Source organism: Dipodomys merriami, unplaced genomic scaffold (assembly GCF_024711535.1).
Source record: "Dipodomys merriami isolate MVZ:Mamm:240054 unplaced genomic scaffold, mDipMer1.0.p SCAF_1, whole genome shotgun sequence".
Lineage (NCBI taxonomy): Eukaryota > Metazoa > Chordata > Mammalia > Rodentia > Heteromyidae > Dipodomys > Dipodomys merriami.
In genome coordinates this window covers 41,831,806-41,975,984 of record NW_027202270.1, presented here as the reverse complement: position 1 = coordinate 41,975,984, position 144,179 = coordinate 41,831,806, and the positions used below count along the sequence as shown (strand labels likewise).

The 144,179-nt window shown below is 41.0% G+C and overlaps 1 protein-coding gene across 4 annotated transcripts; it reads right to left on the bottom strand.

Annotated features, from left to right (window-relative positions):
* Positions 1-28,801: 28,801 nt before the first annotated feature.
* Positions 28,802-143,342, bottom strand: Wipf1 (WAS/WASL interacting protein family member 1). 4 transcript variants are annotated; one of them, XM_070020649.1, is made up of 8 exons: positions 143,210-143,342; positions 50,951-51,039; positions 48,076-48,205; positions 44,205-44,360; positions 40,388-41,158; positions 36,612-36,824; positions 35,932-36,045; positions 28,802-31,736 (listed from the first exon to the last, which is right to left on the bottom strand). In XM_070020649.1, exons 2-8 carry the CDS (start codon positions 50,999-51,001, stop codon positions 31,681-31,683), a joined length of 1,491 nt encoding a protein of 496 aa, XP_069876750.1. In that variant the 5' UTR covers positions 51,002-51,039; positions 143,210-143,342; the 3' UTR covers positions 28,802-31,680. The 4 variants fall into 4 exon arrangements, with proteins under 4 accessions (XP_069876750.1, XP_069876759.1, XP_069876730.1 ...); XM_070020658.1 differs by lacking the exon at positions 143,210-143,342 and adding an exon at positions 125,245-125,309; XM_070020629.1 differs by lacking the exon at positions 143,210-143,342 and adding an exon at positions 98,167-98,262.
* Positions 143,343-144,179: the final 837 nt, after the last annotated feature.

Sequence of the window (144,179 nt, the reverse complement as noted above, 5' to 3'; positions counted from 1 at the left end):
CTAGGTTGGTGGTAATTTTCTGTCAATATTTTAAATATTTCATTCCATTATATTCTTGTGTGTGTCTTTTCTGGGAGTATGAAATGTGATTCTTGCTTTGCCCATCAATAGGTGGGATATTTTCCTACCCCCTGATTTCTTTCAGGACTTTGTTCTTTAATTTTCTACACTTTGATAATGATATAGCTCTGTATGATTTGAGGGAATATTCTTCTTGGTGTTGTCTAAGCTCCTCTGATCTGTGGTTTGACATCTAAACAAACATTTGAGAAATTTTCAATCATTATTGCTTCAAATATTTATTCCATTCTTTCCTGTTTTTCTTCTCATTCTGGCATTTCTATGATATATATTTACATCTTTTGCAGTTTTCCCACAGTTATTGGATATTATCTCTTTTCTTCCATTTTAAAATCATTTGTTTGCTGTTTTTTTTTAATCTTTCAGGTTTCTACTGATAGATTTTTGTTTGTTTGTTTGTTTGGGTCCGGTCATGGGGCCTGAACTCTGGGCCTGGGCGCTGTCCCTCAGCTGTTCAGCTCAAGGCTAGCGCTCTACCACTTGAGCCACAGTGCCACTTCCGGCTTTTTCTTTTTGCTTATGTGGTGCTGAGGAATCGAACCCAGGGCCTCTGGCATGCAAGGCATGCGCTCTACCACTGAGCCACCTTCCCAGCCCCACTACTGATAGATTTTTAAGTTCAGAGAGTCTTTGCTCATCTATGTGCAAAGACATTTTTTTCCAGTACTGTACTAGGGTTTGAATTCAGGTCCTCAGTCATTCAAGGCTAGCATTCTTCCACTTGAGACAGGATGTCAGCCCAGCTTTTTTTTTTTTTTTTTTTTTTTTTTTGTCAGTTGTGGGGCTTGACCTCTGAGCCTGGGCATTGTCCCTGAGCTCTTCAGCTTTCTACCACTTGAGCCACAGCACCACTTCTGGTTTTCTAGTGGTTTATTGGAGCTAAGAGTCTCATGGACTTTCCTGCCTGGGCTGGCTTTGAACATGATCCTCAGATCTCAGCTTCCTGAGTAGCTAGGATTACAGGCATGAGCCACCGGCATCTGGCCAGCCCAGTTTTTTGCTGGCTATTTTGGAGATGGAGTCTAACAAACTTTTCTGTCTGAGCTGTCCTCCAGATTTCAGCTTCATAACTAACTAGGATTATAGTGTGGTACCAGGTTGTCAAAGGCATTCTTCATTTCTGTAGCAGTTTTTGTTTGATATATATATCTGTGATTTCTATCTCTTCATCTGGGTATGTGTTCTTCTATGTTGCATACTTTGTACATTGGAGCTCTTAGCACATTAATCATAGGTAATTTCCTCTTTTATAACCCCTCCATCTGGTTCTGATGCTTTTTCTGTCTTCCAAACTGGTTTTTGTTTTTGCCTTATTTTATGCCATGTAATTTTTTCTTGGTAGCCCAACATGGTATATGAGGTAGAAAACTATGATGAATCGTAATGGTAATGTAGACAGTAAGAAGCATTCTATGGTCCTATGATTGGGTCCTAGTTTTGTAGTGAGCCTGACTCCAGGCTCCAGCCTGACTCCCAAGTGTTTCTCAGAGTTTTTATTTTACATACTTAGGTAGAACAGGATGACAAGAGCAGGCTGGATTTGAATAATTCCCTTCCTCAAATCGGTTAAACTTTAATAAAGCACTAGCAGGCCAGGCTCTGGCTAACTAGCTTTCCAAGAGCTTAGACTTTGTTAAGAAGAGCAGAAGGTCTGCAACACTTCAGATGGGTCTTTTCCTCTTTCCCTGATAAAGGCACATGGAGATATTTTAGATAACCTGGCTGAGCATGTGGTGGTAAAACACATTTTCATGTTTAAATCAAGAGCTTATTTACTCACTGAATAACTTAAAACAATAGATATATATTATTTTACCAATCAGGATATTAGAAGTTCTGAAGTTAATAAGTTATAGTTAGTAACTTATGGAGGCTGAGGGTCACCAGCAATTTTTGGTATTCCTTGGCTGGTAGATGGATCGTCCCAACCTCTGCCTCCAAATCCACATAGCCTTCTCTATGTGTGCTGTTCTGTTTCTATAAAGGACACCTGCTGGATTTTTAGTTCACCTTAATCCAGTGAGATCTCAACTTGAACCTTAACCAGTTACATCTGCAGTTACTCTGGTTCTGCACCAGGTCACATTCTGAGGTTCTATATCTTGGGGAAACTCAATAAAGGTTTATAGCACAACAGAGAAATGTACAATCTACTCTTGCTAGAGAGGTGTACATGGTTATTTAAGGGGGGATAGTAAGAATATTTTCCTGCAGTACTCAATTTCCTCCCCACCTTTGTGGAAAGTCTTGGGAGGGAGGTAAACTAACATTTCGCATCCCACTACCGTCAAGGAGCTACATGTGACCCCAGGTAAGACAAGTGGACTAGTGGGATATTTGCTTATTGCAAATTTATATGACTTTATACTTTAGCAACCTTCCAAAGATGCCTTTTATTCCACACTAAATTACACATATTTCTTAGTGCTGTAGGTTTGTAAATACCAAGAACACATTGAGCAATATGGACTCCAAAGAGGGGTACACAAGGTTGAGAAAACAGCACCCAGACACGATCCAGAAGTTGTTCCTGTTGCCTGGACTCTAAGAGCTGGCAAAATTCCTGTCTTGTGTCCAGCTTTGGCTTCAGGTCCCCATTAATCCTTTAACTTCCTGGCTAGTAACCCATCTGTGTAGTACATCTGTGCTTAAGTTAGCCAGAATCCATTCCTATCATTTGCCTCCAAAGAAACCTATTATATAGTTATAAGATTTTTTTTCAACATTGTAGCTGCTTTGCATATTTAGCTCTGAGTTCTGACATGCTGAGTTTACTACTACATGAGATACTACCTTCAAAATGTCAATTCCATCCCAAACCCACAAATTAGTGCAATTACAAGACAGCATATTAGCATTATTATTAATTTATTTATAACCCATCTTGTTCCCAAAGAATTTCATTGTGTTCAATTATCCTACATAGGCACAGCAAAAAAAATACATTTAAAATAAGGAACAAGAAATGAAACAAAGGAGAAGGATATGAAAGTGAGGGAAAGCCACTAGAGAGCCTAATGCATGAAGTGTTTTCTGCAAAGGCTAGACAACAGGTAGGGGAAAGATACAGTAACCTAGAGGATCTATAGGCTACATTGGCTGCCGTGGTATTTGGCAATGGCACTTTCTAGTTTAAATAGGATCTTCTCAATTTGTTTGTCTCTTAAAAGCTTATAGTCTTTAGCTGGCATGGGTGGCTCACACCTGTAATCCTAGCTACTCAAGAGGCTGAAATCTGAGGATCTCAGTTCAAAGCCAGCCCAGGCAGGAAAGTCTATGAGACTCTTATCTCCAATTAAGCATTAAAAAGCTGGAAGTGGAGATGTGGCTCAAGTGGTACAGTAGTAGCCTTGAGCAAAAAAGCTAAGTGGCAGTGCCCAGGCCCTAAGTTCTAAGCCCTAGGACTGGCAAAGAAAAAGAAAATAAAAGAAAAAGAAAAAAGAAAGGAAGGAAGGAAGAAAGAGAACATGAGATCATTAAGCAACTTGTCAAACAATTGCCTCATTGAGTAATAGAAAGCAATGTATTTGTTTAAAGTCTTTATGTCAGTAGTTGAATAATATCAGAAATTGTTAACTAATTCCTTCCTTCCCTCCTTCCTTCTCTCCTTCCTTTCTTCCCTCCTTCCTTCTCTTTTTCTTTGTTGACATTAGTCTTTATGCTGTAATTTTTCTCTCCCTCCCTCCCTTCCTCCCTTTCTTCCTCCCTTCCTTCCCTTCTCTTTGTTAGTATTACTCAAAAAGCCTTTTAGCTATAGTGCTTTATTTGAAATTAATGATGACTTATTTTGCTTTACACAACAGATGGATCAGATGGATATTGGAATATATTTCATAATCTGTTTTTACAAACTAGAATATTCCAAATGGAATAGAGAAACTATTAAAAACACCTACAGTCAATCTCTGTGTAATCAAACATCATTTCCTTTTCTCATTATTTTAGTGATGTGGGTTCTCATATATTAGAGATGTTGGTTTCCCTCTCCCAGTTTTTAAAGTAAAGGCTAGATTTTAAATGCAAGTACTGCATAAAGATTTTGCTCATACATAGTAACACAGTAAACACAATCATAAGATACTGATCATTATTGTAATGATGATTTTCCCATTTTAATATTTATTACCTTTTTTTCCCAATCAAATCTTTTCCAGAAAGGATCTAAGGTAACTATTGAATACATCACAAGTGCCATCTAGTGCTTTCTTTGAAAATAACATTTTTTTTTCCCTTCAGAAATGGAAACAAGCAGGATATAGAACACGCACCCCTAGGCTCTACTTCCTAAAAATGAGCTTGTTTATTTCAGTCAAAAAGATTTTAAAAGAAAAATTTAGATTCAATTTTCCTTGGCTGCAGTCAGATCTTCTATACTTGCCTGGTTTTAATTCTACATAGAGACAAACATGAAGATTGCAAAAGAAAGGAATATTAAAGTGAGATATTTTATGGAAGAAATATTTTGAAAAAACATTCTACTTCTCCAAATGACATGTTGCTAAGCTCCATTTTCATCATTATTATTTTATGCACCAAATAACTTCCCCCCAATTTTTTCTTCTTTGATGTGTTGAAGCAGCACAGTAATCATTAGCAGAAACCACAGCATTAGCCAAGAGCCTACTATTTTGTTGTAGGACCTAGTGCTTGCATCAAGGGAACAACATGCACCATTAGTCTCTGCCATGAAGGATCAAGGGGAGGAAAGAGGGAGGAGGAGGCAAGGATGAGAAGGCAAAGCAAGTGTGCAGTAATTTTTTTTAAGTAGCAATTTTAGACAAGCACTTTCACCATAGCCTCAAAAATCTTGGGAATATACTCACTCTTTTCTTCAGTGTTGGTACCTGTGTGGTGTAGCTTGCCTTTGAAATGTCAGCCTGATTGTTCTCTTCTCCCTTAAGGTGGCTTTAATTTCCTCCTCCTCCTCCAAGCCTGGAAAATTGCAACAGATGCATACTTTGGCTTTCCTACCTCCTCCAGTGCAGATTGACATTATGAAAAGCTGCCTTCAACTTTACATTCCTTTCCTCCAGTGTTCACTGGGACTTATCAGATCATTGGTTACAGAGGGCCACCTTTGAAGACTCTTCCTCAGTTTACACATGCTGCTCAACTCCCTGAGAAGTGGGATTTTGGGATACCCCTAGAGGGAGGGTCTCTTTGTCTGTCTGTCTGTCTGTCTGCCTGCCTGTCTGCCTGCCTGCCTGCCTGCCTGCCTGCCTGCCTGTCTGTCTGTCTTTGTTTTGGGATCAAGTGTAATGGGAATCTGCAGTCCCCAAAATATGAAAGCCCACCCTCTCACCCTCCCGGTTAACAGGTGCCTGAATTCCCCAAAGCAGGCCACACCTGGCTGAATCAAGACCTGCTCAGTGGGTTTGCACAACAGACTCTCGGAACCAGGCCTGCGTTAATTACTTCAGGCCGAAACCAGAAAGTTGCAAAGCCTGCCTCAAAACTTTTTGTATCCTCTAGCTACCTTCACCCAGGACCCTACTTAAGTCCCTCCAGTCCCTATTCCCCTAGTACACCTTATGTCTCCTGACTGTTCTCAGGTTACCATGGTATCCCTCTTCAACTTTCAATTAAAGTTGACCTGATCTGTTGAGGTTGTTTTCTGCTCTTTATTCTAATACCCTGGTGACTCAGCTAACCTAACAAAGGGGTCCCCTGTATATCTGTGTTTTCAAATTGTTGACTTTTCTATTTTATTTTCTTTAAAAATTCTTTTTTGTCTCTTGGCTATTTTATTAATTATTCTCTCATTTACCATTTCACTCCTCCATAGACCTCTTCTTTCCTGTTGATCTCTCTTCAGAGATATTACATGCTTCTCCAATCTCCACTGATGACTCTTTAAGCTTGCTGTACAGCCACGTCCTGTTAGAACTTCCCTTTCCTACTTTTGGGGGTTGTTTTGCTGTTTCCAGGATCACTAGTCTTCCCCTTTCTTTGTTTCTTTTTGTTTTTCAAGCAACTTCTCAAAAGTAGACACATAAGAAGTAAATATTCCAACTCCTTGTGTATCGGAATGCTTTCTGTTTTGTCTGAGACCAGGACTGAACTTGGTATCTGACAATTTTGCTAATTGGCTGGTGCTCTACCACCTGAGCTATACACCCAACCCCTCTGAACTACTTTTATCCCAGTCTCACACATAGTTGTGTCTGTATATTATACATTGTGAATCATGCATACTGCATATTATATATTATACATGCTCAGTATTGTAGTTGACAATCATACTGTTGAAGAAGTTGTGTTTTAGAAGCCATGTTGCTCAGGAGCAGTGTGCTATCAATCTGATTCTGTTCTTTAGTAACTATCTTTTCCCATTTCTAAAATTGTATAGGTCTGCATTTTGTTTATAATGTGAATGAATTGACACATCAGATCAGAACTTAGCTCTGAAAATACAGAACTTCATTGTTAATTCAAATGGCCAGATGCTGGTGGCACCCATCTATCATCCTACTTATTCAGGAGGCTGAAATCTGAGGATCACACTTCAAAGCCCACTGGGGCTGGAAAATCTCCACGAAACTATTATCTTCAATTAACTACCAGAAAACCAGAAGTGGAGCTATGGCTCAAAGTGGTAGAGTGCTAGCATTGAGCAAAAGAACTCAAGGATAACACCCAGGCCCTGAATTCAAGCCCCTCGCCAACAACAACAACAAAAGTTCAGATGAAAAGATTTTTTTGTTTTTTAGGTTCTTCTTCACTGTAATTGCAAAGGGAATGTCACTTTTATTTATCTTCAAACTTGGCCAAAGAATCTAATGTGGTGGGGTATAAAAATGAATCCTCCCAAAGTCTTCAGCTTTTTTTTCTTGTAAAGTCATATGCAAATATTCACAAGAGCTCCTATCAGTACCTTCTATTCTTCTTAAGTTATAAACTTATCATTGGAATTACTATCTGAACAAAGGAGTCTTTGAGATGGTGGAAATTGTAGAAATTATTGCCGTATTGTATGCATATAATCTTTATGGACACCTGTTATTCTGATTTAAGAGTTTTTCTTGTTGATTGGCTGCCCTGGGGATAATGTTGTAGTTGGCACTTAGGTTCCCAGGTGATATAAATATTAGTGTGGTTGCTCCCTCAAATCTGAAAAGGATCTTTGGCTGTTTCTTTTTACTATTTACACAACTGTCCTTAGCATAACAAAGAGTTTACGAGAATCTTGTGCTGTTTACATTTCTACATAGAAATACATCTGCTTCAGCACCATGGACCACAATGATAACTTCTTAATCAGGAGTTGGTTTTATGAGCTATTTCAGCTTTCTTACCTCAGCCCTAGTCACAACATAGAGCCTTTTCAGTATACTTCAAAACCCTTCATGAACTCTGGGGAGCAGGGATGGAGGAATGTCTGGTAACAATATAGTTGACAAAGTGGCAATTCTTTTTTTTTTTTTTTTTTGGTTGGTCATGGGGCCTGAACTCTGGGCCTGGGCGCTCTCCCTCAGCTCTTCAGCTCCAGGCTAGCGCTCTACCACTTGAGCCACTGCGCCACTTCTGGCTTTTTCTACTTATGTGGTGCTGAGGAATGGAACCCAAGGCCTCATGCATGCAAGGCAAGCGCTCTACCACTGAGCCACCTTCCCAGCCCCAAAGTGGCAGTTCTTTTAAATTAAAAATAAAGTTAATCTGGGCGCTGGTGGCTCTCGCCTGTAATCCTAGCTACTCAGGAGGCTGAGATCTGAGGATCACAGTTCAAAGCAGCCTGGGCAGGAAAGTCCATGAGACTCTTATCTCCAATAAACCACTCAGAAAACTGGAAGTGGTGTAGTGGCTCAAGAGGTAGAGCACTAGCTTTGAGCTGAAATGCTGAGGGACAGTGTTCAGGCCCAGAGTTCAAAAAAATAAATAAATAAAAGATAAAGTTAGCCATTTCTTTCCTCCTTCCCCCAGATCTATACCAAACTATAATGGGACAGTCTCTCAGATTATTCTTCTAAATATGATGGAAAGTCTTCCTACTCAAAACATAAGTTGTTTCTATATTAGCCTACCATTATATATTTATTAAACATATTATTGAATAAAGTAACCAGCTCCAGGACATAGAACAGTAGAATAAAATAATAGTGTAGAAAGGAAATTTCTGTTGGGTCCATAGGAACCTCTGTGTCACCATGAAACTGATCCTCAGATAAAACAGAACAGATTGGAGTCTAGTGATGACAAATCTGCACTGGAAGATCACTTGATTTATCTCAGAGGGACTGGTGGGGGAACTAAGTGGGGAAAAAGAAAGGCTTTTCAATAAATGGTGCTGTTTAAAGAACATTTGCATTTCAAAAATGGATAGGTATGGGCTGGGAAATTGGCTTACTGGTAGAGTGCTTACCTAGTCCGCATGAAGCCCCGGGTTTGATTCCTCAGTACCACATAAACAGAAAAAAAAAAAAGCCAGAAGTGGTGCTGTGGCTCAAGCGCTAGCCCTGAGCAAAAGAAGCTCAGGGACGGTGCCCAGGCCCTGAGTTCAAGCCCAGGACCGGCAAAAACAAAAACAAAAAACAAAACAAAACAAAAAACAGCACCACTTCCAGTTTTCTGGTGGTTTATTGGAGATAGGAGTCTCACAGTCTTTCCTGCTCAGACTGGCTTTGAACTGCGATCCTCAGATCTCAGCCTCCTGAGTAGCTAGGATTGATTACAGGTGTGAACCACCATCGCCTGGCTTGTGTGTGTTTTTAAGCCATTACATCTGTGGTCATTTGTTCTGACAGTGATAGAAAAAAAAACAAAAAACAAACAAACCAAAAAACAACCCTATCTACTGTCCCTGCCATGATGCTGAAGGAAGGAGGGCTTCATCCTGGTGGTCGACTATGGCCATGTCTTTCCTCATGGAGTTCCCTTGCCTTCTCTCTTGCTGCATATGCCTTCCAAGCCTTCTCCTGTCTCTGTCCTCCCCATGCCAGATAATACTAGCGCCCTTCTGCCTCTTTAGGGGCAGAAGGCTATGGACTCAATGCTCTGAAAACAGTTCCTTAATAAATTATCCTGATGGTCAATTAGAACCCTTCTGTGTTATTGTAAATATCCCTCTGAGTTTGGAACTTCCCTGGATTTGCTCTTATTTTGTTTATTGATTGCCATTAGTTTACTTGCTTGCTTGTTGATTCAGGGTCTAGCAATTTTGCTCAGTCTGGCTTTCAACTTGATATCCTCCTGCCTCCGCTTCCTGAGTTCTGAGATTACAGTCAGGCATCACTACTCCCAACTAGTTTGACTGTTTATAGGCATGTTTTCTTCAGCTTATTTTGGGTGTGAGTACCACCCACCCACGTTCTTGTTGATGTTGATTTCATTTATCTTCTAGCTACCATGTACTTCAAAAGCTTTTGATAGTGACTCTCTTCCTATGTTCCAGTGTTATGTGTTCTTTGAAAGCAATATGTTCCACTCATTATTGTAAAAAATAAAAATTGGGCTGGGTGGGGACATAGTCTTTGTTTATTATTTAGATTGGTTGTCTTGTACTTGAGGGCTCAGACAGAATGGAAATGACTAGAGTGTTCATGGAAGAATGTGGCCCAGTCTCAGCCACAGGCCAGGGGAAAATGCAGATTACTGTGGATTTCCACAGGAGGAAGCAGAGGTTGGGAGGATCTGGGTTGGCCTCAAGGAAATCTTTTAACAGAAAAGATACGCCTAGGTTTGAATCCTGAGTAGCCCTTTGCTTATGCAAATTTAGTCAAATTTAATTTATATGAGCTTCCCATATTACAAGTGAATAAACTTGTAATATGGGTATTTCTGGATCCATCTCTCTTCAAGGATTGCAGAAAATAATATTGTAAAGTGCTTACCAAAGGCTTAGTACAGAATAATACTATTGGGTGCTTCCTGAGTGCATTGATGTGGATTAATCTTAGTTAATCCTGCTTATTAAGCCTATTACGTAGATCAGGAAACTGAGGACTAGAGAATGGAAGTAAGCTGCTTAAGGTTATAACCATTAGTGACAGGACTGGGATTTGAACCTAGGTAGCCTGGCTCTGTGTTCTCTGCATACCATGCTGCATACCTCCAGCAAATGAAGGCTCTTGTGCTGAGGCTTTTCTCTAGTGTGTTAAACTTCCTGTATTGTTTTGGGTTATGGAGCCAGGTTCATTTTAGGAATTTGGGTGGGACTGAATAAACAAAAGGGGTAAGTGGATCCAGCAAGAGATAGAATGTGATTACAGGTTCCTGTTTCCTCTGAGTTATGGGCATTTGTTTATTGATTTGCTTTTATGATGCATTTACTTTTGTGGAGGTTACATTTACATAACAATAAAGAACACCAATCTTTTTTTTTAAACATTTTTTATTATTATCTTTAAGTAGCTGTACAAAGAAGTTCCCATTCTACAAAACATATATGAATACAAGGTGTCTGACAACATTGTCACCCATCGCTCTGTGCTTTCTCTCACTTTTATTTTCTTTTCTAATTTGAGATTAGATGATTACATAAATTTCACATATTTCACAGTATTGTGGAATAGTGATACTTAGTTAAAGTCACAAACACATTTTATCCTTCACAAGGCAAATTGTCATTATCATGGTCTATAAAGTTTGTGAATTCTATGAGCTTTGACAATACAATTATTTCTTCCACATCAGGTGATTTTTACATTTCTTTCCTTTAGCGTAGTGTAGGCTGTTCCCTCTTTCCCTCTCATTCCTCCCTTCCCATCGCTGTCTGTGGGTTGCTTAGTTCTTTTTCTTCTATGTCCAGTGTAGCTGATGGGCCCCTTTGTTGTATGTTGTTCCATTTCTCACTTATTCTGTGTCCTCCTCCTTGTTTTCCTCTTGACCATATCTATGGTCAAGAATATGGAGTCATTTAGCAATGATACGACAAAATGAGTGGCTGTCCTTTGCTTCTCGAGTCCTGTTTACTTTGTCATATCTCCTTGCATTTTGGCTGTAGCATCCACATATCAGGGAGACCATGTGCCATTTGTCTCTTTGCTCTTGGCTTACCTAGCTCAAATGATTCACTCTAGTTCCATCCATTTCCCTGCAAATGCCATTATTTTGTCCTTTCTAATGGCTACATAATATTCCATTGTATATAGGTACTACAATTTTTGGATTCACTTATCAGTAGTGGGGCATCTGGGTTGTTTCCAAATCTTGGCTATTGTGAACAGTGCTGCAATAAACATGGAGGTGTATGTGTCCTTGTATCCTGGTTCCTGTTGCTCAGGGTAGATGCCTAGGAGAGGTATGTCTGGGTCATAGGGGAGGTCTATATTTAGCTTTCTGAGGTACCTCCAGACTGCTTTCCAAAGTGGTTTTATAAGTGTACATTCCCACCAGCAATGCAGTAGGAAGAACACAGATCTTAAGTAAGTCATTCAGTCAATTTTTTTTTTTTTGGGTCCGGTGGTGGGGCCTGTACTCTGGGCCTGGTCACTGTCCCTCAGCTCTTCAGCTCAAGGGTAGTGCTCTACCACTTGAGCCACAGCACCACTTTCGGCTTTTTGCTTTTTGCTTATGTGGTGCTGAGGAATGGAACCCAGGGCCTCAGGCATGCAAGGCAAGCGCTTTACCACTGAGCCACCTTCCCAGCCCTCATTCAGTCAATTCTTATGCATGTACCTGTGCAGTTATAACCTGGTTTCACAATGAAATAAACATTTTTTTCTCCTGTAACCAGTTTGAGTCATTCTCCCTTCTTAGCTAATATTAAAAAGCAGAGTACATCCTTCCTTATAAGACTCAGCCAGGTCATTATCTTGCCCATGTAATTGTAACCCCTCTGTACAGTATTTTCACAATAAAAAATAAATAAATAAAATAAGACTCAGCCAGGGAGTTGTGCATGGTAGTTCACGCCTGTAATCCTCATACTTCAAAGGCTGAGGTGGGAGGATCTGGAGTTTGATGTCAGCCTAGGCTACACTACAAGATAATGTCTCAAACAATAAAAAACACAAAGAATAAGGAATACCTGGTCTCTGCTAGCTGCACTGCAGATAATACCTGGAGGCATGGTCACCTTGGCAGCAATTGTTTATTTGATTTTTGAGCCAGCATCTGGCGATGTTGCCCACTTTGGCCTTGAATTGGGCTCAGTCCAACCTTCTGCCTTAACCTCCAGAGGAAGTGGGATTATAGTCCTACAAAACCACCCCCTGTGGAAAAGGATTGTTTCAGGCTTTTTAGAAAGGAACTTTTGAAGATCTGTATGGTGCAAACAGGTACCTTTGCTTAAAGGCCAGTAGAAAGTGCCTATGAGTGACCTTTTGATGTCAGGGGCCAAAACAGGACCCCGTCAGGCAATCTCAGCCTTTTCGGAACATGCAACTGAAGAACTGTTAAGTCTGTCTGCACTGTCTCAGACCACTGATTACATCACTGTTGCCCTCACTTCAGCCACCAGCCTTTTTTTTTTCCATTCCATAAATGCTTCTACACTCACTTGGGGAAGTGGATTGGAGTGCAGGGATTTTCCTCTTCCTTATGCTTGGAATTAATAACTTTCTCAGCCAGGCATAGTGGAATCTGCCTGTAATCTCAGCACTCAGAAAGCTGAGGCAGAAGATTGCAAATGTGAGGCCAGCCTGGTCTATACAGTGAGACCCTCTCTTAACAGCAACAAAACAAAGCAAAGCAAGACACTCCCCTCCTCCACACACCACAATTTCTCTTTGGCAAAACTTGAGGATCAGTTTTTTTTTTTTTTTATGAGCAACAAGTGAAGACAAGCCTGGATCATTAACATCATCAGCATCCAGACCAAGATAGAGAAAATTTCCAATTATGTGTCCCTCTCATTCAATAAATGGCCAAAGTGAATTTGTTCTACTACCCTCTAATACCATTGGTGAGTTTAGGCTGTTTTGCACTTCATAAAAGTGGAATATAAAAGCTGGGTGCTAGTGACTCACGGTAATACTAGCTACTCAGGGTGCTGAGATCTAAGGACTTCAGTTCAAAGCCAGCCTAGACAGGAAAGTCTGAGAGACTCTTTCCTCCAATTAACCACCAGAAAACTGGAAATGGCGGTGTGGCTCAAGTGGAAGAGTGCTCACCTTGAGCTGAAGAGCTTAGGGACAGCGCCTAGGTCCAAGTTCAAGCCCCATGACTGCCTCCCCCCCTTCCCCCACAAAAAAGTAGAATGTACACTTCATCTTCTTCCACATTTAGTTTCTCTTCGTCCCTTATTTTGATTAGAACAAGAGGTTTGACAGACTATTAATCTGTAAAGAGATCATCACATTCTATGAGCTATGACTGCCTAGCATGACACATACTCTTTGCTCCCAAAGGCACTAGACAAAGTTCTACAGCCTGAGTTTCTCTAGGCAGCTAGCAGTGGAGGGTGGAGTTGAGGAGGAAAAACCAGACTGGGTGGGTCTGTTCAACACTCCTGAAGGCTATGGAATCCCTAGGGCCCCAGTTAAGGGAAAAATTGGCTTTGGAACAAGTCCAGTGTACAGTGAATGTTAGTGTCTTTTTTCTTGCTGTAGTTCCTCATTAGTCCGGTTTGAAAATGGACAACTGCTGACATTTGACTAAAGGGCATATTCATATCCTTGTCCTTTTGCAGCTGTGGTAGAGGGAGTCTGAGTTGCACACTGTATAAGCAGGAGTTGTCCATACCTCCCTCCAGCCTCAGAATCTCATCCTTCTTGGGAAGACAATTCTATCTGACTCCCATTGGAAGCATTGGTTTCCATTGCCTCCATTTTTTTTTAAGGATAATTCCACTTTTTTAACAAGAAGATCCAAGAATTCTTCAAAACTTGGTTGGGCCAGCCAGCCTGTCTCAGGTATGAGTTGTACCAAGATAGCTTCTGAAACACAAAGAAGCTCTTGCAATGCTTGAATATAGGTTGGTGGTAACCCTCCAGATTTCCTTCTGAAGAGGAAATGAAGGGGAAAACCATCTGTTCAGTTATCAGTAAGTCTCTAATAGCTATAAAAAGGAGGGCACAAATTACTATGTCAATAATCCAGCTTATCCCAGTTCACTAGGTTCTGCATCCCAGCTCCGTAACCACATACTCAGGGCCCTGGCAAGATCACTTATCAGTTCTTTTAGCTTGTTCCTTCAGCTGTAGAATAGAGCAGTTACCAATCTTACAAAGACAATGTGAATGTCCTTGACAATGTAAATGAATGTAAATGAATTGGCTATTTTTAAAGCTTCATACTTTTAGGGTCCTGATAAAGTGTATTTCTTTTTCTTCTATCTCCTCCAGTTGCTTCTTAGCCTCTTGGCTAAGATCATGTGTATTTTCCTTTTACAGGAGGAGTCACCTGCTCTTGTGGGAATACAAATACCTGAGCTAGATGGCCCAGATTCTGGGGGATCTGAGAACAGAGACGCAAAGAACTTTGCTGGGTAGGGTTCCTAAAGAGTCTGGAAATTGCTGACTGCATCCCTGTGGTAGTGTTCAATAAGATCCTCTGTTTCCTATATTTCCTGTAAACTAGTATCTCGAGTCTTAATCTGATTTGATTTGGCTTTTCTGGGGCAAAAGCACTTCACAGGTGGCATTGTATATGTCCAAAGGAAGGTATGGAGATTTGCTTACCTTTCTTTTTGTGATGACAGCAGCAACTAATTATCACTGTCTAGACATTTTTTTGTGCTTTACTATTTTATCTGGTTAGAAAACAGTTCTTAAGTTGACAGCTCATTTCGCATCATCTTGGAAAATGATGGGGCTCCGTTAACCTTCAATATATGTAAGTGGAAGTTTTCTAAATACCCAGTAGGGCAGGGATGGTCGTTTATGCCTATTCAGCTGCCCTTGTCCCTGGCTGTCCCACTCTGCTTTTTTTTATTTTTATTTTTCGATGCTGCTTAAATTCAGAGCCTGGGAACTGTCCTTGAGCTTCTTTTTTGCATGAGGCTAGTGCTCTACCACTTGAGCCACAGCTTCACTTCTGCTTCTCCCCTCCCCCCCTTTTTTTTGGCAGTTAGTGCAGATAAGAGTCTCACAAACTTTCTTGGGATCCTCAAATCTTAGTCTCTTGAGTAGCTATGATAACAGGCATGAGCCATTGATGCCTGGCTTCTACTTTGCTTTTTTTTTTTTTTTTGGGTCCGGTCGTGGGGCCTGAACTCTGAGCCTGGGCGCCGTCCCTCAGCTCTTCAGCTCAAGGCTAGCGCTCTACCACTTGAGCCACAGCGCCACTTCCGGCTTTTTTTCTTTTTTGCTTATGTGGTGCTGAGGAATCGAACCCAGGGCCTCCGGCATGCAAGGCACGCACTCTACCACTGAGCCACCTTCCCAGCCCTGAAAATTAGAATTTCTGAATCTGAATCATCTCCTTTGTTACAACTTCAAACTGAATGTATAACATTAGCTAACCTGCAGATACCCTACCTCTAGTTTTATCAAGGGAGACTATGAGTTTTAATGCACTTTTTTTTTTTTTTTTTTTTGGGTCCGGTTGTGGGGCCTGAACTCTGGGCCTGGGCACTGTTCCTCAGCTCTTCAGCTCAAGGCTAGCGCTCTACCACTTGAGCCACAGCACCACTTCCAGCTTTTTTCTTTTTTGCTTATGTGGTGCTGAAGAATCGAACCCAGGGCCTCATGCATGCAAGGCAAGCACTCTACCACTGAGCCACCTTCCCAGCCCTTAATGCACTTTTAATTGATTGCTAGTGGCCACAAATAACCTAAGACAAACAAGAGCTATATTCAGATAAATCTGCTGTTGCTCACCACATAAATTCCTGTTGTGGAGTCTATCTTGCTCTTGAGTTTCTCATAATATTGAACTTATCCACTTTGGTATGGAGGGTTAGCTTCGTGGCAAAGCACTTGCTTCATGTGTGCAAGGCCCTGACTTCCATCCCCAATACCACAGGAAAAAGAAAAGGAATATCTCATTCTGATAGTGCACAAAGCACTGAATCATTAAAAGTAACTTAGTTATGATGTCAAGTTTTAACTAAAATCATTTTTTGATGGGATATGAATTTCAAGATACAAAGCAAATTAAAAGTAGAAATGGAGGGAGGCTTGGAAATCTCTACTTTGGCGATAGGAATTGGAACTAAAATATTTTCCCAAAGATGATTCTTCAAGCACATAACTGAAAGCTGACTTGGAGGGTTGGCAGTAAGGAAAACTCAGCTCTGATTACATTCTGCTGGACACAACATTCTTATTAAGTTGGAGAATTGGAATTTCTTCTTTTGCAGTGAAACAGCTCCCAAGTTTCAACATGAATACACAAGATTAGTATGATGATTTAATGGAGATTTAATTTGAACAATCGTAGTATGGGCTGGGGATGTCATTCAGTGATCACTGCACAAGGCTCTGGGTTTAATCCCCTGCCTATAGCATGTATAGATGGTATGATTTTAAAATTTAAAGCAGTCACAGGACTTAAAACTTAAAGGAGGGCTGATGATCTGTCTTGTTCACATTCCTGCTTCTGATGTTTTGCCTTCCTAGACTGTATTGTTTAGAAGCTTCATTGTTTCTTGATTAGTAGATTGTACCTTTGCATCGCAGACAAGGTAATGACAGCACTAGTTTCAGGAAACCATTGGTAACAAACCTTCTTTGTGTTGGCTAAGGAAGCCTTGGCTTATAAATGGATGACTTCAGCAGGCTCTTCCCACCCACTCAGCTGGATCCTTTAACTTACAGAGATTCATTGTTCGTGACTTTTTCTGAGCAGCTGCTGGCTTTTGCTGGCTTCATTCAATGTGACGTTGGTGAGCTGATCAAACACTCTAGATATTTAACAATCTGTTTTATTGTCAGACCACTGGCTCTGGAGTCTTTATATCTCTTAACTTTTATGCCTACTTGGAGATTTCCCTATCCATTTTTTTTGAGGGGAGATGGTTTGTGAGGGTTTAAACTCAGGGCCATCCACTTTCTAGGCAGGTGCTTCAACCACTTGAGTCATTCCCCCAGACCTTTTTCTTTAGAAAGCATCCTGCATTTTTGCCTGAGGATGGCATGAACCATATCCTGTTTACACTTCCTGCATAACTAGAATGGCACTGTATCCAGCTTATAGGTTGAGATGGGGGCGGATCTTGAGAACTTTTTACTGGGGTTAGTTTTGAACCTACATCCTCTGAAACTCTTTCCATCCCTAGTAGATAGGAGAATCCCAGTAGATAGATGAGTCACCCTATTCTATTGTTTTTACTGTAGGTGGTATCCCATCTCCTTTACCCAATAAAGAAATACTGTCTCTTCAAGAATTCTGCCTGGAAGACATTTCAATTTAGACAATATAAAAATTAGATTAAAAAAATCCAGGAGTGTAAATGTAACTCTCTATGAAAGGCTACCTGCTCAGAACTGAGTGACTTATGTGTCCATTATCACGATAAAGGTTAAAGTCTTGAAAATGCATAAAGTGATGTGTTCAAGTCCCTTGGAACACACCGTGGAAAGCAATTGAAGGGAAGAAGGCAAGACTAGAGTTCATGTTTGAAGATTAGGAAGAGCAAAGTGCAACCTTGAGGCCCATCGGGGACAGCTTGCTGATTGTGGGTTGTGAAACAGGTAGTGGGTTAACCATCTACTCTGTTCACCATTGACCCATGGCTTGAATGCGAGGTCTGAGAATGTACCACATCTACTGGTATCTTCTGGGGTACTTAAGCAGGTAGCCAGGTACATTAAAAGTGCTAGGGAGGTATTTGTGGACCTGTTTTGACGTTTATCTGTAATGAGTTTGCTATAGTAGATCAATGTATCTTCAAAGTCTTTCTAAAATGTTACCAAGAATGTACTTGAATAGAATTTTCAAGAAAGTAGGGATTTGATATTTCTGTATTTTTTAAACCTGACTTAATAACCAGACTAAAAAAAAAATGAGAGAAAAAATTTGGGCGCGGACAGACAATCCTTGGTGTAAGACTGTAGCTTGGAACAGCTGAATAAATAACATATTAATAAATAACCTGGATCTGTGGGTCTTACCAAAGCCATTTTACAACTAACAGGTGTGTTATAGACACATTTTTCTATGAAGTAGTCAAACTGTAAATAGTAATCCTCAGTGACAATAATGTCTTAAAAAAGGAAGAAAAACAAAGCAAGAGAAAGAAATGGAAGAGAAGTCCCACCATTATTTCTTTGGTCTTTGTCTCTTGAAGCACAGAATTGAGGGTTCAGGACAGGTGTGGGGCTGGGACTATCACATGGCATTCCTCGTGCTTTCTAGTCCTGATTAGGACTTTGTTTAGGTCTGTCCTGCACATGTAACCCTGGTGCTCTGAGAGCACATTGCTTCCCACACCCCAAATAATTCCCATGACACTACCACATAGAATGTGGTGCACAGAATGGGAGGTGCTCAGAAAACCTGTCAGGTAAATAAAGCATCGTGTTTTGTTTTAGCACTATTTATGAACAATCTTTTTTTTTTTTTTTTTTTTTTATCCGGTCGTGGGGCCTGAACTCTGGGCCTGGGCGCTGTCCCTCAGCTCTTCAGCTCAAGGCTAGCGCTCTACCACTTGAGCCACAGCGCCACTTCCGGCTTTTTTCTTTTTGCTTATGTGGTGCTGAGGAATCGAACCCAGGGCCTCAGGCATGCAAGGCAAGCGCTCTACCACTGAGCCACCTTCCCAGCCCTTTATGAACAATCTTGCTTCTCCTTCATACTTGTAAATTCCTTGGGTTAAGAATTACATCCCATGCACACAAGTACTTTAGAGTGCTAATCTATGTGTCCATAAGTACTTGTGGCTATATTTCTCCAGCACAAGGGACTGCCCTATTGACCTGTGCTACCAACTTTGCTGCTTGACCACAGAAACAGTCTCGTACTTCTTTTCTAGATCTTATACATTCATTGGAAGAGTGATATAAGTGATAAAACAAGGATCTGGAAAAATAGAATGACTTACTATAGCCAAGAAAACACTTCAGTCTCTCTCTTTTCTGTCTCTGTCTTTCTCTCTGTCTTTCTGTCTCTCTCCTCTAATTTGGTCAGTACCATGGTTTGATATAAGTGTCTTGCTATTTGAGCCTCACTTCCAACCTTTTTTTGCTTTAGACTATTTTTTTCCAGATGGTCTCATTTTTTTCCCTGTTGGCCTCAGATGGTAATTCTCCTCCATATGCCTCCTGAATAGCTGAGATTAGAAATAAATGTGAGTCACCATGCTTGGCCTTGGAGTCTCCTTGAAAAATCACTTTTCTCCTTGCGATATTTTTAAATTTTATCTAAAATATCTTCATTTCACTGTTATATATGTCCTCAAATAGCTGCTATAATCGGTAACTTCTCAAGAAAACTCTAAAAGCTTTTAGCTAGTTATTTCCCATATGACACATTTCAGAATATTAAATAAGAAGTTCTTACCAAGTCATCAAGGTAGGATATATATGACAAGCCAACAAGAGGTGTCATAAAAAGAAGACATTTGCAAAAGGGTTATATATTTTTTTAAAAAAAGGTAGCATGACTCAAATCTTTCCTGCCTACTATCTCAAGGTAAAAAGGTATTGGAACTCTGAAGGGCTCAAAAAGCAGCACCTCTCTTTCCCTTGTAGGTTCTGGACAAATTGGAAAAGAAAATGATGGTAGCAGGAAATAAAACAAAACAAAAACTATCACCTTCATTACCAAAGGAGGCCCAGCTGGAGGCTATGGTTGTTTGGCATCCAAGAGAGCTAATTTCTGAACCTCATCTTTAGGTCAGCCAACCTCCCAAGCACAACAGGGTACAACTCATGCCTGCGGCAGGCTGGCTGGCAGAAGGAGGAAGGATGGGCTGGGTCCAGCAACCCATGGGTGAGTGCTATTAGTGAATGTGATAGAAGTACATCACTGTCCACAACAAAAGGTTAGGGGGAAAGGAGGAAGACTAGAAGGGAACATGTGAAAGAGGCTTTCTCTGGAAGAGGACAGGCTGAAAGCTCCTATCCTAACCTGGCTGCCTCATGGAAAAGGCAGATATGGAAGATTCTGGCCATGGTTGTGTGATGGTGCTTGAAAAGAATGTCCCAAATTAGGAAATTCTCACCTCACAGGAAGAAGTGGCTAGATTGGTTGGGTAAAAATTGGTTGGACAGAGGTAGGAGGTAGCTTTGCTGCTGGCATCTATAGGGCTGTTAGGCTTCAAAATGAAGCAGCCAGGGTTTTTCTGCAGAGCTGAGGGAGTTTTAGCTGATCAAGGGGATGTCAGGAGAAAGGCATCCAGAAACAGAGGTGATGGTATCACTGAAGAATCTATGAGATCATCTCATACAAAGAAGAGACAACTTTTAACTATCACAACCTGTCTCAGAAAAAGAGGCTGTCTTATGAGACAACCAGTTAATGTGGAATCTTCTGCTTGAGCCTAGCACAAAGCATGGTTAGTGATGTGGGGACAGATAGCAGGAAGCAGTGAGATGGAGGAGAAAAGCGGGGCCCTGTGTCATCGCCTGACTTTCTGGCTGTAGATGACCTCAGACGAGCAGAGGAAGAAGTCTCAACTTTAAAGCCAATTTCAGCCATTGACTATTACACAAGACTGCATTGAAATTGTTTTCATTCATTGTTATTATAAAGGTGATGTACAGAGGTGTTACAATTACATAAGTCAGATAAAGAGTACATTTATTTTTGGACAATAAGTCTGCATGCTTTAACTTCTTCATTGAGACTATTGGAGACATAAAGCAGCTGTGGGATTTATTATTATGTAAAACTGATAACTTATAGGATAATGGAGGGTTTTATTCAGGGATAAGGGAAAAAGTAATAACTCCACTGAATAATTTGAAAAGACAAGGTGGGAATTTGCATAGATGTTCTTCTTTAAATTGATAAGCTCACAGACTTCATTGTGTGAACATTTATTTCTCAAATTCACCAATATGTGGATGCTTTGGGTATCTCTAAATGTATTAATTATTATGCATAAACCAGCACTGGAATACAAGGCACACTGGGCACTCTAATCAACCAAGGGGTGAGTTCACTGGAGGGCACTTGCTATGGTGTCCCTAGATAGCCTGGTGTACTTTCCAGTCACTCCAGGCTGTTCCTCCAGTACATTATGCACTGAAGAAGGAAAATGATAAATAATCTCAGTGATATTTTTTTGACTTACAACAAGGTGGGCGTGTGGTGATCTCTTTCCTTTTAAAACACTCTCCCACCAAACAGCACTACTGTTTAATCTGTTGATGAGGAAACTAAATATAACATGAGAAATCCTTTTGGTCCTGCCAAAGCCAAGCAGAGGAGGCCAGCAGCAGTCTCATGACCATCTCATAGCACCCTTTGTTGTTTGGTAGAAATAGTTTCCCTCTGTAGGACATTATTGATCCCAAGCCTGCTTTAAGAAGTTTCCCTGTTATATGGGAGGTGATTGAAAACTGCCAATCATGAGTCTGCCAGTCCCTGCTCATGAGCTTAAAGACTGTTCTGATTACGATAATTGCATTTTTATGAATATCCTATGTGGAGAGTAACAATTTTACCATGTCAGGCTACACCATACAAAGATGCATCAATATCATCGTCTGCAATGAAAAATAGAGCTTAATAGCACAGTTATATTTATATGATAGTCAAACATCAAGATGCAACGTAAGTACTTCAACTAAAAGGATTCTGATCATTATTTAACCTTGTGATGATTAAGGGTGAAGGTTTAACAGCTTTCATGAATTATATTTTTTCATGATTTCTGCTGTTGTGATTTGATTTTTTAAAAAATCCATAATTAACATTTATTAACATTTAGATTCTACTCCAATCCTCATGATATGTGGGTAAGGCAAAACCAACAGAGCAGTAAATACAATGGATGACTATATGCTATAGTTATGCTTTGGTACGTCAACACCATGCAACCTGCTTTCTTCTTTACTCAGCTAAATTTCTTTAACTATAAGCAAAGTGTAGTTAGGGTTGATGCTACATATATATACTATATATACTATATGTAATATAGTATAATATATATGTATATATATACATATATATTAGTCTAATGCTAAGAAAGCAAATTAACCACTTTGATTGTTGATCATGATACTTAAATGTGATGGTCTGAAAACCATCACTGTTACCTAAAAACTTGTTGGAAATGCAAACTTTCAGGTCCTGTCCCAGGCCTATTGAATCAGAAATCCTAGTCAAGAATATAAAACTACACGATTCTATCCTAACAAGTCATGGTGGGCCTCTGATACTGAGGAGCAGTGCTCCTGTAGTTTGAAGTTATTTCCCCTGGCTACAGCAAGAGGTCATAGGAATTCTCTGTGCAGGGCGTTTGTTCCTGACTGGGAGCCAGAATAAATGTCTGTTTGGGTCAAATCTTTGAGGTTAGATTCCTTTTCAGTGGATTTTTCTTTGGATTTCTTATCTCTGCCTCCCTAGTGCTGGAATTAGAGGCACATGTCAGCATATAGCTGGCTCTTAGGTCATCTTGAGGTGCTTAAAGTTTACCATCTAACAATATGCTCTCTGTATTTCCTGATGGCAGGATCTGTAATGTCACCTTTTGGCAGCACCATAGGTCAGACTTGTTTACCAGAACATATTAGAAATCAACATGGAGAGAAGCCACAATTTGCAAGAACATTCAGTAGAAGCAAAACACAGAACACATACTCAGCACAGTGCTGACGCCCCTGGCCAGATCTGAGCAGCACTGTTGCTATACAAGTTTTCTTTGACAGAGAGGAAAACATAGCACTTAGAATGAGGAAAATGTATCATTAGAGTTTAATGATAGATGACTATATCACACATATAATTTTTATTGTGGCAAAAAGCACATAATAAAATCTTTTTAAGTGTACATTCAGAAGTGTTAAGTGTATTCGTGTCAGAATCTCTATACTGTCTCATCTGGCAAAATTGAAAGTCTCTACCCCTGAGCAAACAACTCCCTCTTCTCCATAAAGCCTAGCAACTAGTATTCTACTTTCTCTATGAATTTGATTTTAGATATTTTCTAAAATTGGAATATGTACATACTTTGTCTCTTTTTCCCAATGACAGGCTTTCTACCACATGAGCTGTGCCTCCAGTTGGGCTTTTTGTTGGTTAATTGGAGATGGTGACTCAGACTTCTATGGAGATTCTCTGATTCCAGCCTTCTGAGTAGCTAGGACTGCAGTCATGAGCCACTAGTGCCCTACTTTGAGAGGTGTGTGTGTGTGTGTGTGTGTGTGTGTGTGTGTGTGTGTGTGTGTGTGTGTGTGTGTGTGTGTGTGTGTGTGTGTGTGTGTGTGTGTGTGTGTGTGTGTGTTGATGCACTCAGGGATGTAAGTGCTATCCCTCAGCATTATTTTTGCTCACACTGGTGCTCTAACCACATGAGCTACAGCTCCACTTGCAGTTTTTTGGTAGTTAATTGGAGATAACACTATTACAGATTTAGGCATGAATCATAATCCTGAGATCTCAGCCTCCCGAGTAGCGAGGATTACAGGTGTGAGCCAGTCACTCAGCTAATTTCTAAAGTCAAATAGTATCCTAACAGCATACCTAGAGCAGTGTTAAATGTCCTAAGTATGGGAAACAGTGAAGATTTTAAAATGTAGTGATTTAATTTGCATATTTTCCCTATATTCTCTTCGTCTGGATTGCTTATTTTGAATACCCAGCCAAAGGGGCAAACCTTTAGAACAGTGATTCAGAAACTTGAATATGAGATCTTTCTACTTTCTCTTCTACTTTTTCTTGGAAAAAATCTAAGGATTTTTCTTTAGGAGTCTGATGTGAGTCCAGGAATCACACTCAATAAGCACTCAGATGGCTGGGAAGCAGGATCCCTCCTTCCATCGTGAGAAACATTGCCAGTCTACCCAAAACAAAGAGAGCAGCACCTGTGAGGGTGAAGGGAGTGGCTGGGGGTGAGCCACTGTTCACAGGAGCTCAACTTCCTATGGGCCCCTCCAGGTACATGACGCCCCACAGACTCTCTCCCAAGACCATCAGCTCCCCGCAACACAGGTGCTATGCAGAATGGACCTTCATTTCCAGATGAGCTCATCCCAGGTCTTCTCATCATTGAAAAGATGCTCAGTAATATGTCAAATAGATGAGGATATTAAGGGTAAAACTGTGATAGAGACTGTGACTGAAGTGGTGAAGGAGGAATTTGATCTTGGCTTCCTCACACCCAACATACAAGCCTTGATGGAGTCACCTTGTGCCTTGGTGCTGTTAGCCTTGTGTGTGCAACATGGGGACCAGGTTCTTCCCTCATCTCTCACGAGATGCCGTCATGGGGTAAAAATGAAGCTGATGGATGGAAAAAAGGTAATGGAACCGTGGAGACACTTGTTTCCATTTTGTCAAATGTGATCATGACTGTTTTTTTGCTCTAACCTTATTTCCCCTGTGAACAAATATTAGGTTGGTTGTCTGACATAGTTTACTTCAGCATTTTAACAGCAAGCAAGTTCTATTATTTGGTATTAAAAAGAACCACATAGCTTTTCCAACTCCGATGAGAGTAAAAAATAAATCAAGACTATACATTTATGATATGAATGGTAGAAATATCTCACAAATAATGAACAGCACAATAAAGGGAGATACACGGAAGAGCAAATTAGCTATTCATTTTGCAGTTTGACTATCTCTGCCATGGGAACTTTCAAAAATCTGCAATTTAATGAAATGACATCTAAATTTTAGTGGTTCCTCTGAGATCACTTTAAAAGGTCACAGGTAGCTGATAAATGAATGGAAAATACAAGTCTATCATATCTCTTTTAAAGCTACAAAGTAGGAATTATAAAGCCCCTGGTAAAGAAATGAGACCACATACAAGAAGCTATGTATAACTGGTGTATTGTGCACACCAGGAATCCTGGCATCTAGGAGGCTTAGGGATGATCAAGAGATTCTATCAGAGGATGAGGAAGAAAAGGAGAAAAAGGACGAAAAGAAGAGAGATGAAAGAGGAGGAGAGGGAGAGAGGGAGAAGTGAGCATCAGGGAAAACAGTGGTGGGTGTGATGGTCTAGTGTAAGGACCTGCCATGACCTGGTGAGTACAGCAAACTCAATGTAGGGAGTTTTCCCTGAAGCTGGAGTTTTCCCTGAAGCCTGTTCTCTTTTATTCTAACATTAGGTCTTCCTTTGTCATGGCTTATTAAAATGTCTTTGCTTTTGTGAAATGTCAGTATTTTGGGTTTGATTGCTGGGTCTACTCAAGGAAAGTGGCTTGAGGCCAACTTTGAGTCCACTTAAGCTTTGATTTCTTTTTGTAGACACAAATATTGGTAAGTAGAATATAATAGTATTTTGTGAATATCCTAGCTTAAATTGTACTACATAATAATAGATGACCAAGTAGTATAGCTATACAGAGTAAATGTAATGTGTGTTATTGAGATAAATAAATTACATAGAATTGTTTCTTTTCCCCTCTTTGGTGTTGAGGATTGAATCAGGGTCTTATTGTGCCCTTTTGGGCTACAGCCCAGCCCTTTTTAGTTTGCTTATGAAAGACTCTTACATCTATCTTTGCCTATGCTGGCCTTGAACTTAAGATCCTCCTGCCTCTACCTCTAGAGTAGCTGGGATGACAGTGTGTACCATACCCAATAGATAATATTTTGATGGTATAAAATCATTATGTTTTTACTACTGCATAAGATGTTTTTCCTTTTTCCCCCTGATGGCACCACTCAGGGCTTACTCATGCCTTTGCTCCAAGAGAAAATCTCTACAGAGCAAGCATCAGGGGAATTTCCCTTTTGTGGACAGACAACCCAACACTCCAAACTAGTGGTAGAATGGAGTTGTGTTTACTGAAGAATTTTTTGTTGGATCTATAATTTAGACCCAAACCCTTGATTCTAGAACTAGTACAACATGCTATTGCATAATACCTATTTTTTTTATCCTAGAAGTAGTACAACATGCTATTGCATAATACCTATTTTTTTTTTATCCCCAGTGCTTAATAAATTGTTATTTCTTTACCAGTAAATTGAATGAATGCATGTACAACAGCTCCATAAAGCCTCTGGATCTTCTGCTGCCATTTTGCTTAAGGAGTATCTGAAATAACATTTTGATGAGTGGCCTTTAGCTTAAGAAAACAGGAATTGGATGGGAGCCCCTCATGACTACAGCATAGTAAGTTTAATCTGTGATGTATATTCCAGGTGTTCTGGCAGGTGTCCTAATGGTATAAATGGGAGTCAATTCAATGTCTAATAACATCCAGATTTGTTTCCCAGGAACTTCAGAAGACAAAACTCTTCCTGGATGGGTCACATTGTGGGGCCTCTGACTCTAAGGCAATGTGGGTAGTTCAATGACCAGGTCATTTTGGGATATTTACAGGGTACAATGCTGGGAGTACAAAGCAGATAAACACTTCTGCCATCTTGATCCCCAAGTCATTCATGGACAGGTGGCATTTAGAAAGTGCTAAAGATATTCTCTTTGGTTAAGTTCTGCATCAGAAGTGAAGGAGAGCAGAGATGAAAGGACAGATTCCAGTTTTATGAGGCTCAAAGCGATGTCAGTTTAGAGTCTTATTTAAGAAGAGTATTAAAAGATAAAAAATAAAAAAATAGAAAGTTTCTTAATTAGTAGGACTCTCCTTGTATGTGGGGAAAGGGGTCCCACAGCTTGGGCTTACTTACCTTTTTGAAAATTTCCCTCTGTGGTGATGATGTAAGAAGACAAAGGGATTTGTGCCATAACATTGATGGGTTGGACATTTCTCAATAAGTACCAGTAAGAGAAATATGTATAAAATAAATGTACATTGAAGTGACAGGAAAAAGGAACTCAAATTCTTTTGGGAAGGAGGGGGTGGGAACTACAAACATTCCCTCCCTCCCTTTGTAGGCAGCCTTCTGCTGGTTGGGTGAGTAGAGTTGTGCAGGGGGACAGGATGGGTATGGACCTAACTGCTACTTCCTCCTAACAGATCACTCAACTGACACGTGTGATGGATTGTCATTTTGTCTACCAGGAAGCTGGCCCACAGTAAGGGCTCACTGAAAACTTACTGAACGGATGAGCCAAATGAGTGATTCCAGATTGAATAAATGAGGCTAGTTTTGAAATAATTTTTTTTCCAACATTGGTTTGAATTAAGGGCTTGCTAGGCAGCAGGTCTACTAATTGAGCCCTGCCCCCAGTCTTTGAAAGAAAATTTTATTCTGATTCTTCTTTGCTACTAAGAATTTCTTTCTGGATGGGGCTGGGAAGGTGGCTCAGTGGTAGAGTGCTTGTCTTGAGCTGAAGAGCTGAGGGACAGCGCCCAGGGCCAGAGTTCAGGCCGCATGACCGGACCCCCCCCCCAAAAAAAAAAAAAAGAAAAAAAAATTTCTTTCTGGAAATGGCCTAGGTTTGATGGCAAAAGGATTAGCAAAAGAAATAGATTTAACTATCATTGAAAACCAAGTAGATGCCTTTACCTGATGTCTGTGTACTTATTTAGGCTTTTTAATTTGTTGTGTTACAGGGCTGGGAAGGTGGCTCAGTGGTAGAGTGCTTGCCTTGCATGCCTGAGGCCCTGCGTTCGATTCCTCAGCACCACATAAGCAGAAAAAGCCAGAAGTGGCGCTGTGGCTCAAGTGGTAGGGTGCTTGCCTTGAGCTGAAGAGCTGAGGGACAGCGCCCTAGAGTTCAAGCCTAGGACTGGCCAAAAAAAAAAAAAAAAAAAAAAAAAAAATTGTGTTAGAGACAAGGAGCTTAGAGAGCTATTCAAGCTCAAATGGCACTTCCAGGATTCAAATCCAAGTGTGTGTAGAGGGTTGGGGTCTCATTGATTCTGTGGCCTCTCCTTTGGTCTCTTCTTTCTCTCTTGGTAACATGGAAGGGGGTGGGTAATGGGAGGGTGGGAATGTGGGGTAATGAGAAGCCATCCTGCCTGTCACTCACCAGTGTGTCATCTGGGGCATCTGTGAGATGATAGAATTAGGCTGGATGACCTCTGATGGGGTGACCATGTGGTCCAGGATGCTGGGGCAGCCCCAATATCTGTTGTATTGCACCATTATTGACCCTTTCCATTCTCAGAAGCATCCCACTATGGACTGTGAATTCTGTGGCTGTCTTACCTATTAAGGTACTTTCTGGTTCTTAATTCCTGTGACTCCAGATTGAATCGAATGATGATGAAAGCAACATGAGTTCTCATGTTTACCAGGTCTGTGAGGTATAGCATTGACTAAACTTATATAGAGTTTGCTTTGCTTTTCTGATATGGGTGTATTTTTCTTTAAAAGTAACTAGGAAGTCTCCTTCTGTCTCAGTTTATGTTGGAGTCACTGTATAGAATTTGTTCCTTATATTAAGAGTCCTTATACTAAGTCACTGCTGAAGGCATCATCTCATATAATAAACATATTGATGTTGTCTGACAATTTCTCACTTTGCAAAATCAAAACAGGTTGAGAGAAGTGACTTGCAAGAGAGAGATGGAGCCAGGACTAATTGCACAGTTAACTCCAATGTCATGCTGAAGTATATGCATATGGTACATACATTCAATTATCTGTTGCTAATTTAATAATTATCAATCTTCCTAACTTCCCAGCAGATCTAGATTCATCAGTGTCCATGCCAGATTTTATGGCTTCATCTTCCATTGTTTCCATTGTGAATTTCACAAAGAAGCAGGTTCTCAGGGAAAATACAGGAGAATGGTAAGGATGGTTTCTTACTTGTCAGGACTGTTTTTGGTTGAGTTTGTCTTTACCACAGTCTGAACAGAAAACAGAAATTTGTTTTTTTGTTTATATCTGCATAAACAACATTTGACAAACCACCAGCCGACACTGTATCATCTGCTTTTATTTATTGTCTGGCTAATTTACAAAGACGCAGTTGTCTAGGGTAGATTCTACCCTACCACTATCCTGATGACATAGATACCAAAATGTGTCTTTTTACACAGTGTAATGGTATGAAAAAAATACCTTCCTTCCTCTACAGCCCCTGATTATAAACAGTGAAAAATGAATTTCATACCAAAAAATTGTGGACATTTTAACAACTGTCATATTTCTGCTGCTAAAATAACAAAAGTGGTATTACAAGTCAAAATATAAATGCCTGGTTTTACAAATATGCAAATAATCTGCTACTTAGACATAAAAATTGATTTTTTTTCAACTCACAAAGTAAGGCACCATTGGATTAAACATTTTTCTTGATTTTTACTAAATAAAATGCATAGTGAAATAAATACCAAACACTGAATTTTAATACTGTAATACATTTCAATATAAAACAATATGTGAATGTTAAAGTACTGTATTTATTGCATCTTGAATACTCTTATCTGGAATTTTTATGAAAAAAAAAGACCCATTAACACTCTAATTTCAGGGGAGAAAACACTCATTTTTGGGTGATTTGCCATAGTAGGAGATTTTAGCACAGAACTTGGTTGAAGTTTTGAATGCAACTATGTTGCTAACTTTCAAAGAAAGGATGTAGGTATATTAATGAACCATTCCTTAAAAAATATATTTTAAAACATCTTTACCACAGACGAATGGCAACTTGAGCTGTGACATTGTTTCAATCTTTAGCAAGGTGACAGCAAAGTTGAGATATACAAGGAATTGTCTACTCCTCGTGACCCATATGAAGTGCATTTGAGCCTGACTTCTCTCTGTCACATCTGCTTGGAAGACCATTTTCTACCTTTTGTGAACTGGGTCATTCCATGGTCACAGGGTTTATCCCTGTTGCCATCAGATCAAAGAATCCAAAACAAAATGATGCTGTTATATTGCCAAAAATGTTAGAAAAAAATCTTTAAGATATTTCGCCAAAGCTTTGTTACATCTTTGTATTTCTTGCTTCTCTTGGAGTAAGAGCTTCAAGTGAGTAAGTGAAAGGTAAATAAATGGTAAAGGAGAAGTGAGGAAACAGTTCTCTAATATACTAAGCCAGGACTTTGGCAAGGAAAATTATATAAAAATACAATATATTCAAATCAGTAATTCATAATTTATTAGACACTCCATGTATTAGAACCCTAAGTTCAGTTTTATGTAAATGAAACAGTTATTCTATAAACAGGAATGCATCTTTCAGATTTTTCTTTGGATTGATTTTGCTAGCCTCTCCCAATACTACATGATTATTCCACTGAAACAAGATATTAAAGTTTAGGTAAATACATATACACACGTGGTTCTGTGCTTTAAGACCATGAATAATGATCGTTTTAAACATAATCATTATAAAACACCAACATGGAAATATTTTTTCCAACTCTACAGCTAGATTTAAAAGTCTTAGTAAAATTTTGTAAACAAAATCATATTTAAAAAGGCAAGTCTGGCTCTTCCATATGGTCTGTTATTGGAGCTTTATTTGCATAGAGTGAGACAAATGATTTTCCTGTAGAGACTAAAAATAAATGTCCTCCAATTTCTACTAGCAAGCTCTTTAATTCACTTAACGCCTGAGTTAGGTTTTTTAGGCTTTTGCCCTCAACTCAATGCTGTTTCCTTCCTCCATGATTCTGATCTGATACTATTTCCTGACTCTTTCCCTCTCCTACCTGGCCTTCCTACCCTCTCCCAGCTGTCCCCGAAGAACTAGCTCTGGGAGAAAGAAAGACAGAAAAAAAACACTTCAAATCTGCATAGCAGGCATTCAGCTGACAAGTGAGTGTACAAGACAGCTGGTTGTGAGTCCTAAAGCCTCCCAAAGGCTTTTGGTTTCTTTCCCATGGCTTTATTCCAAATGATGGTAAACCAGATTAGATTGATTTCTGACCCTGGTATTGTGAGGCAATACTTGGATATTATGGGAAGAGGAGAAAGAAGGGACCAGAATCTAAGGTCAAGCTGCCTGCCGAATAGGTGTTAGGTCCTACCTTTCTTTTTAGGTACCTCTTAAATTGCCAAAGCTCATCTTGCATTTTTGTCTTAAAAAAAAAAAGATTTGTCTACTTCAAATAGAGAAGCACTCTTTAAGTACAGAATGCACACTGTGTTTTTGAAAATTTGGTACCAAAAAGAATGTAAAATAGCTCATTGATAATTTTTATATAGATTACAGGTTGAAATGATAATTTGGGTATATAAGGTTAAATAAAATATATTACAATTAATCTGTTTCTTTTTACCTTTTAAAGAAATCTGGCTACCAATCATTTTAAAGTTGTACATGGGGCTCACATTATATTTCTATTGGAAAACTCTGTCTTGGAGCCTACCTCAGACTGCCCAAGACTGCCCTTCCCGTAACCACAGAGCTACATATGAGCCCTTGCTCAGCAACTTGCTAAGGCTTTCTGTGGTTCATGGAAACAGACAGGAGGCTAAGCATTTGAAAAAGGCCTGGATGAAACCGGCTCTCAGGGACTTTAATAATTACAGCCTGTAGCAAGTAAGCAGTGGATGTTTGAGTCTGTTTGGTTGAAAGCTGGGATATAATTCATCTCTGCCTACTTGCCACAAAAGCCTGATGAGTGCAGCAACTAACAATGGCAGGCTGTAGCTGAAGCAAGCAGTCGCTCTGAGACTATATGCATAGGAAAAAGCAAAGTGTATTTTTTGTATAAGACCCTCCCCCTTCATATTCTCACATCATCCTCATAAGGATAAGGGAAGTGCGGGGAGGGTGTGCAATTCTCAGACAGCAACAACAGAAGCGGCTCTTGAGCTTGGGAAGAGAGAAGCAGGCATAGATCACCTCAGGATGGGTGGGAGAGGTGGGGCACCCCTTTCTCTTCGGTTGGATCCACCTTGAAAAATCAGACAAAACATAATTTTGGTTAGAAAGCTATGTTTTTACTGTGGGGAAATATGGGGATGGTTGGGAAGGTGCCCACTACCTCATTCCCTGTGACCGAGGCTCTAAGATAATTGTGCGTGTGGGTGAGAAAGGAAGCAGGGGATGACAGGAGTAAACACTGAGTATTCAAAATAAAAAACATTCTTATTATATGTGTTGATTGTAGATTTAGAAAATACATGCTTGCAGCACCCAGAGATTATGTGTATATTCTTGTTATATACAATTCCCTTTTTTATTCCACAATAGGATTAATTTGACATCTCCCAAAGTCAATACTTCTCACAAATATAATTGTTAATGGAATGTTGCATTTGGTTATATAGGACTATACTATAGTTTATCCAATGAATCTCCTTTTGTTGGGTAAAGTTAATCAGTTCACTTGAAGTCATTTCCCCTGGTTTTATTTACATTTTCATAATGACCAGTGATGTTGAATATCTTTCCATGTGCTTGGTGGCTATCTGTATATTTTCTTCAGAAAATGTCTATTATTCAATTTGTTTTAACTGGAGAATTTACTCTAAGTATTAATCCCTTATTAGATATATAATTTTCAAATATGTTTTTCAATCCTGCAAATTCTCTTTTTACTCTTTTCATGTGTTTTCATAAAAGCTATCCATGGACTATTTGTGTGCTGAAACTGAGTTTAAAATTCCTTAATATTAAAAAACTTAATTTATCAAACACACAGTTTGAGGAGCTCAACAGGTGTGGGGTGTAAAGTTAATCCTTTAAACAGGTATGCCTGCCTGTCCACTGAGCAGAAACTGAGGGGGCCGCACGATGGGTCCTCAGCAGACACCTTAAGAGAAAACACGTAGACTTAGGGAACCAAGTCCCTGTTTTCTCTGTCTCTTTCTCAGTATCTTCTCTCTCTTTTCTTTTGGTGCTGGTCCTTGGACTTGAACTCAGGGCTTGGGCACTGTCTCTGAACTTTTTTGCTCAAGGCTAGTGCTCTACCACTTGAGCCAAAGCTCCACTTACAGCTTTTTTTTTTTTTTTTTTTTTTTTTTTTGGGTCCAGTTGTGGGGCCTGAACTCTGGGCCTGGGCGCTGTCCCTCAGCTCTTCAGCTCAAGGCTAGCGCTCTACCACTTGAGCCACAGCGCCACTTCCGGCTTTTTTCTTTTTGCTTATGTGGTGCTGAGGAATTGAACCCAGGGCCTCATGCATGCAAGGCAAGTGCTCTACCCCTGAGCCACCTTCCCAGCCCACTTACAACTTTTTTTTTTTTTTGTAGCTTAATTGGCGATAAGTGTCTCACAGGCTTTCCTGCCCAGGATGGCTTTGAACCACATTCCTCAGATCTTAGCCTCCTGAGTAGCTAGGAGTACAAGCATGAGCCACCAGGGTCTAGCTTTCTCTCATTTTTCATGCAGCAACTAGGGCTTCAACTCAGAGCCTCACACTCTTGCTTGGATTTTTTTCACTCCAAGGTTGGCATTCTGAAACATCCCTACTTATGGATTTTTGCTGGTTAATTGGAAATGAGAGTCTCACAGACTTTTCTGGCTGGGTTGGCTTTGAACTTCAGTTCTCAGATCTCAGCCTCCTGAATAGCTAGGATTATAGGCATGAGCAACCAGTACCTTTCCAGAATCAAGTTTCTAAGGAGAGAAGTTAGAGAAAATACTGTCATTCTACTTGTTTCTTTCTTTCACCATCGCAACCAAATCTTTTCTTGAGAAGGCATAGGAGTAGACTTACTTGGATGTTGACCAGCCATATGTCTTAGAGCCCTGACCATCGTCTAGCACACCACATGGCCAGCAGAAGGAAGACAGACCTTGTTCCACATCACAAGGTGGCACTCATAGTGTATCACTGCTTGGCACTACCTTGATGCCCTATCTGGCTCAGGACTTAGAGACTGAGGCAGTGATAGAAGGACAATAAAACCTGGTACTTGATAGTACTTTATTCATTTTTGTTAGATGATCAATTATTATATCAAGCATGCCTAATATTAGAAATACTTAAAACAGATTTTCAGGAGCAGTGGAAATTTACCAACTTACATTTAAAATGTCTACTGTTTCAGGCTTTGTTATTCTAGGAAGATTCTGTTGTAAGCAAAGCACTGTTCTAGCCCTCAAGTTGCTTACTTGAGTCTTAAAGAAAGAAGGGTGGAAGGAAATGTGTTTAGCTATCAAGCTGAAAACTACAGGGTATATGGAAGCTGGTTCTCTTACTGATTTAAAGATGCAAATATTTAAGTTACAAGTACTTATAACAAGTCAGAAAAAGTATTTAGAATTTATATAAATAGCTCCTTAATGTAAAATCATTTTAGTGCCCAAGAGGGGGGAATAAGGCTGAATTCTCATTAGAAAGCCCTTCAAATGAAACATAGCCACATCCTCTCTCACTCCCCCAAATCCATGTGAAGACCTCTTTTCATAAAATTTCAGCCACCTTCTCTTATATGGCAATTTTATTATGGTTGGACTTTTAAATTAGGCATTGTCTAGGAATGCATATTCCACTTAAGTGCATTTTTCTAGGAACTGGAAGGTTTCTGTCAGGCACAACGTTGTTTACCTTTGGCATTTGTTCAAGGAAAATTTCCTAGAGTATTTTCTAACTCTGAACTCTTCAACTCTTTTGCACAAAGTGAAATCTGACTCGCTAAATTTAGCCTAATGGAAATGTGCCCAGGCTAGAACATGAAGCACAACTCTGTGTCCCTTCTTCCAGCTTTGAACTGTGACTACCACCTAGCGATTCTCCCCAAGGCCAGTCATTTTACTCCAGATGATTTTAATCTATGCTGAAGTTAGGAACCAACCAACCCCAAGTCATGTAAGAACTGGGTGTTAGGACTGGAGGCATGGTTCAAGTGGTAGAGTACCAGTCGTGAGCAAGAAAGCTGAGTGAGAGTGCAAAGCCCTGAGTTCAAGCCTCAGTTCAAACCCAAACTGCATGTTAAGAAAAAATAGGCTCTGAACCGGGCGGCAGTGGGTCATGCCTATAATCCTAGCTACTCCAGGAGGCTGAGCTCTGAGAATCGAAGTTCAAAGCCAGCCTGTGCAGGAAAGTCTGTGAGACTCTTATCTCCAAATAACCACCAGAAAACCGGAAGTGGCGCTGTGGCTCAAGTGGTAGAGTGCTAGCCTTGAGCTGAATCGCTCAGGGACAGTGCCAAGGCCCAGAGTTCAAGCCCTATAATGACCAAAAAAAGAAAAAGAAAAAATAGGCTCTGAATGTGTGTAAAGTCCTCTTGAAGGAACTAAGACATGGCTATGAATACTGGGACCATTATCTGACTTGCTCAGTTTGGTTCTAAGGCTAAGCTGCTCTAAGTCTGAGCTTCATCAATAATTTTTGTATATCTTGTGAAGATTTTTTCTTATTCTTGTGCATTTATTGTGGCATTCCAGAGTGACTACTTTTCCTTCATGCTTGCATTTCTTCTTTAATAGATGAACAATGATTTATTTCTTGATTTCTTTCTTTCTTTTTTTTGGTTGGTCATGAGGCTTGAACTCAGGGCCTGGGTGCTATCCTTCAGCTCTTTTGCTCAAGGCTAGCGCTCTACCATTTGAGCCACAGTACCACTTCCTACTTACTTCTTTATAGAAGCATTACATATATTAGGAAACAACCAGAAGCAATCTAAATGTGAAATAATGATAAATTATTGTATGCTCACTTGATGGGCTCCTGTGAGACAAAGTATGTGATAAAAAAAAGCCGCCACTAAAAAACTCCACTATGCAAAAATTCAGAATTATATGGATAAGAATGGGAAAAGGATCTGGCAAGGTGAAAATATTTGTTCCTTGGAAAGATTATGGATATGTGTCACATTTTCATATAATGAACCATAAAGCTATGTTTATGACACATTTAATAAAAGATGATTTCACTTTTGCAATCTCAGGTAGATCAGAGGGGAAACATGGTTCAAGGAAGCAAGATAATAGAATCTAATACTAGTAAAACAAAGGCCCTTTGAGCTTGTAACGACACCTTAAAATAATCATATGCCACACACACAATACAGGGATCTTATTCTCCTCACTACACATGGAAGGGGAAGTTCCTAGAATTTCTACCCCACTTTGGACAAAAGGTCCAAAGGTAACTCAGGCTATTTATGGACAAATCTGCCAAATGTGCTAGCAGAGATACTCACTCCGGCTTTCATTTCTTGCCAACTTGCTGGGATAACTTTTGGTGCTTGGTACATATGGCTCTGGAGGTGGCAGATCAGAAATTGGATGGAAGTAGAATCTGCTTTCCCACTCATCTGGGGGAGAAACAAACAGTGTCTTCAGCACAGACAATCTGCTAAGACAATTTATGTAATGAAAAAGCTCATAAAGAAACAGAAAGAGGGCTATAGAAATCAGTTTTAGTTTTATGCTGAGAAGTGTGCAGAGCAGCTGGCAGTGCTACAAATGTCACTCGTTAGTATGTGGATAAAATATACAGGACTACAATCAAAAAGCATGGAGATTTTAGCCAGTGATCCAGCATTTCCTGTTAGGAACTGGGCTCCCACTAGTGGGTACAGCATAACTGGAACCATTCTGAGAATATGGTAGGAAATGCTTTCATATCTGCAAGCCTGTTTAGAAATGTAGGGTATAAGGAAGTTCTTTTCAGAATTCTGGAATCTCTGGAAAGTTAACCAAAATGAGACATAAACAAGTAACAAATCAGAGAAAGATGAGATTCTTTTGGGAAATGGGATGGAGGGATTTAATTATTTTTAGTATGAAATTCTAGTGGCCCTGTCATAGTTTGCTCAGTTCAGTGCACCGTGCTAACAATGATGGAACATGAATATTAACTCAGGCAAACACCACATACCTTCACATGATGAATCTTGGAAGCCATTTCTAACCGATGCTGATGGCGGAGGTGGGGGAGGCGCCCCAGCACCAGGCCTGTCAGGAGGAAGAGGTGGCCTGGGCCCACTCCTGGGACTATCCCCTCCACTCCTGGATGGCATCTGAGGGGTAGCCGGCAGGGCCCGAGATGCACTGCCATTTCTGCCTATTGGAGGCGGTGGTGGGAGGGGGCCTGAGGCAAAAGAGAAGACATTGAGTACAATGGTATCTTACATGCCTTATTGCTATTATAGTCACCATCGATATGCAACTATGAGTATCTTCCTGGATACATGCCTTTTAACTAGTAACAGTGGAGAAATGGGGGATGTTCCAGGACATGACAAGTGAGTGGCATATCTAAACACAAAATGTACATGTGTCCATGTGGGTGTGCAAAGTGAGTGTGAGTGAGCATTGTGACTAAGGCTGAAATGTTGAAACCAGAAACAGGTGATAAACTGTTTGTACTTAGGGTATAATTAAAAACCATTTATAATCTTGAATTTGGTTCCAGGCAGAAGTGGCATTGGGAAGCTAAATGCTAATCATCCTGAGAAGAGCAGGAGTTCCTTCTTGGTTCTCCTCTTTGGGGAGGTTAGATTGAGCACAGGGAGTGACAACTGCTAATCAATACTCCTGGTACTGATAATCAATGCCCTGGGTCCTGCCTTGGGAAAGCTGCTGCTCTATAGAGCTAGATTCCTGGTCTACAGAATACAGGGTAGTTGTTACCTTTTCCTAATACCACTGCCAGGACTATTCATTTCTCAGAAAAATTCTAAGTACATTCTCATAATACTGAAGAAATCCTTCTTGTTTTCCTCATCCTCCAAATGCAGAGGATATTTGTGTAGTAAATTAAGAAAACAGAAACAAAACCTTGAGCATTTCCCATGTAAATCTAAGTGGCCTTCCTGATCTTCAGCAGTGCATTTTACTTGTAAGATGCCCTCATTTTATGTAAATTGCGCATATAATTATCTCATTACTCTTAGGTTCAGCATCCAGCTAAAGACTTTCAGTTGCACAATGTGCCCATTTCAGATAACCTTGGAAAAAAATTTTGGTTCCAAGATTTGATGGGAGTGGGGGTAGGAAGTGCTGCCAGCCGCTGATTTCTCAAGGAGATTTTGGTGTCTCACTGAGAGTTGACCTAGGCTGGCTAAGGGTCGTCTCACATGTGGGTTTGATGTCTCTGGTAATATCACCAACCTGACTGCTCCAAATACAAACTATAACACCAATATTACAGGGCACACTACCATTGAACTTTATCAAGTTCATCTCATTTTGTAAATGTTCATGTTCCTAACTGTCTGACCCATGACACCTGCTCCAAATATAGACTGGCACAATGGAAAGCGGACTTATATTTTTCATTGGCAAGATAATACTAAAAATGGCCATTCATTGAATAATAAAACCATATGCCAGAAAATAAGAGAACTTCTCTGTATACTGTCTCCTTTAAATTCTTTCAACTCTAAGAAGTTCAGAGGCAGTGTGTGTGATCTCAGAAGTTTTAGAAGTTCCTAAAGCCCAAGCCAGGAGGGGAATGAATGGAAAAGAAAGGATTTAACTTCAAATCTTCAAATTGTAAAGCTCATTCCCCTAATAATGAAGACAACCAAATTTCAAGAAATAGTTGCCTCTTGATGACCTTGCATGTAGTCCTTGTAGTTATGTAAATTGCTAGGAATTTTCTAGAAGGATATTTGCCAGTATCTACAGAATTCACAGTAAGCTATGAAGTATTACTCCAGCATTCTATCTTTAGGAACTCCTCCAAAGGGAATAGATGTGAGTAAATATTTAGCTACTAGGATGTATCACTGCATTATCTGTAACAGCAAAAACATAGAGATGGTAGTATATGCCTATAACCTGAGCACTCAGGTGGAGTGAGGAGGATAACTAGTTCAAGGCCAACCTGGTTCACACAATGAGAGACGCTTAAAATCCAAAACCAAATTAAATAAAAATCTAGTGATGGCTCATAGAGTCGAAGGATGTGACAGCATAAATAAGTCAAGGTACATCTGTAGGAGCTAATACTGTTCAACCATAATAGTTTGCACAAGAATAATCCTATCAGAAAATGTCAATGAAATCTTTCAAAAGCAAATTACCACATATTTGTGGTGCCAATGTTGCCATAATTGATAAATATTCATTTTAAGAGGCTTGGAAAGATACATAAATGTGAATAACTATTATTTATGTATTGTTTCTGCATGGTAGTGGTAGGATTTCAGGTGATTTTTATTTTCTGAATACTTTTCTCTATTTCTATATTAAATGCAGTATGAAGAGAAAATACATGTTATTTGTTACTGCCTATATTAAACTTGTTTATTCATCAACTTGGTAGAGCTATGCAGAAAGGTCCTCAATTACTTTGCAGATAAATCAGTAGCTATTGGAGGAGAAAAACGTCATAGTTCACTCATCTATCTGAGGGACCTAAGTTGGCCACTGAAGAAAACTTACTGCAATGCCATTAAGACTGGGATGAGATTTAATGGAGTAGTGACTTCTTAATATTTGTAATCAATTCTCCATGGCATGTTGGTTTGAAGGAGTGGGTTTCAAACTCTTTTGTGCATTACAATCACCCCAGTACGTGGAAGTATCCTGATGCCTACTCTGCTTCTAGACTGATAATGGGAATTCCGAGGAAGGGACCCAGACCTCTAAGTTTTTTAAGTCTCTCCGATGATTCCAGCATGTGATCAAGTTTGAAGACCACTGATTTAAAGAACGTGGTTCATTAGGTTCCTGAGATCCTGGGGTCAAAAGTCAGTTGACTTCTCTTAAAAAGAAAATGCCTCATTTCAGACATGATGTAGTATGCGTGATATGATGAAAACTTGAAAAGTAGGACCTGGGGATGTGGCTCAATGGTAGAGTATCTACCTACTGTGATGTGATCCCCAGCACAGAGGGGGTGGGGGGGAAGAGACTGAGTTTATCAAAAGCATTGTATGTCAAGAGCATGTATTCCATTAAAATGCCTATTATAATCCAGTGAATGAGAAAAATTAGGAAATAGCTTTAGCAGGCCCTTCAAACCATGTAAATGCATGCTTGTTTTGTTTCATTTTGCAGTGCTGGGGATTGAATCCAGGGCCTCATGCATGCTAAGGCAAGGGCTCTACCGCTAAGTTACATCCCCAGCCCAACATGTAAATGTTGATTTTATGAATATGAGCATTTTTATAAAAAGAAGTTGATACCTTTGTTTGACTCTCCAAGGGATTTATATCCCAGAGGTGTTAGCAAAGGACAAATTGGACTTTTTAGCATGTGAGTGAAGTGGCCTCAAAGCCTGGGAAACGAAGAGAGAAGTTTAGAAGTTCATTAGCTCTGACATGACCATCCTTCTGGGAATCACGGGGCCCAGCTCTATGATGAGACTATACCCAACTAAGATGGTTGAGCTTGGGTTAGGGAGGCAGGGCAGCAGAGACCAGAATGTACTGAGGGAAGGTGAAATTCCAGCCTTTCCTATCAACTGTCTAGAATCACTTACTTGTTTGTTAGCCTCATCTTTAAAAACAAACTGAATTACTGGTCCCCTTCCTCAGAGGTTTGACATCATACAAGTCAGTGTTGCTTAAAAGCATGAAGTGGTCTGAGGTTTTGCTTGTGTTCTTAACTGATTCACCCATGATATTTAGATAGGTGATATTCACTGGTGACATTTAGGGAGGCTGGATTTTTGGGAGACTACTCACCCAGGTCTTGCCATACCTGATCTGCCTGGTGGATCCCTCACAGGAGGAGGGGGCCTCTCATTGGGCAGGGGAGGAAGAGGTCCCGAGCGTCCCGCTGTAGGTAAGGGAGGTGCAGACGAAGTGAGGGACAAATTCCGCTGAGGGAGTCTTGGGATTTCATCACTGCTGCTGGAAGCTGGAGGCAGGGGAGGAGGGCCCGGCCTGCTTGGTGGTGGAGGAGGAGGTGGGGCCTGCGAGGAGGGGGAAGGCCGCGGGGTAGAAGGCACTGGAGGCTTGTTGTTTTGTGGGGGAGGAGGTGGAACTGCTTCCCTGTGCATGGTGGGTCTGTTGCCCACTGGAGGAGGCGGTGGAGGGGGTTTGTCATCCAAGGCCCTGCTCGGTGTGGGAGGCAGGGGAGGCCTGTTGGAGAAGGGAGAGGAGGAGCCCACAGGGGTCTGGCGGATGGAGCCTCCTCCAAAAGCAGCACCTCGGTTTCCAGGAAAAGGTGGAGGGGTAGGCCCCAGGCTGAGCTGCCTGGGGGCTCCTGGCACTGGTAGGGCCCCTCGGTTGTGTGGAGTTGACTGGACGGGTCTTGGTGTGTTCGGCACCGGAGGGGGGAGGTTATCAGGCTTTGAGCTCACATCGGGCCTTGGGGGAGGCATTCGGTTCCTAGGTGGTTCTGGCGGACCAATCCTGTGGCCTGGAGAAGGCACGGGAAACCTCCCTGGGCCACTCGGGGGTGAGAAAGGCTTGGCAGATGTGGCTCTTCCTCCTGGGGGCAAAATTGGTGGACGGCTTCCTCCAGAATCTAAAGAATAGGAAAAGAGTACTCAGTTAGAAAATTAGGAAGCCTGCCAAAAATCAGCGAGCTGGGGTGTATTCCTAGCTACTGGAAGTCCTTCACTAAAGGGCTATACATTACAGATTTAAAAAAAAATCAAAATTGTAGTATTTGTATAATATATAAGTGGGTTTTCTGGAGGCACAGGAGTAGACTTCAGATCCTTGTCTGCCTTCTAATTCCAAGCTTGCACCCACAGGCTTTCAAACAGACTTTTGAGATATTATTTAGCAATAAACAGGGGGAGGAGCCAGGGTGAAATTCAGCAAAATTCTGGAAGGGCCCCTATGCATCACAAAAGGGTAAGAACGGATGGCATAGGTAATGGGACTTCTGCTAATGATTTTAATTTATTCCCCACTGCTGTCGCCTTGTACCTCTCATGTTCGTAAAATAATTCAGCCATTGTAAGCAAAAACAAAATATGCATCTATCTATCTATCTATCTATCTATCTATCTATCTATCTATCTATCTATCTATCTATCTATCTATCTAATCTATTTACTTTATGGTGCTAGGCAGCAAACCCAGAGACTTGGCAAACACTCTGTCACTGATCCTCAGCCCTTAGTTATCCCAATATACATCTCCATGTGCAAGGTTTACTTAATCCCTTTGAAAGAAGTGCCCAAGAAATTTGAGGGGGGGTATTTTTTTTTTTTTTGGTTGGTCATTGGGCTTGAACTCTAGGCCTGGGTGCTATCCCTGAGCTCTTCAGCTCAAGGTTAGTGCTCTTAAGGCACAGTGCCACTGCTGATTTTCTGTTGGTTAACTGGAGATAAGAGTCTCATGGACTTCCTGCCCAGGCTGGCTTTGAACCACGCTCCTTAGATCTCAGCTTACTGAGTAGCTAGGATTACAGGTGTGAGCCACCAGTGCCCGGCCAAGGGGAGGGGGTTGGTGGGGCAGGGAGGATTTTACTGGGAGAGTTAAGAAAGCACTAAGAATGGGAAAATAAATTAATAGAATTGACACTAATAGAAGGAATTCACTTGCAAAGGAGTAGGCAATCAAACATGTAACTTTTTTTGTTGTTCCTATTGAGTCAACTTCCATTTCAATATTGGTGGGACAGAACACCTCTATAAAACCATGTTGGCTCAACAAATGAACCAATTTGGCTGAACCAAAAAAGCTAAAGTTTAGGGAGGAACTTAAAGGGTGAAACAGATGTGGAAAGTTACACATCTTTAAACTCTTTAAATCTTTAAACTTTTTTTTTTAAATCTTTAAACTCTTTAAACTCTTGAAATCCAAGGTAATTCTTGAAAAATGGTAAGCCTTAAAACATATACCCCTTTCATCATGAGCTAATTAATGTATCAAATATGTACTATATTCCAACCATTATTCTAGATACTACAAAGAAATAAGCAAAGCAGGTGAGATACTGCTCTCCTATATATAGTTTACATTTTTGTAGGGGAGATAAGACAGAAAACCAGTAAATAAATACTTTCTGATAAGTTATAAGAAACAAAAGTGTTTGGAGAGGCTGGAAAGAAAGGTGCTAGGGTCAGCTCTTCTATGGATGTGACATGTGGCTGAGACCTGACAAGAAGTGGATGGCAATGGGAAGGTGAGGAAGAGACTGCAGGCAGCAGGCCAGCAGGTGCAAAGGCCCTGACATGAAGACTCCATAAACAGAGGCTGAGTGGCCAGAGGAGCTGGGTCACAACCAGACTTGCAGGCCTGAATTCTTTATTTTATTCTAGGCACAAGAAGAAGCATTTGGAAGATTTCGTCAGTGGAGTAGCATAGGCTTGGGGGAGAATGTTTTATTTTGACTTTAGCACTAGAAAGAAAATCTGTATTTTCCTTGACCAGACATAATAACTCTATGTCACTGAGCTGTATCCTCCAAGTTCACATTCAAGCTGTAGTTATCATCCACCTTAACAAAGGCAGAGCATTTCTGTTATACCATTCTGTTCACTAAACTTGAATTCACCTTTATTTTACTTTTTTCCTTGACTTTTGCTTTAACTTTACTTATTGCCAAAGCATAAATGAATGTGTCAGGTATGTCAAATGCCTTGGGTGGGTAGGCTTTTAAGTAAACTGTTTATTATTTTTTAAATGGTACTAGGTATTGAACTGAGGACTTTAAGCTTCCTAAGCAAATGTGTTACCGTTTGAGCCAGACTTCCAGACCGTAAGCAAACAAACTTAGACACAAGATGGGCAAGATGGGCTGTCTCCTGTGAGTATTTTGGATATTAACTGTATGTCTCCTGACACTGCATACAAGAGTCTCAAGATTATGACCATCCATGTGAACAGTCATCTAGCCCTGAGCAGTCAGTGATTTTATCTTCAAATGAATGTGAGAATTTGATTGTTTTTTTTCTTTTTCTAGAGGAAATTTTATAACATCACAGAATTAGAAATAAAATTCTTCTAATGTGATAAACATTTCCCTCAAATAGTTTTAGGTAAAATTCCTGGATTCTTCTGAAGGAGTCAAGAGAACCAACATACTGCTAGTCTCCAAAGTGCTTCTGGTTTTAAGTATTTCAGGGGAGATAGCTGCTGTTCTTAGAACCACCGGCGCTATCTGAATGGCAGACATGGCATTTAGATTTAGTAAGATGTGTAGCTGTATCTCCTCTGATGTGCTCAATAGTGCATTTGAAGAGTGGCTCACAAATATTTGCTAGGTTAGAGAGGACGTATGGTGTCTTCCAGAGAAAGCTGCTCTTAGGTACCGGGACAGAATGGGGAAGAGGGGGATGCAGGTATGTTCCATAGGCTCCTTTCTCTCTTCCTCCTTTGCTCACCACTACACAAGAGGACAGGTTATCCTCAAGGATACTAGGCAAGTATTCCATAGTTCTGTGGAGCTGCCTGATCCTGTTTGATAAACGGGAGCAGAGCACAGTGTCCTGTAAAGAAATGGTAACCTTTCGAACACTGTAAACTATTTTAAAGGACACAGAGCCTTAGGGGGTCTGCCAAGCCTCCAAGCTGCTAAACTTAAGTCTTAGTTACTCAAGAAGGGCATGCAGTACCATTATCTCTGTTGGCCGTGGATCTCAGCTTTGGCATTCCAGCCTGGAACAATCCTCCTAATCCAGGAGGTCCTCCTCCTCCTCCAAAATTGCCACCACTGCCTCCACTGCTGCCGCCACCACTGAAGCCACCACTGCCCCCAGCTCCTTTTGGTTCTGTAGAGAAAGAAAGGTATATGCATAAAAAAAACACCTTAGCATTTCACCAGGCACAGGACTCCATAAAACAAAGATATGGCAGGAGCCTCGTTTTCCTTACCCAGTCAAGACAGAAGCGATCCTCATTGTTCAAAGCCAGGCTGGGCAGGAAAGTCCATGAGACTGTTATCTCCAATTAACCACCAGAAAACTAGGAGTGGCACTGTGGCTCAAGTGGTAGAGCTCTTGCCTTGAGCTGAAGAGCACAGGGACAGCACCCAGGCTCAGAGTTCAAGCCCCACAACCAACCAAAAAAAATTAAAACCAACCCAACACGCCATCAAAGAAGTGGGCGGTTAGATAAATTATAATATATTCATGGTCTAAAATACAATGCGATCTTTAAACTCATTTTAAAGCATGCTTAATGGGGAATGCTAATAGTAATGTGGTAATTTGTAAATAACAGCAGGCTAAAAAACTGCTATTAATTTTACAAAACAAAACACATAAACTGATATAGCCAGGGGCTCGTGGTGATGCTCATGCCTGTAATCTTAGCTACTGAGGCTGAAATCTCAGGATTGTGGTTTGAAGCCAACCTGGGCAGAAAAGTCCATGATTCTCAGATCTCTGCCTCCTGAGTAGCTAGGATTATAGGCGTGAGCCACTGGCACCCGGCTTGATTTTAATTTTTTTAATATCAAGTCCAACAGTAGGCTTTAACAATTAAATAATTCTTTGAAATTCTAGAAGGTGTCAGATTTTGTTTTGAATTGCATTAAATTGTAGAAATTGTGGAAGCATTAAATTGTAGAAATTGTGGAAGATTTTGAGATGGGAAACAATAACAAATAAATGCCACAAAGAATGAGAGGCGGGGGGGGGGAAAGAGGAGAGAGGGAGGGAAAAAGAGAGAGAGAGAGACAGACACAGAGACAAAGACATGGAAAGAGACAGAGTGAGAGAGAGACGATAGGGAGAGGAAGAGGTGTGTTAATGAGCACTCTGTCTGGTTAGCTTTCTGGGTTAACATATATATATGTATGTATGTATGTTTGTATTTATGAAGTTGAACATTGTTTAAAATCTTATCCCCCCCAAAGTCAAATATTTGATAAGTAATACAATAAAGATCTATAAATGAAGCTGGGAGAATGGACACCTTTATAATATTTAGATGTCACATTTGGAAATGTGGTATATCTCCCAATTTATCCATGTGATCTGGAGTTTTTGGAAATGTTTTGTTCATTTTATCTAAAGGTTCTTTTGGGGTTAGGATTACTCTGAATATATTTTTGTTTGCTGAAATTGTAGAAGGAATGCCAGTTGCTCATGCCTGTAATCCTAGCTACTCAGGAGGCTGAGATCTGAGGATCATGGTTCAAAGCCAGCCCAGGCAGGAAAGTCCATGAGACTCTTATTTCCAATTAACCACCATAAAACTGGAAGTGGCGCTGTGGCTCAAGTGGTAGAGCACTCGCCTTGAGCTGAAGAGCTGAGGGACAATGCCCAGGCTTAGAGTTCAAGCCCCACTACCGACAGAAAAAAAAAAAAAAAAGAAATTGTAAGAGACATTTTTCCAGTTAATAATTGGTTATTGTTGGCAAGAAATGTCATTTAATTTCTAATTAGCCACTTTGCTGTACATTGTAAGTTCAAATATACAAAATAGTCTTGCACTTTCTAGTTGACAATAAAAATAATGTTGAACAATAAAAATTTTGCCTCTTCTTTTTTAGAAGTTGTATATCTTAACCTGTTTCTGTTTTATACAGGTAATTACTCTGAACTTCTATAACAATTATATTACTAATGTTGTTAATGGTGACTGTGTTCCGATTTTAATGAGGACACCTGTAATGTTTCACAGTACATATTAGTATGTGATTGATTTTTTTTTTCTTTTCTAAGTATTTGCAGTGAGGAAGGACCCTTCCATGTTAGGATTTTAAGACTTTCTGGTAGTATACCTACCAAGGTAACTATGATTTTTCTTATTTGATAATATAGATTTTTGATAGGTTTTTTTGATCTAGCATTAAAAATGGGAGAAACTTATGAAAGTTAGAATCTGTTTGTGACTTTAACTAAGCATCACTATTCCACAATACTGTGAAATTTGTGAAATTATATAATCACTTAACCACAATAAAGAATTTGTAAAAAAATGGAATAATCTTTGGTCTTGGTGAATTATTCCTTTAACATTATTTAAAATTAGATTAAAAATTGGCATTCTTTCATTTCTGATTATAAATGATCTATGATAGGGTTTCTTAGTTTGGGAGCTACTGACTGACAATCTTCTGGATAAATCTTTGTTGTTGTTAGCTGTTAATCTTTATAGAATGTTTACAGCACTCTGGCCTCTACCCACTAGCTTCCCTTACCCTTTAGTTGTAACAACTAAAAATGTCTTCAAGAGCTAAGTGGACTCTATGGTGGTCAAGTGCTTGCCTAGCATGTGCCTTTCAAAAACAAAAAACAAAACCCCAAAAAACCCAAGGCAGTACAAGGCTTGGGACTCAGGGGCATTGCTCTTGTTAGGCAGGTTCTACCACTTCAGCTATGCCTCTAGTTCTTTTTGAGATAGTGTCTTGCTTTTTGCTTGGGCCTAGACCTCTATTTTCCTATTTATGCTTTCTAGTGTCTGGAATGACAGGCAAATACTTATCAAGCACAGTTTTTTTTTTTTTTGTTTGTTTGTTTTCTGTTGAGATAGAGTCTTGTAAACTTTTTGCTCAGGCTGGCATGGTACTTTGATCCTTCTGATCTCAACTTTCCAGGTAGTCAAATTTTTATATTAGGATCACGATACTTTCATTATACTTATCAGATATTTGGTCATTTCTACTTAGAAATGATTTATACATCATTTCAACTGTTTCTGAAAAAGAAAGAATTTATCATTTATCCTCTGGCTTCATAGCATTTTAGAGAGAAAATAATCTTATAAAATTATAATCTTTGTCATTGTTCACTGAGGCTTCCCAAGCGAAGTTTGATAAATTCATGTTGTCTAAGAAAATTATTCCTTTAAGATTTTAAAATAAGCTGGGAATAATGATGCATGCCTGTAATCCAGTACTCAATAGGCTGAGGCAGGCAGATCACTGGTATGGCTGTGGATCATTTATTTATTCTGTTGTAAATGCTAATAAGTAGCCTTGTATTGTGAGTGCTTGCTTGTCTATACATCCCTTGACTTGCTGCAGAAAGCATCTCTGAGTCAGATGGGTAGATAAACAAAATCACAATCTCATTTTGTCTCTCTCCAAGCTCCTAGTGATCCTTTCTTATAGCCTAGACAACAAACACTTGTGCAAACATTTCACATTTGAAGCTCACAACAAATTCGTTAGTAGAACAGTAGAAAAGCTATCATGATGGATGTGTCAGGACCTTGTCCTCCATCCTTTGGTTGCAAGGTAGGACACTTTACATGTTTCATGGCGCCTCTTGACCTGTGGTGCCAGGAGCAATGGGTTAAACACCAAAAGTTTGGTAAATAATTTAGAGAATCACTGCTGTGTATGCCTTGGACAAAGAATTATTATACTGGCTTCCTGAAGCATTAGAGGGGAATCCAAGCCAAAGCTGTGGGCCACAATGCACGATCTAGTCCCTTATTTTGACAGCTCTGCAGCTGTTGTTAACAAAAAAATTGCTTTGTGGGAAGTTAGGTAATAAACTATCTTCATGGAAGAAAGCTTTTCTTTTCACTTACTGTCCAATATTGGGGCACTTCTGTCATTGGTGACTGTCTTCTTTAGTTTCTTTCCTTTGCTGATGTCAGAGAGAAGAGCATTTCTCCCAGCCTGCTCTGACTTATTCAAGGTAGGCTTCTCTGTATTGGCCTGAAAGGAAACCACACAAACTCATAAGCTGCTCTTGGATTAACACCATGGATTATAGCATTCTGCTGAACAAGAAGACTACTGGAAGGTTGTCATTAAGGTTCTTGGATAGGGAGTGTTAATTCTCTATTAGGTTATACTCCATGCCACTCTTTAAGATTCAGATGTTTGGATGCAGCAGTAGAGTGCATTCATTTTTAATGCAGGAAGGAGTCAGTCCCTGATAAACTCAGAACATAGGCTGGGTGTAACCGGCAGGTTAAGTAGACAGTTCCTACAAGAAGGGAACTTTTAAGTCAGAGAAGATTTTGCGGAGCTTGTTGGTTCATCCTCCAGGAGGCGTCCTGAGTAATAGGACTCAATGCCCATTTCTTAGAACCCACCTGATGCAAAGGAAAAAATGTCTCTGATAAGAAAACGTAGGCTTATGGGGTTGGGAAGGCTTGCCTTGCATGCCTGAGGCCCTGGGTTCGATTCCTCAGCACCACATAAGCAAAAAGAAAAAAGCTGGAAGTGGCGCTGTGGCTCAAGTGGTAGAGCGCTAGCCTTGAGCTGAAGAGCTGAGGGACAGTGCCCAGGCCCAGAGTTCAGGCCCCAGGACCGGACCCCCCCCAAAAAAAACACACACACACACACACACAAGAAAACGTGGGCTTAAAAACTCACTGAAGTTTTGAAAATATTTTCATCTGAATAACATTGATAAAGATTTTTATCTAAGTCAGATTTACTAAGGTATAATCTACTTATAATGAAATCAGCCTTCCAATTTACAGGGTTTGTATTTTGTTTTATTTTGTCATTCCTGGGGTTTGAACTCTGGGCCTGGGTTCTGTCCCTGAGCTTCTTTTGCTCAAGGCTAGTACTCTACCACTTGAGAGGCAGTGTCACTTTACTTTTTCTGAGTAGCTTATTGGAGATAAGACTTTCTTGCCTGGGCTGGCTTCAAACCTCCATCCTCAGATCTCAGCCTCCTGAGTCACTCAGTTTATAGTTTTGCAAGTTTTTTTTTCCCCACCATCATTGAAATGCTAACACAAAGACTATAAACAGATAGTTTTCTGTTACTCAATTAGATAGTCATTTGTCAAGTTGCCTAATTTCTATTTTTATTCTTTTTTTTTTTTGTGAGTAGGCTGGCACTGGGCTTGGACTAGGGGACTTGAGTTCTCACTTGGCCGGTGCTCTACCACTTGAGCTACAGCTCCACTTCTGGCTTTTTGCTGGTTAACTGGAGAGAAGAGTCTCATGGAGTTTTCTGCCTGGGGCTGACTTTAAGCCTCAATTCTCAGATCTCAGCTTCTTGAGTAGCTAGGATTATAAGAGTAAGCCACCAATGCCTGGCTCAGTTCTGTGGGTCTTGACATAGCATAACTATCATAATAAGATATAGAACATTTTCATTCCAAAAAGTTCCCTTGCATCCCTTTGGCCTAAGTTATTTCTAATGCTTAACAGTTTAGAGACTGCAGTGATGCTGCTATAAGAAGTTTGGGTATTTTCTCATTTTTGAGTTATTGGGGATTGTGGTTTGAACCTAGGATCTTATAATGCTAGGCATGACCCAGCACTTTTGTTTCTATCTTGTTTTTGAGATAGTGTCTTTCTGTGTCACGGCTTGACTTGAACTTTTGATTCTTCCACCTCCCAATGCTACGTGCGTAGCATTGGTATTTTCTTACAGTCCCCAAATTCTTGGAAAGAATCTTACCATAAAATTGAAATCTTTTTTCCTTTGGGGTTATTTTAGGACTGGTACACTAAGTGTCTAGCACATGGGCTTGGAAGCAGACATCTGCCTGTGTCTGTCACATGTGGACACTGGGTTGACACTGCCTGGCTCCAGGAAGCCACAGGTCCTTCCAGGAGAACCAAGAGTCCTCCAGGCAGGCTCTGTCTCTGAAAAGGGCATGATTTCAGATGAGCCAGTGAGGGTCACAAGAGGTAAAGCTGGAGCAACATATGGCTTGACACCTCCCCAGATTTATATTAACAGAGGCAGAGGCAGAGGCAGAAGCAGAGGCAGAGGTAGAGGGGGAGCTAAGAGGAACCCAGAAATAGGCTACATAGAATTACTATATGTTAATTTGGAAGTGTCTTGAAATTAATCATGATAATAACATGTAACATTTTTGTAGCTGTTACTCTAGGTCAGGTACTGTTTTCAGTGCTTTATGTGTACTACTTATGTAGTCCTCACCAACTCAGTGAGATACTTCCATTTTACAAGACAAGAAGAGTAAGGCATGGAAGCATCAAATCATTTGCTCCAGTCATCAGATTCAAACTCTAGGAGTGTGACTCCACAGTGCTCTCTACAGGACTGCTCCTGCAAACTCCTGTCTTGGACCATCTCATTTCCCATGAGGGACAGAGGCCCAGGAAACCTAATAACCCACATTCCAAGCTTGTACTATGCACTGTACAAGACTTTGGCCAAACAAACTCTGCATGTTGTTTGGATTCTTGAGGTCTCAGGGTTTGGCAAGCCTGCTGGATTGTGCCTTTCCCCTTAGCTTGGCCTACTTTATGCATAGAAAAGTGAGTAGAGAAACCCAGGCATGATGGCAATGTCCGCACAGTCCCGGCACTGGGAGGTACAGGCAAGAGTGAGTTAGATGACAGCCTGGACAACAAAGTGAAAACCCTGTCTAAAAAAAAGTTGTTGTTTTTAAGTGAATAAAAGAGGTGAACTGTAGCACTAGTTAACCTTCCTGAAAATACTTAAATGGCAAGAGCACTCACCAGTGCAAATGTTGGTGGCGGTGGGGGCGCTGGTGGGGGAGGGACAGGCATCTTGGATAGTTATGCTTTCAACAGTCTTGCTGATAAATCTGTAAAGACAACACACACACAGGTATTAGATTTCTCATTAACTCTTATTTTTCCTGCCAGCTTCACTTAGGCAAACTTTTTTTTTGGGGGGGGGGAGGTCCAGTTGTGGGGCCTGAACTCTGGGCCTGGGCGCTATCCCTCAGCTCTTCAGTTCAAGGCTAGCACTCTACCACTTGAACCACAGTGCCACTTATGGCTTTTTTTTTTCTTTTTTTATTGTGAACATACTGTACAGAGGGGTTACAATTACATGGGCAAGATAATGAGTACATTTCTTATCAAGCATTGCAGCCTCCTCCTTTGTTTACCCTTCACATCCCTTCCTAGCCTCCCCCCCCACAAAGTTGTAAAGTTCGTTTTTGACATGACAACTTGTACTTCTCATTGTTACAACGGGTCCACCTGTATCCTTAAGCGACTTGTTTTCCCCTTTCTCCTCCACAAATTATACCGACATCAAATATAGTGAAAGCAGGGGTTATACTGTGGGGGAGGGACATACAAAGCAACAAAGAAATAATCTTATAAATGCGTTAGAAGCAAATGCATGAAAGAAAAAAAAACATTTAGCTTTTTTCTTTTTGCTTATGTGGTGCTAAGGAATCAAACCCAGGACCTCATGCATGCAAGACAAACGCTCTACCACTGAGCCACCTTCCCAGCCCCCACTTATGCAAACTTTTAAAAGGGATTGGGTTACTTTTCTTTCCCTTATGGCTCAGACAAGGCTATTCTGAAAGGACCCTACAAACAGAGGGTGAGTGCTGGGACAGGTTACTGTGTCTGAAGAGCAGAAGTCACACCCAGTGGGGGTGTTGCTTAATTCCACCACCCCACAGCAGTCCACCAGCACCTTGCCTGAGTAGGAAAGTTTCATAAAACTACTAGAAATATATCTTGGCCACATCTAATGGAAAAGAAATACACTTCAAGTGGCTCTTCCTTCCCCTCATTCCCATGACAAAATGCCTTTCTGCTCTGCTATTCTACCCACTTCCCAGTCCCCACTGAATCACTATTAGAATTTTGACAAGATCTCTAGATGATTTTATTTTAAACCAAAGGCAGTAAATTTGGAGAAGTGTGTCAGAGAGTTTGAGCCTTAAACCAGCAGAAAGCCTGGGGATATAATTTGTAGGCAACATGTGTCCCAAATTTCAAGCAACAGAGTTTTTCTAAAAAAAATATTAATTTAGCCCCCCCACTAAATGTTAATGTGGAACACTTACACCTTGAAATAAGAACTTCCTACTGAAATAATGGATGGTTTAGTTTCTGTAAACAGATATAGAAGGGAAAAGTAAGAGTATTGCTATACTTGTTGCAGTTGCAGGCAAAACCAAAGCTCAGAGAACAAGAGGTTTTTATAGACTTCAGGATCCCCTCCTGGATGCCTTAGATCAAGAAGGGGAGAGAGCCTGAGGCGAGCATTCTCACTCTGAGGGCAATGGGAAATCACTTACCTCTTACCCTATCCCATCTCTTACTACCCTCCTGAACTATTCCCATACCCATCGCACTGCTCAAAGATGCCACCTGTGCTTTGCTCTTTCCTGGCAGAACAGGTCCCAGGCATGGTCTGTACTTTTCCATGCTGGGCCTTCAGGGAATTTTTCTCTCTCCAAACAAACCCTAAACTCTAATTCTGTCAACTCATTCATTCCATGGATCAAAAAATATGAATTTTTTATGGGGACTTATTTGTGCTGGGCTGCCACCAGGTTTTTTTTTTTTTTTGGGTCCAGTCGCAGGGCCTGAACTCTGGGCCTGGGCGCTGTCCCTCAGCTCTTCAGCTCAGGGCTAGCGCTCTACCACTTGAGCCACAGCGCCACTTCCGGCTTTTTTTTTCCTTTTTGCTTTTGTGGTGTTGGGGAATCAAACCCAGGGCCTCATAGCATGCAAGGCAAGCGTTCTACCACTGAGCCACCTTCCCAGCCCCAGGCTCACTTTTTTAAACCTGTCTTTGCAAGTATGTGAGTGATAATCAAACTTTTTTTTTTAATCGGTCTTGGGGCTTGAACTTGGCCTGGACACTGTCCCTCAGCTCTTCAGCTCAAGGCGAGCATTCTACCGCTTGAGCCACAGCACCACTTGGTTTTCTGGTGGTTTCCTGGAGATAAGAGTCTTATGGACTTTACTGCCCTGGCTGGCTTTGAACCATAACCCACAGATCTCAGCCTCCTGAGTAGCTAGGATTACAGACATGAGCCACTGGTGCCCAGCATTATCAAACTTTATTTAGTAACTAAACAAACAATCAAATTTTAGGTGAAGGGGAGTGAAAAATCTGCCAATAAATGTTTCATGAAGGAGTTCAGAGAATAGAGATTAAAAACATCATCTATTCTTTCTTCTTTTGTGTATGTGTACATATATACACACATAAATGTCAGTATCCTGAAATTCTAAAATGTTCTAGTTTCGTAAATAAAATGCTAGCCCACTGTCTTTCTAGAGGGGACACAGTCTCCCTAATGACAGGGCAAAGATGTCCTAGAAATTTACAGCTTCATCCATATGCTAAGAACACAGAATTATCCCTAGATGTAAAATAATTATTCTTTTTTGAATTAAGAATTGGTTAGTTATTTAAATAACTGCCTCTTAATTTTTGCTGGTACTGGGGTTTGAACTCAGCCTACCACTCCCAGTTGGCTTTTTGCTTGTAGCTGGTGCTCTACCACTTAAGCCATGCTTCCAGTTCCACCCTTTAACTTTTATAGCTAATTACAATTCATTCTAGAGCTCACCATACAAGGCCTACCCTGCAGAATGACTTGGGAAGGGAGAAATTTCCAACAGCCCCCAGCAGAAACAGATGACAGGAGAGGAAAGTGTATCATAGAAACAATACAACTGCACAGGTCCCAAAGCCTAACTGCTCTCTTGCCTTTTGTCATTCTCTATTCATGTTATTTTAATTTACATTCAATTTAGACTTCAGCATATGTGATGTTGTTAACTTATTTTCATAATTCCTTTTGGACTCTTCAGTTTAGATTTTGTGTTTTTCCCCCCTTTGCTTTTAACAGGGAATAATACAGAGAACAGACAAAACAACAATGACAGAAATGAAATAAAATGCTAAACTTGTATATCCATGAAGGAAGCACTCAATAATCATTAAACTTTAGATGAAAAAAGGTTTAGAGATAACTCTTTTTTTTTGTCTGTCATGGGGCTTGAACTCTGGGCCTGAGCACTGTCCCTCAGCTCTCAGCTCAAGGCTAGCGCTCTACCACTTGAGCCATAGCGCCACTTCCGGTTTTCTGGTAGTTTATTGGAGGTAAGAGTTTCATAGCTTTTCCTGCCTGGGCTGGCTTTGAACCACGATCCTCAGATCTCAGCCTCTTGAGTAGCTGGGATTACAGGCGTGAGCCTGTATATATCTTTATAACTTATAACTTATAAATATATGTAAGCATGTACAGGCACTTCCTCCCTCAGGCACTATCTCTCTCTCATACACAAGTTTTATCAAAAGGTATTAATAAAAGAAATTTGGGGTAAGAATGTGGCTTAGTGGTAGAGTGCTTGCCTAGCATGCATGAAGCCCTGGGTTTGATTCCTCAGTACCACATAAACAGAGAAAAGCCAGAAGTGGGCAAAAGAAACTTAGAGACAGTGCCCAGGCCCTGAGTTCAAACCTCAGGACTGGCATAAATAAGTAAATAAATAAATGGAAATGTATAATATATGTAACTTGACTGTATATGGATGAGAAAAGGGCATTAAATTTATAGTTATTACAATCATAAAAAAATTGCAAGCTGAGCATTAGTGACTCACACCTATTGATACCTACTCAGGAGGCTGAGATCTGAAGATGGCGGTTCAAGGCCAGCCTGGGAAGAAAGAACATGAGACCCTTATCTCTAATTAACCACCAGAAAACTGGAAGTGGCTCTGTGGCCAAAGTGGTAGAGTGTTAGCCTTGGGCAGAAAAGTTCAGGGACAGTGTACAGGCCTCGAGTTCAAGCTCATTACCAACAAAAAAATAGAAAAATAAAAAAAAAAATCATTGCAAAGGCATTCATTACAAAGGCTATGAATCCCCTCCAAGGCACAATGGAAAAAATAAAATCATTTAGCAAACTCAAATTTCTGATAAACTATTTCATTTAAGAAAGTACATTTTGGGGATTCTGACTTAAAATTATTCTTTATTTCATTCTTCAGAAACTCCGAATGCAAATGTAGTTGATACCTTTCAGAATCTGAAAACTATAAAAACGAATTAAGATAAATTTGGCTTTGTTTTTTCAACTTCCTGTAAAAATGCTCAACAGGAAAATTGGTGCTCACAGTAAACCACAGTCATCCTGTTTCTTTGACACAATTTTTTCACAGCTGCAGTTGCCTGAACTTTCTATTTTATGACACTAGTCTCTATGCCACATTACTGCCTCCTCCATCTCCCAAGTGAATTGGTTGGCTATGTTAGAAACTTATAGTATCTTTGCAGAAAGGTCTATTGCTGTCATTCTCCCTCCTCACAGGCTGATGGTCCCTGAAGCAATCCAAACAAACAACAACAACAACAACAACAACAAAAAAACAGAGGCAGCTGGACCCAAGAGGAAGCAGAATATAGAGAAGAGAAGCAAACTTGCAATTGTAAGCAAATCACCAGTCCCATCCAGTTTATGATCATCATTATCATCTATTTGCAGCCAATAGAGTCTGCACTTGCTGTGCATGGAATCTAGTTCTCAGAATGAATTTGTTCTTTTCTTGATTAATCATTTAAAATAACAGCTTTGTTGATGGCTTAGATTGTCTTCTCAATAGTGTAGGTTTGTTTCTGTGTCTGTGTTAAACTTTGAGGGTCCTTGACTTCTTCAGACATGCTTCTTTTTAAGCTCTTTTAAGAGGTGATTTATTTTGGTGGCTGGGTGGGGGTGAAAGGCCTTTTTCAAAGAAAATGTTTGAGGCATTTATAATGTCATTAAAATTGACCAAGAGCTTGGGCATAATTTTACTCCAAGTATAACTGCCAGGGAAATAAGGTTTCTATGAAGCAAGATTATTTTTTAATCTAATATTATATGCATTAATTTAAAGATTAACAGAAAACCATAGGCATCCAAGACTTTTAGTAGTGATGAAAGGAAGTTTAGAAGCAGTGTTTAATAAGGATTAGGCATTTATTAAAAATAAATAGGCAAATGTAAACAGCCTAAGCCATTCTAAGTGGTCAGCAAATGTTACCATCTTTCCCCTTATGTGAGCATGAGAAAAGAACTAGGAGCTGACCTCAGCCCAGGTGTGCATACCCATGCCAACCTCTGAATCTCCTGAGTGCTGAAACACATCTTAGTTTACTTATCTTTACATCATTTATTTATTTTTTATGCCAGTACTGTGGCTTGAAGTCAGTCTGGTCATTGTCCCTTTGCTTTTTTTTTTTTTTTTGTCAGTTGTGGGGCTTGAACTCAGGTCCTTGGCATTGTCCCTGAGCCTCTTTGTGCCCAAGGCTTGCACTCTACCACATGAGCCACAGCTCTACTTCCAGTTTTTGAGATAAGAGTCTCCCTGGGACTTTTCTGCCTGGGCTAGCTTGGAACCGGTTGAACCATGATCCTCAGTTCTCAGCCTCCTGAGTAGGTAGAATTACAGGCATGAGCCACTTTACTACCATCCTTTAGCTTTTTGCTCAAGGCTAGTGCTCTACTATTTGAGCCACAAATCTACTTCCAGCTCTTTGTTGATTAATTGGAGATAAAAGGGTCTCAGACTTTCCTGTGAGGGCTAGCTTTAAATCTTGATCCCAAGATGTTAGCTTCCTGCATAGCTAGAATTACAGGTATGAGCCTTCTGGCTAAAGCACACTGATTGTGATATTTCTTTTCTTTTCTTTCTTTCTTTCTTTTTTTTTTTTTTTTTTTTGTTGTTGGTGGGGCCTGAAGTCTGGGCCTGGGTGCTGCTCTCAGCTCTTCAGCTCAAGGCCAGTGCTCTACCACTTGAGCTACAGCGCCACTTCCGGTTTTCTGGTGGTTTATTGGAGATAGGAGTCTCATGGTCTCTCCTGTCCGGGCTGGCTTTGAACCGCGATCCTCAGATCTCAGTCTCCTGAGTAGCTAGGATTACAGGCATGAGCCACCAGAGCCCGGCCATTTCTTTTCTTTTTTAAAAAAATTTTATTGTCAAGCTGATGTACAGAGGGTTTACAGTTATGTAAGTAAGATAGTAATTACATTTCTTGTCTAACTTGTTACCCCTTCCCTCATTTTTCTCCCTCTTTCCACCTCCCAATCCCTCTCCCAAGTTGTACAGTTCATTTTGATTATGACATTTCTTATTCTGATGTATTTTTTGTTTTAATTTTCAGAACTGAAAGTTACAGAATACAGACAGGTATATATGAAAATCCAAGGGAAAATAAAATCCTCTTTCCAACAAGAGGCACACATATAACAATTTGGGAGAGGGGTCAAACTGTAAATCAGAAATATCTCACAATGAAATGGCCAGATACTACCCAAGTGAATGAGTTGTCACAAAATGTGAAGCCGATTTCAAAGTCCCAGTAGCTCATATCCTCTGACGTTTGTAGCATAGGTTGGGGGAACTTCTAACCTATAAGTCAGATGTAAAATTTGATTTCTCAACAATCAGAGTGAATTTGTTGCTGGAACCCAGGAATAATTTTCATGCAGTTAATCCAGAACACACATCACCTTCAACATTTAGATATTAAAGTATCTGAAGAAGCTGGGTGCTGGTGGCTCACGCCTGTAATCCTAGCTACTCAGGAGGCTGAGATCTGAGGATCGCGGTTCAAAGCCAGCCCGGGCAGGAAAGTCCATGAAACTCTTATCTCCAATAAACCACTTGAAAACTGGAAGTGGCGCTGTAGCTCAAGCGGTAGAGTGCTCGCCTTGAGCTGAAGAGCACAAGGACAGAGCCCAAGCCCAGAGTTCAAGCCCCACGATGGACAAAAGAAATAAAAAAATAAAAAAGTATCTGAAGAGTCATGAATAGGTAACCCAAGGACAAGCTTGTCTAAAGAATCTAAGAAAAGCTGACTTTAGTTTTAGGTAAATCACTGAATCTCTTAAGACTTGCAGAAAGAGGAGTTTGACTAGATCACATTCCAGTTCGGATGCAGTAAGATTTTATGAGAATACATAATTCTCTAAGTAAATGATGAGCATGTTTCTACATTAACAAACCCTGTATCCTTCCTCTTCCTTTCTTATTCCCCTGTCACTCTTTCCCCCGCCTTCCATCAATCTTTCTACCAAGCTTCCCTACTTTTCTTAATTGGAATCTTTCTATAACCCGTTCTTCATTGACATCTTTATATTGTACTCAGCGGTTATGCCATTAAATTATTGAATAGAACTTGTACTTATTGACTAAGGTATATATGTCCTTCTTTTTTATATATTTTTTTAAAGCTTCCATGTTTCTCCCAGGAGAAAAAGGAATAGAAGTCAAGTCGCTTTTTCATATATCCTAGAGAATTTGAATATAGAAACTTTCCTTCATCTACTCTGGTGGATTTCTAAGTTCATGGCTTCAAATTTTAAAGTATATTTTATGTCAAAATAGTAATCATATTAAATGTAAATATAAAAATGCTATCCAAATTGATTTGCAATAGTAGCTGTGCTGCTCTGCATTGTTTTCAAGTACACAGAATTATTCTAAAAGTCAAGCTGACTACTGCGTAAGACACTGCTTAGAAATGGTTTTATAGAGCTGCGTGTCAGTGGCTCACACCCGTAATTCTAGCTACTCAGAAGGCTGAGATCTTAGGATCATGGTTCAAAGCCAGCCTGGGCAGGAAAGTCTGTGAGACTCTTATCTCCAATAAACCACCAGAAAACCGGAAGTGGCGCTCTGGCTCAAGTGGTAGATCGCTCGCCTTTAGCTGAAGAGTAAAGGGACATTGCCCAGGCCCAGAGTTCAAGCTCCACAAGCTGACAAAAAAAAAAAAAAAGGTTTTGTGGGGTGCTATGTGCCAATCTCATGCCTATAATTTTGCTATTCAGAGGGCGAGCTCTGAGGATCATAGTTCAAAGCTAGCCTGCTCAGATAAGTCTAAGAAACTGTATCTCCTCTGATTAACCAGAAAAATTGCTAGTATAGAGCACTAGCCATAAGCAAGCAAAGCTGAGAAAGAGTTTAATCCCTGGTGCTGGCATAAAAAAAACAAAAAGAGAGAGAGAGAAAAATTTAAAAAAAGAAAGAAAGGGTTTAGTTCAGGAGTTGAACTCCACATGTACACTACAGCAGTAGCCACAGCAGTGGCTTCTTTCCAAGCTGTACTTGCTACCTTATTGTGCCTAAAACAATTCAATCTATGGCCAACCTCTTATTCCAAAGGGACACATTTACTTATCGGAGTCCCATTTTAAATGGGAAAGGAACTTCAGTGGCTCCGTATTTGTCCAATGGTCATGAAAAGTTGTACTGAAAATTCCACTTACATCTTGGTCAAAACAGTTATGAATTATCCACAATCACCACAGTGGGCAGCAGTAATAAATCATATGGTTTACTGAAAAATTAAACAACTTTATCTTAGTGTACTAGAGCCCATTAAAAGCCATTTAGTTCTTCCCTTCCACTGATAAAATAAATTTAGCTTGAATACAGTTTTCCTTACCGTTAAAAGGTACTGTAGGAAGGCATGTTCAGAGACCCAGGCAGACAGAGAGCAAGTGAGACATGAGCTAAGAGACACAACTGTCCCTGCAAAAGCATCATTTTCTAATGCAAGCAAGAGCGGGGTTGTTTCTGGGCGGCCATTTTGGAGTAGCTCTGGCCTCCAATTCAGTGTGACACAGTGAACACACCAAGTCAGAGGCTGACGTCCTTCTGTGGTATTCACTTCCTGTCTGATTAATTCGTTGTTTGTTCCTTCCTCTTTTACTACAGAAAAAGAAACTAGATTGGTTTTACTTAAGAAGCAAACAAAGAAAAAAACTGCATAAATTACAGGCTTCTCCTTTCTACAATATACAACATAGCTTTTTGATAAAGTAACCCAAGTAATGCTCAGTAACTCTATCCAGTTAACAGCCCAACTTCATCCTAGATACCTCTACAAAAATAAATCATTCACCAAACTTGAGACTCCTTCAAAAGAATTCTAATGGAAAGCATGACTCTCAATTCTGATGATTCCATTTAGTAATAAGAAGAGTCACTCAGCAAATAAAAGCTCTTAAGTACACTGAGAATTAGTCTAAGTGATCTTTCCTCATTTACAGAGCACTCATTTACAGGGAGAAAGGTGCAAATGCAGGTGAAGACAGCAGTCCAGGTGTAGGAAGGCAAATGAGTTTGAAATGTGATTTGGAAGCCTAAGCAAGGAGAAATGATATGCAGCCCAAGTCAGCTGCAGATCTACCGCTTTCTAAGCCAAATGTTTCTGTTCACCACTTGCGGGGTAACAATAACTCTCCCAGAAGATAGCGGAAAAAACAAATGAGGGTAGGAAAATGAGGAAAAGAAAATGAGGGTAGAAGGAGCAGTTGTATTTCCCATTTTTAAGGGACTTTAAGAGGTGAGAAACAATGGGATATTTGTCAGAACCTGAAGTTATGTGTTTAGAATAATCTGGAAATGCTCATATATTTTTTTCTTGACCCATTTGAAAGATATAGGTTTATATATTATTTCCTTACCTAGTTAGGAAGCATTTTCAGTGGGTGGGATTGATAGGAGGTGGGGCCTGTAGGATTTGGTAGGTGGGGCCAAAAATTTGAAATTTGCTATGGCGTTCAGCCTCAATACCAATAGTGTTCCTATTGAGACATATGACATAGATATCTAAATTTGAAAGACCAAACTGTCTCTGTGCTATGCGTTGAACTGCATCAACAGCTTCATATTGCCAGTCCATGGGCACCATTTCTCCAAGTGGAGTATCCAAGGATGGTTGTCAGAGAGTCATCTGCTCTGCCTGGAGCTACCAGAAGTTAAGCATTGCATTCCTCTTGCTTAACACAGAGCCTGAAGTTCATGTGGCACTTAATCTAGAGATATTTGAGATATACAGGGCCTCAATACAGGCATCAGGCATCGACTTCCTCCTCTGCAAGCCCCTGGGACAACAGAAAACCCGACCAACTTGAAATAAATGCTTGAGTGAATTTTTTGAGGAAGTTTAACTCTAGCTGGGTCCAAACAGAAAACACGGTCAATATGGGAAAGTCTACATGTACTTATTCTAGAGTTCACTTAGTGTATGGCGGGTGAGACCCAGAGAGCAGCTGTGCAGTTGGGTCTATTCCATCTTCAGAACAACTTGTAAATGCAGTCAAAGTGTCTATAAGTGTCTATAAGAAGCTGCATTTTTTTTTTTTTTTGTTGATCGTGGGGCTTGAACTCTGGACTTGGGCGCTGTCTCTGCGCTCTTCAGCTCAAGGCAAGCACTCTACCATTTGAGCCACAGCACCACTTCCAGTTTTCTAGTGGTTTATTGGATATAAGAGTCTCATGGACTGGACTGGGAAGATGGCTCAGTGGTAGAGCGCTTGCCTTCCATGCATGAGGCCCTGGGTTTGATTCCTCGGTACCACATATGCAGAAAGAAAAAAGCTGGAAGTGGCACTGTGGCTCAAGTGGTAGAGTGCTAGCCTTGAGGGACAGCGCCCAGCCCCAGAGTTCAGGCCCCACGAACAGACCCCCCTCCCCCCCAAAAAAAAAAAAAAAAGAGTCTCACAGACTTTCCTGCCCAAGCTGGCTTTGAACCGTGATCGTCAGATCTCAGCCTCCTAAGTAGCTAGGATTGCAGGTGTGAGCCACCAGCGCCTGACTGAAGCTGCATTTTAAAACTATAGTCTCAGACTGAGGAGGCAGAAATTTGGAGGATCACAGCTGTAGGCAGCCCAGACAAAACATGAGTGAGACCTTATCACAACAAATAAGCCTTGTCTGGTGGCTCACCCCTATAATCTCACCTACAGGGAGGATACAGGCAGGAAGAACACACTCTGAGATTTGCCTTGGTAAAAGAATGAGACCCTGTCCCCCACATATCTAAAACAAAAAAGGCTGGAGCTATGGCTCAAGTGGTAGAGTGTTTGTCTAGTAAGCATGAGATCCTGAGTTCAAAACAGAGAAACTGTAAAGCTGAAGGGGCTGCAGAGATCAAAACCTGCTTCATCATTGACAGACAGAGAAATGGGATCCAGGGTGTCGTATGTCACACAGCTAACCCTGCAGAGCTGTGTGGGAATCCTGCGCTCCTATTCCAAGGTGCAGCACCATTACTATTTTAAACCTCACTATCTTTTCAGAAAGTCATTTCCATCCAACTCCTTCCTATAAGCATAAGAGGAAGCATTAAGAGGGTAGAGGCAGGTGTAATGTGAGGAGAAAAGTCAAGGATGGTGTTTGTATCGTTGTTCCTGTTAAGATTATCATCAAAGGCCCACCATAAGCAGGGCTGAACAGATAAGAATCTGGACCTGAAGGAGAACTTTATATGCCTGTATCTTCCCTATCCAATACACAGACCAGCCCAAGTTATGTTAAAATAAAACAATAATCAATAGACTCTTGGACCAATCAGGTTAAAGAATCTTCTATATGAATCCACAGAAATAAAAAGCTAGGAGCAGACAGAAAATGGTAAAATAACAGCATAGGTCTATCCATCTTGGAAAAGTAATAAAGAACCATAGCCAACATCTCTGTTGTGGCTGCCAGTAAACACCTGGTGAATCAGCACAATGTGAATGAGTGGAATATGGAAACATTTGTTTGTTTGCTGTTGTTTTTAATAATTCTGGTTTGTCAGCATGTTTTCATGACTGCCTGTTAGGTATGTTACTTACTCTGATAATGCAGAGGTTTGTAATACTGTATTCCCTCAATTCCAAAACAGCAAAATGTCCCTCTTTCAGCTTTTAAGGAGAAAAATACTACCACGTGAAAACTATTTATTGTTAAAGGAATCTACTTTCCAAAGTTAAACTAGGGCTGGGTGTAGAGGCCAGTGGTAGGGTACTGAGTTTAAACATGGGAGTTGAAGGCCGTCAAAAGAGCAGACACTGAGAGATGATCCGTTCACATAGCTATTAATATAGTTACAAAGAGGGCTGGTCACTTAAAACTGATCTCAACAACATGGAGAAAATAAAATCCATTTTTGTAGTATCATTCACTGTTAATAAAAGTTGGTTTAATTTTACTTGGGGACAACTGTAATATATTTCATAATGCTTTGGCAGCTTGTTGACTGGCCATTCACCCTCTTGGTTCTTGTGTTTTGATTTGTGAGGACCCTTTCTCTATCCCTCTCAGACCATGTGGACCCAGGGCCCCCCACTCCCACTGAGATTCATAGCTGGCTAACAAAGTCTTGCATACATTCACTTGGCCTTTGAGATTTTTCTGGCCTGTGAAGCCATCAGAATCAAGGAGACTTGTGAGCTGAGGCAAAACTCTTGCTGGGGTAAAGGCTGGAAGCCGTGTGAGGATAGAGAGGGTAGGTCTGCTATATTTCTTCTTTGACTATACTGGGTCTGAAACTGATACAAGCAGCAGAGAAGTGGGCTGGAGAAAAGACAGGTCTTGATGCTGCTGGCTAAGCCCTGAACCTATCTATACCTGTAGCTGGCACTATTTCTAGACTCCTGATTCATCTGAGGAAATCACTTTTTTATTTTGCTTAAGCCAGCACTGTCAGCTTCTGTCATTAGCAATGCAGGGGCTTCCCAGTGATATAGGAGCTGGTACTAGAAGAGTGTGACCCTAAAATGTGCAGCTTCTGCTTTAAGGTGGAGTAAAGGCTGGTGGTGCCTGTTTCTCCCTCTAGAAGGTAGTCCTTCTGGTTACACAACAGCAGCTTTGTTCATACTGAATCCATGGTCTAAGACCATGAGCCTGCTGATGGCCTACCATCAAAATGTTCCACAGAAAAAAATTAGAATGTTCGAGTACCGTAAATATACACAGGAAAGACAACTAGCTAAAACTCAATAGACATACAGAGGAGAAAATGGAAACATACAGCTCTTTAAAAAAACACACACACACACAAAACAGAAGCCCTTTTTAAACTTGTAATCTTCAATCAAATGGGTTGGCAGTCAAAAGGTGGAGAGCCCAATTGTCCCTGTTAGATTAACATTTGATAGCATGGGGTTGTTTTATGTTCTTTTGTCTGAAAAAAAAAGAGGAGCTACTTTCATTGTGACCTTTGGACCTACCATCAGCAAGAAGTGAATTACCAAATGAAGAGTTTGGGTTTGAGGTAGACTTGGACCTGGATTAATTGTATCTTTTAGGTGACAGAAGTAAGCACAATTCATTGAGGTGTACCTTTCTAAACTGTTTGTATGGGAAGATACATGGGATTGGGAGAGAGGGGCTGGTACACTGAATATGCACTGTTGCTTTGGAGTATTCGCCCCATGAAATACAGTAACAAATTCAGATTTGGGAAGAGACTTGCTGATATTCAACTCTGATCTTGGCCTTGGTTGGGTTAGCTCTATTCTGACTCCAGGAATGGAAAGTGATCTGCATTGGTTCATTACAGCCTTGGAATTCTCTGTATCTATCCAGTTCAGAGATGAACCTGCATTAACTTCTGAAGGAAGGAGACACGATGAAACTGTTCTAAGACATCCAGGGCTGGGACTGGTTGGATTTTATCCATATTATAAACCAGGGCAACTGAAAAGATGAGAAGAAACCCACTCAGTAAGAGTGCTAGGGGAGCCTGAGACCTCAGGGGCACACCATGTCACATGTGGATGCTACTTGGCTCCAGATTCAAAGAAGCTAAAACAAACAAACAAACAAACAAACAAACAAAAAGAAGCTGGAAATTGGAATACTGAGAATTTAATGTTATTAGTATACCATTGCTAATTATTAAGTGTGACGTTATTGTACCTATGCCATATTTTACAAAGAATCCTTAACTTTCAGTGATTCCCACTGAACTATTTGTGGATAAAGGGACACAGTGTCAAAGTTCTGTGGAAACAGGCAGCAGGAATGTGAATGAAACCAAAGTCCTAGGATAATCATTTTTAAAGATGAGCCAGGAAGGAGTGCATGGCGCTGAACTGTTTCCACAATGGAAAGCTGTTCCAAGCAGGCCTTGCTGCTCATTCCCTTGTTTATCCACTAGGGGCTGTTGGAGAGGTTTCCTCATTTACTCAGCAGCCTGCTCACACTTGAATTTAAGAAACGTTTTCTTATGCTTCTCAAAGTGATCTCTTTGCTCCTGAATAACATGTGATACTGAAATATGCCCCATAATGGTTCACAGCCCAAGTAGTTATTCACAGAAAATACTTAAATTATCAAATCCAAGACCCATCAATAATGGCAACTAAGAAAACAAAAATGACGATTCCAACCAACCAACTAACCAAATAAGGAAACAGAGCAGTTATTCTTCTAGATAGGGATTGACCAGCAGAAATGTAATTGGAAGAAGCAGAGGTGTGGCTCAAATGGTAGAGCGTCAGCCTTGAGAGAAAAAGTTAAGCAAGAGAAAGAAGCTCCGACACTGTAATTACAGCCCCATGTATAATTCCTTCCCTCCCTCCTCCTTCTCTTTTTTTCCTCTATCCCTCTCACCTTCTCTACTGGGTTTTGAACTCAGGACTTCTCTTTGCTGTGGCACTAGTGGTGGTCTATCATTTGAGCCACAGCCTTTTTTCTTTAGTTACTTTTTGTAGATAGGATGCTTTTTGCTTACGGCCATCCTAGAACCATAATCCTCCAGCTCCCAAATAGCTGAAATCTGAGCAATTCTGTTTTCTACTAGCAATAAAGTATTTTACTTACATTAAAAAAAAATTAACTAGGGGCTGGGAAGGTGGCTCAGTGGTAGAGCGCTTGCCTTGCATGCATGAGGCCCTGGGTTCGATTCCTCAGCACCACATAAGCAGAAAAGGCCAGAAGTGGCACTGTGGCTCAAGTGGTAGAGTGCTAGCCTTGAGCTGAAGAGCTGAGGGACAGCGGCCCAGAGTTCAGGCCCCACAACTGGCCAAAAATAAGTTTATTACATGGGCTAAAATGTTTAACAGAATTACTGATGAGGTATTCTATGCTTCCCACAAAAATTCCTCTGTATTTTCCTACTGGTGGCATTCAAGTGTTCCAAGACAATATCATACTGGACAACATAACTGGCTGGCATGGGGCTGTTGGGCAGGAACCATTCTCAGCCAGGAGATACTGTACTATGTGTGCCTTCAAATTGAAGGCTCAGAAGAAATTCATGGACTCAAAAACTTCAGTAGCTTTCCATGTTACACCAAGTGAAATCTAAGTTCTTCATCTGGCAAGGCCCACCTGGAGCTAGCCCTCCCCAACGTGGCCTCCCTTGCCTTTCTCCACCTTCTGTCTTCTGGCTTTTGAATTCGCAGGACACTCTCCCTTGGCTGTCCACAGGTCCGGCTCCCTTACTTTGTTCCCTCATTCACTGCAGCAGCAGTGGCACGTGGGCAAGGGCTTTGTCTTGCTCACAGCTGTCAATTCAACTACAGTAGCCGACATGTCACAGTGCTTGAAAAATAGTTGTAAATGGATTTTCAAGGCTTGTGGCTCCAAGCTTAGTTTCATCCTTTGCTTAAGCTGGGGCTATAATCATGTCTCCCCATTTGGCCCTGCTTGGCTCTAGGTTGGAGGGAGATGTGTAAAGCAGAAATGAGTTGTGTTTGTGGTGATGCGAGACAGCCTTTCCAAACTATCAAGGCCACTTGCCAGTGTCAGGGCTGGATGGGACTGTCTCTCACCAGCATAAGAAGTAGCAAGGTGACTATCTTGTAAGGAAAAAAGGGAGTGACATCAGGGTGGGAAAGAGGCCATAGAACTACATAAGTGACATTCCCACAAAGGGGGGGGTCACATACTCATACTCTGCAAATCTGTTAATATCTCCACTCTACTCCAGTGCCCAGTGGCAAAGACACAGTGGGGAACTCTGTCTTGCCAGGCTGGTGGTGTACAAAACCCAGAAATTACAATAAATAACAATGGCCAAGTTAGGGGCTGAGAAGGTAACTCAGTGGTAGAGTGCTTGCCTTGCAAGCATGAAGCCCTGGGTTCGATTCCTTAGCACCCTACTTAAGCAGAAAAAGCTGGAAGTGGCGCTATGGCTCAAGTGAGCTGAAGAGCTGAGGGACAAGCACCCAGGCCCAGAGTTCAGGCCCCATGACCGACCCCCCCTGCAAAAAAAAAGACCAAGTTAGACTGTCACTAACTTCATTTCTTTGTAAGAAAAATGGTTTTCACATATGGAAAGCCATTAATATTTCTTTTGAAAGCACTGTGTCATATCTTTGGTATTTTAATTAGACTGCCAATATTTCTCAGTCAGTCACTAACATCCAACACCAACGTCCCCCACTAGTGGAAAACCCACAGGAAATATAGAAGGAGTGCACACAGCCCAAAGGGTAAGTTGGTGGAAAGTCCCTTTCACATCCTGCTTTGTTTATTCTCTCTTTATATATATGTACTAGGGAGAACACAGAAAGCACTGCATTCCTTTTGATTTTCTATTAGGCAGGATCAGGCAATCCCAGCTGCTTGAGAGGCAGAAATAGGAAGACAGAGGTTCAAATTAGCTTTTATTCTTTTAAAGTTGACAAGATTGAAAAAAAAAATATTGACAAGATTTGTACCCAGCAATATCTGCCCCTTTTTGAAAAATTGTGTGCGTAAGGATCTTATGCATTCATGCTCTTTAAGTCTCTAACTAAAGTGAATCTGCATTGGTAGCTGCCATGTTCATGTGATGACACATAGATGGTAAGACCTCACTATCAACTTCATTGTTTCCTTTCTCCTTTTCTTTTTGTATCTCTGTATTGTATGTATTACATGTATATCTGTATATCTGTATTATATGTATATCTCTGTATTATATGTATAATTTTAATGTTTTGGGAATAAAAATACTTTTGGCAATACTGGCTTTTTTTTTCCTTTTTTAACACAGGGGCTTCATGCTTGCTACGTGGTATGTGACTCCAGCTGTAATTTTTGCTCGATATTTCTAGGAGAGCATCTCACTTCCTACTTACATGCCTGCCTTATATGAAATCCCTGTATTTAAGATTTCTTGCTCTCTCGCTAAGGGCTGGGAAGGTGGCTCAGTGGTAGAGAGCTTTCCTTGCATGCATGAGGCCCTGGGTTTGATTCCTCAGCACCACATAAGCAGAAAAAGCTGGAAGTGGCGCTGTGGCTCAAGTGGTAGAGCACTAGCCTTGAGCTGAAGAGCTGAGGGACAGTTCCCAGGCCCAGAGTTTAGGCACCATGACTGGCAAAAAATAAAAAATTAAAAAAAAAAAGATTTCTTGCTCTCTCTGCTCTTTTCTAGCTCTTTCTCAGCTCTTTCCTTCTCTTCTCTTTCCCAGCTCCCTTCTCTTTCCTAGCTCTCTTTCCCACCTTTTCCAGATGCTCTCTTTTCTAGCTCTCCTCTCTTTTCTAGCTCTTTTCTCTCTTTTTCCCAGCTTTCTTTCCCGTCTCTCTTTCCCAGCTCTCTTTCCCAGCTCTTTCCCAGCAGGTCTATTGAATAAACCTACCCCTTACCTGAAAAAAAAAAAAAAGATATCTTGTCATTTCTGGGATCACAGGCACACACACACACACACTATGTCTGGCTTCCTTCTATAGAGACAGAGTCCTGAGGATTTGTCTCCCTGGGCTAGCCTGGAACCAGTGCCTCCCAGCCTTAGCTTCTATGTAGCTTGGAGTGACTGGTACATGCCACGGTGCTCAGCTATGGATTAAAAGGGGTCGTGATGTTTTTTTGTCTGGGCAGGCCTCAAACCATGATCCTCTTATCCTCGGCCTTCCAAGTAGCTAGGATTCCAGGTATAGGTCATCGGTACTCAACTCCATTTTGTTTCTTAAGGAGTTGTGCCTGGTGCAATTGAAGTTATTTTGGAAAATCTTTGATTTCTCTTTGACAATACACTGATTTAAAACAACTTGTGCGTGAAATCAGAGTATTTCATTCAAGAGGTTTATTAAAGATTATAAAGGAAGAGCTGAAAAATAATGCTATTAAAAGTGGGCAGTGATCAGAGAAGGCTGAGGGCTATTGCTTTTGGATGTTCTAGGGATGCTGACACAGCTCTGGACTCTGTTTGGTGACTGCTCATCCAGCCCAGGAAGTGGGACGCTGGGACCACTACAGCTGTTTGCTTACTTCTAGCTCTGGTTACAATTTCACACTCTGCTCCTGTGTATCACAAAGGCCTGTGTGCTTCTTCCTTCTGCTTCTTCGTAGAACTCTGCTTCCCTACAGGGCTTGGCCAAAACAGAATTCGTTCTCTCCAAATGACCCCAGATTTCCTCCAAGCATTTTCCCCTCCCACTGTTCTGGATTCTCCAAATGACTGACTGGGAAAACAGACTGTTGAAAAACACTTTCAGGTTGCCCCTAATGGGGTCAGGCTCTACCAGGCCCTGGGAAAGCAGAAGATGCGTCCCGCTTCCTAATATGATGCAGGGGTCAAATAAGGGGCAGTGATGAAGTGGCTGCCTCTACCATTTTGTATGATTGTTTGTTTCTGTTTTTGCCTTCCCTCCTTCAGCCCTGACCAAATGACAATTTTCCCTGCAACACAGAAGCTGCTTAAGTCTTGGCTCCCTTCTCCTGTCTCACAGTCCAGCAGTGAGCAGTTGGTGGCTTATGTGAAAAGCAGCTCCATGACTACATTTAAATATTGACTTGCTTTGAGGATAACAAACTGCTCTGAGACAAGCTATAAACCCACATATGGTTTGCATTTTGTAGGTCACCTTCTAGAACATCAATGGACAGAGGCAGAAAAAAAGCATTCAAATAGTATCTCTCTGCCTCTTCCTTGTAAAAATCCAAACTGAAATGAACGGCAATTACACAAAACCTACTTGCATTCTTCTCTTGGCGTTTGGGTGGCATTTACATCCTGATGGGGGACAATGGCCAAGGCCAATGTGTGAAAATAACCTGATATAACCTTCACCTCAGTCCATATCACTGCCTGACCATGGCTTTTTTCTGTGACCACAGCCTCCTTCCAGATTAGCTTCCCCATCATTTAAGTCCAACCATCCTCATCTTTCCCCATGACATGGCTCTCTATGTAACACATGGACCTTCTTCTCCAGGCCTGTTGAGTAGGATCTCACTGTTTTGCTCAGGCCAACCTGGACAGCAACTCTCCTATTTATATCTCCCATATAGCTAGGATGATAGCTGTATGCTATTGTGCCCAGCTTCTTCACTGACTGAAATGGCAAGGGGGTCTCAAACGTTTTACCTGGGCTGGCTTTGAACTAAGATTCTCCTAATCTCAGCATTCTGAGTAGCTAGGATTACAGGTATGAGCAAACAGACCTAGCTCTTTGGTTTTTGTAATGAACTCAAATATATTTGATGGTATACTGCTGGACCAGCCCACACAAGGCCTTAGGCCAGGCGAGTGGTCCACCCTTGAGCTATTACCCTACCCACCTCTGCCCACTCAATGGGTTTTTGCAAATAAAATAAAATGTTCAACCATCGGGATACTGAATGGATAGTGTTATTTATATCAGCATATGAATCAAATGTTCATAAATAGGACCACATTTATTGTGCATCCTTGGCTAAGGACTGTTTCTGTGGTAGGCTGGGAGGTGGGTGCAGGACTTATAGGCATATGTCATTGTAGTTCTTCCTGTCTCACAGACAAAAGCAGGAATAGCTGGGCTTATGTTACACTAATACAGACAGGAAATAACTCTTATAACCTGAAATCACCTTAGTCTATTTTGCCCAACATCACAAGTCCCAGGAACTAGGAAATACCTAATAGGTATCCATGCTTCCTTTATTTTCCTTGCCTTCATTAGCCATTATGAAACTATTATGGAAAAGGTAAAATCTAATTTAGACTGTTTTATGATAAAAAAAAAAAACAACTTGGCAATCTGAATACAGATCATTCAAAGCAACTGTAGTGGTCTATTGTAGTGGCTGGAGAATCTAGGCTACAGTGACAGCAGTGTCCACATTGGTCTTCCCAAACTAAATCTTGACATGTTCCTCATCTTCTAGACTGAGAAGACATTTAACACAACTAAATTAGGTAGGCAGATGCCTTGGGGCAAAGAGTGTGGCATCATTACACAACAACATTAGCTATCATTATGGTTGTTAAATGAGCTGAACTTCTCAATTAGTGCTACTTGGTTATGGAGGAAACAGGAGTAGGCTGGGGAAGAGAGTAAGGTAGATAAGGTGAAAAAAGGAGCCTGGAAGGTAAAGTGGCTCTTTTTATTTTCAGAGAGACAAACTCAATGCAATTTAAGAGTGGAGAATTTGCTTTCATATTTGAAAAATGTTAAGTACTGGTCATTTCGGTTTCCATTTGTATCATTTATCCACAACTGGTTTTCAAATACACTTGGCGTTACTTCAAAGATCTGGCATTGATCCACTCAATTTGTGCCACTCCCATTCTCATTCACTACCACCTCTGCATTTCGTGCAATTCCAAGTATCACTATACTCAATGAATAAAAGTTTAGAAACAAATGGTTCACAAGCTTACTAAAACTACAGCTTTTTCTAATGTTGAGATGAACTAGAGATTAGTAAATAGATTTTATGTTCAGGATTAGTTTTCATGTATACTGGAGATGGCTGTTGCCAATTGATAGGTAAGTGAATATTCTGGGACAAGAATCGGGGGCTTTGGCTATCAAATTTTCCACTGCATAAAACAGGATCTCTCTTCAGGCTAGTAAAAAAATAAATGGGCAAAGTCCCTTCAGGGTAGTCTCATTTGATTTGGGAATGGAAGGCACTACTTATTTTCAAGACTGCTTTATTATAGAGGGTGACAATTAAACAAAGAGCAGTGGTAATCTGTGACTGTTTTCAGAGGGGACACATAATGGACAGAGAAAAAAATAGGCCTTGAGGAAAGACCTGGTTTCTCTGAGCAAGAGAGGAAATAAAGTCCTGATTCCTATCATTATGCCCAAGTTCAGCCATCAGAGGACAATGGCACTCTGATGTGAAACATATCAGTGCCAAGAGTTGAATAAAGCTTCAGCAAAATCGAACACCACACAGAAAACACATAGTGGATCCAACACCCCATTGGTGGGACATATTTGAGAAAGCAGTGAAGAGCAATGAGAAATTTTATTTTCCAAAGAACAAAGCCTTTCTGCGCACAGGCCTTCCTAGTCATCCAAGTTTTTTCCTCACAAATGCAAAACACCATGTGGAAACACTTTTCTAATTTTCTTAGCAGTAGCACCTGCCTCACTTGTAGTGTTTTTAAAACCCACCCCAAGACCTGGAAAACACAGACGAGTTTCTCAGACATGCTGAAAAGCACACAAAGACAAGATCATCTCAGAAATAGTTATAGCATAAGCAACAAGCACAAGTCCCAACAATGGAGAACAGTAAAATTTTTTACTCTGATCCACTAGCCAGGGCTGTGACATATACACTCAGTCTTATAAATGCACCTTAATTTTTTTTGAAAAAAATTATCCAGGCCTCTATTCTAAAATACTACAAAGAAATTATCAGAGAAAATGCACAATGTACCATTCTGGGGAGTAAAATGAAACCTGGTACTTTAGTAGAATCTGGGCTTTTACAAAGTCCAGGAAAAGACTCGGTCAACTCAGTGATTTTCAGTAAAGAAAACTTCTCCAACCTCCTATGAAAAATAAGCAATACTTAAAAATGTAAAGCCTCAATTTATTAGTTCAGTTTTTAATGCATATGCCTAAGAATATAATAATCACTTTAAACTCAGTATGCTTACAGATAATAAGCTTTTAGTTTTAGTTTCTTTAACATAAATTTAAAAGTAAAGGTTTAGAATTTAGTTTTGAGTAGACAATAAAACATTACTATGGCAAAATCAACTTATGAATTTATGGAAAAAGTTATATTTATAAAACATGTTATTAAAAGCACTATTTGTCTTGGTATATCAATATTTAAAAGATATTTCACTGCTAAAAATATTTAAAACATAATAAAAGGAAGCTAAGAATAACTTAAACTTGCAGTTTGTAAAACTTATCAGGATCACAGAACCTAGAAGTATAGAAGGTTACAAAGAAATCACCCATATTCATGAATTCTCAGCAAGAGCAAGCAGACAAAGATCATCTAAAGACATTCTGTTAGGGCTGGGAAGGTGGCTCAGTGGTAGAGCGCTTGCCTTGCATGCCTGAGGCCCTGGGTTCAATTCCTCAGCACCACATAAGCAAAAAGAAAAAAGCCGGAAGTGGCGTTGTGGCTCAAGTGGTAGAGCACTAGCCTTGAGCTGAATAGCTGAGGGACAGCGCCCAAACCCAGAGTTCAGGCCCCATGAATGGACCCCCCCCCCAAAAAAAAGACATTATGTTAGCTCAACCTCTGAGTATCATTCAAAAGGGAGTCAATACTTCTTATTTGCAAAATGGATAAGCAAGCATTTCATGAACTCATTTCAAGTAAGGTGGTATAGGCATTTCTCAATCACTGATTTACAGAACTGGCAGGAATATCTCCCTCTGTAAAACTATTTCAAAGTAATGACCTAGAGGAAGTGGTATGCTGATACTATGAAAAAAAAATCCCTTCAACACAAAGATAGTTCAAAAAGCATCTGTTTGTGGCTCAAAGGAAATAAACAGCTCAGCTAATTTCAACTCAAAATAAACCCAAGAGACCAGTTTACCTTAGCCATGGTTACATAGATGCAGGAAAACTGAAGGTCGCATTTATGCAAAGGTTTTGTTCCATGCCAAAAGGAATGAGAGGGCAAGGTTATGCTTCCTGAAGTCGAATGGAATAAGAGGAAACAGAAGCAGCCAACTGGCTTCAGAAATTGAATCACGTGTATGTAAGCAAATTTCACACCTTTTTTCTATGACACGGGTGGGCCCTAGAAATCCTTACTCAGCTTGGGACAGAAGGGAAGTCAATTTTGAAGCCACTACAAGATGAGTAGCTCATTCTAAGAGCTTCTGACATGTTTTCTCCATTGATCTTCCTTCCATAGAGGCTCTTGAACAGTAAAACAGCAGGATGATTCCAAAGTATGTGTTTCTTTCGTTAAGCTTGGGTTGAAACATATCTACACTCTTTAAGATAGCTATTGAATTTTGTTTTCATTCATTAAGAAGTTTCTCCAAATTAAGGGAACCCATCATTGACAAAGATTATATTTAATCTGGTTTTTGAAAATCAAGGTTTTATGTAAAAGCCATTTTCTTGAGAAAACAGGTATCAACTGCTACCAGTTTCCTCCCAAAAAGCCTTTTTTTCAAGTAAATTTTTTTTTTTTTTTGGTGGGGGGTCCAGTCATGGGGCCTGTACTCTGGGCCTGGACGCTGTCCCTCAGCTCTTCAGCTCAAGGCTAGCGCTCTACCACTTGAGCCACAGCGCCACTTCTGGCTTTTTTCTTTTTGCTTATGTGGTGCTAAGGAATCGAACCCAGGGCCTCAGACATGCAAGGCAAGCGCTCTACCACTGAGCCACCTTCCCAGCCCCAGTTTTCAAGTAAATTTTGAGAAGATATTTGCTGTTTTTTCAGTCTTAGTTTGTGTGGTTATTTTGGGGAAATAATTCTTATAGAATTAAAGAACCCCAAAGAGCCCTTTGGTTTTTTGGTCATTCAAGTACATTCATACTATAGCCAATGGCCTAATTATTTTATTGCGGGAGACACAAAATAGTAGTTAAGCCTTAATATTTGGAACTTGTATCACTGACATTCACTTGTGTAATATAATTTTTTATGAAAAAAATTTAGAGACCGGATCACATGTGGGTACAATTAAGATACTTTAAATGATGCATTCGTTTCTTGGAGCTCTGATCGTAATATTCAAGCAGGGCAGCTGCCTCAGCTTGATTGCTTACTCATGGGTTATTCCAGGTCTAAAGTTTCTACAGTTTTTGTCTTTCTAGGTGGTTCACCAGTCAGCAATTCTCTGAAGCTGGCAAAACCCAACACAGACCTTCTGGGCTGCTATGAAAACACACAGTACTAAGGAAGGGAATGCTTTGTGTTCAATGTTTCCAGTGCTAGTCTCTGGCCAGAAGAAATACCAAATCAGAGGCATTTGGAAAAAACAGGCGTGATGCAGAGAACCAAAAATCTTCCCAAGACTGGAAGCATAGGCCCTCTTAAATGTTCACCTGTCTGTTCCCTGCTGTCTGCACAGCTGGGCTGCTGGCCCTGGAACGAGCAGTAACTTATATCACATGTAGCATCACACATGGCCCAAGAGGTAGGGTGATCTGAAGTGGCAACGAGTAGACTTTGTTCTAATGGCCTTGAAGCCACAAGAAGTGTAGGGGAGGGTGTCCCGGCAGTGTCTTATAGCTTTTTCACAGGTCACAGCCACAGGAAGTTATCAGATGGCCCACCAACATCTCTGATAGTGAACACACCACATTGTTTTCTCGGGTGCTTCATATACAGGGAGAACTCAACAAAAGATACCAGAAAACGACTGGCTTCCAGGTGAACCAGTGAAGCAGTGGAAAGGACATGGTGTAGAAAAGCCAAGTATGATAAAGTCCTCTGAGGTTTCCTTTCATTTTTGCGATTCTAAGCCACATAATTTCCTTTGTAGATTTTAACAATAACCAATGAGCTTAGAAAATGAATAAGTATGCTAGGGGGAAAATGCCAACGTCTCTTGTCTCTTCCCCAGGTCGACTTAACCTTTCTTACACATTCTACAAATCTTTTTAAATTTTTATTATCTTGAAATAGTTGTGCAAAAGCTTTTCAGTTTAATCTGTCCAATTATATGTGTAACTGGATTATTCTACTCCCCCTACAAATCTGAAAACATCTTAAAACTTATTTCTGAGAGCTTCCTGCATGCCTACATTCCTAGGGAGAGCACTACGGCTGGACCTACCCAGCCAGGGCCAACTGGACAAGACAGGCCTAGCCTTCAAAGCTATGCTCTCACAAGGAAAAAAAGGGGCCCAGTAAGCAACTTCAACCCCTCCAGGTTTGTCTCAGAAGTATAAGTTGTGTACCACAAAGAGAGGCACAAGAGAAGATAAAAAAAATGGAACCATTGATTAGAAGACAGTGCAGAGGGGACAGAGGGCACATGGAGGTTTTTCAGGTACCTGAACTGCATCCTAGTCTTGAATAATTTTAGCTGCAATAATACCAATAACAACAATATTAACAGTTAAGCTCTTACTTTGTGCTAAAGATTGCTTTACAAGTATCCTCAACTCCTTCAAACCTCACAGCTCCATGAAATATACCCAGTAATACAGACAGAACTGAGCAAAGACAAATTCAGTAATACAGAGATGGTCTGAACCCATAAAGCCCATACTCCTACCCAACACGCATCTCTCTAGGACACTGCTCCTGGGTTTCCTGTATCCTTTACTGCCATTCTTATAATAAAGCCCCTCTATTAGGGAAGCTTGACATATGGTCTGTTTCCTGCTCTTCTATTGTCTCACATCTAACATTTTTTTCTTGGTTCTACTCATTATGAATCTTGTTAACTCAAGTATATACTTAGTAATTCAAGAATTCCTAATGTCAGGTGCTGCTAGGGGCAGCCCTGTTCTGGTCCATAGGAACCTTCTACCTTAAGCAGGGAAAGACTTGATATGCACATACCATGCTGAAATGGCACCAGTATTTAAAGTATTGGCTCACACTCATGTGACATCATGCATCAGGATATGTGTGGTGCCCTATCTTGGTACATAATATGTCTTGCTTATTTGCATAATAATATATCCTGAGCTCACTGATACAACAATTTCTTAAGGGAACTTTTAAAAAATGCACCCAAACAAGTGCAGACAAAGTGCAGGTGGTAGCCTTGGATCTTCCTTTCTAGGGTGCAGGATCAGAGGAAGGCTGGTGGACGACAACTTGTCCTGCTCATAGTGGCTGGGTCAGCTCTGAAAGAATATATTTCATGCACCTGCACACAGTGCACAAGTGTGGCCAAAGGCTCTGCAGAGCCATAATGAGCTCTGGCAAGGTGTCACCTGAGATTAGACACCGTGACAACTTCCTCTCTTCTCTCATAGTTCACTGTGGGCAGCTTGTTCATGCATGGATCCTCATTGCCCCTAAAAGGAATTTCTGTGTTTGTAGCCCTCCCAAGATGTTGTAACACCAACTGTTGCATCCTCTCCTCTCCCCAACCTGCAGGTTTTAGCACAAAATCTGTATTTCATATGTGAAAATATTGCTTTCCCAAAACATGAAAGTTTCAGTTTACTCTGGAAAATAATGAACACAAATAGGTTTAAAGAAAATAAGAGCTGGGCGCTGGTGGCTCATGGCTGTAATACTAACTACTAAAGATGCTGAGATCTAAGGATCTGTTCAAAGCCAGCCTGGGCAGGAAAGTTTGTGAGACTCCTTATCTCCAATTAACCCACCAAAAACAAAAAAGAAAAAAAGAAAAAAGAAAAAAGTGGAGCTATGGTTCAAGTGGTAGAGAGCTAGCCTTGAGGAAAAAAAAAAAAAAGCTCAGGGACAGCATCTAGATTCTGAGTTCAAGATCCAGGACTAGCACAAGAAAGAAAGAGAGGAGGAGGGGGAGGAAGGGAGAAAGGAAGAAAGAGAAAGAAAAGTTATAATACTATATTTGGCTAACTTCTAGTGTCTATATATTTCTTTTTTTAATTTAATTTTATTTTATTTGTGAACATACTGTACAGAGGAGTTACAATTACATGGGCAGGATAATGCGTACATTTCTTACCAAGCATTGCAGCCTCCTCCTTTGTTTACCCTTCACATCCCTTCCCAGCCTCCCCCCTCCCCATCCCAATCCTATTCCTTCCCCCCCCCCCGCACCGACGTTGTATGTCTATATATTTCTAAAGTATATTATTATATAGGTAGTTTTGAATAGAGCTTTTGTTATTCTTTCATGCTACTGAACATTCTTTGAAAGGGTGATTTTATTAATGACTGCATGATTTTCCTTTATTTGACTTTTTTTTTTTTTTAACCAATCATTTACCTTTTTTTCCCCACTACTAGAGTTTGAACTCTGGGCCTCATGCTTGCTAGGCAAGCACTCTATAGCTGAGTTATGCCTGCAGCTAATTTTTAGCTGGTTATTTCTGAGATAGAGTCTTGTTCCCACTTGGTCACATACATGGACTATAGTCCACCTATTTTAGGTTTCCTATGATGGATGAGATAACAGGTATGCACCACTACAGCCATCATTCCTTGGTTGATATGGAGTCTTGCAGACTTTTCTACCTCGTGTGTCCTGGAATTGGAGAGAGGCAGTCCTGGGGTATTGAATTCAGGACCTTCTTCTGGCTAGGTGGATGCTCTAACACTTGAATCACCATGCCGGCTTTCTTTATGCTTTCAGTTATTTTTTCAGATAGGGTCTTGTGTTTTTTGCCTGGGTGCAGCCTCAGACTGTGGACTTCCTATCTTTTCCTCCTTTGGAAGTGTGATGACAGACATGCATCACCACGCCAGTCTTGTTCACTGAGATAGGCTCTCACTGGTATCGATCCACAATCTTTTTTTTTTTTTTTTTTTTGAGGAGGGGTTCTGGTCATGGGGCCTGAACTCTGGGCCTGGGTGCTGTCCCTCAGCTCTTCAGCTCAAGTCTAGCGCTCTACCGCTTGAGCCACAGCGCCACTTCCAGCTTTTTTCTTTTTGCTTATGTGGTGCTGAGGAATTGAACCTAGGGCCTCATGCCTGCAAGGCAAGCGCTCTACCACTGAGCCACCTTCCCAGCCCATCTCTACCTCCAGAGGTGGGAAGTAGCTAGGATTACAGGTATACACCCCAATGCCCAGTTAAATTGTGCTTACTATCAGTATCCATATATACAATTCTTACGCACAGTGAGGACTGTGCTATAGAATTCATGACAGAAACAGCAGTTTTGAATCTATGAGTTTGAACAATTTAAATTCACTTGACAGTGCAAAAGTCCTGCTGGGGAGGTTCCTGCCTCCCCTGGCTACATAAAAACAATGACCCATTCACCTTGTACCTATCAACAGAATTAGAAAATGCAATAACTTTAGAAAATCTGTACCTTGTTTTGCTAATGGACCAATGATCCAAATACTTAAACTACATTCTTAATGTAATATTTCAAAAGAAATAGATATTAGGTGCAAGCATACCTGTGACAAGTAGTTTCCAACTTTAATATCTTTGGAGCTTTAAAATGCTTTAGAATGGAAATTACTTTAGAGATGACTGAGTAAACTGTCACAGTGTATAAGGCAACTAAGGCTCAGAGAGGTTCTGTCCTGGGCAGAGTACCTGAATTAGAAATGGAAACCAGGCATGTGCCTCTCTGAGCCATTCTTTAGTTTGATGCGTCAACCTTAATGGAAGTAACAAACCATTGCTATCAGAGTGAAAGTATAAGGAAAAAAGTATAAGAAAGTATAAGAAATATATTTATTTGAAGAAGAAACTATTATTCTCAACTTTATCTTCATGGCATCAAGTCAGAAAAATTATAGGCAAAAGTAAAATTGCTTCTAATCACTCTGTTCACTCTAATCAAGATCCTATTTGAATTTACAGAAAACTCCTTTACTTAGAGCCATTAAAATATTCAACATTTACACATCATCCTCACCTCCAGCCCACATTTACTAAGTCTACACTGTGACCAGTTCCTGTGTTACAGCTGGGGTAAAAGGAGGGAGGGCATTAAGGTAAGAAACCAGGGACTCACTCTAGAGGGAAGCAGAAAAGAAGGCATGTGAGCACACAATCATAGCACATGTGACAGGTGGTCACAGACACACATAAAATGCTTCAGTAGGAGTGGACCCAGGGGCTGGGTCTTTCTTTGAAGGAGAGATTAGAGTCCTAGGCAAGTTAGCATTGGGGTCAGATGTGCCAACTATGAGGCTGAAAAAAAGTGTTTTGGGGTATGACAGTATTCAGGAATTTGGAAATTTGCTGGAAGTGCACAATACCTATAACAGCTACTTAGGCAATGGTGCCATGACCACACTGGGCTTTACCAAGTTCATTCTTATGGCAATATGATAAGAACTGGAGACTTCCAAGACAAGTGACTTATCTGAATTGCCCAGACCAGAGGGTTTGTAGGCCTCAATCAGGGTGAGGACAAAAAGACACATTTTCAATATTTCATAGGAAGAAATAATAAGAAATAATAAGACACAGAGGCTAATTAAGTGTGGGCATCATCCGTGAGAAAAGGAAGGAAGAATGAGAGCTAGCTTTCCCATGAAGAGATTTGGACACATTGAGGCTCAGATCCTGATGTTATCAAGTGTGTCCAGAAAGTCAAAGGAAATACACATTAAAGACAAAATATACACATGGATGGGGCAAATTAAACAGGACTCTAGATAGTCACACAGTGAGAACAAAGGAGGTTATTCTTAGGAGATGATCAACAAAGGCTCAATAGCTATGTGCATATGATCATATAAAATAATGTTTGTCGAAATAAACTTCAAAAAATGGAATGAGGTTTTTGTTACTTTATCTTTTGTTTTTGTTTTTTGGGTGTTTTTCCCCTCCTTTGTCGCTATTTTTTATTTTTGTACCTTTTGTTTTATATGTAAGTTTATCTATTTTGGGAGGTATAAGGGGAGCATAGGTAGGACAAAGGGTGAACAAAAATGCAGCAGTGATAATCACTAGACACTATGTTGAAAATGAACTATACAACTGTGGGGGAGCGGTCAAGAGGGAAAAAACTGGGAGAAAACAAGTGAAGAGGTGATACTGTTCAAAAAGAAATTGCCTATTACCTGACTTATGTAACTGTAACCCCTGTGTATATTATCTTTACAATCAAAAAATAAATTTTAACAAGGTGCTATGTTGAAAAATGAACTTTACAACTTTGGGGGGGGGTGCCGAGGGGAGAGAGGATAGTCGTGGAGATGGGAGGGTAGGGATGGTAGGGGAAAAACAAAGGCAGAAGCAACAATGCTTGATAAGAAATGTACTTATTACCTTGCTCATGTAATTGTAACCCCTCTGTACAATATTTTCACAATAAAAAAACTTAAAAAAAAAAAAAAGGAAATGCAATGACACAAAGAAAAAAAAAAGAGATCAAGGGAAGGACAAGTAGAGCCAGCATAATCACTTTACATCTACAGCCTCCTGTCCACCCTTCTCCACATACTTGGATACTGGTCCTTCCCCGCAAATGGGGAAAGAATGCCAGCCAAATACACAATATGCAATTATCCAGTAGCCATGTTTTAAAAAGCATGTGAGATTAGCTTTCGGAATATATTTAACTGTATCTGTCTTAAAATACCATTTCAACATTATATAAAATTTTCTAATGAGATTTTTTTTCTTCTTCTCTTCCTTTTTTTTTTTTTCAGTTTTGGGGACTAAACATGCTAGCCAGTCAGTCACTCTAGCACTGAGTTCCATTCCTAGCCCTATATGTTTTTTTAACTGTCTTCAAAATCTGATGTTTCTTTTGCACTTTCAGCCCAGCCTGACTCAACGTGGTCTGGCCATACTTAAGTAGGCACTGCCCTGGAGTGGGTAGGATTACATAGTGATCCACAGCAGTAACTGAAACATCAACATGAAATGTTTTTAAGCCTTAGGATTTGTGGGATTAAATGTAATTTAATTTTATTGGCTAGAGGACAATAGGAAACTTCTTACCTCTTAACTTTGCCACATCATTGTCCATCCACTTCTCACCCTCTCCAGGAGGGCAAAGGGGCAGTTTTACATGTCCCTACAAGCTTTGGAGGTATACAGCACAGAGAATCCTGTCCTCCATACCCAGCCTTCTAGGTTATCCAATATCCTGACACAAACTGAAATGAACTTAGGTCTCATGGACTTCAATAGGTTATCTGTCACTGTGTATGTATATCTATGGTTAATTCCCTCATAAATTTCCTAAGACAATGGTTCTCAAATTTCAACCTCCCACCAGAACAGTACATAGTGATGCATTGTATAATGGCATTTTAGTCATGACAGACTGAGTCGATGGCCTTCCACGAGGTGATGTTACTTAGTGCCATCATAGTTGTGTAACTACTCTCTGTGTGGTTACATAGTAATGAAATCTCTTAATGATGAATTTTTGGAACATATTCTCATCATAAAGTGATACATCATATTGTTTACTATATATTTTTATTTTAATTTAATCTAAAAAGTCTAAATGCATACTTTGGTATCATCCTAAGAAACTATATTCAAGAAGTCACATATTTTCATTGGTGTTACAATTTTCTGCTGTACCTTGTAATTAATAATAATAATAATGTTTATCCAAATGTCTCCTGAAATCATCTCACAAACAACCAGCAAGCAATGTAACTGCTGAACTCTGAAAACACAGCCTGGGGAAGGAAAGGGAAGTAGGGTATCAGAGTCCATCTGCAACCTCTGAATGCTCAGTGGTGCTCATATCCTAGCTGCACCCCCATGTCTACATACAAGCACACGTGCATTACTACACACTGCTTGTTTGTCAGGCTGGCATTTATTTGGGTTGATTAGCACTTGTGTCTACTAGTTGTTAAGACATTTCAGGAACTAACCCACTTACAAGGGACATAACTTTGTTTGAATTTTCCAGGGTTTCTAGAGCTGATAAGTTTGAGAATTAGGCTTTTAACTAGAAACTTCACAAGGCAGAGATAACTACAGTATTTATTATATGACCCTCTTCATATATTTCTTGTTGCTGATATTTGGTTATGAATTATCTGTAGAGCCTGAGGACTTTGAAAAATAATATGTAAATTTCAATGGTGAAGATGCACAGTATCAAAATGGTTTTTAAAATAAATTTGCCATATAGAAGTGTGTGTTTCTTTATAACAGTAAGATCTAGTGGCCAGTCTAGTAAGTAATAACAAATATAAACATTTGAAGATATCTACAACTATATATTAGTTAATTTACTGCTGTATAAGAAATTATTCTAGAACTGAGCAGCTAAAACCAAGAAGCATTTACTGTATTCTCTCAGTGTCTATGGGCCAGAGATCTTGGCACAGCTTAGCTTTGACTCAAGGTCTATCACAAGACTACAGTCAAGGTATTTGCAGGAAACATGTTCTCATCTGACCAGGGGAGAAGCTGATTCCAGGCACATCACATGTTGTTGGCATACATTAGCTCCTCACTGGCTTTTGGCCTAATGCTTTCTGTAGTCCTGTGCTGCAACTTATAACAACATGGTAGCATGAGCATGACAGTAGACATTATAAATGTTTTATAACAAAATCTCAGAATTGACTTCTCACCCCACATTACTCACCAAAGTGAATCATTAACTCCAGCCTGTGCCCAGAGAAGGATATACAAGAGCATGAATTTCAGGAGGTTGGGTGCTTACTGGGTGCTTCCTTAGGTTGTCTATCACCTGATGACATAAAAGAGCTATGATTTCCATTGGTGTGGTGCCACAAGTGCTGCTAGCTGTCCTGAAGTTTGTTGGTTGCATTTATAATGAATGGATGTGAATTTTCAGTTAGGGGGTTAATAAAAGTATTATTTTCCCAACTCAATTAATAAACTTCAGGATTTAAAAAAATCTGATTAAGTAATAGTGTATTTTATACCATCTAAAATCAGGATTTCTCATATTTCCCTAGAATCTACCATCTGTGGGCATTTATTATGTTTATAAGATTTTTTTAAAAAAAACAAAAATACCATATGGTATGAGTGGCCCACTCAGAAACAAATCAGCTTTGAAAACTTTCCTCACAATTGCAAAAGGCAAGTGTTTGGCAACAATAAAGAACAGTGGAGCTCAATTTATAATGAACCTTTCACCTCCTCTGGGATGGTGACCAACTGAACTACGGAAACAAACAAACCACTTTTCTTTTTTTTTTCTTTTTTTTGGAGGGGGTCCGGTCGTGGGGCCTGAACTCTGGGCCTGGGCGCTATCCCTCAGCTCTTCAGCTCAAGGCTAGCACTCTACCACTTGAGCCACAGCACCACTTCTGGCTTTTATTTTTTTGCTTATGTGGTGCTGAGGAATCGAACCCAGGACCTCAAGCATGCAAGGCAAGTGCTCTACCACTGAGCCACCTTCCCAGCCCCAAAACCACTTTTCTAATGATAAGTAGGGTTGAAGTAGGAAGTTGGTAGAGGCAAAGATGTTTTTCTGCAATATGCACATTATCTTAAACTTGGAGCCATCTGAAATTATGCATCAAAATCATGTGACCAAAGATTCTGTTTCACCTTTGCTTACTGCAACCATTCTCCTTCTAGTGAGGAGGAACAATCTGTACTACTACCAAGCAGGCACACCAGAGAAGTCAACTAGGGTCACAACTGCAGATTTTAATTTTTCCTCCTGGACTCCGATCGAAATGTCTCATCCCTTGCTTACAGCAATGTTTCATTGTTCCATTTCAGCAGGGTAGGACTGCATTGAAAATATTTAACAACTATGACACAAAGGCATTATACAATCTTGACCATTAAACATCATGCTGGAGCAGCATCCTGGGGTACCCATGCCATTCCTAGCTATGGGAGAAGTTAGAGATCCTGGGTTGCACTGACAATTCACCAACCTGATTTGAAGCATCTTGTTTAATAACCAGCATGTCTGATCAGGGCAAATGAGACCGAGTATCAAGTGCAGAGAGGGGCTCCTCTTGAGGACTACTATGGTGGGAACAGATCTAGTTGCCCTGTAGCTCTCACTGGCCTACTTCTTCCTGAGCCCTGAGCTGAGGCCAGACCCTTCAGGTCCTGAATCATTTCTGAGGCTCACAGAATTCCTCATGTGAACTGCTAACTGGCAGTTTCCCCAATGCCAGGTGCCTTCTGAGCAACCTGGGGCAGCTGCTAGCACCAATGGGCTTCTGTGAAAGAGAAGGTTGGGTATGGTTTGATGGAGTGTTACAGTCTCAGTCCATCAGTGATATTTCACCCATGGATACCTACTTTTGTAGAGGACACAGGCCAAATGAAAGACTTGTTTAGGATCCCCTATCTCCTAGACTGGTTATGCAACTTCTTGACTTTCCTGAATGGCACCTTAGGTTCTAGGCTTTGCTTAAAAGAGATCCCTGCATTATTACTTGGTCTACCTATAAAATCACAAGTGCTTTCTGAATTAACTGAAATCTCTGGTTTGTTTTACTTCTTGCTTCTGGGAAATGTACTGGGCAAAGCTTTAGATACTCATAGACATGGGTCGAATTCCAGCTCTTATTGTGGAATGCAATCAAGTTCCTTCACATATTTATGGCAGTTTCTACCTCTGCAAATGGTACGCCTCACAGTGTCTGCTTTGGGCTGGTTGTGGGTCTAATGACCTAAAGACAAATTTGACACATATTCTTCATTCTTCTTATAAGGTCAGGGCAAGATCCAGAATTAAGAACATTTACTGTCAGCTTGGCCTAGGAAATGCCTGTATCATTCCAGTGTACTAACTACAAGTACACACAATTGATTAAAAACCAAAGACAGAAGAGTGGCTTTGGAAGTCAAAATATGTCTTAATAATCTTGCATTGTCTCAGATGTAGCTCATAGGAACTCTGAGTTTCTTAAATGAAGTTAGTGTATCTCTTTTTCCATAATAAATAGTTTAATAAAGAGTCTACATGGTGCTAGATGCCTATAATCCTAGCTACTGAAGAGGCTGAGATCTGAGGCTCACAGTTCCAAGCCACCCTGGGTAGAAAAGTCCATGAGATTCTTTTCTCCAATTAACTAGCAAAAAGCAAGAAATGGAAGTATAGCTCAAGTGTTAGAGCCTCCAGCTTTGAGGAAAAATGCCAAATAACATTGTGAGACCCTGAGTTCAAGCCCCAGTACTGGCCAACCCCCGTAACTCCCCGCCCAAAAAACCCTTCTTACATCACTTCTAAATCTGTACATCTCTCCTTGATATCACTTTAATCACCCCCACTTAAATCCACATACATACCTTTCACTGTGACTGTTCTTTCTTATCCTGCTAATACTTCTTTATAGCAATTATTAAATTCTAACCTTCTAAAAGATACATCATGTAAAGCTGGGTATGTTGGTACAAACATGTAATCCTAGCACTCAGAAGGCTGAAGCAGGAAGATCATGAGTTTGAGGCCAACTTGGGCTACAAAGCAATTTGAAAGCCATCCTGGGCTATATGGTGTCAAAAAAGACATCAAAAGTGGGGTGCCAGAGACGTCATTGGGCATATTCACTGAGTGTTTGTCATGAGTCATGCATGCTGTGAGTGGGAGTGATGAGGGGTGGTGAGTCTAGCCCACACAGCAAAAATGCCTGGCCTTGCTGACACATCCCCAGTCTGAGGCTCATCCATCACTGGAGGACAACCAATTTCTATGCTGACATAGATGTCCCAGGGCTCTGGAGTAGTAGAGGGCTGCCCCAGAACCTGGATTCTGGACACAATGGATTTCATTTGGATGTGACTGGTTAGCTGACTGATCAGCTAATAGATTGACACATTCCCCCCATGATTGTGTTTCTGAATGTTCTGAGATCATCAGCCAAAGTGTGTAAAACATATGCTGTGGTAAGATGTGAAATGTATAAAGAAGATGAATTTCCACTGCCCCCAATTACCTTTAGTCTAGGAAATATATATGGACTAGGTGAGAGCATGACCAATATTCATGGAGAGGAGCTCTGTACTCAGATGTCCCTGAACCCTCCAGTACCAGAGCAGCTGGAAAAGCAGATAATGTCCAGGTCATTGTGAATCTCAATGGCTCCCTGACCAAAATACAAGTGTCAGCAAATATGATCAGAACAGTAGAGCTAAGTTGGCAAGGAGTGAAGATCTGATGATAGCTGTGTTTCTTGGTGCTATTTCCTGAAGAACAGTTGGAAGCCTAGTGGAAACTGTGGTGACCAGTTATATGATAGAAGCCAGGAAAGATGACTCGTAAAACTATGCACCTATCCAACAAGAGCAGGTCCTACCCTTCCCCCAGCTGCAGGAGCAACTGTCATTATGACTCCACCCATTCTCCTGGATCACAAAATTCTGGTCATGCCCCCTATTGTTCATGTTTCTCTCTGGCCAATGGGATACAAGAATTTGGGCCATGCCCACATTCCATGCTGCCTAGTAGCACTGATATTCCCTCTGTTGGTTCAACCATTACTAGCATTGAGGGAGGTAGAGGTGGTGAGTGGTAAGAGAGAGAATCAAGGTGATTTTGGAGAGACAGTAGGAAGTAGATTTAGTTGGAGATTATTGTGAGAATAGAGGCGATCTCAGAGAGCCTAGGCATGTGGCCACTCCACCTTTCCTGTCCCAGCACTGGGATATCTAAGCAAACAAGATGAAAAATATTAGCTTCAGGAAAGAAACTACTGAAAAAATACCAGCAGATGAATTGTCCTGATGGACCTGCAGAATCCCAGAAAAAGAAGAACTAAAAAGGGAGGTAACCCCAAGATGAACACCACTGGGAACTGTAATTCAACTGAGGGTTTGGCCAAAGACAACACAGACCCTGAGCCTCCTCAGTCTTTGGGCACAGTCAGAGTTGCCAAGACTGTCATAATTACACTGAGGAGCTGGAAATGCACTGCCAAGAACTGGCACTTGTCCTGGACTCCAGCAGAATAAAAAACTATCATCTCTTCAGTGATATAGAACACCTGAAGGAGGAAGAGAAAGACCTGTAGGATCAACAGGGGAAAGAGAATGAGAAGTTGGCTTGTGTGCAGGAAGCACTGCAGCAGGTGGACCTAAAGACCAACTGATGGAACTGAGAAAGCAGCTGGCAGACCTGCATACACCACCACCACCACCACCCCTGCCCCTGCCCCAGTCCCCTGCAGGACCATCTCAGGCTGAGTGGCAGTTGCAGGCGCAAGCCTTCCAGACCCAGAAGGAGCTCAAGAACTTGGAGGAACAACTTTACATCCAGGTACAGGAAAATGAGAGCCTCGGTCTCCAGAATGTGGAGCAGTAGCAGTGGCTGTGGATACTGGAGAAGGCCGAGGAATGGAGTCAGCATGCTGAGGATCAGCACAAGATCCTCGAGACAATGGAAGAGAAACACAAGACCATGAGATGTACACTGGTGCATAACCAAGAGCTGAATGATCAGCTGGCCCAGCTGCAGGAGTCTTCCACAGGCTGAGCAGTGAGAAGGAGGAGCTCACCAGCATCCTGAGCAGCAGATGAAAAAACACCTTCAGAAGAAGATGGACCAGCTAGAAAAGAAGTTAGAAGAATGGAAAGAGATGGCTGAGTTAGCCAAGCAGCTCAGAATCTGCAGGACCTACATTACCAGTACCTGGCACAGCTGCAGGAGCTTAGGGCAACCTGTGAACAGCACATGGCCTACTATCAGCAGTTGACCTCAGAGAAAGAGGACCCTACAGCAGCACCTGCTGAGGCAAATGAATTATTTCATTATTTAACATTAAACATTGGTGCATTCATGCATTAAAAAAAATTGTACTCTGTGCCAGCAACACTGAATTTTCTTATTTGTATTTTAATATATAATGATGGTAGTACACTGAGGTGAAAAAACAGTACAAACTGTGAAAAAGAAGAAAATATTAAATCTGAGAAAAATGAATTGATATGAATAGAACAAAGAGGTGTCTTGTAGTGGAAAAACATAGACTAAAGAAGTACAGAAATGTAATGCAGAATAATATACATAATTATAGAACATCTATAAGGAAAATATTTGCATCTTAATTTGTCACTTATGAGTGTCTCAAGTGATACATATGGCATCCTGTTCATTGAAACTAATAAAATGTTAAAAATTTTAAAAAGCAGGGTGCTAGTGGTTAATGCCTGTAATCCCAGCTCCTCAAGAGGATAAGATCTGAGAACTTAGACTTAAAGCTGAGTCTAATTAACCACCAAAAAGCTCTAAGTGGAGCTGTGGCTCATGTGGTAGAGCACTAGCCTTGAACAAAAAAGTTCAGAGACAATGCCCTGTCCCTGAGTTCAAGCCCCAGATCCAGCATGTACACACACACACACACACACACACACACACACACACACACACACACACACACACACACACACACACACACACACACACAAACACATCATATATCTTATATTTACTGCTCATGGTTCATATTCTTCAAAGAAGATCTACATGAAAGCTTCTCAATAAATCCAAATTAAGAGAAAATGTTGAAAGGAGTGAGGAGCTCAAAGAAAAACAACTAGGAAATTTTCTAGTGTATAAAAAGGGTCTTGTGATTTCTAATGACAGAACCTATTATGTTTCATTTTCTTTTAATAATGCTTGTGTGCTTGAGACAGTCTGAAGTGGAGCAAGAAAGACATAAGCCTGACACCAAGAAAAGGCTGCTGTTTGCCCAGCAGACCCCAGGAGTAGCTCTGATATATGAACAATTTTGACCTTCCTCTCTGATTCCTGACTTATAACTTCCTCCCCAAGGCAGACCATAAAAATCAGAATTTCTTTTCCCCTAGGTAAGGGAAGAGGAGTTTCATGACCTCATGAAATTTGAATATTTCCCAGCCTTTTTATCTTGGATGGGCCCATAAAGAAATTCTCTAACTTGTACTTACCTGACAGTAGGTCATAAGACCTTATTCCAGACAAATCTTACCCTATATTCTGGAGGGGGGATGCTACATGAAGAGGCCAAAAAGATGATACAACAACTGGGTTTCTCCACCCAGTCTATCCATTAGATATGCAATGATATCTCCAAAACACCTCAAAAGGCAAGCCTAGGGTAATCCCAAATAGCTGAACAGTGGCTAGGGGATGTTCAAGCAGCATCCTGTCTTTTTTACCACCCCTCACTCTCTGCATCTCTTCACCTGTGTCCTTTATAATATCCATTATGTTTCCCTGTGTCTGTGAACTGCTCCAGTAAAGTAAAATCAAACCCAAGGAGGGGACTGTGGGAACTCCCAATCTGCTGCTAGTGGGTCAGAAACACAGGTAGTGGAGTGTGGCTAGCACCTAAAGCTGAGAGGTGAGAGCAGTCTTGGGGATATCTCCTCAACCTGTAGTATATGAAAGTGACTTCCAGGTTTACAGCGTCAAAACTGAATCAGCTCAGAACACCTCCTGTTGCAGAAGTGTGTGTTTGCTGGTAGGAAAAATGTTTACACTGTCCGAGTCACAGAAGTGATTGGTGGTATGAGTGTATAGTAAAAGAAACCTCAGTCTGAGTCTGAGTTGGTTTAGAGCTGGATTACCATATTTCAAATATAGCCATAATCATAGAGCCCCTAAAACCTCCCTTGTATCTAGGAGCCAGAAAAATCGGATTCAGACTGGCTGACCCCCATTAAAAATTCACAAGGGGCTGCTGAGCATCCTAGAATTTACAAATGTCATTACTTTCTACTGACCCCTGACCCTGTCCACTAGCCACACTATATCCATGCAAGATAATGGTACCCAGGAGTCTTATTTGATATTCAGAAGATGGATTGGAGATTTTGGAATTAATGCTTAGGGTCAATAACCTTTACAAGGACTGCTTACTCCAGGACATGGTGAGCTATGATATTCATTCATACTTCACATTTAACATTGTGCTCATAAGATTGAGCATATCTCTTCCTGGTCTGTCCTGGGTCCAGTAGTAATTTTAACACTATGGGCTGTTTTTTCTGTTCTATGGGGACCAGTTCATTGCATACAAACTTTCTCCAAGTGAGAGGGAATAAGATTCTGCCTACAAAATTAGAATCAGATTGCTGTATCTCCCAAGAATTTGAGCAGATAGAACTTGCCTCATGTGTCTTCTTTTTCTAGAAGTATCCATGATTCTTTTCTTTCTTTTTTTTTTTTTTTTGGTCAGTTGTGGGGCTTGAACTCTGGGCCTGGGCACTATCCCTGAGCTCTTCAGCTCAAGGCTAGCACTCTACCATCTGAGCTACAGCGTCACTTCCCATTTTCTGAGTCTCAGAGCCTTTCCTGCTGGGGCTGGCTTTGAACCATGATCCTCAGCTCTCTTGAATAGCTAGGATTTACAGGCGTGAGCTACTGGCGCCTGGCTGAATCTATTTTTTACCTGCTTCTTTAAATCTTTAATAATGACAATAGCATCTGAAAACTTTCCGAAATGGTTCCCAAAGCCAGATGTTCCTGGCACTGAAGCGGAGGGGGAAAAAACTAGTTTTAAAATAATCTAACATTTTGTCTTTTAGAACAAATTATCTTCTGGCCCTTTCAGTCCTCTTTCCCTCACTTGCTGCTTCCATAAGAATCCTGCAAAGAAGTTTACTGATTCATAATCAGGACCTACCATCTTAATGCATTTTTTCCAAGTTTTTTTTTCCCCCCTCTATAAGAAACCTCAAACATTTAAATCAGGTAACTATATTCATAAGCATTAATTTGTCTCTGTTTTGCAGGAAAGTTTTTTTTTCTTCCTGAATATTTATTGAGCTTGTAAGAGGCCAAATAGTAGCTTTTTTTTTGGGGGGGGGGTCCGGTCGTGGGGCCTGAACTCTGGGTCTGGGCACTGTCCTTCAGCTCTTCAGCTCAAGGCTAGCGCTCTACCACTTGAGCCACAGCGCCACTTCTGGCTTTTTTTCTTTGTGCTTATGTGGTGCTGGGGAATCGAACCCAGGGCCTCAAGCATGCAAGGCAAGCGCTCTACCACTGAGCCACCTTCCCAGCTCCAATAGTAGCTTTTTTGAATATATATTTTTATTGTAAAGATACTGTACAGAGGGGTTGCAGTTACATGACTAAGGTAATGAGTACATTTCCTATCAAGCATTGTTACCCCCTCCTTTGTTTTTTCCCTACCATCCTTTCCCTCCTCACCTCCCTAACTCCTCCCTCCCCATACCCAACTTGTAAAGTTTGTTTTCAACATAGTGTCTTGTACATCTCATTGCTCAATGGGTCAACCTGTATATCCTTATTTCAGCATTTTGTTATTTCCCTTCCCCTCCCCAAATTAGACAAATGTATATACAAGATGCAGGACACTGGAATCAAATACAGTGAAACAGGGATTATACCATGGGGGAAAAACATACAAAAGAAACAAAAAAAAATCACATAATACACTATAAGTGCATTAAAAACAACAGCAACAAAGATAAAACCTCTTGTGTCCCTATCTTGGGGTTCATTTCACTTAGCATCATCATATATAGTCATAGGTACATAGCTTTTGACCTTTTCTGCTTGTCCTAGACATATACAAGTTATTGCAAATAAGGAAAACCATGGGACCTATGTTTCTTTGGGTCTGGCTTACTTTACTTAATATAATTTTTTCAATTTCCTCACAAATGGGGTGGTATCATTTTTTCTGATGGAGGCATAGAATTGCATTGCATATATATACACATATATATATATATATATATATATATCATATTTTCTTCATCCATTCATCTACTGAGGGCATCTGGGTTGGTTCCATATCTTAGCTATGGTGAATAATACTGTGATAAACATAGATGTGCTGGTAGCTTTAGTATGGCCTTGTTTATGATCGTTTGGGTAAAAACCCAAAAGTGGGATTGCTGGGTCATAGGGGAGCTCTATGTGGAGTCTTTTGAGGAACCTCCATACTACTTTCCAAAGTGGCTGAACAAGTTTCCACTCCCACCAACAATGCAGTAGGGTTCTCTTTTGGCCACATTCCCTCCATCATCTGTTGTTATTAGATTTCTTGATTATAGCCATTCTAACTGGGGTGAGGTGGAATTTCAATGTTTTGATTTGCATTTCTTTTATGGCTAGAGAAGTTGAGCATTTTTTTTTGATGTGTTTATTGGCCATTCTTATTTCCTCGTCAGAGAAGTCTTTCTTTAAGTCTTTAGCCCACTTATTAATCGGGCGGTTGCTTCTTTGAGGCAAATAGGTTTTTATTAACATATATTACTTGTACAAAATGTTGGGCTTTATCATGACATTTTTCACCCATTTATTTAATGTACTTGGATAATGTATTCACCCCCATTGCCCTTTCTTGTCCTCTCTTCTCTTTCTTGGTGTTCCTCTTCCCAAATAGTCTCCTTTCTACTTTCATATCTTAAAAAAAAAAAAAAAAAGATTCTGAACTGGGCGCTGCTGGCTTACACCTGTAATCCTAGCCACTCAGGAGTCTGAGCTCTGAGGATCACAGTTCAAAGCCAGCCTGAGAAGGAAAGTTCATGAGACCCTTATCTCCAATAAACCACCAGAAAACTAGAAGTGGTGCTGTGGCTCAAGTGGTAGAGCGCTAGGCTTGAGCTGAAAAATTCAGGGACAGAGCCCAGGCCCAGAGTTCAAGCCCCATAATAGACCAAAAAAAAAAAAAAAAAAAAGATTCTGCATATGAGTGAAAACATGACCTTTGTATATGAATTTGGCTTACTTTGCTCAACATGATGAACTCCAGTCCTATTTTCCTTGGAGAGAAGGCTACTACATGCTTAGCAGAAAGGGGCTGAGGGAGGAAACACACTGTCCATGCATAAAACGGGTTTTCAAAAAGTAATGGGCATGTGATGGCAAAGATAAAAGTTTGTAGAACCAAGAAAAAGAAAAGAAAAAGGAAGAGAAAGAGCAACATATAGAGTATTTGCTTTGAAAGAGGTTTTTGGGAAAGTCCTGGTGGCAGTTCATCAAAAAATGCTCATTTCAAAGACTCATGGGACTACTACTTTCTTAAGAAAGGCCACTGCAGTAAGAGGCAGAGCGGCAACATCAGCTCTTCAGCTCTTCCTTTAACAGCTCCCTCTGCCCAGCTCCTCCAGCATAGCAGGCTGGTGAGGTACTGGAAGGCCCCTCCTCTTTCTCTACTAAGGCTATACCCAGACCTCAGGAGTCAAGCACACTCCACAGGTCTCAAATTCCTCAAAGGAAGACCTATCATTCCATTGTTGGTCTGGAAAGCAAAGATACTCCAAGTTTATGATCACTCATAGGTCAGTGATTTACTGAAAGAACAGTAATTCACTAGCAAACCCTGCAAATAAATCTACATGGCTTTCATAGGCATAGCCTCCTAGTCTGAAGTTAGTATCATGTTAAATAATTGAGGGTTCCAACCATCTAATGACTTTTAGCAAAGAGAATACATATCCTAAAGTATTTCTTCCATCATAAAAACCTATGCACATATATATGTATACACACATACACACACACACACACACACACACACACACACACACACACACACATACACACACACACACACACACACACACACACACACAAACCCTTTTTTTGTTGTCAGTTGTGGCACTTGAACTCAGGGCCTGGGTGGTGCCCCTGAGCTTTTTTGCCCAAAGCTAGCATCTGCCACTTTAAGCCACAGTTCCACTTCCAGTTTTCTGGTGGCTAATGGAAGATAAGGATCTCATGGACTTTCCTGCCTGGGCTGGCTTTGAACTGTAATATATATCTTAGCCTCCTGAGTTGCTAGGATTACAGGGGTGAGCCACCAGCACCCAGATCACAAAACACTCTTTTTAAGCAATATTATGATTACAAAACTGTTACAGTTTGGATATGAGGTGTCCCCCTACAAAGCTCATGTGTTGGAAGCTTGGTTTGTAATGGAGCAGTGCTCAGAGCTGGGATTTTTGGGAAGCAACTGGGTCATGAGGTGCTGACTTCATAGCTGGATTCATCCCCTGATGGATGGTGGTGGAAGGTAGGAGATAGGGCTTAGCTGGAGGAAGAAGGTCAATAGGGATGTATTCTGGCCTTTTTGGCTTGCACGAGGTGAACATCTTTCCCCAGTTATACCCTTTCTGGGTCTAAAAGCAATGCAGCTAGGCAACCATGAACTAAAATCCTTGAAACTGTGAAGCAAAATAGGTCTTATTTATTTTGTCAGGTATTTTGATAAAAAGTCTGATTAACATGCCAACTAATACAATGAGTTAACTTAAAATATGACATCAAAATCTAAGAAAACCCAAGTACAAAGGAAACCCAATTAATTACAGAAAACATCAAATATATGCTCTGACTCTGTTAAATATCTAACTGATTAGTCTTACAGCAGTTAGCATGAAGAAAATACAATGCTAGTGTTATATGAATACCTCCAGGTGAAAAGGGGTAGGATATAATATAAATTAGGAATAGGTGACTCTTAAATTCAGGGTTCCACTTCAAGGATTCATCTTTTCCTACTTTATTCTTTTCCAGGAAAAGCTTCCTGTGCACTTTCCTAAACGAAACCATTCTTGTAATTTTCATAAACACATAAATGCAACTGCTCTTGTCATTTTCTGATGCCTCTTTGAAGGGAATTTGATGAAAGAAGCTTTTTAAAACAAAGAAACAACACAAAGCAGTTACTGTAGAAAATGAACTATTGTGGCTTGTGGACAGGGATAGGAAGGGAAAATGGGGGGAGAGTGAAGGAAGGAATGACATTGTCTAATAGAGAAATGTTCTCATTACCTGATTTATGAACTGGTAACCCCTCTATACAATACCTTAATTGTATCAATAAAATTATATTTAAAAATAACACTAACTTTCCTCCCGATCAAGAAACAAAGGGTGATTGAAATGGAAAAGTGACATATCAGTCAGACTTACTGGCAATCCCTTTCTGGAAGTGTCAGAATCTGTATTAGGGTTCACACTTACAGAAGATGGTATCTCCAGCAAAAGAATCATTACTTAACATTGTATGAGGCTGCCTATCACATCTTCCTTACTATTTCCTTCCAGAAAATCTGTAATCTAAACACCTATCATGGGTACCCCCTGCAGAACAGCCCCTCTGAACTTGCTCATTTTCCTAAGCCAGCAAAAGCTGCACTCATATCAAATTTTATTATTTTCTTTTTGCTTAATATCATAACTATATATGTATTATGTATCATGCTATTTCATCCCTCTGAGATCTAAACATTTGTGGATTTTGTTTGCAGTGTGACTGTCACATCATGTGAGATCCTGAGAAGCAGCTGCCCATATATCAAGTTCTTGGTGAAGGGAGATTTGTGAAGCCAACTCCATTCTTCTTATTATTATTTAATGGACTCAGTAATACATCCACAATGTCCCTCCCCATAAAATGTGCCATTTTGCTCTCCAGATAAAGGCCAACACTCATCTCTTTAACACTTTTGACCTTCAAAGTGAACTCTATGTTCAGGTGGGTAGTAATTCTTGTCTCGCAATTACATACAAAATTACATTTCAGGTACTTTCCACCATCCAGCATAAACCACTACTTTCTGCATTCTGCCTCTTCCTTTTTTTTTCAGAACCCCTCCAGCCCAGGGCCCAAAGGGGATGCATAAATGAGACCCTTTAGAAACCTTTTCATGCGTTTTAAGTACCAAAGAACATAGTAAAATAAGAAAGTGGAGAATATGCCATTAAGTGGTTAGGAAGAAATCTGGAAATAGCTCTGGGAATGATGCATTCACACACACACAGACACACAGACACAGACACACACACACACACACACTCACAGACACACACACACACACACACACACACACTTCAGTCCATCTGGAAAGTATTTTAAGAAAATAAAGCGCCTTTCTAGTATGAGAAGCAGATTAGCATAATATAAACTCCATGAATAGCAAAGCTCTATGACAAATTAATAAAACAAAACTGAAAGAAGAGCTCCTTCAAAGGAGGTACAGCCACTTGCGAAGATGTAAGCCTCTTTGTGGTGTTCAGGGGAGCACCACGGATGTTCTGCCACACTGCAGTTCCTACTTGGGCACCTCCAAGCATTTGTGCCAGGGGATCCAATAGTAGTAAGGTGCCCATCCCCCACCCAATGAAATTGGTGAGGTTAGGGGCAGCTCCTCAAAGCGAGCCAGTGGCCTCTGAAACCACCAGAGCTGAGTCCTGACTTAGAAACTCCCCTACTGTCAGTTTCCTCTCCATCTTCTTGCACAACTTAGTACTAAAAAATGAAAAGTATGTGGCAATTTGAGGACAAAAACAACAATGATTTTTCACTTTCAACACAGTCCTGGTTATTTTGCATTACTGGAATATAAACAACATGTGAATCAAATGACCCTTCACCCCTTTGCTGTTTTTCAGTAGATACATTTTAGAACACTCAGGCTGGAATAAACAAACAGGAAGTTGTGAATTCTAGCCTCCTTTCCTCATTACTTCTTTGTCTCCATTAATATATAACACAACCAAAGAAACAAATCTAGAATGGTCCACAAAATGTCCAGTAAGAGCTCAGCCACCTTTCTGGCTTACTACCCTGCTCTAGTGCTTAACAATGCCTAAAGAATGAAGTAACTTCCTTTTACTAAGTTAGACTTGAGACATTTTCCTTGCTCATTATCTGTCTGAAAGTGGCAGGCATTGTGTCAGAAACCTTTAGCAATTTCTGGTTCTTCCCAAAACTATTCCTTCTTGGCCACAGGATAAATGATCCTAGGCCCTTCATTTGTTTCTGAGTCCTTCTCAAACTCCCTCCCGATCTTTTTTAGCCTCTTCGTGTTTTTCCTCCAAACTCTTTCAATCTTCCTATCAGAAGCACGAAGCTGAGGAGAGATCCAGTGAACTCTAAACCTCAAGGTTTCCCCAAACTCCAATGGCTGAGCTTTAGCTCCAGGCTGTCCTGTCTTCTTAGAGACTTGACTTCCTCATCTCATATTCAAGCTGCCCTATTCTCTACTCCCATTTTGTATTAGGAAGAAACGGAAGGGGAAAGAAAAAAAAATTTAAGAGAGGGTAAAATGACCAGGAAATGTCAGAATGTATAGACCTAAGAAATTATTTTAACATAGAATATAAGCCAAAAGATGTGTCACCTGGGATGAAAAGTACATAAAAACAACAAATGTTTACAACGAGCCCTTAGCATGCTTTTACACACAGAATTTCTGTATTCTCTATGTCCCTGTCCACACCCCACAGGTCTGCGGACACAAGTTCATCTGTCCTGTTTTGGATTCATGCTAGTAAGTAAAAATGAAAAGAGGCTTAGCTGCATTCCATGAAGTAAGTTACTTAAACATCCGACTTGTTTTTTGTAGGCACTGAAGCTCTAAACAAGGAAATCAAGCAATTTGAAGAACTTCTTTTCACCATACTGACTCAATGTTTGTTCCTCTAACAGCTAAAGTTACCAGCCATGCCCTGGCTTACACATTCAAAGCCTGAGCAGTTTCTTTTCATTAGAGAAACAGTTACAGGAAAGGGAATCAGGTTTTTGAAAGCAGCCACAAAAGGATTTTCAGAAGAAACAAGGCACTAACCTGGGCTGTTTGGATCCGCTGAAATGACCAAGTGCTCAAGTCCTTGCTAGCTATCTGCTGGCTAGCTTCCTGTAAAGCTGCATGTGACATTGCACTTCCTCTCCGCACCTTCTTCTACTGCCTCTCCAAGAGCTCACAGGCATGTGATAACATCGGCTGGCTGCCTCTTCACGTGAGGTCATCCCTTGTCAACAGAAATGGTGGTCTCTCCACAAAGGTCCCCAGAAATGGTGGTCTCTCCACAAAGGTCCCCCAGCTTTCTTTGGGTGTTTGCAGAGTACAAGAGGAGATAAACTGGGGTTATAGGGCAGAGAGGTACTTTCTGAGCCCCTGGCCCTTCTGACTCCATTCTAAGAAGAGAGAAAGACTCTTTGAGCTCCAGAGTCTGCAACTAGGGGTTGGAGACCCCCAGATGAGCAGGGGTAGACCTCTATGGTAGAGTCTGAGGTTGGGGCACCCTCCTGTTGTCAGGGCAGCACCCGGTGCTGCTGCACACCCTTCGGACTGTTAAGGAAGAGTCCTTGATGAAGCGACTCCTAGGATGTCCCCATACTCTGCTCTGGGGTACACCATTAGTGGTTCACACACTGACTTTGGCTCACATTTCCTCAACCACTTACCCTGAACTTCCTGGGAGAGCTTCAAGTTCACACGCAGCCTACTTAGTCATGCTATCAGACAGTGTGCCCTAATTCTTGGTCTAGAAAAACAAAGCCAGCCTCCTGAGCTAAGTAACTGTGGTGTTAGCTAGCTGGCAGGAGAGCTAGAGAGAGCTCCAGGTTATGTCTGCCCCTCTCTGCCCTGGGGAGTAGGGAGGTGCTGGAACAGAGCTGGGCAAGGGCTGAGCAAGAAGCCCAAGGACACCATTTTTAGCTGTCATGTTCCTCTTTCCTTTTATAATTCCCCTAGCATCAGGAGGGTCCAAACACACTGAAATTTGTAGATGTTGACAGTGGTGTGTGGGACACTTCCTGGACCAAAGGGAATATTCTATAATTTGCACAACTTGGCTCAATGCAGAAAACCCAAAATTGTTTCTATATGGCTACTTTGGTATAATTCTTTTTACAAAATGCTTTTTTTTTTTCCCTCCAGTCCTGGGGCTTGAACTCAGGGCCCAGGCACTGTCCCTGAGCCTCTTTGTGCTGAAGGCTAATGCTCTACTACTTGAGCCACAGTGCCACTTCTGGCTTTTTTCAGAGATAAGAGTTTATTGGAGACAAGCATCTCATGGGGACTTTTCTGCCCAGGCTAGCTTCAGACCACAATCTTCAGATCTCAGCCTCCTGAGTATTTAGGATTACAGGTATAAGCTACCAGCACTCAGCTTTTACAAAATGATTTTAAAGGGATCCTTTAGTTTTTAGTAAAATAACTGTAGACAAGTTCCAAATCTTGAAAATATCATCTAGTAATCTCCTCCTGGTTTTCCATGTGAGAACACCGAGTAAGGAAAAGAGTCCTGAGAGAGATGAGGACAACAGTCAGACTCAAAGGTCTCACCCCAATATTGTAGCTCTGGCTTTGGAAACTGTCTTCTGTCTTGACAGCTGAGGGCTGGTTTTCTGAATGGACTGTCCATTTAGATTAGCCAATTGAACAAGATACCTCCAAGCTGCAGACACAATATCAGCTTTAAAGTAAGAATAATGAGGAAGTAGAACTGTGCCTCAAGGGGTAGAGCACCAGCCTTGAGTGAAAAAAAGAACAATGATAAAATCTTAGAGTCAGACATCACAAAGAATACTATGTAGGTAAAAAATAACATTAACTCTATCTGAAAGTATCTAGAAGTATCACATTCTGAGCTCAGCTTCCCATTCTATTTTTCAACTAAGCCCCTTATATTCTTGGTTCTGTTCTTAATTAGAAAAGGTCTGAACAAAATACCTTATAATGTTCTTTTAAAATTCCTAACTTGGGGGGCTGGGAAGGTGGCTCAGTGGTAGAGCGCTTGCCTTGCATGCTTGAGGTCCTGGGTTCGATTCCTCAGCACCACATAAGCAAAAAGAAAAAGCCGAAAGTGACACTGTGGCTCAAGTGGTAGAGCGCTAGCCTTGAGCTGAAGAGCTGAGGGACAGCGCCCAGGCCCAGAGTACAGGCCCCACGACCGGCCGCCCCCCCCAAATAAAATAAAATAAAATAAAATTCCTAACCTGGGGGCTGGGGATGTGGCTTAGTGAAAGAGTGCTTGCTAGCATGCGTGAAGCCCTCAGTTCCATCCCTCAGTACCACATCAACAGAAAAAGCTGGAAGTGGAGCTGTGGCTCAAGTGCTCCTTGAACAAAAGAAGTCAGGGATAGTGCCCAGGCCCTGAGTGCAAGCCCTAGGACTGGAAAAAGAAAACACACACACACACACACACACACACACACACACACACACACATACACACACACACACACACACACACACACACACACACACACACACACACACACACACACACACACACACACACACACACACACACACACACACACACACACACACACACCCCACCACCACCACCACCACCACCACCACCACCACCACCACCACCACCACCACCACCACCACCACCACAATTCCTAACCCGATTTTCTGTCTGTAATTTTTTTCAGTTTAGAAATTAAAAATAGTAATACATTTTGTTCTTCAGAATAGTTGTAGATTTATAGAAAAACTGAGAAGGCAGCAGAGTGCCCATAGACTCTACATTGTCCCCTCGCCCTCATTACTAACAATCAGCAAACCCACACAGAAACATTATCATTAAGTCCACAGTTTATTTTGGACCCATCCAGGACACCACATTATAGTCAGTCACCAGGACTTCTAGGGTCCACTGAATTATGACAGTTGCTCCCATTCCCTGCTTGTGAAGACTGACAGTGTTGAGATATGTTGGCGAGGGATTTTGAAGAATGTGCCACGACAAGATCTCTCTGATGCTTTTCTCATGATAAGACTAGGTTATAGGTTATTTCGATGAAAAACACAGGTTAAGTACCATTTTAATCATGTGTACAGTTCCTCCCCAATTGTCTATGGTTTTTGTCTTATTTTCTTCACAATAGAATAAAAGAAACTAGATTTATTGACCAGAGAAAACTTTTTTTTTGCTTTCAATTTTCTTTTCTTCTACCCAGAAACACCAATACAAATCATTTTCTGTGTGTAAAGTTGCATTCATAAAATTAGTTATAGCATCTACCAGTAGAAAACCATCAAAGCCGGGCGCTGGTGGCTCATGCCTGTAATCCTAGCTACTCAGGAGGCTGAGGTCTGAGGATCGAGGTTCAAAGCCAGCCCGGGCAGGAGAGACCGTGAGACTCCTATCTCCAATAAACCACCAGAAAACCGGAAGTGGTGCTGTAGCTCAAGTGGTAGAGCACTCGCCTTGAGCTGAAGAGCTGAGGGACAGTGCCCAGGCCCAGAGTTCAAGCCCCACGACCGACAAAAAAAAAAAAAGAAAGAAAGAAAACCATCAAAGCTAAGAGATCAAATGAGTGAAATCCTGAATTCCCTTCATTCTAAGATGCATGTCTGCCTGGATAGTGTTTCTCCTTCATGTTTTTACACTCCTGGAATCAAGGTGTGCCTTTAATATTGTGTCCTTTCTTCCTCCGTACCTTTCATTATTTTGATGGAACACCAGCTGGGGTGTCTCAGGAATGGAGGAAGTACAGCAATCAATTAACCCTTATCTGGAGAAATGAAATCACTGAACTATTTTCACTGATTTTTTACTTCCACTGAACAATTTTTTTTTTCTTTTTGCTTATGTGGTGCTGAGGAATCGAACCCAAGGCCTCATGCATGCAAGGCAAGCACTCTACCACTGAGCCACCTTCCCAGTCCCTGAACAAATATTTTTTATCAAAGTAGTTTGATTAAAAAAAGTAAGATTTGTAACTACTCATTCTAAAGTTCTACAGTTATATCAAAGCAAAAATTGTCACTAAGTCTCACGACAGAGAAAAGAGGGGAGGTGTTGAATTCTTTCATTGAGATTACTATCTCTGGCTCTCTTGTGTTTCCTGCCTCACTGTCCCCATATCTCATGGATCATGCCTGAGGAGCTTATGGTATATGCTGACTGGCTGGGAGAAGTTGCAGTCTGGAGCATGAGAAGTCAGCATATTGGTCAGCAGGCAGGCAGTGCGGAAAGCCTTCTGGCTTCCTACTCCCCCTCTTCCTTGCCCACCCCCAGAGAAGCCAAAGGCATAGCACAGAACTGGCTGTTTCCTTCTCTGTGGCCAAGATCCTCCCTGAAGTTAGTGAGCTAAGTTTGTTTAGTTCACATCTTGCTTTTTTCTTCTTCCATTTAATGAATAGAGATTATTCCAACCACTCACCACTACTGGTCTATTTCACAAACAGTCACACAAAATGCTCAAGCTTTTCATCTAGATTGGCTACTGTAAGTATTGCTTCCTGTCTTGCTCCCATGTAAAAGGTACCAAGGTACCCATAGTGCCCTAATCAGTTCACCAGTATCCAGATGGGACTTGATGCAGATTGCAGACTGTTTTCAACAGTCATTTACTAAGTCTTTCTACATGTAGACACTTGGCTAGGTGCTTTACTCACACATTCTCATTCACTAAGCCTGTAAGGCAAGTATTTTCATCTCTACTTTACAGATAAAGTATCCAGGAGAGATTAACCCAGAGTCCCAAAACAAAGTTGAAACTAACTTGCAAGCTCAGCTGTGTCTCAGGAAATACAAATCAAAACCACAGTGAAGTATCATCTCATCCCAATCTGAATGGTTAATATTTTTTTGTTGTTGTTTTTTTGGGTCCAGTGGTGGGGCCTGAACTCTGGGCCTGGGCGCTGTCCCTCAGCTCTTCAGCTCAAGGCCAGCGCTCTACCACTTGAGACACAGCGCCACTTCCAGCTTTTTTCTTTTTGCTTATGTGGTGCTAAGGGCCTAATGCATGTAAGCGCTCTACCACTGAGCCACCTTCCCAGCCCCTGAATGGTTAATGTTTATATAAAAAATAAAAATTAAAAAAACCCAACTGCTAGTAAGAATGCAGAGAAAGGAGAACTCAGTATAGTCATTATGCAAAATAGTATGATCGTTCCTAAAAAAACTAGAAATAAAACTACCATATGTGATCCAGCTATTCCAGTAACTGGGAATATAACCAAATGAATAAAGTCATTATTACAAGAAACACTTACACACACATTTATTGCAGTACTATTCACAAAAGGCAAGACCCAAGACGTGGAATTAATGCAGGGGTCCACCCATGCATGAATGGATAAAAGAGAGTGTGTGGTCCATGTATACAATATTGCTTAGCCACACACACGCACTGAAATCCTCACTTCAGGAAGCATGAATGTAATTCAAGATATTGTGTTAATTATTCATTATTGTGAAATAATTCAGACACAGGAAGAAAATTACTGTATGTTCTCACTTATATGTAAAAACTATGAAAGCTGATTCTGCACAAGCAGAGAATGGAATGATGGTTCCCAGAGACTGTAAGAATGGGGGAGGATAAAGAGGGTTATTAATGGGTATAGAAGCGCAGTCGAATAGGAAGAATAACTTCTTCTGTCCTATAGCATTGTAAGATAACTAAGGCTAGCAACAATTATATGTCTCTAAGTGAGAGGATTTTTTTGGGGGGGGGGGGGTGGGTCAGTAGTGGGGCTTGAACTCAGGGCCTGGGCACTGTCCCAGAACTCTTCTGCTCAAAGCTCATGCTTCACCACTTTGAGCCATAGTGCCACTTCCCATTTTTGAGTGGTTAACTGGAGATCAGAAGAGTCTCATGGGGACTTTTCTGCCTGGGCTAGCTTTGAACCGTGATCTTCAGATCTCAGCTTCCTGAGTAATTAGGATTATAAGCATGAGACACCAGGGCCAGGCTCAAAGTGAGAGGATTCTGAATGTTTATAACACAAAGAAATGATAAATGTTTGACAAGATGGATGCCAATTACCCTGATCTGATTTATGACAGAAATATCACACTGTTGTACTTCGTAAATATGTACAATTGTTACATACCAACTAAAAATAAAAATAATAAAACAAAATAAACACTGATGTTAAATATGGCAAACAGATGGGGGTACATGAAATTTTTCTCTGTATAGTCATGTTATATACATACCCCCATGGTTTTTAGAAATGTGTGTATATGAATATCCTATTTATTGAGTTAATTCAACAATGACATGGTTCTTCAAATATTCTCCACCACTTTTGTCTACTTGATCAAAATTGGAACACATTTTGTTAAATGCTTCCTGTATGATTATGGCAAATCTGAGTGTATTTTTCAATTTTTTATTTTATATATTTATGTTTTATTACTTTTTTAAATTTTAATAGATTTTACTTTATATGATTACATGGTAGGTCAGTAAATATTCATTATTGTCTAATTTTCATGTGGGGTTTATACTTTTACTATTCTTCTACACATTTTGTACATTTAATCCTACATTTTTCATATTAATTGTACCATCTAGCTAGCTTCCACCAAGTATTTCTCATTTTCATCCTTTCTGTGTAATTTTAGTCTACATACAACTCATGAGGATTATATATAGCTATATTCCCCTCCCCCCCTCCCCCCAGTGCTGAGGACTGAACCCAGGACCTAGAGCATGGCAAACAAACATTCTCCCATTTTGTTAGTATATTGTTTGTTTGTCAGTGCTGGCATTTGAAATCAGGGCTACACACAAATGCTCTGAGCTTTTTTTCTTTACTTATTTTTCAGATAGGTCTTGCACTTTTGCCAGGGGTCAGTCTCAGAATGCAATACTCCTACTTCTTCCTCCTGTGTGTGCAGATGTATAGTACTACACCCATCTTATATTGAGATAGGGTCTAGCTAATTTTTTGCCTGGGCTGGTTGAACCATGATCCTCCTATCTCTGGGATTAATTATAGGCATGAGCCACTGTTTTGGGCCTGAACTCTGGGCCTGGACACTGTCCCTCAGCTCTTCAGCTTAAGGCTAGCGATCTACCACTTGAGCCACAGCGCCACTTCTGGCTTTTTTTCTTTTTGCTTATTTGGTGCTGAGGAATCGAACCCAGGGCCTCATGCATGCAAGACAAGCACTCTACCACTAAGCCACCTTCCCAGCCCCCTATATATTATTTTTGAGACAGGGTCCTACTAAGTTTTCCTGGGCAAGCCTCCAACTTATAATCCTCCTTCCTCTGCCACCTGAGTATCTGGAATTATACCCAGCTAGATTTTTTTTCTTTCTTTCTTTCTTTATTTTGTCCAAGACCAGGACTTGAACTTAGTATCTGATGTTTTAGCTCACTGACTGGTGCTATACCACCTGAGCCAGGCCTCTTAACTCCCTAGATTATCTTTTTAGTGGATATGAGAGTCACCGATTCTATTAGATGAATTTAACCTAGTCATATTTTTATGATATCTTTATCTTACTCTGGGTACATTATTATATGTATTCTGTTATATTGTTGTTTTTTCTGGTTCCCTCCCACTTACCATTTTTTCTTTTTCTTTTTTTTTTTTTTTTTTTGCTGATTGACCATGTTTTCGTTTTATTGTTGTGGTGCTCTCTATTCTTCTGGCTTTGTTATTATTATTTTTAAATCTAATGGTTTTGAAATCATTTTTATACTTTTTTCCAGATTACAAATACATGTGACCTTTCTTGATGAACACCAGTGAATTATATAGTAGGATCCTGGTGACTGGCAGGAAGTCCTTTGTCATTTGGGGAAATGAAGTGGTAACTTCACATCAGTTGCTGATATATTGTGAGGAGATGACACACAGCCTAAGAAACTGTTCTAAAAGGGTACACTCGCACTAATAATGTAGGCAGGTGTGGAATGCAGGGGCACCCAGGAGCCTATTTGCTCAGGCACAGGAAAGAATGCAGTAGGGCTGATTTTGCCATCTGCAGATACTGTGAAGGTCTATAGAGGTGTCTTCAGAAGGAAAGCTGCCACTTTCTGTCAAAAGTCATCACTGGCTGAGGAATATGATCTAGAATCAGGCATGATCATAAGAATGTAAACCCAACTCTTAAAAGAACTCAGGAATTCGATTGAGAAAGTTGTTGCTCAACTTGCTGAGAGGCTAGAAGCTCCATAATAAACAAGAATCTAAAACCTTTACTATAAAGTAGGCTGTTGTCACTTTCTTTTCAGAGCCTTGATTTAATTGAAAGGAATTTTGGCTCTAAAAAGCAGGAACTGATTGTGTGTGTGTGTATGTATAAACATGTGTACATATACATGTTGAACTGAAGGTTAACAGTGACATTCCATACTTGGCTTTTTGGAGGAAAAACTGGGGCTATAAGGGAGAAGGAGTAGTGACAAGGTCTAGCAAGTGTTAAGTATCTGGCAGTAACTCAGTATAGTGATCAGAAATCCTGGCTAGAACCTCAAGGAAGTGGTAAAAATATTTTAAAAGAAGGTCTGAACATATTTTAAACACTTAGTTAAAATTATTTTAAATCACTCTCATACCACAAACTTTCCAAAAGCTGGGGAGATCTGTTCTAACTACTAAATAAGTGAACTCGGATTTGAACCCAAAGTTTCCAACAAGTCTACTATCAGTCTGTCTCCTTGTTCTGTATAACTTACACCAGGCACCATGTGAGGGCCATGCTCTGAAGCACTTGGTGGTCAGACAGTCCAGCCAGACCTCAGTGCAACCGCTCCCCCAGAAGAGTGGGGGATTTTTGGAGCATTATATCATGCAAAAGCTGTCTTCATTATCAGTCCTGCAAAAGAGATACCATACATTGCATTTCTGAGCTCTTGGAGCAGCTAAAAGGAAGCCAAAAGGTCAAGAAAGTTCTATTGCTAGCACATTACACACTGGCACATTGTTTATGCCACTGTAATGAAAGTCAGGATTATGAAGGCTCTGGACCATCTGCCCTCAAAGCCAGAGCTTAACCTAGTGGCATCATTCTTCTTTGGCAACCCACAGGCCCTGATACCAACAACCAGTTGGCCCTTTTCAAAATCACACAATTGAATTCCAAAATAAGCAGGCCCCTTCATTCACCTTTACTGTTAATCAAAACACTGAAAGGAAATGGCAAATTTCTTTAATCATAAAAAAGACTGGCTAAGGGACACAGAGGAAAGCCTTGCCATTCATGCAAGATAAGCCATAAGAAGCCTCATAAATACAGAATTCCAGAGGTAGCCAAGAGAAAGTACTAAGAACTAAGTACTTCACATTTGAAGCTCCCATATTTTTGGTTGAACAGAAAATAAACTAATACAATGCACTGCAAACAACCCAAAAGTGTGCCAAGTGTGTTGAGATGGATCATGAATGGCAATGCACCCCTCATTACAGATTTGTGGCTTTGATTTGGAAATTGTCTTTTCTACACACACATATATAATAACATGAGACCACAAGAATACCTGATTGCATGCACCCCAATGAACACTTAAGAGCACACACAGAAAGGGGCTAAACTGGTAAACAAGTTCACATCATTTTTGTCTGTGTGTGCCGGTCTTGGGGCTTGAACTCAGGGCCTGGGCTCTACCCCTGAACTTTCTTGCTCCAAGCTAATGGTCTACCACTTGAGCCACAGCTCCACTTCTGGCTTTTTTTCTGCTAATGAATTGGAAATTAGAGTCTCATGTGCTTTCTTGCCTGGGATGTCCTTAAACAGCAATCCTCAAATCTCAGCCTCCTGAGTAGCTAGGATTACAGGCATGAGCCACCAGCACCTAACTTCATATCATTTCTTAATTGAAAGATTCTGGAATCAGACTGCCTGGGTTCAAACAGCAGATCTATTACTTACTAGGTGCTGTGGTGACAGGTTTTTCATCTATAAGGTGAATTTCATAGGTATTAAATGTGATACTACCTGGCTGGGGCAATACAATAAATGATGGCTATTGTTACTGTGAATAGGTAGAGGAACTTTTTGGAGAGTGGTGTTTAAACTTAGGGCCTTGTACTTACTAGGAGGTAGGTTTCAATTCAGGGCCTTGTACTTATGAAGCAGATGTCTACTGCTGAGCCATATCTCCAGCATTGTTTTCAGGATAGGGTCTAACTTCCTGCCTGGGCATGCATCTGGACTGCAACAGCCTATTTTAGGCTTCCTGTCATAGCTGAAATGACGAGAACGAGGCACTAGGTCCAGGTTCTTTCATTTACATCAAGTCTTGAGACCTTTCTGCTTAAGCTGACTGGAAACACAATCCTGATCTCAGCCTCCTACATAGCTAGAATAACAGGCACATGCTACCATACTAAGTTATTAGTTGAGAAGAGGTCTTACAAACTTTTCTGCCCAAACTTGCCTTGAACCATGATATTTTCAATCTCAGGTACCTGGTAGCCACTGCTTTAGTGTGAGCCATTGGTATCCATTCTTGGGAAACACAATGAATCAATCAAGCAAAGAACTTTATTTCTGAAGGTGCTCTGCATGAAGCACATAAAAGATACTCAGGAATTAGGAGAAACTAGGCTGTAGGTCATCCTAGAGAGGCACAATCCAGCCATGAAGTAAGGAAGGAAATCTACAACGGTGCTTTGAGTCTTGAGGTAATACAGTATTGGTGTTCCTAAAGTTGGAAGAGTATCTGTATCTGATAAAAAAATTCAATGTCTAGCAAGATGCAGAGACAGACAAAGAGAGCGAAAAAGAAAGAGAGAGAGAGAGAATGCAAGAAGGAAGAGGAAGAGAGAAGAAGAGAAGGTGAGAGGGAAAGGAATAATGATGTGTGAATTACATTCTATGAGTTTTAGAAATGAGGAATGCCTCATGACTAGTATGAAACTATGTGACTGAGAGAAATAGGGATTTAGTATAGTACCCGTGAGTGTAGACAGAGGAACAGGTGACTTCATAGAATTTTCTAGAAGCTGTTTATGTGATGTGAAGTACAAGACTCTTAAACCATGCCTTTTAGAAAAACCTAGAGTATGATTTTCAAGGCTTCTGGGATTGGAATTCCTTTTCTTTGACTGAGACTCCAGGCAGAATCTGGCCAAGAAAAGCCTTGGGATTTAGTCAGGTTACAATTAGTGTGTGAGTCATATCCAGCTGAGCAACATCAAACCCAATCTCATATGTTTATTACATTTTTTTCTGGACTACGATATTTAAATTTTGAAATGACAACAGATAGGCTGAATTATGTGAATCTGCGAAGGAAATAAATTTACAAAACACAAACATCTGCCAAGGGTTTATTAATTAGTAGCAGTTATAATGAGTGGAAAACACTGCATTTGTATATCAGCATCTATTATCTTCTTTGCTTTCAATCAACTTCTAGAAATAAAGTTGGTGTTTTGGGTAGTGCCCAAAATAGGGTGCTATTTTCTAAATTACTCCAGCATACCTCCCAATGATATATTTAGGTACTGAAAGCAACATAACATTCACCAATTAAAATCCAATAACAAATATATACAAAAATAACCAGCCATCTCTGAGTCTAAGCAATAAGTGTGTATACCGAAATACATTAAACAGTGGAATCCATCATTCTCAAATTCACTGCAAAGCAGTAGTACTTACTGATAGATGCAAAAGCAAAGCAGCACACCATGCCTCCTTTTTGTCCAGAACTAGTAAGCATAATCAATTTTGTTCTCCTGTGCACTCCTAGGTTTCCTTGATGCCTGGTCACATAAATTTAAGAATGAAAAACAATCCAGAGGGCAAGGAAATAGTGATCAAGAGTGGGTCTGAAGAGATGTACCTCTGCCTCACCATGACTGCAAGCCTTTACTTCCCTCAACTACACTGGCCAGGGGTGCAGTCATCTCCACATACTTTCTCTGTCTTGACAGAAACATATCAGAAACTTTGATATAGCAGTGATTTACCCTTCCCTCTGGACAGTCCTTTCAAATCCAGTTTTCCTGCCATGTTAACATAGTAAATGTTAATATTTAGAGTATGTCAGTACTAAGAGTGATAACCTCAGACAGGTGTTCTGTTTCCTGTGGTACCAATCTTGGTTCAGGGGTCAGCCTCTTCCTTCTGGACCCTTCCAGGCAGTGCTGTGTTCCAGTACTTCTCCACTATACTGGTATAGTCTACTCCATACTCCTCCTCACATGTCTCCCCCTGGGAGGAGAGGAGGAGCTGGGGCCTTATTGGTATCTGCTGAATTAAGAATTACTGCATCCTAGCAACAAAGAACAGTGGAATCCATCATTATCAAATTTAGTAGTCTAACTCACCAGATTTGTTCATGATCCACTATATATACACACAAAGTATAAGGCCTTAAAAATTAAAAAAAATGTCAGGTCAGGCATAGTAGTATATGCCTGCAATCTCATCCCTAGGGGAGCTAAGGCAAGAAGATCACAAGTTCAAAGCCAGACTGAGCTACAAAGCACTTAAATTAAAAATGTTGATTCAGAGTCTAAATTAACATGCCTAATACAGCCCTTAAGGCAGATGCTGGGATATAACTTTGCCTTTGGCCTTATATAAACCACTGTAAATGAAAGTGTTTCTTAGACCTTTTTTTTCTGTATCTTAAGGCTATCTTAAACTGTGCTTCAAAAAAGAAAAGTATAGCTTTTCAGTTTTCTTTTTAGTATTAAATATTACACTGCCTGACTATTTTTAATACAAAGACAGGTATCTCAACAGAAAGCATCCAATCTATCTTCATTCATAGCTGTGCTGGAGATTAGTGTTCTGGCTCCCTGTGATATTCTGTCCTTTCCTCAGATGGAATGTCCTGGAATTCCCTGAGGAATATCCAAGCTTGTCCTCCCAGGGTACCATGGGTGACTGCCAGAATTGGAAGAGCCCCAACTTACATTAGACCAAGTCTATAGGCACAATGTCTACAACTGAGTGCTACTGGATGTGCTGACTTAGGTCCTTGTCTGTTGGCCCACTGCAAAGGCAGTGAACATAAAAGATAGAATTTTTCCACCCAGCCTCTCTGAAGTGATGTGCCTTGTGATCTGCAGAACCTTGACTTCCAATCTTGTGACTCAATTATCTTTTTGTAAACACAGACACTCAACTGGTTCCTAATGAAAAGACTGAGACTGTCACTACAGTTCAACTGCTTCTAAAGCACCAGGTGCCTTAGGCCCAAGAGACTTTCTACTGGGGCTGAGACTACTTTGAAAATGATTATTAGTATTAGCCATTAATCCAACTTATTACATAAGTGTTTATGTGTAGCAATGATATTATCAGTTTTAAACCTAAAGGGCTTTTTCTGTGTATTGTCTAATTCATCATTACAGAAGAAATTATTCCTATTTTAGAGATGATGATGCTGAGTTACAGCTAAATGAAGCAACAGTAATACATCCTTCCAGTGAAGCTATCAAATTGCATGAGTTTGGTTTTCACTTTACCTTTTAGTTTGCCTTTACTTGGGTTCCAGTTAGAAAATTTTCTGTTAGCAGACTAGATAACTGTGTTAGTCAACTTTGTGTCACTACAACAAATGTATTTGAGACAATTAACAAAAAGAAAGGGTATTTTTGACTCATAGTTTTGGAGGTTTCAGTCTGCGGTAAGTTGGTCTTCTTGCTTTGAGCCTGTGGTAAGGCAACATATCATGGCAGCAGAGTGTACTGGAGCAAAACTGCTCACTTTGTGGTCAAGAAGCCTAAGAGGGAGTATGGCTAGGTCCCACAGAGGCATACCTCCAATTAGCTAAGGCCCATATCAGGCCCCACTGAAAGGTTCCACCCCCTTCCCATAGTGGCATGCTGGGGACCAGCCTTTAACACATAGACCTTTGGGGAACATTCAAGATCCAAACTACATATAACACTAACTGACCAGGTTATCTTGATGAGCTGGTGGTTGCACAGTCAAGGTCTTGTAAACACAGTATGTTATATGGTAAATACCTAAGCCATAGAGTTAAACAACCAAGTTGGGCCAGTGCTACAGTTATCTATTGCTGTGTAGTAAATGACCCTAAAACTTAGTGTATAAAACTGTACCATTTTATTGTCCTCAGAGATTCTGTGTCAGGAATTCAGCAATGGCATAATGGAGACAGTAAGTCTCTGTTTGCTAACATCTGTTTTCTTTCTGGGATCACTTGGTGAATACTAGGGTTGGAAAAAAGCTATGTCCAAGAGAGTCTCTTCATTTATACATGTCTGGCACAAGGCTAGGAAGGCTAAAGAATAGGCTCACCAAGACTTTGTAAGCAGACCATTTACATGGCATGCAGCTGCACTTCTTACATGGTAAGACTTTTAAGCAAGTCTGTAAATGCAAGTGTTCCCAATGAACAAGCCTTTTATGATCTAGCCTTAGAAGCCACCTAAGGTCACTCTGACACATTCCATTGATAAAGGAGATTCAAGTTGTGGGAAGGGACTTAGTCCTACTTCTCTCTGGGAAGACAGTCAATGTATTTACAGTCACATCTCATTGTCTTGTAAACCAATATTTTGAACTTGAATTTTTATTGATAAGCATGTTAGCTTATAAAATATTAACCATGAATGGCTGTAATTATATTTCTAGATAATCAGCTTCTGGTTTAGGAGAAGGAATAGTCCCAGGAAATGGAATGTCTAGATGGGTGTTATGTAAACAATTACTTAGAATAATGCCAAAGGAAACAACTGGTAGAAAATCTGCTACCATCTTCGTCTCTTTAATTTTACCAATTTTTTTAAGTTGGGCAAAACATTTCCCCATCTCCATTAAGGCTATATAAAAATTAGATGTGCCAAGTTAAAATAAAGCATTCAAGGAGCCAGGAAACTTAAAGGAAATTACTTAACTTGTAGAGCTAATTATTTTGTGACAAATTATTTGTGGGTGACAACTCAAGTTCCAGAGGAGGGAAGCAGGCTGGGAACAGAAATGTGGTAGTGGAGTTAACTGGACAGTAAATGCCTTTGTTTTAAGGTATGTGGATTCAATTTTTAAAAAAAACAACTCCATTTCCCCAAAATTGGTTTGGGGGCCACAACTTATAATCTTTGATTTAGATTAGATGGTAGATATTTATTTCCTAAATTTGGATTTGCCCTGATCCTGTTGGTCTATTTTATATTCCTCTCTGAAAGTATAAAAATTTTATAATTAATTAGTTCTATAATTATTCTGGTCCAAGCATTGAGCTAAGTAATTGCCATTTGTACCTTATTTCATGTTCAATAGTCCTTTGGGAATGAATGTCTCTGGAGCCATTTTACACAGAAAGAAACTAAGCTTCAGGGAGTTTAAATTAACTGACAAAGGTCACAAAACAATAAATAGCAGAGATTGGATTCACATGTAAATATGCTTTGACTCTGACAATTATAACCTTAACCACTGCATGTTACATAATACAGAACTTTTGATGAATGTGGCTCTCCTAAGGTAAGATGAGGATAAGCCTTCTGACCCTTCTCTGGGTATAACACATCTGGATTATCTACTGTGAGGGAAGAAATGGAAGTTTATCCAAAGCAATGACTATGCAAAGACAGTGCTTTTTACCTAGGAATACTGGAAGTCTAAGACTGTATAAGAAACTGAGTTTAAAGCTGGGTGCCCATGGCTCACATATGTTAGCTACATAGGAGGCTGAGATCTGAGGATTGCAGTTCAAAGACAACCTGGGCAGGAAAATCTGTAAGACTCTTGTCTTCAACTGACCACCAAAGAGCTGGAAGTGGTACTATGGATCAAGTGGTAGAGTACTAGCCTTGAGCACAAAAGTTCAGGGAGTTTAAGCCCTAGTACAGTGATGAATGAATGAAAAGGAAGGAAGGAAGGAAGGAAGGAAGGAAGGAAGGAAGGAAGGAAGGAAGGAAGGAAGGAAGGAAGGAAGGAAAGAAGGGAGGGAGGGAGGGAGGGAGGGAGGGAGGGAAGAAGGGAAGGAGGGAGGGAGGGAGGGAGGGAGGGAGGGAGGGAGGGAGGGAGGGAGGGAGGGAAGGAAACTGAGTTCACTATATTCCTGGCCCCTGACAGTTTCTCTGCATACATGGAAAGAGATCTTATCATTGCTAACCTGGTAGAGTACAATCATCAGCAAGATGCTTTCCACATACTTACCAGGAAAGATAAAAGACCAAAGAGTCAAGTATTTTTATGTTCAACAACCTTTCTTGGTAGTCTTTAAGAAATGTTTTGAAAAAGATTCTCTAAAAATCTTGCTCTATTTCCTTAGAGAGAAAATTCAAATAGAGTTCTCATACATCAAACATGTGACAGAAGCAATTTTAATCACTTAAATTATTTATCCTTCATCACTGAATGTTTCATACCATTCCTCTATACATAATTTATTATACCATTTATGTTTATTAAAAATTGATCATGGGGACATGCCCTTTCTCCATTCTCTGAGGCTACAGATATTTCTCTGTCAGATCAGTTGGAAATACACAACCTAGTATTTTCCTCAATTTTTTTCTTAATCCACTTTAACTCTTTGCATGCCTCTTTCTTTTCTAGAAATCCTCTTCCACAGATGGATCAGAGTTTATTTTAGAGCAATAAGTGCTCATTTCCTTTTTTATCTAGCAAGAACTCTTATCTGAAGGCTACTTTCTTACCCATGAAAACCTTAAAAAGAAAAAAGAAAAAAAGGCTTACTTCATTTTTCTAATTTTGCACTCCTCTGAATGCCAATATAAAAATAAGGCACAAAAGAACAAGATTCTGGAATTTTCCGTAACAGAAGCACTAGATTGTAGAATTATATCTTTCTCTCTGACTTTTCTTTTCTGTTCCCCTACCACCACACAGGGATGATGTGTTTTTCTTGGCTTTCTTATGTCTTCATCTATGTGTTAACTTTTTTATTTTTTTTCTCCCCAACCCCACCATCTTCAATTTCTTCCCAAACTCTTTCATCTTCAAATTTCTCAACCCTATGACTTGAGCTGCTCTCTGTAATTCAGCGATTCCAAGTCTTCTTACCAGTCTTCCAATCCACTGTCTTAGTCAGTCATACTTAGACCTGGCCATTCCATACTTCTCTAAGGAAGCACAGGAAGAAGCAGAAAGGAACACACTATCAGAGAGGCATGGAAGCTAGGCACTTAAGTGGCTCACAATATATTAGTCTACAAAAGCTTTGCAGTGTTATCCAATTTGCTATGTCCAAGTTGGCTTTCTTTGGTACATCCAGCCCACTCTTGGGTGCCCAATCCTATAGGGAACTTCCAAAATTCCCTATTGCAGAGAATGAGACCATCACCGAATGCCCAGACAGAAACCCAATATCCATTGCTTCTTTACTCTTACCGCCTCAATCAATCATCAACACTTGTAGTCTATTTCTAGTATCCCTAAATGCATCCCAGAGCTCCCTACCTTTGGGAGCACTCTTCTAGTTTTGCCTTTTGTATCAAATTCTGAGGTGTCCAGATCCAGCCCTCCATGCTCAGTTAGTAGCCACTAGCGAATCTTCTCCAAAAGGCAGATCTGCTTAAAATCCTCTTCCATCATGATAGAGGTCAGGTCCAATAGTTTTGTGGTTGTTTAGTTTTTTTTTTTTCTGGCTTGGTTTTTTGAGATAGGGTCTTGTGTACCAGGCTAGCCTAGCCTTCTGAGTGCATATATTACCATGCCCAGCACACTCTCACATCAACATTCATCATACTGTGTGACAATTTTCTGATTACTGACTTTTGTTTCGCATAGACTAAAAGCTCCAAGAGGACCAGGACCTGTGTTTACCATTAGTACGTTCAGTGCCTAGCATGACATGTACTAAATAAATATCAGCAGATTGAATAATGACTGTGTGAGCTAGCAAGATAAACAAAAAGCCCACAGATTGGGAGAATGTATTTTCTAGCTATGTATCCAGGGTCTCACTCATATCTAGGATATACTTAGAGCTCAAAAAATTAAGCCCCCCCTCAAACAATCAACCACTCCATTAATAAGACATGCAGAGAGACTTCTCTGAAGAAGAAATAAGAATGGCCAATAGACACATGAAGAAATGTTCAACAACCCTTGCCATAAAAGAAATGCAAATCAAAACAACATTAAGATTCTACCTCACTTATAATGTACTTAGAATGGCCGATATCAAGAAAACTAATAATAACAGATGCTAGCGGGGATGTCGCTAAAAGGGGACACTGCCACACTGTTGGTAGGAATGTAAACTTACTCAACCACTTTGGAAAGCAGTATGGAGATTCCTCAAAAGTCTAAACATAGAGCTTCCCTATGACCCAGAAATCCCACTCCTGGGCATTTACCCAAATGACCATAAACCAACCTTCACTAAAGCCACCATGTTCACTGAAGCATTAGTTACCATAGCTAAGATATGGAATCAACACAGATGCCCCTCAGTGGATCAAGAAATGTGTTATATATACTCAATGGATTCTATGCTTCCATCAGAAAGAATGACATCGTCACATTCATAAGGACATGAAAAGACTTAGAAAAAAAATTACATTAAGCAAAGTAAGCAGACCCAAGGAAACATAGGTTGCATGGTTTTTCTTATTTGTAATAACTAGAATATGTCTAAGAAATTCTTAGGAAAGGATCACAGTGGCTCAATAGCTATGTGCATATGACCATATAAAATGACACTTATTGAAATGAACTCCAAGAAATGGAAACAAGAGGTTTTTTTAATTGTACAATTTACAGTTATTTCTTTTTTCTTTTTTTTCCCCCCTCTGGTTAGTTCCCAGTTGTCAGCTTTTTTTTTTTCTTTTTGTACCCTTTTTGTATCTGACTTTGGGAAGGGAAGGGGAACAACAAAATGGAGAGACAAAGTACAATGGCAAACCAATTTAACAGTGATACTCACTAGACACTATGAAAATTAACTAGACACTATGGAAATGAACTTTACAACTTGAAGGGGAGGGGGACTGAGAGGGAAAAAGTGGGAGAAAATGAGGAAGGGGTAACACTGTTCAAAAAGAAACGTACTGGGGCTGGGAAGGTGGCTCAGTGGTAGAGCACTTGCCTTGCATGCATGAGGCCCTGGGTTCAATTCCTCAGCACCACATAAGCAAAAAAAAAGCCGGAAGTGGCGCTGTGGCTCAAGTGGTAGGGCGCTAGCCTTAAGCTGAAGAGCGAGGGACAGTGCCCAGGCCCAGAGTTCAGACCCCACGACCGGACACAAAAAAACAAACAAACAAATAAAAAAAACAACACCTTTGCAATAAAATTTAAATTAAAAAAAGAATGACTGTGTAGTCCTCTGTTCCACTAGTGACCTCTAATGGTTCTCACATATTATATAGTCCTCTACTTTTTTTTTTTTTTTTTTAATTTTTTTTTGTCAGTCGTGGGGCTTGAACTCTGGGCCTGGGCGCTGTCCCTCAGCTCTTCAGCTCAAGGCGAGCGCTCTACCACTTGAGCTACAGCGCCACTTCCGGTTTTCTAGTGGTTTATTGGAGATAGGAGTCTCACGGTCTTTCCTGCCCGGGCTGGCTTTGAACTGAGATTCTCAGATTTCAGCCTCCTGAGTAGCTAGGATTACAGGTGTGAGCCACTAGCGCCTGGCTAGTCCTCTACTTTTAACTTGGAGCTATACCTGTGACTTGCTTTAATCAACAGAAGGCTGAAAAATGTGATACCCTGATAATTCTGCTTTTGAGATCCTAATCTAAATGGAAAAAGAGAGAAGTCCTCCATGCTTCCCAGCAGAGTTCTGTCCAGCTATTTCAATATCTGAATACAGCTAAAAGATTAATCCCAGGCAAGATCAGAAGACCTGCCCAGATGAGTCTTGCCTAGATGAAAGAACTATAGACAAGTAAAATGACAGATGCTTTAAGCTACTAAGTTCTGGGGTTGTTTGCTATACAGCAATTAATAAATAAAAGGAAATATGAAAATATTGCACAAAATGAATGTCATACAAAGAAAAGGTAATGTTTCTAAAATGTATCTATAAGAAATAGCAGACTCAAAAGAAAATAAGCAACAGAATTAAAAGGAAATAGAGGAACTCATACCACTAGCTTCCATTTACATCACATTTTCCTCTGCTATTCTCCTTGGTTTTAAGACATTTTCCAAAGAAAAGATTTTCCTATTTTTTTTCTTTAAAGAGATTCCAGGTCTGACATTAAAACTGAAGTGTCCAAGCAAGAATGGCATGAGAACATTAACACATGGACTGAAACTGCAAGCTTCCAGGGCCCACCCAGCCCTGCTGTTCCTTCTTTCTCTCTTCCTTACCAGCAACACAGAGGCTGTAGTGCTCAGTGGGGACGGGGCACTCTAGGGGTTCTGAGTTTAGCTACACTAGACACTGATTTCATACTGGCTCAGTAGAAAAAATCTATCATCTCCCCAGGAACAGAATGACCAGCTTTTACACACAACCTCATGACTTGTCTGTGGTTTGGAAAAAAAAAAAAAGACAGCTTCTCAATGTCTTTAACCCACGTATCCAATCTGTTACACACACATACACACACACACACACACACACACACACGTGCACACACACAAACACACACATGGAGAGAGCTAATGAACATTATTACATACTCTAGACTATGGCTATACTAATTTAAAATCGCAAATATTAGACATTTATATTTTCTTCTGCAGATAGCTGGGCAGAATGACTGCTAAATTTATACTGGCTTGGTGAAGTTTAGGATTAGTATTCTAGTCATTGCTGCTCTTTCAGAAAGAAAAAAATTGTTATATAAAAACTATTGCCTAAAAATTTTTTTAAAGCTAAAAACAGGGCTGGGAAGGTGGCTCAGTAGTAGAGTGCTTGCCTTGTATGCATGAGGCCCTGGGTTCGATTCTCAGCACCACATAAGCAGAAAAAGCCGGCAGTGGTAGAGTGCTAGCCTTGAGCTGAAGAGGTGAGGGGCAGCACCCAGGCCCAGAGTTCAAGCCCCACAACCCACACACAAAAAAAATCTAAAAACAAAATGCAAGAACCATTTGTAATAGTTGATAGTGGCTTAACGGCTTGAATTTGCTAAATGGTCTCTTGTAGGTAAAATTACTATGTATTTTATAAAACATGTGTCTCTTTTAAAACTACCTGTAATTAATAAATTTTATATGATGGAGGTTTGGATTTAAGAAGGATCTGACAGCTTGAGTATTGCATGTTTACAAAGAGAAGGATCTATTCTCAGTGTCTGCAAAGCTACAGGCACTGAGTGAGAGCAACAGGACTTCAAGGATAGAATATCTATGTCCTGTTCACTGGAGAGACTGAGCATGATCTCCTTAGTAAAATCTACCCATTAGAAATAGGAAGTATTTCTCATTCTTTTTCCTTCCTCCTAGATAACAGCTCTCTGAATAGATGTCATCTCAGTTGCTCCCTGGGACCCAGAAACACAAGAGAATGGAAAATTTATTTTCTATCTTCTTCTTTCTACAGAATAGCAGGTAGAGGCATCAGACTCTAGGGAGGAAGAACAAACATGCACTGAAAAGGAACCAGGCACCCCCATTTTTTGCCTTCTATGGCTGAAAAAGGGCTGGGGTCAGAATTGTAATAGAGGAAGCCTGGGGGATTTGATCATTCCTAACACCTCACACACAGGAGATGAAGGGGCACTAGGCTGTGCATATGGCAAAGATGGGCACTTACCCTTCACACATGCAGGCCAACAGACTGAGCTTTCTCATGTGATTTTATTTAATAAATATTCACTAAGCATCTATGGGATGGGTGGATAAATGATGAAAGCAGGCAAGTAACATTCAGATTCCACTTGTTGTCTAGGTAGGAGTGGGACTCAGCAGGTTGAGTTTGGGAAACTGGAAAGGTCCTACTGCACCCTAAGGAAGAGGAAAATGATTCTCCTGAGATTATGCTCACAAAACTGGTACAAGCTCCATGATAGTTTGACCAAGAGAATTAAGACGCAGTAGCATTTATTAGATGTAATAGATTCATGTAGAGGCCATTTCTGCCAAGCTCCACAGCATTTTATGGGCAGAACTGTGTAAGGAATCTTGAGAAAGTACAGAGTAAGCATCTAGGGATCCTATGGAATCTCAAGAGAGTACCAAGAGAAAGCAAGTACTCCTCCCTGTACCACGAAGGCTCTCAGAAAAGCTTTGTTTCTATCTGCAAAAACAAGTTCTCTACTTAAAAAAATCACAAACTGAAAGCTACAGGTATGGTAGAAAGACTACTGGATAAAGGTCCTGCAGACATGAACTTGAACTGCAATCCCACCTCTAATAGATTGTATATCTTCAGACAAGTTACTGAAACCCTTGAGCCCCATTCCAATCTCTGGAAAACAGATACTATTATTTTGCAGAGCCATTCTGAGGCTTTAATAAGTTATGTGAATATACTTTGAAATTATTTCACAAAATCAGGTTTTGAGGAAACAGGATTGGCAAATCTTTTTTTTTTAATTGTGAAAATACTGTACAGAGGAGTTACAATTACATGGGCAAGATAATGAGTACATTTCTTATCAAGCATTGTTACCTCCTCCTTTGTTTCCCCTTCCTATCCCTTCCCATCTCCCCTTCCCCCTCCCCCCTCATATTCCCCTCCCCGCCCCCGGGGGCAAATCTTTTTTTTTTGGGGGGGGGTCCGGTCGTGGTGCATGAACTCTGGGCCTGGGTGCTGTCCCTCAGCTCTTCAGCTCAAGGCTAGTGCTCTACCACTTGAGCCACAGTGCCACTTCCGGCTTTTTTCTTTTTGCTTATGTGGTGCCGAGGAATTGAACCCAGGGCCTCAGGCATGCAAGGCAAGTGCTCTACCACTAAGCCACCTTCCCAGCCCAGGGGGCAAATCTTTTAATAAAGAAATTTCTCAGTAAGTCAACTGGTACCATCAACAAAAGGTTCTATTTCCTGCTTTTGTACCAGCAAAACCCATAGTATCTAAAAGAAAAGTAGTATTAAACAAGATACTTAGAATCTGGGAAATTTTCACGAACATCTCGAAAGCATGCTCAATGGAGGGCTCTTGCTAGCACTTTAAAAAATATGATAGGGCTTAACTTGACCAAAATAAAGAGGCTAAAATCCCAAGTTCCATGTCAATGGCTTCCACGTAAAGATGTTGGCCCTGCTTGTGTCAGGAAGCCTGATATACATTATCAAATTATCAACCTGTCATAAGATGAGGAAACCGTGTGACACATGCACTTTTGTGGAGACGTATATATTTTACCAGTGTGTGTTGCCATAGTCCTGTACTGAAATGTATTGCCTGTTGTAGAAAATATAATAATTTGTTTTTGTAGATAACATTATTTTTACTTGATTTAAATGTGAAAAAAAATAAGAAAATGGAACTCAGGGTAAGAGGACTCATTTTGGATGACCTTAGCAACTGTGGGACTTGATCTTAAATCCAGCACTCTCCAGGAAAACAGCAGGCTCCTAAGATCTAATGGTATCTCATCCATGATGTATCTACATGCCATAAGCTTTACTTTCCCTCGGTCCCTTAGAAAAGTCTTCAAATCCAGAGGCAGGTTAAACCACATGACTTAACCGAGAAATTTCTTTATTACAAGGTCTGCCAATCCTGTTTTCCCCAAACCTGTATGTTTGAGATTTATTCCAAGTGCTCTTGCATGAACACCTGAATGTGGTTCCAGTATGATTACTAATGATGTTCCCTTGCCTCTCACATACATCAGGATATGGATGACAAGTATAAATTATGATTTGTGCATTTAGGATGACGACAGAGATCTAGGGTAGCACCAGTCCCTAAGAGTGTGGTGTGGTGGTTCAGAACCAAGAAAGAGGCAATAACTGTCTCCAAGTATTTAAGGCTCTGTCTATATGAATAAACTTAGTTCATTCTATGGCTTCAAGGATTAGAATGTAAGTTACCATGAGGGACAGGGGAGGAAGGGAGGATATTTTAAATGGCTCTAAATATCTACTCTGGAGCCAGACTGCCTGGGTTCAAATCTTGGTTCTATCATCTACTAGCTCTAGGACTCTAACCTTTATGTGCTTCAGTTTCCTTATTTATAAAATAAAAATTGTAAGTGCTCTATCATTCGCTACTACTATTATTACTACCACTGCACAGCAGGTGGTGAGTTCAGATAGGTTTTCACATCTGGATCAGAACAGGGGTGCTGAGCACATCCTGGAAAGGACATTCGGCCTGGGCTTAGCAGATGAGGGAGATGCCATCCTCATGATGAACCTTTATGGATCTGCTTCAGAAATTACCCTACCGTATCAGCTTACTGATAGGGACAAAGTATGTCAACAGGGAGGACTCACTGTTCTTGATGAGGGCTGCACAACAGTGGAAAAAAGACAGTGTAGAACTGTCTAGGGTGGCAAAAGAAAGCCATCCCCACTGTTCATATATGGGTAAAGTGGTTCAGACTGTTCATCCTGGCACAGTAGCTGCTAACTCAAGTTTGTTTAACCTCTTGTGCCTGTATTAGTGCAGAGTTAACAGCAGTGCCCATTTTATAGCACTTAGAGGGGTGAGTGAGATACACAAAAACCCAGCATAGAACAAGTGATTGACAAATACTGATTATAAGCATGTCACTGAAGCTTAGGGCAGAGTAGTAACTGAATGGAAATTCAGAGAATACAATTATAAAAGGCCTGCTCAAAGTCTCTCAGCACAGTAAGCCGCTCCTTCTCCTCCCTGTCTCTTGCTGCAAGAAGACTGGTTCAACAATCCCACGAATCTCAATCCCATGGCGAAAGCTGCAGAAGTGATCCGAACTAGGACAGCCAGAATATGACAGGTAGGTCATATGACTGGATAAGAAGTATGAGTTAGAGCTGATTGTGGTGGCTCGTACATGTAATTTCAATTACTTAGGAGGAAGAGATCCTGAGGATTGTGGTCCAAGCCAGCTTGGAGGGAAAAAAAAGAAGAGGTGTGAATAAGGGTGTAGGGCTAGATGCCAGAGCTGGCAGAGACAGAAACAGAGCCAGAGTGACTTATAAAACTTACTGCAGATTCTACCACACACTGGTTATTACAATTAGAACTCCGACCTCTGAGAGGCCCTGCGTCTGCCTACATCTGACTTGTTTCCTCATCCTCTCCTCCTCAACATACTCCCTCTTTCTTTTTTTGGGATATGTCCTGTTTGTTCTCAGGTCCTAGCATTTGGCCTTTCCTGACTCTGATGCACACTTCCCCAGATGTCATGTATCTGTTCCCTGCCACTCATATCTCAGCTCTCCAGTCACTTCCTCAGATGGGCTTGCCCTGACAGCTCTATCTGGAACTGTAGTCTCATCATTCTCCAGCCCATGATCCCATCAGCTTTTCTCAGATCACTATTTCAATTTTTCTGAGTCATCCATTTTCTTGTTTATTATCTGTTTCTCTCTGTACAAACTCAGTGAAGACAGGGACCTTGCTTTTAACAAACCTCCAGTATGTATTCAACAGTCATGTGCAGAGGAGTGTCACTGCCTGCGAAGCTGGTCTCGACTCTGTAACAGTGGGTACCTGCCATGGGAGTGGGTGTGGCTGCTTCAAAACCCAAAGCCAGGGCACTGTGCTTGCCCTAGAGAGGAGAATCACTGGAGGGAAAGAATGATGTGGGTCAGCCTTCCTTAGAAAGCAAGGAGCTACAGCAACTGTCACAGAGCAGAGCAAGCAGTGCTCACTCCACTTCGGGTAAGCCTGAGCTCAGCACTGTCTAGAAGGGGCAACATTTCAGCACTGGGCTCTCAGCTGTTAGCTTAAGAAGACAACAAGCAGGCGTGCCAGATCAGCTCCGAGGAATGCCGAAGAGAATCTAGTACAGTCCTATAGAGATGGGGGCCTCCTTAAAATAAAGACTTATAGGTGGATGTGGGTGGCTCACACTTGTATGTAATCTTAGCTACACAGGAAGCTGAGATCTTAAGATCTAGGTTCAAAGCCAGCCTCATCAAACATCTCTGGAAGATTCTTATCTCCTATTCACCAACAAAAAGCCTGAAGTGGAGTTGTGGCTCAAGTGGTGAAGCACAAGCCTTGAGAGAAAAAGCCAAGCAAGAGGGTGAGGCTTTGAGTTCAAGTACACACAAGCACACACAAACGAAGCAAACAAAAACAAAATACACATTTCTGATGTTGGTTCTAGAGAGTGGGAAAATTTGTACAGAATTACAAGTTTGTTGGAGGCCAAACAGAGGCAATCGAGTGTTCCGAAATAGGAGAGTAGCCCTGTGAGGTTCGGGCAAATATGTCTATCTTTTAGTCACGTGTCATTTCCAGCCAGCAAGCCAGTGGTAAACATGCTCCCTCCAAAGAGAGTAAGAGGCTCTTGGGCCAGAAGGCTCAGCCCTGGAGGCCCAAAAACAACAGAAAATTTAAAATGTCTTCTCTGAGAATCTTTTGTATCAGCCTACTGTCTTGATTCTGAGTTTTTTTCTTCAGAAAATATTCTAAGGAAATATTTGACTCTTAAAGAAAAATGTTTATTCAACTCCTTTCACAAATGTTGGTAAAAAAAAAAAATGTAGATCCTTAATTACTACAAGTTCATTTCTACAAAAAAGTATTACCGCTCTACAAAATTTGTAAAGGTTCCCATAGTGGGGATTAGGTGGTAAAGAAGTTAAAGACTGAACTGAAAGGGGAACAAAACCATTTCTTTGTAAACACATCCTTTACGGTAATCTCCTTTGCCTGGAATTAAGGTCAGAAGAAAAGAGAGGGTGGGAGGAAGCAAGGAAAGTCAGGAGGACCATTTATAGGGACCAGGACAATGGCTGAGGCTTTCTGAGCAAAATTGTGCTCTAGAAGAGTCCCGCTTGTGCTCTGCGTTTAGGAGCAAGTGCTGCCAGCAGCGGCAGAGTTAACAGAAACCACTTCCCAACCAGGAGTTCAGAAGAGGAACATGTGTGCTTTTAAAGGGTTCTCAGGGCAGAGAAGGAATTACGAAAACTTTTCCCCTACAAAGCTGATGACTCCCAATTCAATTTAAAGAATTTTTCAGAGAGAAAGATTACAATAAACATGGAACGAACTCTGAAATTCATTGATGCCTGCTCAGGCCTGTGACAGGGAGCAGCAGTTCACTCGGCATTCACTTCATCAGGATTTTTCTGTGGAATGCCCAAACCCTATCCTGCCTAAACATGGAAAAACAGATCACAAGAACAATTCCATATATCAAAGTCCCCATGGTAGGAAACAGAAAAACACATGCAAGATTTTTCTTTTCTCCACTTACCATAACCGAGCTCCTCTGTTTCGGGTGAGCTCAGCAGCATTAGTGCCTTGGATAATCTAGAAATTGCTTCCATATGCGGGCACAGGAAAGAATGTCGTCCCTGGCTGCCTGAGAAGGAAGCTCTGGGCAGCCTCTCCTTCCTGCCAGAAAACGCTTCTTGGGCCTGTGACAGAGTCACAGGCATTTAAAACTGAGGAGATCATGAGAGTATCTCCAATATCCCCAGTTATAGATGAGGACACTGAGGCCAAGGCATACAGATAATGGCAGAGCTGGAGGAAGAACCTGTTTCTATCCATCTCTGCTCTATTCCCAGGTCATGCCTGCCTTTCCCTCTACTCCCTGCAACTCAGGCATGTACACACGTACGTACACACACACACACACACACACACACACACACACACACACACACACACACACACACACACACACACACACACACACACACACACACACACACACACACACACACACACACACACACACACACACACACCATCTTAAAAGAAGGTTTTATAGCTCTTTTACTGTAGGAACAGTATGATAAGCTGGGATCTGGAGCACCAGGCCTAGGAGGAAAGGCTGGCTCTGGCTCCAGGCATTGTACATAGTTGTGCACTAGGGTCTCCAGGGGCCTAGAACCCTAGACTACTCCTCAATCTAAATGCCCCATTCACACTAGGGTGGTCCAGGCCTGGGAACAAAGATGCCATTTAGGACTCAGCCAGCACCTCCTTCTCCACAGAAACCTACCATGCAGAAACTTGGGGTGACTGAAGCCTGAATCACATTGTTCTGAACTGCTATTCTGGAAAAGGAAGCTCAGTGTAGTTTCAAAGGAATATCCTGGACTGTCCTAATGCAATGCTCTCTCTGTGTCCCCCACTGGCCTGCATTGGGTCAGGCCCACCTGTACGGATGACTTCTGAACTCCAAGCCTAAAGCCCCACAGAGTATGCCATTCCCAGGCTCAGTCACACCAGACTACATGTCACACCAGACGACTGTTTTTAAAGGCTTGCTCTGCAGAGGATTAAACCTACACAGGGTTTGGAAGTTCTTCTAAATGCAGCTTTTCTGGGTCCTTCCTATCTATCCTGTTGTATCTTATGCTACACTGTAAGTTGAATTTGTTAAAATGCTCTTCAAATAATGCTTTTTTTTTTAAACTACTGGTTTTTTTTTTTTAATTCGGGATTTTGTGCTTGCTAGGAAGTCCCTTATCATTTGTATTTTTCTGTGTTTTTTTTTTTCAAACAAGTAGTAATTTCTGAGTACCTTCTCTGTGCCAGCTATTGGAGAAACAGAAGCAGTCTTTTCCTGCTAGTTTCTGGCTCTCATGGAGCTTATATCCTTCTTCAGCTGATTCAGTGAAGAAATCACAACCTTACATTTCAACAGAGTGGAAATATAGTGCAACTGGATAAGATAAAGAAATATAGATAGTAAACCATCTAGAGAATTTATTCAGAAGTAGGAGGAAAGGGTGTGATTTTAACATTTATTTAGAATATTAACAAAATTATCCAAAGTTGAGGTGGAGAAAAGTATGAAAAAATACTGAGTGGCTGAGACTACCTGAGTGGCTCAGACGAGAAGCAAGGAGCTCAGCACTGAGAAAAGCACAGGAACGTGCACAGGACTAGCCACAGTGAATGTCTTTTAAATTTACTAAAGAAACTGTACACATTTCTATTTAACCAGTATTTTTCAAACTAAAAGTTACTGCCTATTCTCTGGCTACCGTTCTCTGATGGTTTCCATCTAGCCTTCCTCCCTCTCTCCCTCCCTCCTTCATAGATACAATATGTGTTGTATTTGGTAAACACCAGAATTGTGTTATAATACTTTTGGATTTTGGGTTCTGTTTCCATCTGTCCATCCATCCATCCATCCATCCATCCATCCATCCATCCATCCATCCATCCATCCATCCATTGTCTAGGTCTGATTGATTGCTGGGGATCAAACTTAAAGCTTTGTGCATTAGGCAAGTGCTCTAGCACCGAGCTATATACACCCCAATCTCTACCTATCATCTACCTACCTTCAATGAAAAAACTTACCACTTACTGTAAATTATGGTCAAAAAAGTTTCAAAACACTAGTTTGGACAATGCCTCTTTATAGCTGGACTCCTGCTCATGAGAGATGCTCCTTTTTGTTGTTTAAATTCTAAACTACTTGTGACCTCTTAAATTTACATTTTTCTCTTTTAAAAACATTGTGACTCTGGGAAGAGTTAAAGGGATATGTTCTCTGTTTTCCCAATCCTGGGATCTACACAGGGCAAAGTTCCTTGCTTATGGGCCCCAAATTAGTTTGTTCCTTCAGTTCTTCTACGTGGGCCTTTTGGGCTTATTTACCTTATGGTTAAAAAGGAGGAAGTCCCTGAGCTGTCTTATGCAATAGGGTCAGTTACAACACATTCTGCTCTCCAGTTCCCCCAAGTAGGCAATCCATTGATGGTTTCAAGAGAGCTCTGTTTGTGCTGGAGATGGGGCAGTAAGTTCAGAAAAGGTGAGAGTCAGCATGATTATGAGCTTTGACTGCTTAGAGGGAGAGATGAAGTCGTTTTCTGCACCATCCAAGTGTAAGGCAGTAGCCTATACAGGCCCTGTGGCCTGGCATCTCATACTCAGGAGGCTAACTGATGTGGAACAAAAACGTACACTCAAAGGCAGGGCCACACTGTCCTAACCGAAGACAAGGCCAGGGAGATCACATATATGGGAATCAGAAACTCCTAAAGTTCAATTCTAGCTCCTTGATTGAATCTAGATGGCCAGGGTCATATCAGAAAAATAGAAAGAGGCCCCTCTGCTCTCTGATGAAGATATTCTCAGGTGCATGGATTTGAGGCTGAAGAGAAAAGTGGCTTTATTTGATCTTCTGTTCTGTCTTTTGTCTTTCCCTAGGCTTTAAAAGATTATTAGGTAAAGTGGTAGCAGAGGGTTCAGCTCCTGGTGATCCAGGGAAGCTTCTAGTTGTGGGTGTCTGATGGAGTGGAGGACAAGAATGGAGTGTTTCCCACTCTGTGACAGTCTACAGTGCAGGAGCAAGTCTCTTCTCTGGCCTAAGTTTCAATTCCTCCAAATATTCTTCCTGTGGAGGAAATGAAGCAAAACCAGAGATACAATCAGCCCTGGGCCAATGACATTTCACAGTACCCACTGCCCCACTCTACTGCCATAGTCTGTTCAGAGGCCCTCTAGATGAGATAAGGCCCAGGGCTTGGAGTTCTGTCTTATCTGATAAAGAGCTGCTTTCCCCCCATTCTTGCTCTGAGGATCTATAGGTACAAAGGTAGACAGTAGTCATTCATCCTATGGTTCTGAGCCCTGACAGGCTATCTTAGAACTGATCAATGACTAAGGGGTGGGGAGGCCTCCACAGGTTGCCTAGGCCTCCTCCAGGAGGGGCTTTGAGCTCCATTCTAGCAGCCTGGAGAGACTGCTGCCTCACAGGCCTTTCAGGCCCCAAAGCCATTATGACCAAAGCTTGCTGAATTCGTTGCCTAACAATTGCTCTCAGTAGCAGGATTTTGAGGTACATTTGTCTGCCCCTTCAATGAACTCTAATGTGAACTAGGCTAGTTTGACTTCATCATACCCCAAGTAATTACATGCATAAGGGATAGTAGGGACAAACCTGTTATCCTACACCAACTGTCCAGGAGGCAGAGGATGGGCTATGAAAATGACAGAGAGCCACAGCCATTTGAACAACTGAACACTGCCTTGTTCCCCTGCTGAACTTCCTGTGTTACCTATCTGAGAGAGTTCTGCTTTCACAGAAAGGTCTATGCTTTAGCTGTAATTCAATAGAAAAAGCATTTAGAATACTGTAAGTAATTCAGGTAAGGGAAAGAGATATGGACTAGGACTCATCAGGCTCACCACCCTTCTCAACTCTGCAATTAACTAGCATCTGGCATGAGGCAGGCCCCTACTTCTCGGAGGTGATTGCTTAACTGCCAAATGGCAAAATGATATTCACACAGTTTCTCTGTCCTAAATCCTAGGGTCTTGCATTTTTTTAAATAATAATAACAAAGATTCTATTTTTTTGGTTGAGTTTTATGTTCTTTCCCCAGCAGCTCAATGAAGTTTATATTAGTCATTTATTCTTGAGAGCAAAATGTGACACCAATCAATACCATGTTCTTTTTTTTTTGGGGGGGTCCAGTTGTGGGGCCTGAACTCTGGGCCTGGGCGTTGTCCTCAGCTCTTCAGCTCAAGGTCAGTGCTCTACCACTTGAGCCATAGCGCCACTTCCGGCTTTTTTCTTTTTGCTTTATGTGGTGTTGAGGAATCGAACCCAGGGCCTCAGGCATGCAAGGCAAGCATTCTACCACTGAACCACCTTCCCAGCCCCAATACCATGTTCTTAAGCAGCACCTGGGATGTTTTGGGAAGATTCTCACATCTTAGGGGTGTCTAATGTATGTCTTGTTGGGTGTCAGATGTTAACATGACTGATCCAGAGCAAAGTTAAGGCTTGACCCAAAACACTACCAAGGAGGCCAAGGATCAGGTTTGTCTCCACCTGTCTGTCTCATCACAGCCTCTCTCTGAATTCCTGCAGATTCCTGTTCTCCACAACTGCAGAATGTGGTATTGTTGTCAAGGTCATGAGACTCCTGGGCAAGAAAGCTGGACTAGAATACAAGATTGAGCTTAATCTATGAATCTGCTCATTCTACCCAGGCCTTTTGCAGAGGGTACTATGTGAAGGGAGTTAAGCCAATGAACCAGGTTATAATCAGGTCTTAATCTCAAAGTTACTTAAATTCTAGAATCTGCACCACTGAGGATTAGCCAAGAGGCAAAGGGAGGGTGGGAAACAGAGACATCTATCTGCCTTCAGGCATCAGCATAAGTGGCCCCAAGAAAATGCAACTTCTTGCAAAAGGTGGTCTGCAGCAAAAGAACAGACAGCATTTTACCTTGTTGTTCCATTCACTGACTGCAACCTAAAATAGCTATCTTCCAGGTTAGCACTACATCAGAGCCAACCAGGGACTTAAATGTAGTCCAGGCCTAGGATTCTCTGACCAGTGGAAGCAGGCAGGCTTCTGTCCTTGAGAGTGGGTTTGAGTGATAGCAAATGCAGGATTCCCCCAAGACTGGTTAACACATGGAAACTCAGGGTCCAGAGGCTTTTCCTATGTCATCAGACCTCCTGTCTTACAGTACTGAAGTCTCTATGAACACTGATTGCTTGGAGCCTATGGACACTCTGTGAACTCACTCAGCTCCAGTGGGCCTTAAAGGCTAGGAGCAGAGATACATCCTTCTGAGGAATCACTGTGGCTCCACCCAAACAGGATTTCTGCCTCTGGCCTCACTTGGGAATGAGTGTTTCCTGCCTGATGTAGTACAGCTGCCTCTAGTCAGACATGTCAGTTTGCCTGGTTTGTGGCATTTTACCAGCTTGGGGCTCTGGGCTTATTTCAGTCCTGGCAGTTTGGCAGAATGCACAGACTCTTCTTTGGGAACATTGATCAAGAGAATTCAGCTTCACTCAGGGGTCCCAACCCTAACAGAAAATGTTTTAAAAGACTATACCTTTATGAATTTTAGCCTTTAAAACACTAAGATCAAAAACAGAATAACACTTTATTAAGGCCACTATCAAGGACTCACAGGGCTTCTTAATTTTTAGTTCCAATTCTGCCCAAACAATCTTTTTGCCATCTGTGTCAGGTTAGTTACAAAGCATAATTATTCTGGGCTAAATACACAATGTTGCCTGATCTACCAAAACATAAGAGATCTTGCTGATTGATTTAGTTATTCTGGTCATATAAACAACTCAGGTTGGACAGCTGTTTCTGATTAGCCAATGTACTGCTGAAGTTATATACAAATAATTTTATAATGAACTCAGCAACTATAAGAACAGGAGAAGTGGAATCTAGTCTCACCTCCCAGAAAAATAAGCAAGAGCAATGAGGACAGGAACTTTCTTTTCAATAGCAGTTGGACTTAAAATTTCTTTTTTTTGGGGGGGGGTCTGGTCGTGGGGTCCTGAACTCAGGGCCTGGGCACTGTCCCTCAGCTCTTCAGCTCAAGGCTAGCGCTCTACCACTGAGCCACAGCGCCACTTCTGGCTTTTTTCTTTTTGCTTATGTGATACTGAGGAATCGAACCCAGGGCCTCATGCATGCAAGGCAAGCACTCTACCACTGAGCCACCTTCCCAGCCCCTGGACTTGAAATTTCTATCTGCTATGATTCACTTTTTCCTCTTTACGTAATTCAGCGAACTTATAACTAATACTCTCAAAGAATCTTTGTCTTGAAGCTTTTGGATCCAAGAGAGAAACTCAATTAACTATGCAAGCTTAAACTCCTTTAAAATTTTCCCATCTTTGTAAGTATCTGGTTTTTCCCATTAGACCATTTTTATTTCATGAGACAATAAATAATAAATAATATACTTCTAGAGGGAAAATTGGATTGGAAGGTCTGTATTTACTTTGTTATTATCGTTTCAGCACAGAACAATTAAGCTCTGTGACCTTAGTTTTTCTTTTCTAGTTTTAGAAGACAAATCATATGCACATTAGAGAAATTAAAGGAAAGAACATGAAAAATTCAAATGAGTGAATATTTTTTATAAAGGTAGAGATAGTGACAAGAGATTCCTAAGAAGTCATTTGAAACAAAACAGGAAAGGAAATTAGAAAGTTTATACTTCTGAAATGAATTATGCTGGTTAGGAAGTAGGGAAACATATTTAAAAGAGTGTTAGTGAGACTGAATTGTTACAACTTTGGAAAAGTGATACCACTTTGGGGACTTGACAGAAATGAGCAATTCTGTATGCTAGCATGTACAAACACACTTGCACACATTAGTGAGAAGTACTATTGTAGGAGAAAACTTGGAACAAGATGAATGGCTAAAATATGGAATATTAAGCATGACATAAATGAGTTTTTTGATTTAGAGAAAAATCTATACTATCTTTTGTTTGTTTTTGATTTAGAGAAAGTCTATGGTGCCTTATATATTAAAAAAAAAAAAAGTTGTAGCCTGAGATGGGAGTATGGCTCAGTGGCAGAGTACTTGTTTAGTAATTCATGAGTCCCAGCACTGCAAAAGAAAAACAACAAAAACGACGACTAGTGTATACGACTCTATTTTTAGTATTAGAAGCTATCATACACCAGGCACTGAAGGCTCACACTTAACAATCCTAGCTACTCAGAAGGTGAGATCTATGGAACATGGCTCAAAGACAGCCCATGCAGGAAAGTCTGTGAGACTCTTATCTCTAATTAACCACCAAAAAGCTGGAAGTGGAGCTATGACTCAAGTGAGAATCAGCCTTGAGTACAAAAGGCAAAGGGACAGTGCCTTGTCCTGAAGTTCAAGCTCCAGTACTGGCACAAAGAAAGAGAGAGAGAGAGAGAGAGAGAGAGAAAGAGAGAGAGAGAGAGAGAGGAAGGAGGGAGGGAGGGAGGGAGGGAGGGAGGGAGGGAGGGAGAAAAGAAGGAAGGAAGGAAGGAAGGAGAGGGAAAGGGAGAGAATAGAAGGGAGAAAGGAGGAAGGAAAGGAAAGAAAGAGGAAGAAGGAAAGGAAATGAAAAACAAAGGAAGAAAGAAAAGGAAGGAAGAGGAGAAAAAGAAAAAATAAGCTATTATGAAAACATTTATAAATTGTTACATAAGTAAAGGTACAGTTGCAAACTTGGTACTATTGATTACCTTGAGGAGTTAGAATTTGAGGAAGATAAAGAGGAAAAAATACTAACTTTTCCTTTAGGCATTTCTCCATTTTTTTGTCTTTGGCAAGCCCACACTATTGTTATAATCTAACAAATTAAAAATGACAATTTTTAAAGTGATAAGAGTCACATTTTCAGCAAAGGCTATGAATTATAAGCACTTTGCACTGGTCTGATGGTGAACACACAAATTTCTTCCAAGCTGAGACAACATGGTGCTTTACTACAGCATAAAGGAGATGATGTATAAGAGAATCTGCACAAAAAGAAATCTTGCCATTAAATTACTACTATAACATTATCCCCACAGCTCTTTAACCATAGGATTTGTTTTCCTTCAATTACTGGTTCCTCATCTAAATGAGATTAAGGGAATTATGATGTCTAAATAACGCAGCTCTACCTCTGAAATCTTACAAAACACCACCCAAAAAGGAAATCCTAATTCTAACAATCATTTTTTTTTTAATTGTGAAAATACCGTACAGAGGGGTTACAATTACATGGGCAAGATAATGAGTACATTTCTTATCAAGCATTGTTGCCTCTTCCTTTGTTTGCTTTTCCCCTTCCTTCTCATCTCCACCCCCTCCTCTCCACCCCCCCAAAGTTGTAAAGTTTGTTTTTCGACATAACGACTTGTACATCATCTCATTGTTGCAATGGGTCCACCTGTATCCTTATTTAAACGATTTGTTTTTTCCCTTCCCCTCCAACATCAAATTCAGTGAAAGCAGGGGTTATACCGTGGGGGAAGGACATACAAAGCAACCAAGAAATCATCTTATAAGTGTTAGAAACAATAGCAAGAAAGAAAAAACATTTGAATCCTTATCTTGGGTTCATTTCACCTAACATCAACTTATCTGACCTTTTCGGCTTGATTCAGGCATATACTAGTTATTGCAAATAAGAGAAACCATGGACCTATGTTTCTTTGGGCCTGGCTTACTTCACTTAATATAAATTTTTTCCAAGTCTTTCTATTTCCTAACAAATGGGGCAATGCCATTCTTTCTGATGGAGGCATAGAATTCCATTGTGTATATATACCACATTTTCTTGATCCATTCATCTACTGAGGGGCATCTGGGTTGGTTCCATATCTTAGCTATGGTAAATAATGCTGCAATAAACATATTTCTGCTGGTAGCTTTAGTATGGTCTTGTTTGTGATCATTTGGGTAAATGCCCAAAAGTGGGATTGCTGGGTCATAGGGGAGCTCTATGTGGAATCTTTTGAGGAACCTAACAACAATTTTTTTATTTGTCTCAAATAAAATGAGTCCTAAAAAACAACAAACAATGGTAAGACTAGAACAATGTGAAATTCTTTTTTTTTTTTGGGGGGGGGGGGGTCCAGTCGTGGGGCCTGAACTCTAGGCCTGGTTGCTGTCCCTCAGCTCTTCAGCTCAAGGCTAGCACTCTACCACTTGAGCCACAGTGCCACTTTTGGCTTTTTTCTTTTTGCTTATGTGGTGCTGAGGAATCAAACCAGGGCCTCAGGCATGCAAGGCAAGCGCTCTACCACTAAGCCACTTCCCAGCCCAACAATGTGAAATTCTAAGTTAAGAAAACCAAGATTATTTAAACTAATATTTCTTCCTTCCTTTTCTTTCTTTTCCTTTTGGAAGTTCAGAGTTTGAAGTCAGGGCCTCAGACTTGCTATGCAGGTACTTGATCACAAGCCCATGCCTAAAGCCCTTTTTTGCACTGTTTATTTTGGAGGAGGATCTCATTTGATGCCCAGGGGTTGGCCTGGAAACCTTGCCATCTGCCTATTTTAGGTTTCTTGTAGTAACTGGGATGACAGATATTAACCATCATACCCAGCTTCTTCCATTGAGAAAGAGTGTACAGACTTTTCTTCCTAGCTTGGCCCGGAGCCTCCCAATCTCAACATCCCATTACATATTTAGGAAGACAGGCATGCCCTATGTCACCCAGTTCTGGGCTTAGAAGTTTCATAAACTTTTCTGCTCAAGTTGATCTCAAATTATTATTCTCCCATCCACAGCCTCCCAAGAATCACTGGCAAGAGTACTTCATTAAACCATTCATGCCAATCAAACTCTGGTTCTAATGGATGACCAGAAGCCTTGCTTAAAGTAAATGTGCTCTTAAAAAAAAGGGGGGGGCCTGGGAAGGTGGCTCAGAGGTAGAGCGCTTGCCTTGCATGCATGAGGCCCTGGGTTCGATTCCTCAGCACCACATAAGCAGAAAAAAAAAGCCGGAAGTGGCACTGTGGCTCAAGTGGTAGAGTGCTAGCCTTGAGCTGAAGAGCTGAGGGACAGTGCCCAGGCCCAGAGTTCAGGCCCCACGACCGGACCCAAAAAAAAAAAGGTTTGAAAAGGTCTCTGATTACTTTGCCTTTTTCTAGGTCCTCAAAAATCTAATTAGGAATTTTAGCACTACCTGAAAACTTGCCCTAGTATTCCTCAGCCTCTCTTCTGAGACCTGAGAAATAAAATTACATTAGTCTTCTTCTCTTTGCTCTGTTCACTTCTTGCTCAATACTTCTTGGAAGTTGACCTAACAGGGCACACATACATTGCTGTTTATGGGATGTGGGCCTGTTTAAGAGCAGTCCATTTCTATTCTCTTCTATCTCAGGGCTGCTCTGACTGTCTCCATTATTTAACTATCTATCCCACAACACAAGGCCATTGTGCTCTAGACACTGATCTCACTGTTTACATTCTCAGAAAGTAAATAGCAAGGGTACATGTTTTCTCAAGATCTTCAAGGCTTTAAAGGTTTCCTACTTTTAAAATCTATTCTGCTGGGCAAAAGGCAGACTCAGGGTCTCCTGAACATTATTTAAAAGCATATTCAGCAGTTCAATATAGCATCAATCCATAGTGCAATCTCCTGTGCCCTCCCAGGCCTAATTTTTTCCATTCAGTACATATAATCTCTTGTAGACATCAATAGAAAAATATTCAGGGGATTTTAGAAATGAGCTGTGGTGATCTAACAACACACAGCAGTTGAAAAAACAAGAAATTCAACCTATTAAATTGCCTATTTGGTCTATGTAGTGTCAACTAATAAATGACATTTATTCTACCACTGAATAAACGGCTAGTTGTTTAAACATCATTAACAAGAGCTAGCAGGTGAGTGGATGGTCACTGAACTACTAGTGTTCCGTCTAATGAATGATCGTTGTCAATCAACCAATAGTGAACTTGTTAATAATACATCCCCACAACATGATGTTATGAGCTGTTAAAAAAAAAATAACATGAAGCTGCTCATGACTAATCCTAGCTATTCAAGAAGCTGAGATCCAGGACTATAGTTTGGTATCAGACCAAGCAGGAAAATCTGTGGGACACTTAATCTCCAATTGACTAACAAAAGGCTGGATGTGGAACTGTGGTTCAATTGGTAGAGTGTCAGCCTTGAACGAAAAAGTTAAGGGACAGAGCCCAGGCCCTGAGTCCAAGCCCCAGTACTGACACATAAATAGATAAATAACATGGTGGGGAGGGACTGGAGTGTATCTCATTAGCAGAGTGTGTGCTTAGCATGTAAAGGGTCCTGGTTTCAATCCCAGCATGATTATTATTGTCATTGTTGTTGGAGAAATACTAAAAAGTAAAGCAACCAACTACAAACAGTTTCTATATAACAATTTCAACTATTTGAGAATATCAAGTGGGATAGAAGGAGAAGAAAAATATAACCAATATAGCTCTTATTAATGAGATAAGGTATGTACACATATTTGTAGGGTGATCAAGTTTTGTTATTGAGAGAATATAAACATAAACATACATATACTTTTTAAAAGGTGTATATATATCCATGTAGGACAAAATTTTAAAAATCTATTAACTCTCTATATATAAAAATATAAACTCACAGTTATCATTGAGTCCACTTGCCTAGAAAATTGGCTCTGAATTGTTTTTTGGATTTTTTGGGGGGAGGGGGAGTTGTCAGTCATGGTTCTTGAACTCAGAGTCTAGGTGCTGCCCTTGAGCTCTTTTGCTCAAGGCTCTAGTGCTCTACCACTTTGAGCTACAGTGCCATTTTTGGTTTTCTGGTGGTTAGATGGAGATAAGAGTCTCACAGACTTTCTTGCCCAGGCTGCCTTTGAATCATGAACCTCAGATCTCAGCCTCTTGAGTATTTAGGATTACAGGTATGAGCCACCAGCACCTGGCTTGATTTTTTTTTTTCATTCACAATTTCCTTCCTGCTTCTGATACCTCTTCTCTGTCAAAAGTGCATATTTTCTAAGTACAAAGGAGTCTGTGGCCATAGAGAAGGCTACTGTCCGTGAATCTGGCCTAAATGTCCTTCTTAGGCTGTATACCTCTGCTCAGCCAGAACAAAGGGTGCAAAAGTCAAGGGCAGAAGAGTCTTGGTCCCCATCTGAACCAAATACAGTAAATACACAGAGAAAATGAGACCAGGAAACAGCAATTCTTTGTTTAGACAATAATGATGGTCATCTTTCCAGAAAGAACACAAATCCTAATTCCTTTATTAGCAGATTGATTATTTTTCAAATTAAAAGATATAAAGATACACAGTACTTAATGTCACATTGTTGATCACAGTGAAGAAACACTCTTAGGATGAAATTTGTATGCCAACCTCTTCAGAAGTCAGTCTTCTGCAGAACAAAGATTTACCTTGTCTTTGTGGAAAACTCACTCTTCTCAATTCTTATAGAATCGTGGAAATAAACCACCATTTATCAAGAATAATTGGAAAGCTCCTATTTTGACTATTAAGTGTCTTTTTAAGTGAAAGAGACTAAAAACAGTAACTGCATAACAACAAAAAAACAAACAACAGAAATTGTATTAAAACAGTTCCTATGTTTAATGAGGAGGAAGGGTGACAAGCAACTGCAATACAGGACAATAGATTTCAAACCACAGTGAGGCCCAGACAGTGATGGAAGCTGCCTGAGAGGGGAACTGGTAAATGGAAAAGGAGCATTTGGTCTCTTCTTGAGCACAATCTTACAAAAACCACATTTATCAAAATTACTAAATAACTGTGCTTCCAACTTATTCTATGTTCTTCTGTTAAGTCTTAGCAAAGTATATTACTTTTGATTTCTCAAGTATCTGTAATCAATGGGCAGATTCTGTAACACTAAGTATGTTTCTCAGGACTAAAAGTTCTATGACCCCTGGCCACAAGATGCAGGGGTACCCCATCTCAATGTCCTTGAGGACTATATTCATGACTAAAGCAGCTTGAAGGGGGCAGTCAGTCTGATCAACTCGTTACCTCTACCCCTCCTGCCAGGCATGCCTGCTAATGGGTTACTGCTACAACATGTTGCCTTGTTATTTCCTGGTGCCAAAGGACCAGGAAAGTGATATACCTTGTCTTCCCTTCCCTGTCCTTAATCTGTTCTGATAACCTCAATACAGTCGGTACTACTGAGTAGCAGACACTGCAAGCTGAAAGTCCTCTAATACTAAGATGGCTTCTCCTTGAGATTTCTCCTTCTCAGAGCTATATGAGAGGACTGGTGGGAAGCACCTGATAAACTGCACACAGCTAAGGAATTATTAATGTGAATTAATTTGCATAAAAATAGTACCTATGTTTAAGTTCTTATACCAACAATGTTTTATATAGACTAACACTGATAATAATGATGCAAGAAATAATAACCCACAAATAAATACTGAGGTAGCCACAATTTGCCAAGTGACCTACATATATAATATCTAACTCTCATTAAAATCCTTTGACTTTGTGGAAAACTCACTCTTTTCAATTATTGTAGAATGGTGGAAATAAACCACTATTTATCAACAATTAATTGGAAAGCTACTATATTCTTCATTTTAAAAGTAAAGAAACAAAGCCCTTGTAAGAGTAAGCACTGGAACTGGAAGCAAGATGTGTTTCACTGGTGGTCCATGCTATAACCATTCAGAAGCTCTGCCTTCAGCAGAACATTGGCCTTACCTGGGGGCAGGCAGTCAATCAAGCCTTTATAAGCTTCTAGTCTCAGTCATTGCTAAGGATCAGCAGACTTCAATACAAAGGAATCTCCACAGATCCATGTGTTCAAGGCTTGGTTCCCAGCTGAGAAGAGTCTGAAAACTGTGTAAGGTATGGCCTGGTTGGAAGAACAAAGGTTTGGGGGGGGGGTGAGGGAGGGGTTCTGAAGGGCATAGCTTGCCTTGGCCATTTCCTGTCTGCCAAGAGATAATCAACCTCTTCCTACATGCTCCAGTGGCCATAATGTTCTTCCTCACAACAGGTCAAAAAACTCAGAATTAAGTGACCATGGACCCTCTGAAACCATGAGGTAAAATAAATAAATCTTTAAATACTTTTATCAGATATTCTGACACAGCTGTACAAAACCAAAATAATGCGTGTTAGCTTATATCATTTCTTAACTAATTGAAGATATTCTGTGGACTTTGGTAAGCCTGGAGATTTTATGATTCAAAAGTGTTCAAGAGACAGGATTGGTATTTTAACCTGACCTTAATACCTGCAGGTCAAGGAGTAACTAACTACATCTGGTTAGGGCTGGGCATAATTGTATCTCATGTGAGCAAGACTTCCTTGGTCCTAGAGAAGTAAAGCCTGAAGTGTTTCTCAACGTGACACAGTGTAAATGGGCCTATTAATCTTTCCATGCCTAGCACAGAACAAATAATAAGTATCTGTTAAGTGGATAAATCAATGACAAACTGACCGACTTCCCTCCAGCTGGAAGTAACTTCACCCTCCTTGAAATTCCTGTATTTGTTCTGCACCTTTTCCCATACTGTTTATCATATTCTACCTTGCACTCCTGCTGTGTGAAACAGAAGGTAGCCATCCATGGGCATCTCTTAAGGCTGATCTCTCCTCTACCTCAAGCGTGGAGCACAACTTCCACCTTGCCTCTAGCAGGGATCCTCAATGCTCAATGAACATCTGGCATGATGCCAACTGTGGCCTGATTCACATCTATAAGTTCTAGCTAGTCACAAGGTATAAATGAGCCTATCAACCATCAAGAACCATGACATAATTGTAGATTGCCAGTAAAAACAAACAAACAACACACACACACACACACACACAAATACCAGAAAGGAGACCTTTGTGGGGACATCATTTGGAATTTGGTATCCCCCATGGGCAGACAGGCCTCAGGAAGACAGCTTAGATGCTTAGAAATGAAAGAGTTATACTACCAAAAACGCTCCTGTTAGTCCTTTGTGGAAACGTCATGTCCCCCAAATTATAACCATAGTTAGGAACACCTTGAAATAGTGAAGTCAGTGACACAGATCTAGTAAAATATCCACAAAAGGCATAGCTGCCCAGAGCACCTGGGGGGGGGGGGGGAGTCCATAGAGCACGTGACACTACAGGAAATTACAAAGCCACTTTCTCTTGTTGTTCCAAGTCTTGATGACCCTCTGTCAAGCTTTTTTGCTGTTTTATACCCTGTTATCCCACTCGGTCCTCACACTCCAGGATGAAGGAAGTACAAAGGTTATCAACTCCAGTTGTGAATGAGATAATGCTCAAGTTGTAAGATATGCCCACTGACACCAGAAAGTGACTATGGGTAGGAAAGGGAAGCAGAAAGGGTGTGTGTATGTGTGTGTGTGTCTGTGTAAATGATCAAAGTGTAAAGGGATGAAAATGTCAGAATGTCATGATGAAAGCCATCAAAATTGTGAAAGGAATTGGAGAAAGGAAGAAATAGTAATAAAGGGATATATAAGCTGGGCGCCAGTGGCTCACGCCTGTAATCCTAGCTACTCAGGAGGCTGAGATCTAAGGATCGAGGTTCAAAGCTAGACCAGGCAGAAAAGTCCGTGAGACTCTGATCTCCAATAAACCACTAGAAAACCAGAAGTGGTGCTGTGGCTCAAGAGGTAGAGCGCCCGCCTTGAGCTGAAGAGCTCAGGGACAGCGCCCAGGCCCAGAAACTGACAAAAAAATAAAAAGGATATAACCAAGTATATTATATGCATATATGGAAATATCCCAATGAAACCCCATACTTTGTACAACAATTTATGCTAATCAAAGAAAGTACATAAACAATACAGTAGATTTTATTTGTAAAATGAACAAAAAATGAAAGAAGGCTTATTTCCTCCAGCTGGAAATAAGCTCATTCTCTCTAAATGTCCTAGAATTAATTTTGCCTTGCTTTCAAATCTCTTTACATCAGCCAATCTGAAAAGGTTCATGTAATTCTCAGGGAAAAAGGTTAAGTCAGGCATTGGGAAGGTTCCAAGGAAGAGGATGTCACTCAGCTGTTGGACTGAAGCTCGATAACTTATGGAAACTGAGGCCTGGTGCAAACCGCTCAGAAACACGGTATCTAGAAACTTAGAAATGCTATCTTTGCTTCAAAGAGAGGCAACTGAATGCATTCTTTCCTAAGGGATGCATTTCTCACCAAGGATTCACAACTGCCTGACAGGATGCTCCAAAATGCAGATAGCAGGGCATCTCTTTGTCTCAAGGATAAGGATCTGTTTTATCTCAGGATGATTCTTACCTGGAAACTCAGAAAATAACACCAGGTGTAGTTAAAGCAAAAACAAAGCATCTAGCTTTGCATAACTTACAGCCAGACCCCCTGCCTTTACCCTATAAATACCCAACAGCACAAGGAGCTGGGTGTCTCCTTTGTGGGCCTATGTCTGTGTCTTTATGTCCCTATGAAAGCACCCACAATCTGCAAGAGTGTGCCCCTGCCCTTTTGTGTGTCTGCTTTTTTGTCTGTTTCTTTGTTTACTTAATAAAGCTCTGCCAAGTTTTCTTACCGTTGTGACTTGTCCAGCAATTCTTATTCTGTGATCGAAGTCAAGGACCCTAAGTGAAGAGTTCCTATATTTAAAGGGGAGCTTCACTAAACCTCACCTCTGTCCGGTGACAGAACGACCATCTGCAAAGCCTATTCTACACACTTCTACTCAGCCAGTCACTGGGCATGTGTAGAGTGTACCACTTCCAGGTCCCCCCAAAATTCAACTCTGGATGGATGACTGGCAGGCAAATACCCAGAACAAGAATAATCATAGGATTGAGCAGCGCAGTGCGCACTGTAAGGGGGCTGAAGATTCAGAGTACAGAGAGCCGGTGTGGAGTTTTCACTTTAAGAAGTCAAAAGATGACTTATAAACTAAAACAGAAAATTTCTTCCTTACTTCATTCATTACAGAAATAAGCAGTGTAGAGAAGGCAAAGTCTACCAGTCACCCAAAATGAAGCCACAGTGCTGTTCTGAAATTTCTTTAGGAAAGTGGTGAGAGAGACCAGGATCAAAATTGGTGCCTGGGATGGGGAAGGGGAAGGAGAGGCGCAGTGAAGCTCCTGGGGAGGGGGTGGAGGGAGAAATGAGTAGCAATCTTCAGAAACAGGGATCAAATCCACTCACTCACTGCTGACAACCGGAGGGGCTTCCCAGAGAGCTCAGAGGAGGGGACCTGGAACCCCAGGCTCTGGAGAGGAATAGTCCACCTTCTATTAGGCAGGACCCAGAAGACTTTAGGCTGGGTTCCACGCGAACACACCCTTTGTGAATCCCAGAGTTCAAAGTCTAGCCATAAACTGAGGACCTGGATAACCCTTGCTGGGTCAAGCTGTTTTTCCTTACACGAGAAACTTCTCTTAAACTTCTCAAGTGTGTCTCGGGAAAAGTGAAGTGACGCTGAGCGGGGAGAGCGTGGGGAGAGACGCCGGAGCGAGGGTGGCTCTGCGGGCAAGCCAGTCCACGCGGGCCCCCGCGGGGATCGGATCGATCCGGGTGGGAAGGAAGCTCTTCCGGGAAGTGGAGTCGCGGGAGGGGCACGCTTCCGCGAGCCAGGCGGGCGAGGCGGCTCCCCAGCCCGCTGGGCTCCCGGGGATGCCCCGAAGCCAGCTCCGCGGGAGCCGGAGAGGTGAAGGACGGCCCTAGACGTCGCCGCCAGGTCCAGCCCGCGAAGCGAGGGCTAGAGTCGGGTCCGAGTCCTCGGGGCAGCCCGGCCGTCCGCGCCCCTTCCTCTCCTGCCTCCTGCCGCGCCCGGAGCTGGGCCGCGGGGGCCGTCGCGGCCTCGCCCTCCCCAGCCGTCCCGCCCGCTCGAGGCAGCGCCGCTGGGGGCAGCGCCTCCCGAGGCAGCGCAGCGGAGCCCCGCCGGGGAGCCCAGCCCCTCCCGGCGCCCCCGGACCCACAGCCCGGACCCGGGCCGGCCCCCCCCCGCCCCGCCCCGCCCCGCCCCGCGCGCCCTTACCACGTAGCGGCTCCGGGCGGCGGCTCCACGGCCCCGCGGCGCGCCGGGCATTTTTTTCTGGGAAACTTCTCGCGGGGTCCCCGCAGGGCTGAGCCGGGCGGGCAGGAAAAGCTCTCCGCGCCGGGAGGGAGGCTGCGACCATCCGGGAACTTCGCCGCGACGTGAGCCCTCCCCCTCGGCTCGCGCCCCCCCTCCCTGCGGCCCGCCAAATGTGGACGCGGCCGCCGGCCCTGCGCCCTTCGCTCCCGCGCCGCGCCGCGCCCTCCCCGGGCTCAGCCCCGCGCGCAGCCCGCCGCCCCGTGCCGGGAATCGGCTGTGGGAGCTGGGGGTCCGGCTTTCGGCCGTCCCCCACACAGGGAGCACGAGATCGTGGGGTCCTGGACAGGAATCCGCAGAGGAGCAGGACCTGGACTGGTGGTGTCTGTCTAACAAGGGTCCTTTCCCCATGGTTGCTAAGGCCCTTCTTCTCCCATCCTGGGGGGTCTAAGACCTTTATCCCTGTCACCTTCCCCTCCACTCTCAGACAAGACACCCCCTAGACACACACGCACACGCACACGCACACTGTGCACGGACCATGAGCTATCCTTCCCATGGAAAGATAGCCCCACCAGTCAGTTGGGATTTTCTTTTTTGGAGTCGTTTTTGTTCCTAGCTAGTGGAATTCATCAGCCACAGGCATAAAACATGGTTAAATAAACCCTAAACTCTGGGAGAAAGCCGAGGCCAAAGCAACTTAGAAGAGCCGCCACCTCTGAAGCCACCACCTCGAGGCCTCATAGGAAGGTTACTAAGATGACACTTACTAGAATGTGTGCAGTCCAAAAGACAAGTATAGTTGGCATAGTAATCATTGACTCATTAAGATAACCTGGCCCTTGTGGCACTTTGAATAAAAACAGAAATTGGGGCTGGGAAGGTGGCTCAGTGGTAGAGCGCTTGCCTTGTATGCATGAGGCCCTGCGTTCGA

Excerpts from the sequence above, each read along its gene's own strand:
- Wipf1 (XM_070020649.1), bottom strand. The coding sequence starts at position 51,001 with ATGCCTGTCCCTCCCCCACCAGCGCCCCCACCGCCACCAACATTTGCA. Across the intron at positions 48,206-50,950 it reads CGCCACCAACATTTGCACTG|GCCAATACAGAGAAGCCTAC; the intron begins GTGAGTGCTCTT and ends GTTTCCTTTCAG. Across the intron at positions 44,361-48,075 it reads AAGTGCCCCAATATTGGACA|AACCAAAAGGAGCTGGGGGC; the intron begins GTAAGTGAAAAG and ends CTTTCTCTACAG.